Source organism: Oncorhynchus clarkii, chromosome 32, assembly GCF_045791955.1.
Source record: "Oncorhynchus clarkii lewisi isolate Uvic-CL-2024 chromosome 32, UVic_Ocla_1.0, whole genome shotgun sequence".
In the NCBI taxonomy this organism is placed as follows: Eukaryota; Metazoa; Chordata; class Actinopteri; order Salmoniformes; family Salmonidae; genus Oncorhynchus; species Oncorhynchus clarkii.
In genome coordinates this window covers 5,186,299-5,291,298 of record NC_092178.1, presented here as the reverse complement: position 1 = coordinate 5,291,298, position 105,000 = coordinate 5,186,299, and the positions used below count along the sequence as shown (strand labels likewise).

The 105,000-nt window shown below is 42.8% G+C and overlaps 1 protein-coding gene across 1 annotated transcript; it reads left to right on the top strand.

The window, feature by feature from the left end:
* The first annotated feature begins 1,175 nt into the window (after positions 1–1,175).
* Positions 1,176–71,006, top strand: LOC139392254 (regulating synaptic membrane exocytosis protein 3-like). Its single transcript, XM_071140107.1, has 6 exons — positions 1,176–1,455; positions 57,434–57,575; positions 59,673–59,785; positions 65,015–65,116; positions 69,422–69,561; positions 70,791–71,006. The coding sequence occupies exons 1-6, from the start codon at positions 1,176–1,178 to the stop codon at positions 71,004–71,006; spliced, it is 993 nt and encodes a 330-aa protein (XP_070996208.1).
* The last annotated feature ends 33,994 nt before the right edge of the window (positions 71,007–105,000 follow it).

Genomic DNA, 105,000 nt, shown 5'->3' with positions numbered 1-105,000 from the left:
GACCCCTTGACTTTTTCCACATTTTGTTACTTTATAGCCTTATTCTAAAATGGATTGAATAGTTTTTTTAGTATGCATTTTACATACATGTGGTATTCATACACAGTACCAGTCAAAAGTTTGAACACACCTACTCAGTCAAGGGTTTTTCTTTATTTTGACTATTTTCTACATTGTAGAATAACAGTGAAGACATCAACACTATGAAATAACACATATGGAATCATGTAGTAACCAAAAAAAGTGTTCAACAAATATATTTTATATTTGAGATTCTTCAAAGTAGCCACCCGTTGCCTTGATGACAGCGTTACACACTCTTGGCATTCTCTCAACCAGCTTCACCTGGAATGCTTTTCCAACAGTCTTGAAGGAGTTCCCACCTATGCTGAGCACTTGTTGGCTGCTTTTCCTTCACTCTGTGGTCCAACTCATCCCAAACCATCTCAATTTGGTTGAGGTCAGGTGATTGTGGAGGTCATCTGAGGCAACGCATATATTACTCAGCAATGTAGAAAATAGTAAAATAAAATAAATAAAAACTTGAATCGGTACGTGTGTCCAAACTTTTGACTTGTACTCTATATATATTATAATACATGAGTTTTCCATATGGGTCTCCAACCTCATGTGTGTTTACGTGTCTGTGTTTGTATATCGGCAGGGTTGGGTACTGCAGAAGACAAATGTCAATCTCGAATGGATTAATAAAGTTCTTCTTCTTCTCTCCCAACTCAATCTAACCCTTCTTCTTCTTCTCTCCCAACTTAATCTAACCCATTTTCTTCTTCTCTCCCAACTCAATCTAACCCCTCTTCTTCTTCTCTCCCAACTCAATCTAACCCCTCTTCTTCTTCTTCTCTCCCAACTTAATCTAACCCATTTTCTTCCTCTCTCCCAACTCAATCTAACCCTTCTTCTTCTTCTCTCCCAACTCAATCTAACCCCTCTTCTTCTTCTTCTCTCCCAACTCAATCTTACCCTCTTCTTCTTCTTCACTCCCAACTCAATCTAACCCTTCTTCTTCTTCTCTCCCAACTCAATCTTACCCCTCTTCTTGTTCTTCACTCCCAACTCAGTGTAACCCTTCTTCTTCTTCTCTCCCAACTCAATCTAACCCCTCTCCCCTCTCTCTACTCCCTCCAGCCCATCGACTGTCCTCCTGCTCAGTAGCCATGATGCTTAGCAGCTCTGTCGAGGTGCCCAGTCCCGTCCACGGTGGCATGTCCGGTCTCTCCGGGATGAGGGTGGCAGTGGTGGGGAACGTTGTCCGGTCCTCCAGTATCTCGGGAGCCATGTACAGCCTGGAGAAGAGTCCCGGGAGTGGCGGTCGCCCGGGAGAGGTGGGAACGCTGGCCGGAAACAAAAAGAGACGCTCAAGCCTTGGAGCCAAGATGGTGGCCATCGTGGGTCTGTCGCAGTGGAGCAAGAGCACTCTGCAGCTCAATCAGCAAGGTCAGTTTCATGTTGTTGCATTTTAGTTGTTGGCGGCCATTTTGGATCAGTGGAGCTAAGCCCCTGTTGCTCAACCAGTAAGGTCAGTTTCACTTTGGTTTCATTTGAATTGTATGTAATGTTGTTGTTTTTAGTTGTTAGCAGCCATTTTAGGGCATCCTGTTGCTCAACCAGCAAGGTCAGTTTCACTTTGGTAAAAAAAAAAATGGGGTTGTTGTTGACGGCCATGTTTGGGGCCGTGGAGATGATAGGAGCATCCTGTTGCTCAACCTGCAAGGTTCATCACAATACATTATTCTAACGGACGAGGTTGTTGTTTGTACTCCACCTCGGATGATCTAACCCACTGGTGTAAAGTACTTACGTAAAAAATACTTGAAAGTACTACTTAAGTAGTTTTCTTGCGGTATCTGTACTTTATTTTACAATTTATATTTTTGACAACCTTTTTTTTCCCTTCACTACGTTACTGAAGAAAATCATGTATTTTTTACTCCGTGCATTTTCCTTGACACCAAAAACTACTCATCACATTTTGAATGCTTAGCAGGACAGGAAAATAGTCAAATTCACACACTTATCTAGGGAACATCCCTGGTCATCCCTACTGCCTCTGATCTGGAGGACTCACTAAACAGAGAACATCCCTGGTCATCCCTACTGCCTCTGATCTGGAGGACTCACTAAACAGAGAACATCCCTGGTCATCTCTACTGCCTCTGATCTGGAGGACTCAATAAACAGAGAACATCCCTGGTCATCCCTACTGCCTCTGATCTGGAGGACTCACTAAACAGAGAACATCCCTGGTCATCCCTACTGCCTCTGATCTGGTGAACTCACTAAACAGAGAACATCCCTGGTCATCTCTACTGCCTCTGATCTGGAGGACTCACTAAACAGAGAACATCCCTGGTCATCTCTACTGCCTCTGATCTGGAGGACTCACTAAACAGAGAACATCCCTGGTCATCCCTACTGCCTCTGATCTGGAGGACTCACTAAACAGAGAACATTCCTGGTCATCCTTACTGCCTCTGATCTGGTGGACTCACTAAACAGAGAACATCCCTGGTCATCCCTACTGCCTCTGATCTGGAGGACTCACTAAACAGAGAACATCCCTGGTCATCCCTACTGCCTCTGATCTGGAGGACTCACTAAACAGAGAACATCCCAGGTCATCTCTACTGCCTCTGATCTGGAGGACTCACTAAACAGAGAACATCCCTGGTCATCTCTACTGCCTCTGATCTGGCAGACTCACTAAACAGAGAACATCCCTGGTCATCTCTACTGCCTCTGATCTGGCAGACTCACTAAACAGAGAACATCCCTGGTCATCTCTACTGCCTCTGATCTGGCAGACTCACTAAACAGAGAACATCCCTACCTCCTCTGATCTGGAGGACTCAATAAACAGAGAACATCCCTACTTCCTCTGATCTGGAGGACTCAATAAACAGAGAACATCCCTACTTCCTCTGATCTGGAGGACTCAATAAACAGAGAACATCCCTACTTCCTCTGATCTGGAGGACTCACTAAACAGAGAACATCCCTGGTCATCCCTACTGCCTCTGATCTGGAGGACCCACTAAACAGAGAACATCCCTGGTCATCCCTACTGCCTCTGATCTGGAGGACTCACTAAACAGAGAACATTCCTGGTCATCCTTACTGCCTCTGATCTGGTGGACTCACTAAACAGAGAACATCCCTGGTCATCCCTACTGCCTCTGATCTGGAGGACTCACTAAACAGAGGACATCCCTGGTCATCTCTACTGCCTCTGATCTGGAGGACTCACTAAACACATGCTTTGTTTGTAAATGATGTCTGATGTTGGAGTGTGCCCTTGGCTCTCCGTACAATTAAACAAACAAGAACATTATGCCGTCTGTTTTGCTTTATATAAGACGTGAAATTATTTATACTTTAACTTTTGATACTTAAGTATATTTAAAACCATATACTTTTAGACTTTTACTAAGTAGTATTTTACTGGGTGACTTTCACTTTTCCGAGAGTCATTTTCTATTAAGGCGTCTTTATTTTTACTCAAGTATGAAACTTGTTTTCCCAGCGCTGATGATGCTGTTCCTCTCTATCCTCACGTTTTCTTCTTTCACCTGCCCGAAATACTGCTCCATCTCCTCCTTGCTTCCTATGGCCTCGCTTTCCTCTCTCTCCTCGCTCTCCTCGCTCTCCTCTCCTCTCTCATATCTCTCCTAACTCTTCTCTCTCTCCTCTCCCCTCTCCCCTCCCCTCTCTCCTAACTCTCCTCTCCCCTCTCCCCCCCCCCTCTCTCCTAACTCTACTCTCCCCTCCCCTCTCTCCTAACTCTCCTCTCTCTCCTCTCCCTTCTCCCTTCTCCTCTCTCCTCTCCTCTCTCATAACTATTCTCTCTCTCCACTCCCCTCTCCTCTCTCCTCTCCTCTCTCCTCTCTCTCTCCTCTCTCTTCTCCCCTCTCCTCTCCCCTCTCTCCTCTCCCCTCTCTCCTAACTCTCCTCTCCCCTCTCCCCTCTCCTCTCTCCTAACTCTCCTCTCTCTCCTCTCCCTTCTCCTCTCTCCTCTCTCCTAACTCTCCTCTCCCCTCTCCTCTCTCCTCTCTCTCCTAACTCTCCTCTCTCTCCTAACTCCCCTCCCTCTCCTCTCCCCTCTCCTCTCTCCTCTCTCTCCTAACTCTCCTCTCTCTCCTAACTCTCCTCCCTCTGCTCTCCCCTCTCCCCTCTCCTCTCTCTCTCTCCTCTCCCCTCTCCTCTCTCTCCTCTCCCCTCTCTTCTCTCTCCCCTCTCCTCTCTCCTGTCTCTCCTCTCTCTCCTCTCCTCTCTCTTCTCTCTCCTCTCTCCTCTCTCTCCTAACTCTCCTCTCTCTCCTCTCCCCTCTCCTCTCTCTCCTCTCCCCTCTCTCTCCTAACTCTCCTCCCTCTCCTCTCCCCTCTCCTCTCTCCTTTCTCTCCTAACTCTCCTCTCTCTCCTCTCCCCTCTCTTCTCTCTCCCCTCTCCTCTCTCCTGTCTCTCCTCTCCCCTCTCTTCTCCCCTCTCCTCTCTCTCCTCTCCCCTCTCCTCTCTCCTCTCTCTTCTCTCTCTCCTAACTCTCCTCTTTCCAGCTTTTTCTTTAGCTTCTCTTTTTTGGGTGTAAAACTTGATCTGCTTCTGTCTCTTCTTTGTTCCCTGTTTTCTCTGCTAATATCTCACCATTCCTGCCAAGTCAGAGAGTTTGTCAAACTCTCTCCTTCTCTTTCTCTCCATCTCTCTCACATCCCTTCATTCTTTTCTCTCTTTTCTATCATCTGCTCTCCTCCCTCTCTTCTCCTCCCTTTCTCTTCACCTCCCTCTCTTCTCCTCCCTCTCTCTTCACATCCATCTCTCTTCACCTCCCTCTCCTCTCCTCCCTCTCTCTTCACCTCTCTCTCTTCTCCTACCTCTCTCTTTTCACCTCTCTCTCTTCTCCTCCCTCTCTCTTCACCGCCCTCTCTTTTCACCTCCCTCTCTTCTCCTCCCTCTCTTCACCTCTCTCTCTTCTCCTCCCTCTCTCTTCACCTCCCTCTCTTTTCACCTCCCTCTCTCTTCACCTCCCTCTCTCTTCACCTCCCTCTCTTTTAACCTCCCTCTCTTCTCCTCCCTCTCTTTTCATCTCCCTCTCTCTTCACCTCCCTCTCTTCTCCTCCCTCTCTTTTAACCCCCTCTCCTCTCTCCTCTCTCCTCTCCTCTCTCCTCTCTCCTCTCTCTCTCCTCTCTCTTCTCCCCTCTCCTCTCCCCTCTCTCCTCTCCCCTCTCTCCTCTCTCACCTCTCCCTTCTCCTCTCTCCTCTCTCCTAACTCTCCTCTCCCCTCTCCTCTCTCTTCTCTCTCCTAACTCTCCTCTCTCTCCTAACTCTCCTCCCTCTCCTCTCCCCTCTCTCTCCTAACTCTCCTCTCTCTCCTAACTCCCCTCTCTCTCCTCTCCCCTCTCCCCTCTCCTCTCTCTCTCTCCTCTCCCCTCTCCTCTCTCTCCTCTCCCCTCTCTTCTCTCTCCCCTCTCCTCTCTCCTGTCTCCCCTCTCTTCTCTCTCCTCTCGCTTCTCTCTCTCCTCTCCCCTCTCCTCTCTCTCCTCTCCCCTATCCTCTCTCTCCTCTCCCCTCTCCTCTCTCTCCTAACTCTCCTCTCTCTCCTAACTCTCCTCCCTCTCCTCTCCCCTCTACTCTCTCCTCTCTACTTTCTCTCCAAACTCTCCTCTCTCTCCTCTCCCCTCTCTTCGCTCTCCCCTCTCCTCTCTCCTGTCTCTCCTCTCTCCCCTCTCTTCTCCCCTCTCCTCTCTCTCCTCTCCCCTCTCCTCTCTCCTCTCTCTTCTCTCTCTTCTAACTCTCCTCTTTCCAGCTTTTTCTTTAGCTTCTCTTTTTTGGGTGTAAAACTTGATCTGCTTCTGTCTCTTCTTTGTTCCCTGTTTTCTGTCAAACTCTCTCCTTCTCTTTCTCTCCATCTCTCTCACATCCCTTCATTCTTTTCTCTCTTTTCTGTCATCTGCTCTCCTCCCTCTCTTCTCCTCCCTCTCTCTTCACCTCCCTCTCTTCTCCTTCCTCTCTCTTCACCTCCCTCTCTTCTCCTCCCTCTCTCTTCACCTCCCTCTCTTCTCCTCCCTCTCTCTTCACCTCTCTCTCTTCTCCTACCTCTCTCTTTTCACCTCCCTCTCCTCTCCTCCCTCTCCTCTCCTCCCTCTCTCTCTCTCTTCACCTCTCTCTCTTCTCCTCCCTCTCTCTTCACCTCCCTCTCCTCTCCTCCCTCTCTCTTCACCTCTCTCTCTTCTCCTCCCTCTCTTTTCACCTCCCTCTCTCTTCACCTCCCTCTTGTCACCTCCCTCTTTTCACCTCCCTCTCTCTTCACCTCCCTCTCTTCTCCTCCCTCTCTCTTCACCTCCCTCTCTTTTCACCTCCCTCTCTCTTCTCCTCCCTCTCTTCACCTCTCTCTCTTCTCCTCCCTCTCTCTTCACCTCCCTCTCTTTTCACCTCCCTCTCTCTTCACCTTCCTCTCTTCTCCTCCCTCTCTCTTCTCCTCCCTCTCTTTTCACCTCCCTCTCTCTTCACCTCCCTCTCTTCACCTCCCTCTTTTCACCTCCCTCTCTCTTCACCTCCCTCTCTTCACCTCTCTCTTTTCACCTCCCTCTCTCTTCACCTCCCTCTCTCTTCACCTCCCTCTCTTCACCTCCCTCTTTTCACCTCCCTCTCTCTTCACCTCCCTCTCTTCACCTCCCTCTCTCTTCACCTCCCTCTCTTTTCACCTCCCTCTCTTCTCCTCCCTCTCTCTTCTCCTCTCTCTCTTCTCCTCCCTCTCTTCACCTCTCTCTCTTCTCCTCCCTCTCTCTTCACCTCCCTCTCTTTTCACCTCCCTCTCTCTTCTCCTCTCTCTCTTCTCCTCCCTCTCTCTTCTCCTCCCTCTCTTTTCACCTCCCTCCCTCTCTCTTCACCTCCCTCTCTTCACCTCCCTCTTTTCACCTCCCTCTCTCTTCACCTCCCTCTCTTCACCTCCCTCTTTTCACCTCCCTCTCTCTTCACCTCCCTCTCTTTTCACCTCCCTCTCTTCTCCTCCATCTCTTTTCATCTCCCTCTCTCTTCACCTCCCTCTCTTCTCCTCCCTCTCTTTTAACCTCCCTCTCTTTTCACCTCTCTCTTCTCCTCCCTCTTTTCATATCCTTGAAGGCATTCTATTTATTTTCTTCCTGATCTCTCGCTATCATCTTTTCCCCCCCGTGGTCTGAACGCCTGTGTAAATATGAGGGGATATTAATCTATTGGTGTGAAGATGATGGTCTAATATGATATTGATTTTTCAGATGAAGATTGGAAATGTAATAGCTAAGCATTTTAAATCACCCTGACACCTTTGGCTACTGATAGTGGATCTTTTTGTTTTGAATTTAATCTCTCAATGCTTTTGTCTCTGCCTCATAGAATGGTGTTGATTTATTTATTTTTCTTTCATCCAGCGTCAGAGATTACCTCAGCATAGCAGAAAGATGCTGTGGCTGCATAGCTATGAACTACATAGCTTCACAGTGTGGGTTAGCTGTAGGTCTGTTGTACACCTAATAATCAGACTCTTTCATACTGTGGTAAGTGTATCACCCAGCATATTGCTAGCTGCAGTATGGTAATGCTAGCCAGCGTAGCTTAGTGGTCCCTTTATTTAACCAAGCAGGTCAGATAAGAACAAATTCTTATCTACAATGACATAGTAGCGAGATCACACCAGATCGACTTTAGTATTCATGTCACGCCTTGACCTCAGTTATCTTTGTTTTCTTTATTATTTTGGTCAGGGTGAGGGTGGGTATGTGTGTTTTTGTCTTGTCTAGGGTTTTTTGTATATCTATGGGGTTTTGGTTTGTCTAGGTAAATTGTATGTCTATGATGGCCTGAATTGGTTCCCAATAAGAGGCAGCTGTTTATCGTTGTCTCTGATTGGGGATCCTATTTAGGTTGCCATTTTTCCATTTTGGTTTTGTGGGTTATTGTCTATGTGTAGTTGCATGTCAGCACTCGTTATTATTAGCGTCACGGTCGTTTTGTTATTTTGTTAGTTTGTTTAGTGTTTCTTCGTAAATAAAGACGAATGTATTCGAATCATGCTGCTGCCTTGGTCTCATCGTGACAATTCAACGTTTGTTCAGGACGTCAGGAGATGCCTTCAATATCTTCCACTAGGGGGAACGTGAGCACGTGTTATCATCTAGTAGGCTTGCTAGGTTGTTGTGGATGGGGATAGAGGAACGGGTTAACCTGTTGCGACGACCAAACCCGGATCCGGGATTCTATTTATAGACCTAAGCTCATTACCATAACGCAACATTAACTATTCATGAAAATCGCAAATTAAATGAAATAAATATGCTATCTCTCAAGCTTAGCCTTTTGTTAACAACACTGTCATCTCAGATTTTCAAAATATACTTTTCAACCATAGGAAAACAATCATTTGTGTAACAGTAGCTAGCTAGCGTAGCATTTAGCGTTAGCATTAGCGTTAGCATTTAGCAGGCAACTATCACAAAAACAAGTAAAGCCTTCAAATAAAATAACTTACCTTTGAAGAACTTCTGATGTTTTCAATGAGGAGACTCTCAGTTAGATAGCAGATGCTCAGTTTTTCCAAAAAGATTCTTTGTGTATTAGAAATAGCTCCGTTTTGTACATCGTATTTGGCTACCAAAAAAAAAAAAAAAAAAAATTCAGCCCTCAAAACGCGAACTTTTTTCCAAATTAACTCCATAATATCGACTGAAACATGGCAAACGTGGTTTAGAATCAATCCTCAAGGTGTTTTTCCACATATCTCTTCGATGATATATCCTTCGTGGAAGCCTGGTTTCTCCTTGCTCTCAAATGGAAAAATAATTGCACCTGGCTTTGCGCTCCAATTTCGACGCAGGGACACCAGGCGGACACTTGGAAAATGTAGTCTCTTATGGTCAATCTTCCAATGATATGCCTACAAATACGTCACAATGCTGCAAACACCTTGGGGAAACGACAGAAAGTGTAGGCTCATTCCTTGCGCAATCACAGCCATAAAAGGAGACAATGGAAAACAGAGCTTCAGAGATTCTGCTCATTTCCTGGTTGACGTATCATCTTGGTTTCGCCTGTAGAATGAGTTCTGGGGCACTTACAGACAATATCTTTGCAGATTCTGAAACTTCAGAGTGTTTTCTTTCCAAAACGGTCAATAATATGCATAGTCGAGCATCTTTTCGTGACAAAATATTGCGCTTAAAACGGGAACGTTTTTTATCCAAAAATGAAATAGCGCCCCTAGAGATCCAAGAGGTTAAACTACGTTCTCAGTGCCGAGGACCGTGGGTTCAAACCCAGTGCTAGGCACTCATTTTTTGTTTTTCTGTTTGAAGCTTATTTCAACCTTTAACCCTTAACCTTTACTTGTCGGAATTAATGCCTAAACTTAACTGTCAAGTTTCTCCCCACCCCCCACCGCCCGGACATACATTGAATACTGAAGTGAGACCATGAGACCTTGCGGAGTCAACAATCAATCACATTCACCTGAAGAAAACTAAAAGCACGCCCTACGAGCCAATGAATGCAGAGCCCACCCTTGGAAGCCACGCCCTCCTGGCTATAACACCGGGGCTCACATTTATTTCCTCAATTCAGTAACGCTTTTCAGTGACCTCAAACCCCCCAACGACGAGGGGCCAACATTTTTGGTTACCTTGTTCCCTCCTTCATGGAACAGTAGTTGTATTCATAACTGTACATTCCCTCTCAGTTGGTCACTCTGTATAACATACCATAGGGACATTACAATCACGCCCCCAAGCCGGTTCAGAGGGTCCCGAACTAGGAGGGCCACGGCACCCACAGGTTCCACCGGCTCCAAAGAAAGGGGTTACAGTAGCTACCCTTTTCCCCTAATATTTACCCAGGAAGCCTGATCTGTCAGAGCCCGATATAGGGAACCAGAACCTGACGCAACTTGACTATGCACGCTGATATGCTGCCACTGCAACGCAAGTCCATAGACCCCCACGGTTCCATGAACAATACTTACCTTGCGAGCCTGAAATGTCAGAACTCAAGTCCAAAACAACAGAACAACCTGTCATGACTTGGTAACTGCATAGCAATCAACCAGAGTCAATGAATCACGGCAGACCGAAAACATGTGTTTTGGACTTGCACTGCCTCATCGACAAACCAAGGTAGCCCAAGGCTCAAACCCACAGGGAAACCGTGGTAACCTGCATGCCACCTGACACCCACTCATGGAACCAGCCATAAGTCACAATGGGTGCAGTTACATCCAAGCAACAACAACAATGACAACAACAAAACTCTCAACTCACTGCAGCACAGATATCACCAATCATCATGCCCCTGAACAATGCCCAAGACTCAGCCACGCCCCTAGAGGAACTGGGTTGGAGTGAGACTAGAGGGTTGAGACTAGAGGGAGAGAGATTGTTGAGACTAGAGGGAGAGAGATTGTTGAGACCAGAGGGTTGAGACTAGAGGGTTGAGACTAGAGGGTTGAGACTAGAGGGAGAGAGATTGTTGAGACCAGAGGGTTGAGACTAGAGGGTTGAGACTAGAGGGTTGAGACTAGAGGGAGAGAGATTGTTGAGACTAGAGGGAGAGAGATTGTTGAGACAAGAGGGAGAGAGAGGGTTGAATTAAGAGAAGAAGACAGGGATTGGAAAGTCAGAGAGGGAATGATAGAAATAAATAGAAAGACAAAAACAATGGACCCCCAACCTCTACCTGTCTGTCATACCAGTAAACCACAGACTCCCAACCTCTACCTGTCTGTCATACCAGTAAAGTCACATTGTTTAAAAAAACGTAATCACGACAGCTGTGATGGAAACAGGAAGTTTCAGTACACTTTGATAAATGTCTACAGATCATTTGTTAAATCGACATGGTGGGATATTTGTGTGTCGGTAAAATTTATTATGCGAGAACCACCATACGGAAGTAAAGTTGGAGCCGTGCGATGATACTGTATGGTATGTGGTCCTCCCACTACCACTCTGGAAATCAGAGGCTACAGATTAAATAAATGATGATGAACTTCACAGGGTGGTGACCTTGATGCTCCTTTCCAATGAATTTCTCTGGTTTTATTCTGGTGACATGATGATCGATGCTTGACTATCCTAGTCATGTAGACTAGCCTAGTCCTGTAGACCAGCCTAGACATGTAGACTATCCTAGTCCTGTAGACTATCCTAGTCATGTAGACTATCCTAGTCCTGTAGACTATCCTAGTCATGTAGACTAGCCTAGTCCTGTAGACCAGCCTAGACATGTAGACTATCCTAGTCATTTAGACTAGCCTAGTCATGTAGACTAGCCTAGTCAAGTAGACTAGCCTAGTCCTGTAGACTAGCCTAGACATGTAGACTATCCTAGTCCTGTAGACTATCCTAGTCATGTAGACTATCCTAGTCCTGTAGACTATCCTAGTCATGTAGACTAGCCTAGTCCTGTAGACTATCCTAGTCCTGTAGACTAGGCTAGTCCTGTAGACTAGGCTAGTCCTGTAGACTAGCCTAGTCCTGTAAACTATCCTAGTCCTGTAGACTAGCCTAGTCCTGTAGACTAGCCTAGTCCTGTAGAATAACCTAGTCCTGTAGACTAGCCTAGTCCTGTAGACTATCCTAGTCCTGTAGACTATCCTAGTCATGTAGACTATCCTAGTCATGTAGACTAGCCTAGTCCTGTAGACTAGCCTAGTCATGTAGACTAGGCTAGTCCTGTAGACTAGCCTAGTCCTGTAGACTAGCCTAGTCCTGTAAACTATCCTAGTCATGTAGACTATCCTAGTCCTGTAGACTAGCCTAGTCCTGTAGACTAGCCTAGTCATGTAGACTAGCCTAGTCCTGTAGACTAACCTAGTCATGTAGACTAGCCTAGTCCTGTAGACTAGCCTAGTCCTGTAGACTAGCCTAGTCCTGTAGACTAGCCTAGTCATGAAGACTAGCCTAGTCCTGTAGACTAGCCTTGTCCTGTAGACTAGCCTAGTCCTGTAGACTAGCCCAGTCCTGTAGACTAGCCCAGTCCTGTAGACTAGCCTAGTCCTGTAGACTAGCCCAGTCCTGTAGACTAGCCTAGTCCTGTAGACTAGCCTAGTCCTGTAGACTAGCCCAGTCCTGTAGACTAGCCCAGTCCTGTAGACTAGCCTAGTCCTGTAGACTAGCCCAGTCCTGTAGACTAGCCTACCTTCACTGTATCTGTGAGCTGTCGAATAGAGAGCACGTGCCAAGACCAGTGTGGGCACATTTACTATGTATATAATACAACTATCAGTAGAGTTGAAACGATGGAAACACATTGAACTTTAGATTTGTATTCGGTACAAGAAAACTTAAGTGAAAAAAGTACATTTTTGTCTTCTTCACGCCCTGATTTTTATCCATTAACACGTCTATTTGGTGGGAAAATAAGCATATTTTCCTCATGCGCATTTAGAATATTTACATGAAAAATCTGTCGCCAATTCAAATCAAATGTATTTATATAGCCCTTCTTACATCAGCTGATATCTCAAAGTGCTGTACAGAAACCCAGCCTAAAACCCCAAACAGCAAGCAATGCAGGTGTAGAAGCACAGTGGCTAGGAAAAACTCCCTAGAAAGGCCAAAACCTAGGAAGAAACCTAGAGAGGATCCAGGCTATGTGGGGTGGCCAGTCCTCTTCTGGCTGTGCCGGGTGGAGATTATAACAGAACATGGTCAAGATGTTCAAATGTTCATAAATGACCTGCATGGTCCAATAATAATAAGGCAGAACAGTTGAAACTGGAGCAGCAGCACGGCCAGGTGGACTGGGGACAGCAAGGAGTCATCATGTCAGGTAGTCCTGAGGCATGGTCCTAGGGCTCAGGTCCTCCGGATGAGAGAAAGAAAGAGAGAAAGAGAGAATTAGAGAGAATTAGAAAGAGCATACTTAAATTCACACAGGACACCGGATAGGATGAAAAACTCTTTGTAGAAACACTTTTACCACACCAACACATTATAATTATACCCCACAGGAGACAATATAATAACACCTACTGTTGATAGCACCTCCACAGTGTCAGCCTACCAACTATTGTACATGTATCATTTCTACACAGATAGCCACACAGTGACCACACAGATAGCATGACCACACAGCTAGCATGACCACACAGATAGCATGACCACGCAGATAGCATGACGATGCAGCTAGCATGACCACGCAGATAGCATGACCACCAGCTAGTATGACCACGCAGATAGCATGACCACGCAGCTAGCATGACCGCACAGATAGCATGACCACACAGCTAGCATGACCGCACAGCTAGCATGACCGCACAGCTAGCATGACCGCACAGGTAGCATGACCGCACAGCTAGCATGAACGCACAGATAGCATGGACGCACAGATAGCATGACCGCACAGATAGCATGACCGCACAGATAGCATGACCGCACAGCTAGCATGACCGCACAGCTATCATGACCGCACAGATAGCATGACCGCACAGCTAGCATGACCACACAGATAGCATGACCACACAGCTAGCATGACCACACAGCTAGCATCACCACACAGCTAGTATGACCGCACAGATAGCATGACCGCACAGCTACTGCACTGTTCCTAGCATCTTCACATTGCTCACACTCATTTTGTCCCAAAAGTAGATGGAGGGACAGAGGAAGGAGGGAGGAAGGGGAGAGAGAGATTTAGATGGAGATGAGATGCCATAGCAACCAGGTCTCACAGTCTCATGTCAGAATTAGACGTTCATCAATTTTTCTCAAATGTCAAATTTCAATGTGTATTAACTGTGACTTTTTGAAGGTTAGGGGTAAGTTCAGGCATTAAATCCACATTCTTAAAAGTTAGGCATTAACTCTACGGGATTGGTCCCCCCACCCCCCACCCCCACCCCCGTCCCTGCGGGACGGTTGAGCTAACCTGCGCTAATGTGATTATCATGAGGTTGTAAGTAACAAGAACATTTCCCAGTACATAGACATTGGCAGAAAGCTTAAAATTGTGTTAATCTAACTGCACTGTCCAATTTACAGTAGCTATTACAGTGAAAGAATACCATGCTATTGTTTGAGGAGAGTGTCACAATTAAGAAATATAAAATGTATTAATAAAACATGAGACACATCTTGATACAAAATGTTGAGCAGAAATGCAAAGGTTCATTGGATCAGTCTAAAAAGTTGCACATACACTGCTGCCATCTAGTGGCCAAAATCTAAATTGCGCCTTAACGGGAATAATACATTGTGACCTTTCTCTTGCATTTCAAAAATACACGTTTTTATTCTTTGCATTATCTTTTACCAGATCTAACGTGTTACAGTATATTCTCTAACTGTGAATGGTTAAGGTCACCTGTGACTGACAGCTCTGACACTATAGAGAGGATTACCTTACCCTTCTGTGACTATAGAGAGGCTTACCTCACCCCTCTGTGACTGCCAACTCTATACTATAGAGAGGCTTACCTCACCCCTTTGTGACTGCCATCTCTGACACTATAGAGAGGCTTACCTCACCCCTCTGTGACTGTCAGCTCTGACACTATAGAGAGGATTACCTCACTCTTCTGTGACTACAGAGAAGCTTACCTCACCCCTCTGTGACTGCCAACTCTGACACTATAGAGAGGCTTAGCTCACCCCTCTGTGACTGCCATCTCTGACACTATAGAGAGGCTTACCTCACCCCTCTGTGACTGTCAGCTCTGACACTATAGAGAGGCTTACCTCACCCCTCTGTGACTGTCAGCTCTGACACTATAGAGAGGCTTAGCTCACCCTTCTGTGACTGTCAGCTCTGATACTATAGAGAGGCTTACCTCACCCCTCTGTGACTGCCAACTCTGACACAGTGGACATATGTAACAGAAAAACACCTCTACTGTTTTTGGGCAGAAGCTCACTGTTACCCTACCGACTCTCCCTCCTGCCTCCTACCTCCCACTCCACTTCTCAACCTGCTACTCGTTCCTGGCACTAATTCACTTCCTGATGGTTGGTCTGTGACACGTAGGCATTTATTGCCATGAATGTTGTTCTGGTAGTGGTCACTAACTGGCACAGACACAAAGTCATAAAAATCTGATTTTCAAACATAACCTTAATCACAATGCTAACTATAATGCCTAACCCTAACCTTAAATTATGACTAAAAAGTTAACTTTTGTTTTCATGAATTGTTACAATTTAGTCAATTTTGACTTTGGAGCTGCGCCATCTATCGGAAATCATTCAGTTCTGCCCCCAGGGCAATAAACATCAACCTGCCTGTCGCACTCTCTCTCTCTCTCCTTTCTCTCTCTCCTCTCTCTCTTTCTGTCTCTCTCTCTCTCTCTCTCTCCTTTCTCTCTCTCCTCTCTCTCTCTCTCTCTTTCTGTCTCTCTCTCTCTCTCTCCTTCTCTCTCTCTCTCTCTCTGTCTCTCAATAAACATCAACCTGCCTGTCGCACTCTCTCTCTCCTTTCTCTCTCTATCTCCCTCCCTCTTCTTCTCTCCTTGTCTCTCTCTCTCTATCTATCTATCTATCTATCTCTCTCTCTCTCTCTCTCTCTGTCTCTCTTTCTCGCTCTCTCTATCTCTCTCCTCTCTCCCTCCAATCCTCCCCACCTCCCCTGAGTCCCTTCCAGGTTTCACACCTGGTAGTTTGGTGGATGGGACGACCAGCTCTCTGTAACCGAGAGGGAAACCAGTAGCTCCATCTCCTCTATACCATGTTTCTTGTAGGATGACAAGGTCTGTATTTAAGGTTCCTGCTCTTTAAGGTCAAAGGTAGATGACCTCAGTCATTGGATATTCCAGCATGAGATAGTGAAGGCTTTGTGTACCATAGAGTGTTGAATGGTGGTTTGGCTTCTATACACTATCAGTATCTCTTCTCCTCTCTCTCTCTATACAGTATCAATCAGTCTCTCTCTCTCTCAATTCAAGGGCTTTATTGGCATGGGAAACATATGTTAACATTGCCAAAGCAAGTGAGGTAGATAATATATAAAGTGAGGTAGATAATATACAAAAGTGAAATAAAAATTAACAGTAAACATTACCCATACAGAAGCTTCAAAACAATAAAGACATTACAAATGTCATATTATATATTGTAACGGTTTTCTGTATGAGAAGGAGAGTCGGACCAAAATGCAGCGTGTCGATTGCGATCCATTTTTTTATAAACAAACGTAAAACACGAATCGATACAAACACTACAAAATAAAGGACGTAATGAACGTAACGAAAACCTAAACAGTCCTATCTGGTGAAAACACATAGACAGGAACAATCACCCACAAACACACAGTGAAACCCAGGCTACCTAAATATGGTTCCCAATCAGAGACAATGACGAACACCTGCCTCTGATTGAGAACCATATCAGGCCGAACATAGAACTGGACAAACTAGACATGTAACATAGAATTCCCACTCAGATCACACCCTGACCAACCAAAACATAGAAATATACAAAGTAAACTATGGTCAGGGTGTGACATATATATACAGTGTTTCAACAATGTACAAATGGTTAAAGGACACAAGATAAAATAAATAAGCATAAATATGGGTTGTATTTACAATGGTGTGTGTTCTTCACTGGTTGCCCTGTTCTTGTGGCAACAGGTCACAAATCTTGCTGCTGTGATTGCAGACTGGTATTTCACCCAGTAGATAAGGGAGTTTTTCAAAATTGGGTTTGTTTTTGAATTCTTTGTGGATCTGTGTAATCTGTAATAATCTGTAATAAATATGTCTCTCTAATATTGTCTTCCATTGGGCAGGAGGTTAGGAAGTGCAGCTCAGTTTCCACCTCATTTTGTGGACAGTGAGCACATAGCCTGTCTTCTCTTGAGAGCCATGTCTGCCTGCGGCGGCCTTTCTCAATAGCAAGGTTATGCCCACTGAGTCTGTACATAGTCAAAGCTTTCCTTAAGTTTGGGTCAGTCACAGTGGTCAGGTATTCTGCCACTGTGTACTCTCTCGCTCTCTGTCTCTCTGTCTTGCCCAGCTGGCTCAGGGAGCTGTTATCAGGGAGCTGATATCTTCACAAAAGGGAGTTTTCATGTTCCCCTGGTCTCTTTAATGAAGAGATCAAGGAGGAGGGAGGAAGAGTCTAAATTTAGATGTTCTGCCAGAGGAACACTTTGCCCCTGGAACAAGATCATAGTATCATCCTCCTCTTTTCTCCTCTCCTCTCCTCTCCTCTCCTCTCCTCTCCTCTCCTCTCCTCTCCTCTCCTCTCCTCCTCCCCCCCTCCTCCTCTCCTCTCCTCCTCCTCTCCTCCCCTTCTCTTCTCCTCTCCTCCCCTTCTCTTCTCCTCTCCTCTCCTCTCCTCTCCTCTCCTTTCCCCCTCTCCTCTCCTCTCCTCTCCTCTCCTCTCCTCTCCTCTCCTCTCCTCTCCTCCTCCTCTCCTCCCCTCCCCTCCCCTCCTGCTTTCTTTCCCATTTGCTGCCTCTTCTCCCTATCTGCTCTCTTTAGTAGAAGGCCTATGTAGACAGACAGACACAAACAGACAAACACAACCCACAAGGCCCACTTCCACTCTTCTCCATCGTGTTTCATTAGTGAGGCTATTTTGTTAAAGCTCTGGTATTTCTCTCCCTGCCTGGCTGACTTCAGGTGTGTCGTTAATGAGAAACCAATCCGGGTGAGCATTGCTGCACAAATCCCCAGAGACAGATCCATTGATTGGTTGATGGGGTAGGTCAGACCAGGTATCACAGTGGTGCTGTTTCCTGATTCGCTAATAACCAATCAGCCGCCAGTTGAACTGTTACCCAGAGACAGAGGGAAGAGAAGGAAAGTGAGAGAGAGAAGCGGTGAGAGAAAGAGAAGAGAGAGATGCAAGGGGAGAGAGATAGGTCCCAGTGGGGGAGAGAGAGGTCCCAGGGGGGAGAGGGGGGAGAGAGAGGTCTCAGGGGGCAGAGAGAGGTCCCAGAGGTGGAGAAAGGTCCCGGGGGGAGAGAGATGTCCCAGAGGGGGAGAGAGAGGCCCCAGGGGGGGAGAGAGAGGCCCCAGGGGGGAGAGAGAGGTCCCAGGGAAGGAACGAGAGGTCCCAGGGGGGAGAGAGGCCCCAGGAGGGAGAGAGAGGTTCCAGGGGGGAGAGAGAAGTTCCAGGGGGGAGGGGAAGGTCCCAGGGGAGGAGAGAGAAGTCCCAGGGGGGGGGGGGGGGGGGGGGAGGTCCCAGGGGGGAGAGAGAAGTCCCAGGGGGGGGGGGGGAGAGGTCCCAGGGGGGGAGAGAGAGGTCCCATGGGAGGAGAGAGGTCCCAGGGGAGGAGAGAGGTCCCAGGGGAGGAGAGAGGTCCCAGGGAAGGAGAGAGGTCCCAAGGGGGGAGAGTATGTCAACGTCTCAACACTAAATCACAATTACAGGCTAACGTTTTCACCTAATTGAAGCTGTTGTATGAGGACCTCTGTTAGAGTTGCTAGAGGAGAGGAGAGGAGAGGAGAGGAGAGGAGAGGAGAGGAGAGGAGAGGAGAGGAGAGGAGAGGAGAGGGTGATACTATGTGTGTAGTGGTTAAAAAATGAGTTATAATGACTCCAGCCTAAGTGTATGTAAACTTCCAGTGAATTATAAATGAAATAATAACATTTTAATTTGACCACTATTGTCTCAGAAAAATAATCCTGCAGCAAACAGATTTGATTTAATTTAATCCAAAATGTTGCTTGATGGGTGATTAGACTTTGAAAAGGCCAATACCATGCAAATACAGTTGAAGTGGGTAGTTTACATACACTTAGGTTGGAGTCATTAAAACTCGTTTTTCAACCACTCCACACATTTCTTGCTAACAAACTATAGTTTTGGCAAGTCGGTTAGGACATCTACTTTGTGCATTACACAAGTCAAATCATCTCAGTTTAATCCATTTTAAATTCAGGCTGTAACACAACAAATTGTGAAAAAGTCAAGGGGTGTGAATGCTTTCTGAAGGCACTGCATCTACCTGAAATACCTCGTACCTCTGCACATTGATCTGGTGCTTCCTGTATATAGCTCCACATTGATCTGGTACGTCCTGTATATAGCTCCACATTGATCTGGTACTTCCTGTATATAGCTCCACATTGATCTGGTACGTCCTGTGTATAGCTCCACATTGATCTGGTACTTCCTGTATATAGCTCCACATTGATCTGGTACTTCCTGTATATAGCTCCACATTGATCTGGTACGTCCTGTGTATAGCTCCACATTGATCTGGTACTTCCTGTATATAGCTCCACATTGATCTGGTACTTCCTGTATATAGCTCCACATTGATCTGGTACTTCCTGTATATAGCTCCACATTGATCTGGTACTTCCTGTATATAGCTCCACATTGATCTGGTACTTCCTGTATATAGCTCCACATTGATCTGGTACTTCCTGTATATAGCTCCACATTGATCTGGTACTTCCTGTATATAGCTCCACATTGATCTGGTACTTCCTGTATATAGCTCCACATTGATCTGGTACTTCCTGTATATAGCTCCACATTGATCTGGTACTTCCTGTATATAGCTCCACATTGATCTGGTACTTCCTGTATATAGCTCCATTTTTGTGTATTTTATACATCTTGTTTTACTATTTTATTTTAAATTGTATAATAAAAGAAACTGCGTCAATGGGAAGAGTTTGTAAGTAAGGATTTCACAGTAAAGTTTACACCTGTTGTATTTGGTCGCGTTTGACAAATAAAATTTGACTGATTTGAATTTTGATTTGAGCTCTGTGGAGATTTCCACAATAATCATGAAAATCATTGATCAACCCATTCCCGGTCATTTGATTGTGCTATTAGATCAAGCACATCTTGTTGTATAAATAAAAAATATCTGACATTGTTTTTTCCACTAGGAAATTGGATTGTTCTTTTAAATGGTTGAATGCACAGTGATGACACATTGTGAATTTCCAGCTGTCTTTATGGAGTGGGCGAATCGATGTTGAAATCTCATTGATCAACTGAATTTTTACCCACATTTCCACGTTGAAATTACTTGATGTGCCCAGTGGGTAGTGTTTCCACTGTTCACTCAGACCTAGGCGTTATCCGAAATGGCTCCCTTTTCCGAATGTAGGTCACTGCTTTCGACCAGAGCCCTTTGACAAGGGCCCATAAGAGGGAACACAGGTGTAAATAGTCTATAGGAAATAGGTCAAAAGTGAGAACTGGGATACGTCTGTCTGTCTCACTCTCTAAAACGCTAAAATATGAAACACCATCCTCTCCCAAACCCTAGCCTCCATACAGTGTTATGTCCACTATTTTTATTTTATTATTATTTTTATTTAATTAAATTTAATCAGGCAAGTCAGTTACGAACAAATTATTTTACAATGACGGCCTCCACCGTCCAAACCTGGACGACGGTGGGCCAACTGTGCACCGCCCTGTGGGATTCCCAATCACGGACGGTTATGAATACAGCCTGGATTCGAACCAGGGTGTCTGTTGTAATGCCTCTAGCACTGAGATGCAGGGCCTTTAGACTGCTTTGCCACTCGGGAGTCCAGTACTTCCACTAGAGAAAGTATTGAAGCTATATGGAAACGGGTTTGTTGTTGTGTCCAACTAAGCTTATAATCTACTCTTGACTCAGAAACCAACACAGCTTTCATATGACAGTTATTAGGTCTTTGTGTTTTTGTTGTTTTCTATTTGAAACACAGGAAGTGCTCTGAATACCAACTACCTTATTAGGGTAGTAAACACAGAGACACAGAAGGAAGAGGAAATGTATATTTCTCATCAGAGTAGGGCCCCAAACCCCCTGCGAGCCGCATCGAGTAGGATTGGCGATCCAATTCAGCTTTGATCGAGGAGTATTGCCTTTTCAGCCCTATTGGCGCTCCAAACGAAGCAAACTTATCGAGTGGTTGATCAAAACTCACATGAAACTCCGTGACCCAAGGATCTAAAGTTACTTCAGGAAGATGGTTGACAAATGGAAGTAATTGTAAGTAATCATAACTTCACGCCCTGACCCCAACCCCATAGAACGCTTTTGGGATGAATTCGGAACGCCGACTGCGAGCCAGGCCTAATCGCCCCCAACATCAGTGCCCGACCTCACTAATGTTCTTGTGGCTGAATGGAAGCAGGTCCCCGCAGCAATGTTCCAACATCTAGTGGAAAGCCTCCCCAGAAGAGTGGAGGCTGTTATAGTAGCAATGTTCCAACATCTAGTGGAAAGCCTTCCCAGAAGAGTGGAGGCTGTTATAGCAGCAATGTTCCAACATCTAGTGGAAAGCCTCCCCAGAAGAAGAGTGGAGGCTGTTATAGCAGAAAAGGGGCGACATACTCCCTATTAATGCCCATGATTTAGAAAGGAGATGTTCGACCAGCACATATCCACCTACTTTTGGTCATGTATTGTGTGCAGCCCATCTGTGTATAGACCTTGAAATGTTTGGTATACAGTGTCTACAGTGCCTTCAGAAAGTATTCACACCCCTTGACTTTTTCCACATTTTGTGTCTGAATTTAAAATTGATTACATTTATTTGTTTTGTCACTGGCCTAACACAATGCCAAGTGGAAGTCGTTTTTTTTTTTATGTTTACAAATCAATTTTTAAAAAATGTTACCTGAAATGTCTTGAGTAAATCTTTTTTTTTCATAACAACCTCATCTCTGTACCCTACACATACAATTATCTGTAAGCTCCTTTAGTCGAGCTGTGAATGTCAAACACAGATTCAACCACAAAGACCAGGGAGGTTTTCCAAGGCCTGACGAAGAAGGGCACCTATTGGTAGATGGGTAAAAAAACAGACATTGAATATCCCTTTGAGCATGGTGAAGTTATTAATTACACTTTGGATGGTGTATCAATACACCCAGTCAATACTAAGATACCGCTCAGGGATTTGACCATGAGGCCAATGATACATTTAACATGTAAAGTTCAATGTCTGTGATAGGAGAAAATTGAGGATGGATCAACAACATTGTACACAATACTAACCTAATTGGCAGAGTGAAAGGACGGAAACCTTTACAGAATAAAAAATATTCCACAACATGCATCCTGTTTGCAAGAAGGCAATGTGACAAAGCAATTCACTTTTTTTTTGTCCTGAATACAAAGTGTTATGTTTGGGGCAAATACAACACATTACTGAGTACGACTCTCCATTATTTTCATGCATAGTGGTGGCTGCATCATGTTATGGGTATGCTTGTAATCGTTAAGGACTGGGAAGTTTTTCAGAATAAAAAATAAACGGAATGCAGCTAAGCACAGAAAAAATCCTAGAGGAAAACCTGGTTCAGTCTGCTTTCCACCAGACACCAGGAGATTAATTCATTTTTCAGCAAGACAATTCACTAAAATACAAGGCCAAATCTACACCTGACTGGCTTCCCAAGAAGACAGCAAATGTTCCTGAGTGGCCGAGTTACAATTAAGACTTAAATCTTCTTTCAAATCTATAGCAAGACCTGAAAATGTTTGTCTAGCAATGATCAACACCAATTTTACAGAGCTTGAAGTATTTAGAAAATAATAAATGGGCAAATGTTGCACAATACAGGTGTGGAAAACTCTTAGAGAATTACCCAGAAAGACACACAACTACAGTGGGGCAAAAAAAGTATTTAGTCAGCCACCAATTGTGCAAGTTCTCCCACTTAAAAAGATGATCACTGCCAAAGATCATTCTGACATGTACTGACTCGGGGGGGGGGGGGGGGAGGGGGGGTTGAATACTTACGGTATCTAATGAGTATTAGTGTTTTATTTTTCAAGAATACTTTACAAAATGTTCAAAATGTTTCTTCCACTTTGACAGAGTATTTTGTGTAGATCGTTGACACAAAAAAAAAAGACAATTAAAGACATTTTAATCCCAAATTGTGTCACAACAAAATGTGAGAAAAGTTAAGGGGCTCCTTTCTAAATAATAGTACGACCCCGAGAACAACAACAAATCCTGGTCGACAGAGTCGTCAGTTCTTTCAACCAATCGATTGTTAAAAAAAATAAAATAAAAATGGACCTGTGTGTCTTTCCATATGTAACACACCCTATGTCAAATACAATAAACTGAGCTTTTCCAATGCTTTATTAAGTGATCTGTTTGATGAGGTAATTAAGACCCACAGATGACTTGAAGGAGCCAGAGATCAACAGAGTTCCACAGGGCCCTTGTTGACTCCAATAATTCCCACAGTTGTGTCAAGATGTCCTTTGGCTGGTGGGCCATTCTTGAAAAATGTCGAGCGTGAAAAACCCAGCAGCGTTGCAGTTCTTGACACAAACCGGTGCACCTGGCACCAACTACCATATCCTGTTCAGATGCACTTAAATTCACCCTCTGAATGGCACACATACACAATCTTTGTCTCAATTGCATGAAGACTTAAACCTCCTCCTTTAAACCGTCTCCTCACCTTCATCTACACTGATTGAAGTGGATTTAACAAGTGACATCAATAAGGGATCATATCTTTCACCTGGATTCACCTGGTCAGTCTATGTCATGGAAAGAGCAGATGTTCTTAATGTTTCGTACACTCGGTTTTTAACTCTTTATTCATTAATCAGACAAATAAAATCTCATGTTATTAGTCACATGTGCTGAATACAACAGGTGTAGTAGACCTTACAGTGAAATGCTGAATACAACAGGTGTAGTAGACCTTACAGTGAATTGCTGAATACAACAGGTGTAGTAGACCTTACAGTGAAATGCTGAATACAACAGGTGTAGTAGACCTTACAGTGAAATGCTGAATACAACAGGTGTAGTAGACCTCACAGTGAAATGCTGAATACAACAGGTGTAGTAGACCTTACAGTGAAATGCTGAATACAACAGGTGTAGTAGACCTTACAGTGAAATGCTGAATACAACAGGTGTAGTAGACCTTACAGTGAAATGCTGAATACAACAGGTGTAGTAGACCTTACAGTGAAATGCTGAATACAACAGGTGTAGTAGACCTTACAGTGAAATGCTGAATACAACAGGTGTAGTAGACCTTACAGTGAAATGCTGAATACAACAGGTGTAGTAGACCTCACAGTGAAATGCTGAATACAACAGGTGTAGTAGACCTCACAGTGAAATGCTGAATACAACAGGTGTAGTAGACCTTACAGTGAAATGCTGAATACAACAGGTGTAGTAGACCTTACAGTGAAATGCTGAATACAACAGGTGTAGTAGACCTTACAGTGAAATGCTGAATACAACAGGTGTAGGTAGACCTCACAGTGAAATGCTGAATACAACAGGTGTAGTAGACCTCACAGTGAAATGCTGAATACAACAGGTGTAGGTAGACCTTACAGTGAAATGCTGAATACAACAGGTGTAGTAGACCTTACAGTGAAATGCTGAATACAACAGGTGTAGTAGACCTTACAGTGAAATGCTTGAATACAACAGGTGTAGTAGACGTCACAGTGAAATGCTGAATACAACAGGTGTAGTAGACCTCACAGTGAAATGCTGAATACAACAGGTGTAGTAGACCTCACAGTGAAATGCTGAATACAACAGGTGTTGTACACCTTACAGGTGTAGGCTTTATACAGTGAAATGCTTACTTACGGGCTGGCCTCTTAGGTTTGGCTAAATGAAGAAGTACACTGAAATGCTTTTCAATTAGAAAAAGCGGAATTGGAATTTTATTTACTGTCTGTTTGGGGTCTTAATGTAGCGGACTAGAGAAGTGAAACCACTAATTGGAAACATATATATATATATTTTATTTTTTAACCTTTATTTAACTAGGCATGTCAGTTAAGAACCAAATCTTATTTACAATGACGGCCTATCCCGGTCAAACCCAGACGATGCTGGGCCAATTGTACGCCCCCCTAGGGGACTCCCAATCACAGCCAGTTGTGACACAGCCTGGAATCGAACCAGGGTCTGTAGTGACACCTCTAGCACTGAAGATGCAGTGCCTTAGACTGCTGCGTGCACACACACACACACACACACACACACACACACACACACGCAAACACACACACACACACACACACTTTTACTTCAGTTTAGGACAGTTTACTACAGTTTACAGCACAGAGAACAGAGGTATAGTAACCTATAGTAACCTTAACCAGATGTGGACAAAATGTGTGTTTGTGTGTGTGTGTGTGTGTGTGTGCGTACTTGGACCAGCTTCAAGAAATGGTATTAACTCTAGTGTGTAAACAGAAGAATTAACCTGAAGAGGTCTTAACACATGTTCTCACACACACACACACACTTTTGCGTGCATTCGTAGGCCTTTACAAGCACGCACGCACGCTCACACACACACACACGCTCTCACACACACTTATGCGTGCATTTGTAGGCCTATACACACACGAACACACACACACACACACACTCTCACACACACTTATGTGTGCATTCGTAGGCCTATACACACACGAACACACATACACGGTCCTAACTGAAGATGCAAAAATACCCACCCTACTCTCCTAACCGGCCTGACTCTCTCTCATTAGGAGGGTCTTTGAATGACCTCAACCCATCTATAGCCGCCACTGGCTAACCCCTGCTTGGTTACTGTTGCTATGCGTGGTTGAAGGTTGCCGTCACTGATGCAGCCAATGAGGATGCGGGAGAGAGCCAGCCACGGCAGGATTATAAAACAGCATTCTATTACACCACATAATGAGACAGACTTCATTAGTGTTCTCTCCTAATGTCAGACCTGGCTTAATGATGTACCACACACTGATATGCACACGCACACACTCTCACATAGATGCAGGAACGCACACACACACACAAACACACCGAGGATGATATAGCTCGATCTGTGGCTTATGTTTTCATGTTACTTTAACTTTGGTTATTGGATGTGCTTCTGTGTGTGTGCGCGTGTGTGCGTGCGTGCATGTGTCCGTGTGTGTTAATTAGGTTTCTGTAACACCTATTGTCTGTACTTTTATCTCACTATCCCCAAATTCAACCGACCGACTATATCTGATAAATAAATAATCGGAGGCCCACCACCTTATATAGAACATACGCTGCGGAACTATTTTTATACACAGGGCGCTTTTTTTGTTCTCGTCTGATTTTAGATTTGTTTCTGCTTAGAATTCCCGACATTTTGCCCATTTGTTAGTCACCTCGTCTGTAATTAGATACATGCAGCTTCTCTTCTGTCATTATATACAGCCCTATAGTAGACTATATAAACCCTTGCTCACCAACATAATGTCATAAATCGATTGAATGAATGATGTCATAAACGGATAGAATGAACGATGTCATAAATGGATAGAATGAATGATGTCATAAACGGATAGAATGAATGATGTCATAAATGGATAGAATGAATGATGTCATAAACAGATAGAATGAATGATGTCATAAATGGATAGAATGAATGCTTCACCATTTGTTAGTCAACTCGTCTGTAATTAGATACATGCAGCTTCTCTTCTGTCATTATATGCAGCCCTATAGAAGACTAAATAAACCCTTGCTCACCAAAATAATGTCATGAATCGATTGAATGAATGCTTCACTCTACACTGAACAAAAAATACAAATGCTACATGTAAAGTGGTTGGTCCCATGTTTCCCATGAAATTAAAGATTGCAGAAATACTTTTTTTTTTAAGCTTATTTCTCTCAAATGTTGTACACAAATTTGTCTACATCCCTGTTAGTCAGATTTTCTCCTTTGTCAAGATAATCCATCCACGTGACAGGTGTGGCATATCAAGAAGCTGATTAAACAGCATGATCATTACACAGGTGCACCTTGTGCTGGGGACAATAAAAGGCCACTCTAAAAATGTGCAGTTTTGTCACACAACACAATGCCAGAGATGTCTCAAGTTGAGGGAGAGTACAATTGGCAAGCTGACAATTGTCCACCAGAGCTGTTGCCAGAGAATTGAATGTTCATCTCTCAACATCGTTTTTGAGAATTTAGCGATACTTCCATCCGGCCTCACAACTGCAGACCACGTGCAACCATTCCAGCCCAGGACCTCCACATCTGGCTTCTTCATCTGCGCGATTGTCGGAGACCAGCCACCTGGACAGCTGATAAAACTGTGGGTTTGCACAACCAAACAATTTCTACACAAACTGTCAGAAACCGTCTCAGGGAAGCTCATCTGCTCGTCGTCCTCACCAGGGTCTTGACTTCAGTTTTGCGTCATAACCGACTTCAGTTGGCAAATTCTCACCTTCGATGGCCACTGATACGCTGGAGAAGTGTGCTCTTCATGGATGAATCTCGGTTTCAACTGTACCAGACAGATGTCAACGTTGTGAACAGAGTGGCACATGGTGGTGGCTGGGTTATGGTATGGACAGGCGTAAGCTACGGACAACAGACACAATTGCATTTTATCAATGGCAGTTTCAATGCACAGAGAAACTGTGACCAGACCCTGAGGCCCATTGTCGTGCCATTCATCCGCCGCCATCACCTCATGTTTCAGCATGATAATCCACTGCCCAATGTCGCAACGATCTGTACACAATTCCTGGATGCTGAAAATGTCCCAGTTCTTCAAAGGCCTGCATACTCACCAGACATGTCACCCATTCAGCATGTTTGGGATGCTCTGGATCTATGTGTACGACAGCGTGTTCAGCCATTGAAAAGGAGTGAGAACATTCCACAGACCACAATTAACAGCCTGATCAACTCTATGTGAAGGAGATGTGTCGTGAATGAGGCAAACAGTGTTCACGCTAGATACTGACTGGTTTTCTGATGCACGTCCTTAGCTTTTTTTAAAGGTATCTGTGACCAACAGATTGTTACAGGCTTTGGTTTTTTCATTTATGTTTTGAGGTTGGACAATAGCATGTACAGCTTGTTAGCACGTATAGATCGTTAGCATGTATAGCTTGTTAGCACGTAGGGTGCACTGATTGGTGCCACCTCGTTAGTCAGTATGTGTTATACCTGCTGGTTGCCATCTCCATAGTAGGAAGGTGTTTCACCTGTGCTGGCCTTTATCTGATTTCCCTGTGTTTTTTGTTTTGGTCCACCTTTTTGGTTTGCTTCCTGTTTTCCCTGGTTTTTTATTTTGTTTGCCTCTTCGTGGGCAAATTTAGTGGCTGTGTTTTAGGTTCCAGTTGTTACTAGTCAGTGGACATGAGTGTCTTTCTCCTGAAACCCCACCTGTTTGATTTTGGTTGTTGTTATCAAATTCTATGTTTGTTCCTCTTTTTGGTTGAGTGACACGATTTGGTTTTCTTTCTGGGGAACGTAACAAAATGGAGTCTCATCTGGTACATTGTTCCTATGATAGTGACTCTAATCTCCTACTCTGAAGCTCTGCTATTTGAGTGTTGAAAATACACTTTTTGGTGGTAGAGTTTCTGTCAATGACATCCACCCTGAGGGGTTGTAAGAAAAGTGGCATAAAAACACAAGCTAATTAAATAAAGCCATTGACTTTAAGTGGGAAGTGTTTGTGGAAAGCCCTCTACTTGTGGACGTTGCCAGATTCATATACAAAGGGGAATCTGCTCATAATCTCAAAGCATTATGACATCAGGGTAGCATCTGACGAATCCAAAAGCAGTAGTTAAAAAGTTGATTGTTGCTGCTTTGATGGAGGAGGATGAAAAGGGTCCTACGGGTGGTAGAGTACACCCCATAGACATGCGACTGAGAATGCTAGAACTAACATTAGGAGCAACAGAAATTAGAGCTTGGACTCATGGAAATGGAAAGAGAATGTGAGGAGAGAAAAGAAAAAAAAAGTCCAGATAAAATATTTTATAAATGTTTTATAATTAATATATGGCCATAATTACCGCCATACACACCTGGCTAATTTGATGGGTCATGTAATCATCTGGTGAAGTGGATTATTTTGTTTAGACGTGTAGCTAGCTAGCTAAACAATAAACCATAATCCCAACCCATACAGTACAAATGGATTGTCATAGCTAGCCACCATGCATGAAATGCTGTCGTATGAATCTGCAGGTAGTTAACCAACTAGGTTCGATATTAGCCAGCTAGCTAAAATTAAGCTATAACTAGCGATGGAAATGAATTTCTGACATATAAATAATATATTCACACTGATCAGACACGTCATGTTATCTAGCGAGCCAGCTAGCTAACAGTACGCGTTAACTTGCAATGAAAACGACTTTCTGACAAAATTAGAAACGTATATTATCTGATAATGTAGCTAGACTCTTATGGATGAACGCTTCACAGCAGACTGGAACCATTTAAATAAGTATGTCCGGCTGTGTCGTTTCCGTTTTCTTTGTAGTTTCAGCTTGTTTGGTCCGTTGTGTCAAGACACTCAGGTTCACACTGACCATGTGCAGAAAGTAGTACATCACAACTTGTTCCCACTGATCTTTGTCGATAGCGCCTGCTATATTCAGGCTATGTTGTTGAGAGTAATAGCAGCAGTTCTTTATGGCTAACATTATATCTTTCAAAAAAAGCTGCGGTAGCAGGGATTATCTACACATACTGACCAGCTCATGTTATAGACAGAAGCGCGCTACATGGCAGACCAATCCAAACTCATCTCTCGGCATGTCCAGCCCACTCATCATCTCAGCCAATCATGGCTAGTGGGAAGGTTATTTTTCCGTGACTAAACCAACTAATAATTTAACCCTTTTATTTGTATTTACATATTTCAAGTTTGTTATTAAGGCATAAGAAAGTTCACGTTTCCGCCAAAAAACGCTTTTAGAAAATGTATGCATAAATATAATATAAATATATTTACAAAAAAATCTATTCTGTTTTTTTTTTTTCATGAGGGCTCTTTTGCCACTACACCAAAATACACCAAAATACACCAAAATACACCAAAATGCCAGAAAGACAAAAATAATTAAAGAAAACACCTCAGTGTAGCGTATAGATATAAATAGATTATAAATAAATAAATAGCACAAGAATGATACATTTATGGATTGAAGCTATTGTTTTCTCTTTATTCAACCCGGCTAAACCTAAACCCGCTGTCGACGGATATAAACTTTGGGGTTATGAGTTACCAGCATTGGGGGGGGGGGGGGGGGGGGGGGGGGGGGGGGGGTGTGTGTGTGTGTGTGTGTCCGTCCGTCCACTGGGGATTGTAGTATTACTCAGCCAGCCTGAATCCAACAAACTGTGTTAGGTTTAGAACAGAAACTCTGGGTGTATCCTAAATGAAAACCTATTCCCTATATACTGCACTACTTTAGACCAGAGCCCTATTCCCTATATAGTGCACTACTTTAGACCAGAGCCCTATTCCCTATATAGTGCACTACTATAGACCAGAGCCCTATTCCCTATATACTGCACTACTATAGACCAGAGCCCTATTCCCTATATACTGCACTACTTTAGACCAGAGCCCTATTCCCTATATAGTGCACTACTTTAGACCAGAGCCCTATTCCCTATATAGTGCACTACTTTAGACCAGAGCCGTATTCCCTATATAGTGCACTACTTTAGACCAGAGCCCTATTCCCTATATACTGCACTACTATAGACCAGAGCCCTATTCCCTATATAGTGCACTACTATAGACCAGAGCCCTATTCCCTATATAGTGCACTACTTTAGACCAGAGCCCTATTCCCTATATACTGCACTACTTTAGACCAGAGCCCTATTCCCTATATACTGCACTACTTTAGACCAGAGCCCTATTCCCTATATAGTGCACTACTTTAGACCAGAGCCCTATTCCCTATATACTGCACTACTTTAGACCAGAGCCCTATTCCCTATATACTGCACTACTATAGACCAGAGCCCTATTCCCTATATAGTGCACTACTTTAGACCAGAGCCCTATTCCCTATATAGTGCACTACTTTAGACCAGAGCCCTATTCCCTATATACTGCACTACTATAGACCAGAGCCCTATTCCCTATATAGTGCACTACTTTAGACCAAAGCACTATGTCACCCTAAATAGTACACTACTCTAGACCAGAGCCCTATGGCACCCTAAATAGTGCACTACTTTTGACCAGAGTCCTATGACACCCTATTCCCTATATAGTGCACTACTTTAGACCAGAGTCCATAGACACTCATCCTCTCACAGCATTGTAGACTATCGCTGGTTATGTAATGGTTAATTTTAGCTGCTGCACCGACACTCTGAAAGACCAAAATACACTCAGTATGAGACAACCCGTCTCATCCACAGCACAGGATGTATTTGTATCTGAACTGCTCGGCATCGCAGAGGGGCAAGAGTGTTTTCTGATAACCCCAGAGAATCAAATCAAATGTATTTAAATAGCTCTTCTTACATCAGCTGATATCTCAAAGTGCTGTACAGAAACCCAGCCTAAAACCCCAAACAGCAAGCAATGTAGGTGTAGAAGCTCGGTGGCTAGGAAAAACTCCCTAGAAAGGCCAAAACCTAGGAAGAAACCTAGAGAGGAACCAGGCTATGTGGGGTGGCCAGTCCTCTTCTGGCTGTGCCGGGTGGAGATTATAACAGAACATGGCCAAGATGTTCAAATTTTCAGAAATGACCAGCATGGTCAAATAATAATAATCACAGTAGTTGTCGAGGGTGCAACAGGTCAGCACCTCAGGAGTAAATGTCAGTTGGCTTTTCATAGCCGATCATTGAGAGTATCTCTACCATTCCTGCTGTCTCTAGAGAGTTGAAAACAGCAGGTCTGGGACAGGTAGCACATCCGGTGAACAGGTCAGGGTTCCATAGCAGCAGGCAGAACAGTTGAACTGGAGCAGTAGCACGGCCAGGTGGACTGGGGACAGCAAGGAGTCATCATGCCAGGTAGTCCTGAGGCATGGTCCTAGGGCTCAGGTCCTCAGAGAGAGAGAGAGAGAGAGAGAGAGAGAGAGAGAGCATACTTCAATTCACACAGGACAGCGGATAAGAGAGGAGAAATACTCCAGATATAACAGACTGACCCAAGCCCCCCGACACATAAACTACTGCAGCATAAATACTGGAGGCTGAGACTGGAGGGGTCAGGAGACACTGTGGCCCCATCCGATGATGCCCCCGGACAGGGCCAAACAGGCAGGATATAACCCCACCCACTTTGCCAAAGCACAGTCCCCACACCACTAAAGGGATATCTTCAACCACCAACTTACCATCCTGAGACAAGGCAAAGTATAACCCACAAAGATCTCCACCACGGCACAACCCAAGGGGGGCGCGAACCCAGACAGGAAGACCACGTCAGTGACTCAACCGACTGAAGTGACGCACCCCTCCTAGGGACAGCATGGAAGAGCACCAGTAAGCCAGTGACTCAGCCCCTGTAATAGGGTTAGAGGCAGTGAATCCCAGTGGAGAGAGGGGAACCGGCCAGGCAGAGACAGCAAGGGCAGTTCGTTGCTCCAGAGCCTTTCCAGGCCAGAACTTGTCCGTGCACGCCCAATTTTTCAGTTTTTGATTTGTTAAAAAAGTTTGAAATATCCAATAAATGTCGTTCCACTCCATGATTGTGTTCCACTTGTTGTTGATTCTTCACAAAAAAATACAGTTTTATATCTTTATGTTTGAAGCCTGAAATGTGGCAAAAGGTCGCAAAGTTCAAGGGGGCCGAATACTTTCGCAAGGCACTGTATATAACAATATACTATAATATATAATAATATACTATGATACAGAATAATATACTATGATACAGAATAATATACAATAATATATTATAATATAGAATAATATACTATAATATATAAAATATCAGTTATATACTGAGATGGTCTGACTGATGGAGAGAAAAAGAGGTAGAGAGTAAGAGACAGGGGGAAAGGAGGAGAGGAGGATGGATAAGAGGAGGAGAGGTACGAATGTAGTATAAAAGTAATGGTGAGAGGGATGGAGAGGAGAGGAAAGGAGAGAAGGAGAGAGGAGAGGAAAGGAGAGGAGAGAAGGAGAGAGGGATGGAGAGGAGAGGAGTGGAGAGAGGGATGAGAGGAGGAGAAAGGAGAGAAGGAGACAGGGATGGAGAGAAGAGGAAAGGAGAGAGGAGAGGAATGGGGAGAGGGATGGAGAGGAAAGGAAAGGGGAGAGGGATGAAGAGGAGAGGAAAGGAGAGGAGAGGAAAGGAAAGGAGAGAGGGATGGAGAGGAGAGGAAAGGAGAGAGGAGAGGAACGGGGAGAGGGATGGAGAGGAAAGGAAAGGGGAGAGGGATGGAGAGGAGAGGAGAGGAGAGAGGAAAGGAAAGGAAAGGAGAGAGGGATGGAGAGGAGAGGAAAGGAGAGAGGAGAGGAAAGGAGAGGAGAGGAAAGGAGAGAGGGATGGAGAGGAGAGGAGAGGAAAGGAGAGAGGGATGGAGAGGAGAGGAAATGAGAGGAGAGAGGGATGAGAGGAGGAGAAAGGAGAGAAGGAGACAGGGATGGAGAGAAGAGGAAAGGAGAGAGGAGAGGAATGGGGAGAGGGATGGAGAGGAAAGGAAAGGGGAGAGGGATGGAGAGGAGAGGAGAGGAGAGAGGAAAGGAAAGGAAAGGAGAGAGGGATGGAGAGGAGAGGAAAGGAGAGAGGAGAGGAAAGGAGAGGAGAGGAAAGGAGAGAGGGATGGAGAGGAGAGGAGAGGAAAGGAGAGAGGGATGGAGAGGAGAGGAGAGGAAAGGAGAGAGGGATGGAGAGGAGAGGAGAGGAAAGGAGAGAGGGATGGAGAGGAGAGGAAATGAGAGGAGAGAGGGATGGAGAGGAGAGGAAAGGAGAGGAGAGGAGAGGAAAGGAGAGGAGAGGAAAGGAGAGGAGAGGAAAGGAGAGGAGAGGAGAGGAGAGGAAAGGAGAGGAGAGGAAAGGAGAGGAGAGGAAAGGAGAGGAGAGAGTGTTGGAAAGGAGAAAGGAATGGAGAGGAGAGAGGGATGGAGAGGAGAGAGGGATGGAGAGGAGAGGAAAGGAGAGGAGAGGAAATGAGAGAGGGTTGGAGAGGAGAGAGGGATGGAGAGGAGAGGAAAGGAGAGGAGAGAGGGATGGAGAGGAGAGAGGGATGGAGAGGAGAGGAAAGGAGAGGAGAGGAAAGGAAATGAGAGAGGGTTGGAGAGGAGAGGAGAGGAGAGAGTTTTGGAAAGGAGAGAGGAATGGAGAGGAGAGGAAATGAGAGAGGGTTGGAGAGGAGAGAGGGATGGAGAGGAGAGAGGGTTGGAGAAGAGAGGAGAGGAGAGGAGAGGAAAGGAGAGAGGGATGGAGAGGAGAGAGGGATGGAGAGGAAAGGGGAGAGGGATGGAGAGGAGAGGAGAGAGGGATGGAGAGGTGAGGAAAGGAGAGGAGAGGAGAGGAGAGGAGAGAGGGATGGAGAGGTGAGGAAAGGAGAGGAAAGGAGAGAGGGATGGAGAGGAGAGGAGAGAGGGATGGAGAGGAGAGGAAAGGAGAGGAGAGAGGGATGGAGAGGAGAGGAGAGGAAAGGAGAGGAGAGGAAAGGAAAGGAGAGAGGGATGGAGAGGAGAGGAGAGGAGAGAGTGTTGGAAAGGAGAGAGGAATGGAGAGGAGAGGAAATGAGAGAGGAGAGGAGAGGAGAGAGGGATGGAGAGGAGAGGAGAGAGGGTTGGAGAGGAGAGGAGAGGATAGAGGGATGGAGAGGAGAGGAGAGGAGGAGAGAGGGATGGAGAGGATAGGAGAGAAGGTGAGAAGCATGGAGAGGAGGGTAGCTACAGGGCAGGTGATAGAGATGAACAGGAGGGATACTCATCTGGAGTGGAGAGAAATGATAGTATCCAGGCCTTCATAATGAATAGGTTCAGAGTCAGCCCCAACCCTAGGTTTGTACACCACTAACCCAGGACAGAGAGCACCCCTACCAGCCTGGAACAAGACATAAACAGATGCTGAACTGTCTCTTCTTCCCCTACAGAACAGACACTACCTCCCCACAGAACAGACACTACCTCCCCACAGAACAGACACCACCTCCCCACAGAACAGACACCTCCTCCCCACAGAACAGACACTTCCTCCCCACAGAACAGACACTTCCTCCCTACAGAACAGACACCTCCTCCCCACAGAACCGACACCTCCTCCCCACAGAACAGACACCTCCTCCCCACAGAACAGACACCTCCTCCCCACAGAACAGACACTCTCTCCCTACAGAACAGACACTCTCTCCCTACAGAACAGACACTCTCTCCCTACAGAACAGACACCTCCCTCCCTACAGAACAGACACCTCCTCCCCACAGAACAGACACTCTCTCCCTACAGAACAGACACCTCCTCCCTACAGAACAGACACCTCCTCCTCACAGAACAGACACCTCCTCCTCACAGAACAGACACCTCCTCCTCACAGAACAGACACTCTCTCCCCACAGAACAGACACTCTCTCCCCACAGAACAGACACTCTCCCTACAGAACAGACACCTCCTCCCTACAGAACAGACACCTCCTCCCTACAGAACAGACACCTCCTCCGCACAGAACAGACACCTCCTCCCCACAGAACAGACACCTCCTCCCCACAGAACAGACACCTCCTCCCCACAGAACAGACACCTCCTCCCCACAGAACAGACACCTCCTCCCCACAGAACAGACACCTCCTCCCCACAGAACAGACACCTCCTCCCCACAGAACAGACACCTCCTCCCCACAGAACAGACACCTCCTCCCCACAGAACAGACACCTCCTCCCCACAGAACAGACACCTCCTCCCCACAGAACAGACACCTCCTCCCCACAGAACAGACACCTCCTCCCCACAGAACAGACACTTCCTCCCCACAGAACAGACACCTCCTCCCCACAGAACAGACACCTCCTCCCCACAGAACAGACACCTCCTCCCCACAGAACAGACACCTCCTCCCCACAGAACAGACACCTCCTGCCCACAGAACAGACACCTCCTCCCCACAGAACAGACACCTCCTCCCCACAGAACAGACACCTCCTCCCCACAGAACAGACACCTCCTCCCCACAGAACAGACACCTCCTCCCCACAGAACAGACACCTCCTCCCCACAGAACAGACACCTCAACAACAAATTCAATCCCTTTTAGACAACTTCCTGGACAAAACATTCCACTGTAATAGTGAAGGTGTAAACTTGGCAGTAGAAAATCTAAACAGTATATTTGACCTCTCAGCTTCCTTATCAAATCTAAACAGTATATTTGACCTCTCAGCTTCCCTATCAAATCTAAAAATCAAAAATCAAGTCAAGCAGAAAACTTAAGAAAATTGACATCAATGACAAATGGTTTGATGAAGAATGCAAAAACCTAAGAAAGAAATTGAGAAACCTGTCCAACCAAAAACATAGAGACCCGGAAAACCTGAGTCTACGCCTTCACTGTGGTGAATCACTAAAACAATACAGAAATACACTACGGAAAAAGAAGGAACAGCACGTCAGAAATCAGCTCGATGTAATTGAAGAATCCATAGACTCTAACCACTTCTGGGAAAATTGGAAAACACTAAACAAACAACATTTAGAGTTACAGTATCTATCCAAAACAGAGATGTTTGGATCAACCACTTCTCCAGTCTTTTTGGCTCTATAACACAGAACAAACAGCAACAGCATATGCATGATCAAATACAAATCTTAGAATCAACTGTTAAAGAACCCACTGGATTCTCCAATTACATTGAATGAACTACAGGACAAAATACTAACCCCCCCAACCCAAAAGGAACTGTGGTGTTGATGGTTTCCTCAATGAAATGATGAAATATACGGACAACCAATTCCAATTGGCTATACTTAAACTCTCTAACATCATCCTTAGCTCTGTTACATTCCCCAGTATTTGGAACCAAGGACTTATCACCCCAATCCACAAAATTGGCCTACAGCAGCACCTAGATCTTCTGCACAGATTCTGTCAGACCTGGGCCCTGACAGACAATCTCAGTGTTACGCACGCCTCTATGAAGAGGGAACGCAACACCCTGCTACAACTAAACTCTCTGTGAAGTGAAAAAGGTATGGACTGTAGGTGCGAGTAAGGATGACAACAGGCAGAATGTGGTACCGTTTTACAAGGACTTTATTCCTGTACACGGTAATATGGGGAAAAGGGGCTGGACGGAACCAAAGCAAAGAAAGTAAATCTCAAAGCCCCCCCTCTCCTATCTTACCTGCCTACCCACTACTTACCTAATTTAGCACCACCTGGTGCCCTAACCAAAATACAGGGAGTGGTCCGCCCAGGTCTTACCTAGTGTGCCTAGACAATGAATATACTACGGGTATATGTATGCCCGCGGGCCTCTTGCCTAAGCACTCCCAAGGTGCCTTCCCCTTCCCCCCTGGGAACAAATGAAACAGAATATTAAACAATTTTACAAACAAACTAAGAAACAGAGGACGTCAAATAAGCTCTACCTGAGCAACAAACTCACAGAACATACCCACTCTCAGCAATGACCTCAGCAAAATCTCTCTAGCAAAATCTCTCTCAGCAATCCCTACCTCCAAATCTCTCTCAGCAATCCCTACCTCCAAATCTCTCTCAGTAATCCCTACCTCCAAAAATCTCTCTCCCCTGAGCAGAACACTGGCTTTTATATAGCTTCAGAATGAATGTATAATTGGAGACAGCTGTGTCTTGACGAGGGGGCGGGGTCAGCTCTACAATTAGCCCTGGAGTCGACCAATCAGCTGCTTGAGGGATTTCCTGAAATAAACACATGCAAATACACAAACTATAACACATAAACTGGGGAACGTAACACGCCCACCACAAAAATTGCAAACCTAGTTTTGCAATAACAAAAGCCATCGCTTCCCCAGTTAGTAAACCCGTGATAGAGCGTCAGCAACCACATTCGCCGAGCCCTTCACATAAGCTATCTGTACATTATATCCTTGTACAATCAGAGCCCACCGCATAAGGCGGCGGTTCTGGTTGTACATTTGCTTCAAGAACACCAATGGATTATGGTCCGTGAAGACCATAACAGGCAAGGCACTGGAGCCCACATATACCTCAAAGAACTGTAAGGCAAGCAATAAAGCCAGCGTCTCTTGTTCAATTGTAGAGTATCTTGACTGACACGAGTTGAACTTACGGGAGAAGAAACTGACGGGCCGATCCACTCCGTCTTCATCTTCCTGTAAGAGAACCGCACCCACCCCCACTATACTAGCATCTACCTCCAACTTAAAAGGTTTGTCAAAGTTGGGGGCGGCAAGCACTGGGGCACTACAAAGTAGCGCTTTAGCGGACTCAAAAGCGTAGTTACAGTCCTTGGACCACTTGAATGGTACCTTGGGACTAAGCAGAGATGAAAGGGGAGCTACTACCGTTGAGAAATTCTTACAGAAGGTACGATAGTACCCTACCATCCCCAGGAATCTGCGCAACTGGCGGCGAGTAGTGGGAGCAGGAAAAGCAACAATTGCTTCCACTTTGCCAGTTACTGGGCGCACTTGACCTCGTCCCACTTGTTTACCTAAGTAAGTCACTGTAGCCTTTCCAAACTCACACTTGGCCAAATTGAGGGTTAAAGAAGCATTCTCCAACCGCTGAAACACACTTTTCAAAGTGGAGAGATGATCAGACCAGGTAGACGAATGAATCACCACATCGTCAAGGTAAGCAATACAATTTGGCAGATCTGCAAACACAATGTTAACTAGCCGCTGAAAAGTAGCAGGTGCATTACACATGCCAAAGGGCATCACAGTGTATTGTACGAAGTTATCTGGCGTAACAAAAGCCGATATGTCAGAAGCTCGAGAGGTCAGAGGCACCTGCCAATAACCTTTTAGCAAATCTAACTTACTAACGTAAGCAGCAGAGCCTATTCTATCAATACAGTCATCTAAGCGAGGTAGAGGAAAAGAATCAGACTTTGTAACTGCATTTACGCGACGATAGTCCGTACATAAGCGGGATGTACCGTCAGGCTTAGGAACAAGAATACATGGGGAACTCCAGGAGCTGTTACTGGGTTTTGCCATGTCATTCTGTAATAAATAAGCTACCTCACTTTTCATTACCTCCCTTTTCTTAGCATTAACCCGGTACGGATGCTGACGTATAGGAACAGCGTTCCCCACATCCACGTCATGTTCCAAGATGGATGTGCGACTTGGAATGTCCTGAAACACACTGAGAAAACTGTTTATCAACAGGATAAGATCCTTAGTTTGATCATTATCCAAATGTTCCATTTGAGAGGGTAACTTCTTCAGCATCTCTGAATTACATAGGCGTTCACCTTGCTGTAACGTATGGCGTAACTCCAACCCGTCCTCCTTATCCTCATCTAGGTCCCAGCCAGGCTTCAGCACCACCGCAGCCACACTGGAGACGGCGGGCTGGACCGGCTTACTTGAGGAGCTGTCGGGAGAATCGCACACATAATATGTTTTCAGCATGTTAACATGACACACACGGGAAGAACGCCTTCGATCTGGTGTCTTTATCACATAATTGGTGTCATTGAGTTTATTTTCCACCAGATATGGTCCAGAAAAACGTGCTGACAGAGATGAGCCAGGGATTGGCAACAAAACTAAAACTTGATCCCCTGGTGCAAATGAACAGCCAACAGCCTTTTTGTCATAATGCAACTTCATGCGTTTTTGAGACGAGGAGAGAGACTTTTGGGCTAACGCACATGCGGTGTGCAGTCTCTCCCGCATCTTACTGACATATTCCAACACATTTTTAGGGGCGCTACTGGGTGTAGGAGATATGATATGCTCCTTCAAAACTTTCAGCGGACCCCGTGGGGTGTGTCCAAACACAAGGTCAGCAGGGCTGAACCCTAAGGACTCTTGTATCGTTTCCCTTATAGCAAATAGGACAAAGGGTACCCCCTCATCCCAATCAGTACTGGTATCCATACAATACTTGCGTAGCATTGCCTTCAGCGTCTGATGCCAGCGTTCTAGAGCCCCTTGACTCTCTGGATGATACGGACTGGAGACCTGATGGGAAATACACAATGTCTTTAACACATTTGAAAACAGTTTAGACATGAAGTTGGAGACAACAATATATAATAAGACAACAATAATGGTGTTCCAAAAAAGGTCCAGTTGCCAGGACAACGCATACAAATTTCATCTAGACACCGTTGCCCTAGAGCACACAAAAAAACGATACAAACCTCGGCCTAAACATCAGCGCCACAGGAAACTTCCAAAAAGCTGTGAACGATCTGAGAGACAAGGCAAGAAGGGCATTCTATGCCATCAAAAGGAACATCAAATTCGACATACCAATTAGGATCTGGCTAAAAAATACTTCTGGAACCCATTGCCCTTTATGGTTGTACCGGTACACCCTGTATATAGTCTCCACATTGACTCTGTACTGTAACACCCTGTATATAGCCTCCACATTGACTCTGTACCGGTACCCCCTGTATATAGTCTCCACATTGACTCTGTACCGTAACACCCTGTATATAGTCTCCACATTGACTCTGTACTGGTACCCCCTGTATATAGCCTCCACATTGACTCTGTACCGGTACCCCCTGTATATAGCCTCCACATTGACTCTGTACCGTAACACCCTGTATATAGCCTCCACATTGACTCTGTACCGGTACCTCCTGTATATACCCTCCACATTGACTCTGTACCGTAACACCCTGTATATAGCCTCCACATTGACTCTGTACCGTAACACCCTGTATATAGTCTCCACATTGACTCTGTACCGGTACACCCTGTATATAGTCTCCACATTGACTCTGTACTGGTACCCCCTGTATATAGGCTCCACATTGACTCTGTACCGGTACCCCTGTATATAGCCTCCACATTGACTCTGTACCGGTACCCCCTGTATATAGCCTCCACATTGCCTCTGTACTGTAACACCCTGTATATAGCCTCCACATTGACTCTGTACCGGTACCCCCTGTATATAGCCTCCACATTGACTCTGTACCGGTACCCCCTGTATATAGCCTCCACATTGACTCTGTACCGTAACACCCTGTATATAGCCTCCACATTGACTCTGTACCGGTACCTCCTGTATATACCCTCCACATTGACTCTGTACCGTAACACCCTGTATATAGCCTCCACATTGCCTCTGTACTGTAACACCCTGTATATAGCCTCCACATTGACTCTGTACTGGTACCCCCTGTATATAGCCTCCACATTGACTCTGTACCGGTACCCCCTGTATATAGCCTCCATATTGACTCTGTACCGTAACATCCTGTATATAGCCTCCACATTGACTCTGTACCGGTACCTCCTGTATATACCCTCCACATTGACTCTGTACCGTAACACCCTGTATATAGCCTCCACACTGACTCTGTACCGTAACACCCTGTATATAGCCTCCACATTGACTCTGTACCGTAACACCCTGTATATAGCCTCCACATTGACTCTGTACCGTAACACCCTGTATATAGCCTCCACATTGACTCTGTACCGTAACACCCTGTATATAGCCTCCACACTGACTCTGTACCGTAACACCCTGTATATAGCCTCCACATTGACGCTGTACCGTAACACCCTGTATATAGCCTCCACATTGACTCTGTACCGTAACCCCCTGTATATAGCCTCCACACTGACTCTGTACCGTAACACCCTGTATATAGCCTCCACATTGACTCTGTACCGTAAAACCCTGTATATAGCCTCCACATTGACTCTGTACCGTAACACCCTGTATATAGCCTCCACACTGACTCTGTACCGTAACACCCTGTATATAGCCTCCACATTGACTCTGTACCGTAACACCCTGTATATAGCCTCCACATTGACTCTGTACCGTAACACCCTGTATATAGCCTCCACATTGACTCTGTACCGTAACACCCTGTATATAGCCTCCACATTGACTCTGTACCGTAACACCCTGTATATAGCCTCCACATTGACGCTGTACCGTAACACCCTGTATTTAGCCTCCACATTGACTCTGTACCGTAACCCCCTGTATATAGCCTCCACACTGACTCTGTACCGTAACACCCTGTATATAGCCTCCACATTGACTCTGTACCGTAACACCCTGTATATAGCCTCCACATTGACTCTGTACCGTAACCCCCTGTATATAGCCTCCACAATGACTCTGTACCGTAACACCCTGTATATAGCCTCCACATTGACTCTGTACCGGTACCCCCTGTATATAGCCTCCACATTGACTCTGTACCGGTACCCCCTGTATATGGCCTCCACATTGACTCTGTACCGTAACACCCTGTATATAGCCTCCACATTGACTCTGTACCAGTACCCCTTGTATATAGCCTCCACATTGACTCTGTACCGGTACCCCCTGTATATAGCCTCCACATTGACTCTGTACCGTAACACCCTGTATATAGCCTCCACATTGACTCTGTACCGTAACACCCTGTATATAGCCTCCACATTGACTCTGTACCGTAACACCCTGTATATAGCCTCCACATTGACTCTGTACCGTAACACCCTGTATATAGCCTCCACATTGACTCTGTACCGTAACACCCTGTATATAGCCTCCACATTGACTCTGTACCGGTACCCCCTGTATATAGCCTCCACATTGACTCTCTACCGTAACACCCTGTATATAGCCTCCACATTGACTCTGTAGCGTAACACCCTGTATATAGCCTCCACATTGACTCTGTACCATAACACCCTGTATATAGCCTCCACATTGACTCTGTACCGTAACACCCTGTATATAGCCTCCACATTGACTCTGTACCGTAATACCCTGTATATAGCCTCCACATTGACTCTGTACCGTAACACCCTGTGTATAGCCTCCACATTGACTCTGTACCGTAACACCCTGTATATAGCCTCCACATTGACTCTGTACCGGTACCCCCTGTATATAGCCTCCACATTGACTCTGTACCGTAACACCCTGTATATAGCCTCCACATTGACTCTGTACCGGTACCCCCTGTTTATAGCCTCCACACTGACTCTGTACCGTAACACCCTGTATATAGCCTCCACATTGACTCTGTACCGTAATACCCTGTATATAGCCTCCACATTGACTCTGTACCGTAACACCCTGTATATAGCCTCCACATTGACTCTATACCGTAACACCCTGTATATAGCCTCCACATTGACTCTGTACCGTAACACCCTGTATATAGCCTCCACATTGACTCTGTACCGTAACACCCTGTATATAGCCTCCTGTATAGAGAGAGATAGATACTGTACAGAGAGAGATAGAGAGAGATAGATACTGTATAGAGAGAGATAGATATACTGTATAGAGAGAGAGAGAGATACTGTATCGAGAGAGATAGATATACTGATACTGTATAGAGAGAGAGATAGATACTGTATAGAGAGAGATAGATACTGTATAGAGAGAGATCGAGAGTGATAGATACTGTTTAGGGAGAGATAGAGAGAGATAGATACTGTATAGAGAGAGATAGATATACTGATACTGTATATATAGAGAGATAGATACTGTATCGAGAGAGATAGATATACTGATACTGTATTGAGAGAGAGATAGATACTGTATAGAGAGAGATAGATACTGTATAGAGAGAGATAGAGAGAGATATATACTGTATAGAGAGAGATGGAGAGAGATAGATACTGTATAGAGAGAGATAGATATACTGATACTGTATAGAGAGAGAAATAGATACTGTATAGAGAGAGGTACTATACTGTATAGAGAGAGAGATACACCAATACTGTATAGAGAGAGATATATACTGTATAGAGAGAGAGAGATACACTGATACTGTATAGAGAGAGAGATACACTGATACTGTACAGAGAGAGATATATACTGTATAGAGAGAGAGAGAGATACTGTATCGAGAGAGATAGATATACTGATACTGTATAGAGAGAGAGATAGATACTGTATAGAGAGAGATAGATACTGTATAGAGAGAGATAGATACTGTATAGAGAGAGATGGAGAGATATATATATACTGTATAGGGAGAGATAGAGAGAGATAGATACTGTATAGAGAGATATGGATATACTGATACTGTATAGAGAGAGAAATAGATACTGTATAGAGAGAGGTACTGATACTGGATAGAGAGAGAGATACACCAATACTGTATAGAGAGAGATATATACTGTATAGAGAGATATATATATTGATACTGCATAGAGAGAGAAATAGATACTGTATAGAGAGAGATATATACTGTATAGAGAGATATATATATTGATACTGTATAGAGAGAGATATACTGATACTGTATAGAGAGAGAGATACACTGATACTGTATAGAGAGAGATAGATACTGTATAGAGAGATATATACTGTATAGAGAGAGATATATAGTGTATAGAGAGAGAGAGAGAGAGAGAGATACTGTATAGAGAGATATATATACTGTATAGAGAGAGATAGATACTGTATAGAGAGAGAGAGAGATACTGTATAGAGAGAGAGAGAGATACTGTATAGAGAGAGATAGATAATGTATAGAGAGAGAGAGAGATATACTGTATAGAGAGAGAGAGATACTGTATAGAGAGAGAGAGATAGATACTGTATAGAGAGAGAGAGATACACTGATACTGTATAGAGAGAGAGAGATACACTGATACTGTATAGAGAGAGAGATAGATACTGTATAGAGAGAGATATACTGTATAGAGAGAGAGAAATACTGTATTGAGAGAGAGAGAGAGAGAGAGATACTGTATAGAGAGAGATAGCTACTGTATAGAGAGAGATAGAGATACTGTATAGAGAGAGATAGATACTGTATAGAGAGAGAGAGAGAGATACTGTATAGAGAGAGATGGATACTGTATAGAGAGAGAGAGATATACTATATAGAGAGAGATAGTTACTGTATAGAGAGGGAGAGATACACTGATACTGTATAGAGAGAGAAAGGGGACGAAAGAGATTGGGAGAGGAAAGCTGGTGAGCGCCTCGGTAGTGGAACTTGGTGCAATGCAGACGGCATTGCCATGGAAACCGATGGCGAAAAACTCTCAGACGAGGCGGGGGATTTGAGAGGAAGGAAGAGATCACTGCAGATCACCACATGAATCACTGCAGATCACCACAGGAATCACTGCAGATCACCACAGGAATCACTGCAGATCACCACAGGAATCACCCTCTTCAAAACCCTTCCCCTTCTGGCACTCTCTCTGTGTGGATTTCAAGTTGGAACATGGTGGCCCTAAGTACTGGTAGACGTAGTTGTAGTAGAAGTAGTACTAGTAGACGTAGTACTAGTAGAAGTAGTACTACTAGACGTAGAAGTAGTACTAGTAGAATTCGTTGTAGTTGAAGTAGTACTAGTAGAAGTAGTACTAGGAGAAGTAGTTGTAGTAGAAGTAATTGTAGTTGTAGTTGAAGTAGTACTAGTAGATGTAGTACTAGTAGAAGTAGTTGTAGTAGAAGTAGTACTAGTAGAAGTAGTTGTAGTAGAAGTAGTTGTAGTAGAAGTAGTTGTAGTAGAAGTAGTACTAGTAGACGAAGTACTAGTATATATAGTACTAGTAGAAGTAGTTGTAGTAGAGGTAGTACTAGTAGACATAGTACTAGTAGACAAAGTACTAGTAGAAGTAGTTGTAATACTAGTAGACGTGGTACTAGTAGAATCAGTTGTAGTAGAAGTTGCACTAGTAGACGTAGTACTAGTAGAAGTAGTTGTAGAACTAGTAGACGTAGTACTAGTAGAATTAGTTGTAGTAGAAGTAGTACTAGTAGAATTAGTTGTAGTAGTACTACTAGACGTAGTACTAGTAGAAGTAGTTGAGGTAGAAGTAGTACTAGTAAACATAGTACTATTAGAATTAGTTGTAGTAGAGGTAGTACTAGTAGAATTAGTTGTAGTGAAGTAGTTGTAGTAGAAGTAGTACTAGTACACGTAGTACTAGTAGAAGTAGTTGTAGTAGAAGTAGTTGTAGAATAAGTAGTACTATTAGAAGTATTACTAGTAAAAATAGTACTAGTAGAATTAGTTGTAGTGAAGTAGTTGTAGTAGAAGTAGTACTAGTAGAAGTAGTACTACTAGAAGTAGTTGTAGTACTAGTAGAAGTAGTACTAATAAAGGAAGTACTAGTATAAGTAGTTGTAGTACTAGTAGAAGCAGTACTAGTAGAAGTAGTAGAAGTAGTACTAGTAGAAGTTGTTGTAGTAAAAGTAGTACTAGTTGATGTAGTACTAGTAGAAGTAGTTGTAGTAGAAGTAGTACTAGTTGATGTAGTTCTAGTAGAAGATTTTGTAGTAGAAGTAGTTGTAGTAGAAGTAGTACTAGTAGAAGTAGTTGTAGTACTAGTAGAAGTTGTTGTAGTAGAAGTAGTACTCGTAGAAGTAGTTGTAGGAGAAGTAGTACTAGTAGAAGTAGTTGTAGTTGTAGTAGAAGTAGTACTAGTAGATGTACTACTAGTAGAAGTAGTACTAGTAGAAGTAGTACTAGTAGATGTAGTACTAGTAGATGTAGTACTAGTAGAAGTAATACTAGTTGAAGTAGGAGGAGTACTAGTAGAAGTAGTTGTAGTAGAAGTAGTACTACTAGAAGTAGTTGTAGAAGTACTAGTAGAAGTAGTACTTGTAGATGTAGTTGTAGTAGAAGTATTACTTGTAGAAGTATTACTTGTAGAAGTTGTACTTGTAGAAGTTGTACTTGTACAAGTAGTTGTAGTACGTGTACAAGTAGATGTATTAGAAGTAGTACTTGTAGAAGTAGAATTAGTACTAGTAGAAGTAGTTGTAGTTGTAGTAGAAGTAGTACTAGTAGAAGTAGTACTTGTAGAAGTAGTACTAGTAGAAGCAGTACTAGTAGAAGTAGTAATGGCTCCCTGCTGTCTCAGGTGACCAACCAAGGGTTGTCATGGCAGCGGGGGGCTTGGAGTTTGTCTGAGCATGTTGCTGGAGAAAGATATTCCTGGCTACAGGCTTATAATAGATATACAGCTGTCTCCTCTCCTCTCATGCCCTCCCTCCTCTCTCTTTACAGCTGATCATGTCCTGCTGTCTCCTCTCCTCTCCTGCCCTCCCTCCTCTCTCTATACAGCTGATCATGTCCTGCTGTCTCCACTCCTGCCCTCCCTCCTCTCTCTATACAGCTGGTCTCCTGCTGTCTCCTCTCCTCTCCTGCCCTCCCTCCTCTCTCTATACAGCTGATCATGTCCTGCTGTCTCCTCTCCTGCCCTTCCTCCTGTCTCTATACAGCTGGTCTCCTGCTGTCTCCTCTCCTCTCCTCTCCTTTCCTGCCCTCCCTCCTCTCTCTATACAGGTGGTCTCCTGCTGTCTCCTCTCCTCTCCTGCCTTCCCTCCTCTCTCTATACAGCTGGCTCCCTGCTGTCTCCTCTCCTTTCCTGCCCTCCCTCCTCTCTCTATACAGCTGGTCTCCTGCTGTCTCCTCTCCTGCCATACCTCCTCTCTCTATACAGCTGGTCCACTGCTGTCTCCTCTCCTTTCCTACCCTCCCTCCTCTCTCTATACATCTGGTCCCCTGCTATCTCCTCTCCTTTCCTGCCCTCCCTCCTCTCTCTATACAGCTGGTCTCCTGCTGTCTCCTCTCCTGCCCTCCCTCCTCTCTCTATACAGCAGGTCTCCTGTTGTCTCCTCTCCTGCCCTCCCTCCTCTCTCTATACAGCTGGTCTCCTGCTGTCTCCTCTCCTGCCCTCCGTCCTCTCTCTATACAGCTGGTCTCCTGCTGTCTCCTCTCCTGACCTCCCTCCGCTTTCTATACAGCTGGTCTCCTGCTGTCTCCTCTCCACTCCTGCCCTCCCTCCTCTCTCTATACAGCTGGTCTCCTGCTGTCTCCTCTCCTGCCCTCCCTCCTCTCTCTATACAGCTGGTCTCCTGCTGTCTCCTCTCCTGCCCTCCCTCCGCTCTCTATACAACTGGTCTCCTGCTGTCTCCTCTCCTCTCCTGCCCTCCCTCCTCTCTCTATACAGCTGGTCTCCTGCTGTCTCCTCTCCTTTCCTGCCCTCCCTCCTTTCCATCTGTCTTTCTCTCGCTTGATCGTTCACTTTACTCTCTTATTTTTCCTTTCTTCTTTCTGTTTCCTCCAAACCATCTCTCTCTCTCTCTCTCTCTCTCTCTCTCTGTCTCTCTGTCTCTCTCTCTCTGTCTCTCTCTGTGTATCAATTCAATTCAATTCAAGGGCTTTATTGGCATGGGAAACATGGGTTAACATTGCCAAAGCAAGTGAGGTAGATAATATATAAAATGAATATATAAAGTGAAACAAACAATAAAAATTAACAGTAAACATTACACATACAGAAGTTTCAAAACAATAAAGATATTACAAATGTCATATTATATATATACAGTGTTTTAACAATGTACAAATGGTTAAAGGACACAAGATAAAATAAATAAGCATAAATATGGGTTGTATTTACAATGGTGTGTGTTCTTCACTGGTTGCCCTTTTCTCGTGGCAACAGGTCACAAATCTTGCTGTTGTGATGTCACACTGTGGAATTTCACCCAGTAGATATGGGAGTTTATCAAAATTGGATTTGTTTTCGAATTCTTTGTGGATCTGTGTAATTTGAGGGAAATATGTCTCTCTAATATGGTCATACATTGGGCAGGAGGTTAGGAAGTGCAGCTCAGTTTCCACCTCATTTTGTGGGCAGTGAGCGCATAGCCTGTATCTCTCTCTCTCTGTCTCCCTGTCTCTTCTCTGTCTCTCTCTGTCTGTCTCTTTCTCTGTCTCGGTCTATATCTGTCTCTATCTATCTCTCTTTTTCTTTCTCTATGTCTCTCTCTCTGTCTGTCTCTGTCTCTGTCTTGGTCTCTGTCTCTCTCTCTCTCTCTCTCTGTCTTTCTGTCTGTCTCTGTCTCTGTTTTTCTCTGTCTCTCTCTGTCTCTTTCTCTGTCTTGGTCTCGGTCTCTATATCTGTCTGTCTCTCTCTCTCTCTCTCTGTCTTTCTGTCTGTCTCTGTCTCTGTTTTTCTCTGTCTCTCTCTGTCTCTTTCTCTGTCTTGGTCTCGGTCTCTATATCTGTCTGTCTCTCTCTCTCTCTCTCTGTCTTTCTGTCTGTCTCTGTTTTTCTTTGTCTCTATCTTTCTCTGTCTCCTCCCCCCTCTCTCTTGTCATTGGATGTTGTTAAGGGCTGGTATCTGCTCATCACCATGGTGATGATGATGATGGCCTGGGTGTGATACTTAGACCATCTATAGTGATGCAACACTGATATAACAGACCTGGGACCTGTAGAATCACCAGTGGAACAGTTGGAGTCTATAGTGATGCAACATTGATATAACAGACCTGGGACCTGTAGAATCACCAGTGGAACTATTGGAGTCTATAGTGATGCAACATTGATATAACAGACCTGGGACCTGTAGAATCACCAGTGGAACTATTGGAGTCTATAGTGATGCAACACTGATATAACAGACCTGGGACCTGTAGAATCACCAGTGGAACAGTTGAAGTCTATAGTGATGCAACACTGATATAACAGACCTGGGACCTGTATAATCACCAGTGGAACAGTTGGAGTCTATAGTGACGCAACACTGATATAACAGACCTGGGACCTGTAGAATCACCAGTGGAACAGTTGGAGTCTATAGTGATGCAACACTGATATAACAGACCTGGGACCTGTAGAAGTCTGTACCAGAAAACCTACAGCATTTACAGCCTACGTCACTATATTACTACCCTGTCAACGTTACATCTTTATCGTACAAATAGTAGAATCTTTGTAAATGATCAGAAATAGGACAGGTGGAGTTAATGTCACAAATACAGCTAACAAATATATATGGAAATGTCTGCTCTACTCAAAATTACAACCAACTAATTGCAGCATTACTGCAAAAATGGAAGAGGCAAGTGGAAGGGGAAGGGGAAGTGGAAGGGGAAGGGGAAGGGGAAGTGGAAGGGGAAGTGGAAGGGGAGGTGGAAGGGGAAGTGGAAGGGGAGGTGGAAGGGGAAGGGGAAGTGGAAGGGGAGGTGGAAGGGGAAGTGGAAGGGGAGGTGGAAGGGGAAGGGGAAGTGGAAGGGGAGGTGGAAGGGGAGGTGGAAGGGGAGGTGGAAGGGGAAGTGGAAGGGGAAGTGGAAGGGGAAGTGGAAGGGGAGGTGGAATTGGAAGTGGAAGGGGAGGTGGAAGGGGAAGGGGAAGTGGAAGGGGAAGTGGAAGGGGAGGTGGAAGGGGAAGTGGAAGTGGAAGGGGAGGTGGAAGGGGAAGGGGAGGTGGAAGGGGAAGTGGAAGGGGAGGTGGAAGGGGAAGTGGAAGGGGAGGTGGAAGGGGAAGGGGAAGTGGAAGGGGAAGTGGAAGGGGAAGAAAGTAAGGATCTTGTCTGCATTAGAGACCATCATTGGCTAAAGAAAATTGTGATAAATAAAAAAGTATACCAGTTTCATTTCAGGACCAACGAATTGACAGCTGTGCCATATAGATTGCAAAATAGTTGGGAAGAGATTTTTAATGTACTCATTCCATGGCACATGGTTTATGAATTGACTCGCAAAACAACGCTGGACTCAAAACAGTTTATCTTCAATTCTATGAGAATAGAAAGGTTCAGAACTTTAGTGAAACAGCAACGTTGAAAAATATATGGCAAATAGAAACGGGATGGTGTTCAGAGGTAGATGGGAGGGGTTGAGGGGAGCTGAAGGTTGGGACTGGATGGTGGTCAGAGATAGACGGGAGGGGTTGAGGGTAGCTGAAGGATGGGACTGGATGGTGGTCAGAGATAGATGGGAGGGGTTGAGGGGAGCTGAAGGATGGGACTGGATGGTGGTCAGAGATAGATGGGAGGGGTTGAGGGGAGCTGAAGGATGGGACTGGATGGTGGTCAGAGATAGATGGGAGGGGTTGAGGGGAGCTGAAGGATGGGACTGGATGGTGGTCAGAGATAGATGGGAAGGGTTGAGGGTAGCTGAAGGATGGGACTGGATGGTGGTCAGAGATAGATGGGAGGGGTTGAGGGGAGCTGAAGGCCTGGATGGTGTTCAGAGATAGATGGGAGGGGTTGAGGGTAGCTGAAGGATGGGACTGGATGGTGGTCAGAGATAGATGGGAGGGGTTGAGGGGAGCTGAAGGATGGGACTGGATGGTGGTCAGAGATAGATGGGAGGGGTTGAGGGGAGCTGAAGGATGGGACTGGATGGTGTTCAGAGATAGATGGGAGGGGTTGAGGGGAGCTGAAGGCCTGGATGGTGTTCAGAGATAGATGGGAGGGGTTGAGGGTAGCTGAAGGATGGGACTGGATGGTGGTCAGAGATAGATGGGAGGGGTTGAGGGGAGCTGAAGGATGGGACTGGATGGTGGTCAGAGATAGATGGGAGGGGTTGAGGGGAGCTGAAGGATGGGACTGGATGGTGGTCAGAGATAGATGGGAAGGGTTGAGGGTAGCTGAAGGATGGGACTGGATGGTGGTCAGAGATAGATGGGAGGGGTTGAGGGGAGCTGAAGGCCTGGATGGTGTTCAGAGATAGATGGGAGGGGTTGAGGGTAGCTGAAGGATGGGACTGGATGGTGGTCAGAGATAGATGGGAGGGGTTGAGGGGAGCTGAAGGATGGGACTGGATGGTGGTCAGAGATAGATGGGAGGGGTTGAGGGGAGCTGAAGGATGGGACTGGATGGTGTTCAGAGATAGATGGGAGGGGTTGAGGGGAGCTGAAGGCCTGGATGGTGTTCAGAGATAGATGGGAGGGGTTGAGGGTAGCTGAAGGATGGGACTGGATGGTGGTCAGAGATAGATGGGAGGGGTTGAGGGTAGCTGAAGGATGGGACTGGATTGTGGTCAGAGATAGATGGGAGGGGTTGAGGGGAGCTGAAGTACTGGATGGTGTTCAGAGATAGATGGGAGGGGTTGAGGGGAGCTGAAGGACTGGATGGTGTTCAGAGATAGATGGGAGGGGTTGAGGGGAGATGAAGGGTGGGACTAAAAATAAACAATAGATAACTATGGTAAATTATACTGTGTCCGTAACATGTATACACTGTAGTATGTATAAACTGGAAGTAGAAGCCTAAGTGTTGTTGTCCATTAGTTTACTGCAATTAGGGATGGTAGGGTTAGGGAAAAATAATAAAGAAAAATTTATTTAAAAATATATATATATATATTTAGCTCCCCATACTCTAAATCACCAGGGTCCACTGTCTCCCCCCTAGCTCCCCATACTCTATATCACCAGGGTCCACTGTCTCCCCCCTAGCTCCCCATACTCTACATCACCAGGGTCCACTGTCTCCCCCCTAGCTCCCCATACTCTAAATCACCAGGGTCCACTGTCTCCCCCCTAGCTCCCCACACTCTAAATCACCAGGGTCCACTGTCTCCCCCCTAGCTCCCCATACTCTATATCACCAGGGTCCACTGTCTCCCCCCTAGCTCCCCATACTCTAAATCACCAGGGTCCACTGTCTCCCCCCTAGCTCCCCATACTCTATATCACCAGGGTCCACTGTCTCCCCCCTAGCTCCCCATACTCTATATCACCAGGGTCCACTGTCTCCCCCCTAGCTCCCCATACTCTATATCACCAGGGTCCACTGTCTCCCCCCTAGCTCCCCATACTCTATATCACCAGGGTCCACTGTCTCCCCCTAGCTCCCCATACTCTAAATCACCAGGGTCCACTGTCTCCCCCCTAGCCCCTTATACTCTATATCACCAGGGTCCACTGTCTCCCCCCTAGCTCCCCATACTCTAAATCACCAGGGTCCACTGTCTCCCCCCTAGCTCCCCATACTCTAAATCACCAGGGTCCACTGTCTCCCCCCTAGCTCCCCATACTCTAAATCACCGGGGTCAACAGTCTCCCCCCTAGCTCCCAATACTCTAAATCACCAGGGTCCACTGTCTCCCCCTTAGCTCCCCATACTCTAAATCACCAGGGTCCACTGTCTCCCCCCTAGCTCCCCATACTCTATATCACCAGGGTCCACTGTCTCCCCTTAGCTCCCCATACTCTATATCACCAGGGTCCACTGTCTCCCCTTAGCTCCCCATACTCTAAATCACCAGGGTCCACTGTCTCCCCCCTAGCTCCCCATACTCTATATCACCAGGGTCCACTGTCTCCCCTTAGCTCCCCATACTCTAAATCACCAGGGTCCACTGTCTCCCCCCTAGCTCCCCATACTCTACATCACCAGGGTCCACTGTCTCCCCCCTAGCTCCCCATACTCTAAATCACCAGGGTCCACTGTCTCCCCCCTAGCTCCCCATACTCTATATCACCAGGGTCCACTGTCTCCCCCTAGCTCCCCATACTCTAAATCACCAGGGTCCACTGTCTCCCCCCTAGCTCCCCATACTCTAAATCACCAGGGTCCACTGTCTCCCCCTAGCTCCCCATACTCTATATCACCAGGGTCCACTGTCTCCCCCCTAGCTCCCCATACTCTAAATCACCAGGGTCCACTGTCTCCCCCTTAGCTCCCCATACTCTAAATCACCAGGGTCCACTGTCTCCCCCCTAGCTCCCCATACTCTACATCACCAGGGTCCACTGTCTCCCCCCTAGCTCCCCATACTCTAAATCACCAGGGTCCACTGTCTCCCCCCTAGCTCCCCATACTCTAAATCACCAGGGTCCACTGTCTCCCCCCTAGCTCCCCATACTCTATATCACCAGGGTCCACTGTCTCCCCCCTAGCTCCCCATACTCTATATCACCAGGGTCCACTGTCTCCCCCCTAGCTCCCCATACTCTATATCACCAGGGTCCACTGTCTCCCCCCTAGCTCCCCATACTCTATATCACCAGGGTCCACTGTCTCCCCCTAGCTCCCCATACTCTAAATCACCAGGGTCCACTGTCTCCCCCCTAGCCCCTTATACTCTATATCACCAGGGTCCACTGTCTCCCCCCTAGCTCCCCATACTCTAAATCACCAGGGTCCACTGTCTCCCCCCTAGCTCCCCATACTCTAAATCACCAGGGTCCACTGTCTCCCCCCTAGCTCCCCATACTCTAAATCACCGGGGTCAACAGTCTCCCCCCTAGCTCCCAATACTCTAAATCACCAGGGTCCACTGTCTCCCCCTTAGCTCCCCATACTCTAAATCACCAGGGTCCACTGTCTCCCCCCTAGCTCCCCATACTCTATATCACCAGGGTCCACTGTCTCCCCTTAGCTCCCCATACTCTATATCACCAGGGTCCACTGTCTCCCCTTAGCTCCCCATACTCTAAATCACCAGGGTCCACTGTCTCCCCCCTAGCTCCCCATACTCTATATCACCAGGGTCCACTGTCTCCCCTTAGCTCCCCATACTCTAAATCACCAGGGTCCACTGTCTCCCCCCTAGCTCCCCATACTCTACATCACCAGGGTCCACTGTCTCCCCCCTAGCTCCCCATACTCTAAATCACCAGGGTCCACTGTCTCCCCCCTAGCTCCCCATACTCTATATCACCAGGGTCCACTGTCTCCCCCTAGCTCCCCATACTCTAAATCACCAGGGTCCACTGTCTCCCCCCTAGCTCCCCATACTCTAAATCACCAGGGTCCACTGTCTCCCCCTAGCTCCCCATACTCTATATCACCAGGGTCCACTGTCTCCCCCCTAGCTCCCCATACTCTAAATCACCAGGGTCCACTGTCTCCCCCTTAGCTCCCCATACTCTAAATCACCAGGGTCCACTGTCTCCCCCCTAGCTCCCCATACTCTACATCACCAGGGTCCACTGTCTCCCCCCTAGCTCCCCATACTCTAAATCACCAGGGTCCACTGTCTCCCCCCTAGCTCCCCATACTCTATATCACCAGGGTCCACTGTCTCCCCCCTAGCTCCCCATACTCTAAATAACCAGGGTCCACTGTCTCCCCCTTAGCTCCCAATACTCTAAATCACCAGGGTCCACTGTCTCCCCCCTAGCTCCCCATACTCTAAATCACCAGGGTCCACTGTCTCCCCCCTAGCTCCCCATACTCTAAATCACCAGGGTCCACTGTCTCCCCCTTAGCTCCCCATACTCTAAATCTCACAGGGTCCACTGTCTCCCCCTTAGCTCCCCATACTCTAAATAACCAGGGTCCACTGTCTCCCCCTAGCTCCCCATACTCTAAATAACCAGGGTCCACTGTCTCCCCCTTAGCTCCCCATACTCTAAATCACCAGGGTCCACTGTCTCCCCCCTAGCTCCCCACACTCTAAATCACCAGGGTTCACTGTCTCCCCCCTAGCTCCCCATACTCTAAATCACAAGGGTTCACTGTCTCCCCCTAGCTCCCCATACTCTAAATCACCAGGGTCCACTGTCTCCCCCCTAGCTCCCCATACTCTAAATCACCGGGGTCAACAGTCTCCCCCCTAGCTCCCCACACTCTAAATCACCAGGGTTCACTGTCTCCCCCCTAGCTCCCCATACTCTAAATCACCAGGGTTCACTGTCTCCCCCTAGCTTCCCATACTCTAAATCACCAGGGTCCACTGTCTCCCCCCTAGCTCCCCATACTCTAAATCACCAGGGTCCACTGTCTCCCCCCTAGCTCCCAATACTCTAAATCACCGGGGTCAACAGTCTCCCCCCTAGCTCCCCATACTCTAAATCACCAGGGTCCACTGTCTCCCCCCTAGCTCCCAATACTCTATATCACCAGGGTCCACTGTCTCCCCCCTAGCTCCCCATACTCTAAATCACCAGGGTCCACTGTCTCCCCCTTAGCTCCCAATACTCTAAATCACCAGGGTCCACTGTCTCCCCCTAGCTCCCCATACTCTATATCACCAGGGTCCACTGTCTCCCCCCTAGCTCCCCATACTCTAAATCACCAGGGTCCACTGTCTCCCCCCTAGCTCCCCATACTCTATATCACCAGGGTCCACTGTCTCCCCCCTAGCTCCCCATACTCTATATCACCAGGGTCAACTGTCTCCCCCCTAGCTCCCCATACTCTATATCACCAGGGTCCACTGTCTCCCCCTTAGCTCCCAATACTCTACATCACCAGGGTCCACTGTCTCCCCCCTAGCTCCCCATACTCTATATCACCAGGGTCCACTGTCTCCCCCCTAGCTCCCCATACTCTATATCACCAGGGTCCACTGTCTCCCCCTAGCTCCCCATACTCTATATCACCAGGGTCCACTGTCTCCCCCCTAGCTCCCAATACTCTAAATCACCGGGGTCAACAGTCTCCCCCCTAGCTCCCCATACTCTATATCACCAGGGTCCACTGTCTCCCCCCTAGCTCCCCATACTCTATATCACCAGGGTCCACTGTCTCCCCCCTAGCTCCCCATACTCTAAATCACCAGGGTCCACTGTCTCCCCCCTAGCTCCCCATACTCTAAATCACCAGGGTCCACTGTCTCCCCCCTTGCTCCCAATACTCTAAATCACCGGGGTCAACAGTCTCCCCCCTAGCTCCCCATACTCTAAATCACCAGGGTCCACTGTCTCCCCCTAGCTCCCCATACTCTAAATCACCGGGGTCAACAGTCTCCCCCCTAGCTCCCCATACTCTAAATCACCAGGGTCCACTGTCTCCCCCTAGCTCCCCATACTCTACATCACCAGGGTCCACTGTCTCCCCCTAGCTCCCCATACTCTAAATAACCAGGGTCCACTGTCTCCCCCTTAGCTCCCCATACTCTTTATCACCAGGGTCCACTGTCTCCCCCCTAGCTCCCCATACTCTAAATCACCAGGGTTCACTGTCTCCCCCCTAGACCTCCCACATACTAACTCCATTAATATCCCCACATTGATCGCTGTGTTTGTCTGCGTGTGTGTTTGTGTGTGTGTGTGTGTTTGTGTGCATGTGAGGAGATTAGTGTATTCTTTTCAGCAGAGAGCTAGCCGGGGAGATGCAGCAGAGAGCTAGCCGGGGAGATGCAGCAGAGAGCTAGCCGGGGAGATGCAGCAGAGAGCTAGCCGGGGAGATGCAGCAGAGAGCTAGCCGGGGAGATGCAGCAGAGAGCTAGCCGGGGAGATGCAGCAGAGAGCTAGCCGGGGAGATTTTCTCTTAACATAAACAGTTCCTCTTACACTCTTTCTTTGTTCCCTTCTTCATACATCCATCCTTTCCATTGCTGATTTACTATGGTGTGAGATAGAGGGAGAGGGTGGAGAGAGAGATGGAGATACAGAGTAAAGAGAGAGAGATTTGGTGAGAAAGAGAATGAGAGAGTGTGAGAAACTAGTGTGAATGCTTGAGATTAGAGGACAGGCCTCTGGTGGAACTGATGGGAAACTAGTGTGAATGTTTTAGTGTAGAGGACAGGCCTGTTTTATGTGCTATATTTCTATGGTTCCTGTTCTTAATTTTAGTTTTTGCATTTTTTACTTTAAGTTTTGTACACCACCTTCAAACAGCTAAAAATACAATATTTTTGGTAATTGAAAATATATTTCACAGCGTTTTAGATGTTTCAATGATTATCTACATTCTCTATGCTTTATTTTGTCACAAAAACAGAAATATGAGGTTAACTATTCGTATTGTAGCAAACATGAAATGGCGGAGCGATTTCTGCATAGGGCACCTTGAAATCTTGACTCGTTGTTGTCAGATACACTACTTCGATACTAGATACAAGAAGTCTTCAGAAAGGTCTTGAGCGGTCCTTTAAACCCCTCAACTTTAACCTCTAACCCCTGACCTCTGACATCTTATCTCCAGAAGAACGAGCGAAGAAGTTACGCAGTACGATCAGACGGAGCACGGAGACGGGCATCGCTGTGGAGATGAGAAACCGAGTCACGCGACAGGGTAGCAAGGAGTCCACCGACGGCAGCACCAACTCCAACAGCTCGGACGGAACGTACGTTACTAATACTATCATTATATTACCATCCATCTGTCATTACATTACCATTCATCCATCTGTCATTATATTACCATCCATCTATCATTATATTACCATCCATCTGTCATTATATTACCATCCATCTATCATTATATTACCATCCATCCATCCATCTATCATTATATTACCATCCATCTATCATTATATTACCATCCATCCATCTGTCATTATATTACCATCCATCTATCATTATATTACCATCCATCTATCTGTCATTATATTACCATCCATCTATCATTATATTACCATCCATCCATCTGTCATTATATTACCATCCATCTATCATTATATTACCATCCATCCATCTGTCATTATATTACCATCCATCTATCATTATATTACCATCCATCTGTCATTACATTACCATCCATCTATCATTATATTACCATCCATCTATCATTATATTACCATCCATCCATCTATCATTATATTACCATCCATCTATCATTATATTACCATCCATCTGTCATTATATTACCATCCATCCATCTGTCATTATATTACCATCCATCTATCATTATATTACCATCCATCTGTCATTACATTACCATCCATCTATCATTATATTACCATCCATCTATCATTATATTACCATCCATCTATCATTATATTACCATCCATCCATCTATCATTATATTACCATCCATCTATCATTATATTACCATCCATCTATCATTATATTACCATCCATCTGTCATTACATTACCATCCATCTATCATTATATTACCATCCATCTATCATTATATTACCATCCATCCATCTATCATTATATTACCATCCATCTGTCATTATATTACCATCCATCCATCTATCATTATATTACCATCCATCCATCTGTCATTATATTACCATCCATCTGTCATTATATTACCATCATCCATCTGTCATTATATTACCATCCATCCATCATTATATTACCATCCATCTATCATTATATTACCATCCATCCATCATTATATTACCATCCATCTGTCTTTATATTACCATCCATCCATCTATCATTATATTACCATCCATCTATCATTATATTACCATCCATCCATCTGTCATTATATTACCATCCATCCGTCATTATATTACCATCCATCCATCTGTCATTATATTACCATCCATCCATCTGTCATTATATTACCATCCATCTGTCATTATATTACCATCCATCTGTCATTATATTACCATCCATCCATCTGTCATTATATTACCATCCATCTGTCATTATATTACCATCCATCCATCTGTCATTATATTACCATCCATCTATCATTATATTACCATCCATCTATCATTATATTACCATCCATCTATCATTATATTACCATCCATCCATCTGCCATTATATTACCATCCATCTATCATTATATTACCATCCATCCATCTGTCATTATATTACCATCCATCCATCTGTCATTATATTACCATCCATCCATCTATCATTATATTACCATCCATCCATCCATCATTATATTACCATCCATCCATCTATCATTATATCACCATCCATCTATCATTATATTACCATCCATCCATCTGTCATTATATTACCATCCATCCATCTATCATTATATTATCATCCATCTATCATTATATCACCATCCATCCATCCATCTATCATTATATCACCATCCATCCATCTATCATTATATTACCATCCATCTATCATTATATCACCATCCATCCATCCATCTATCATTATATTACCATCCATCCATCTATCATTATATTACCATCCATCCATCTATCATTATGTTTCCATCCATCTGTCCATCCAGCACCAACTCTGACAGCTTTGACAGAATGTATGTTATAAACTAATGCTACCTTAGTTCTAGACAATACTAAATAATACTAAATATGCCAGGTTTCCACCCAACTTATGTTACTCATATATTACTAGTTCTGTAACTGTTGTACGAGAGCGTTGTTCTGCCTGTTCTCAACGGCCCACCTCTCCACTGCTGGACCTATGGCCATGTTGTAGCCCTCACTGTCTCCTGCTACATGTCATTAATTAAACCACCATCTAACCACTCGTTCATTCTCTCCCTCTCTAGGTTTATCTTCCCCCCTACTCGTATGGGTCCAGAGAGCCAGTTTAGTGACTTCCTGGATGGACTAGGCCCCGCCCAGATCGTAGGCCGACAGACACTAGCCACTCCCTCCATGGGTAAATCAGATCATTGGAGTCTCTATATAATTATGCATATATATATATATAATATGCAATTATGCGGTGTTTTCGGAAAGTATTCAGACCCCTTGAGTTTTTCCACATTTTATTTTCATACATTTTATTCTACAAAATAATTCCCTCATCAATCTACTCACAATACCCCAAAATGACAAAGCAAAAACATTTGTTTTATTTATTTTTGCTAATTTATTACCAATAAATAAACTGATATCATATTTACATAAGTATTCAGACACTTTACTCAGTACTTTGTTGAAGCATCTTTGGCATCGATTACTAGCTCGAGACTTCTTTGGTATGACGCTACAAGCTTGGCACACCTGTATTTGGGGAGTTTCTCCCATTCTTCTCTGCAGATCCTCTCAAGCTCTGTCAGGTTGGACGGGGAGCGTCGCTGCACAGCTATTTTCAGGTTTCTCCAGAGATGTTCAATCGGGTTCAAGTCCAGGCTTTGGCTGGGCCACAAGGACATTCAGAGACTTGTCCTGAAACCACTCCTGCGTTGTCTTGGCTGTGTGCTTAGGGTTGTTGTCCTGTTGGAAGGTGAACTTTCACCCCAGTCTGAGGTGCTGAGCACTCTGGAGCAGGTTTTCATCAAGGATCTCTCTGTACTTTGCTCCGTTCATCTTTCCCTCCATCCGGACTAGTCTCCCAGTACCTGCCGCTGAAAAACATCCCCACAGCATGATGCTGCCACCACCAGGCTTCACCGTAGAGATGGTGCCACGTTTCCTCCAGACGTGACTCTTGGCATTCAGGCCATAGAGTACAATGTTTGTTTCATCAGACCAGAGAATCTTGTTTCTCATTTACTGAGTGTCCTTTAGGTGCCTTTTGGCAAACTCCAAGCCGGCTGTCATGTGACTTTTATTAAATAGTTGTTTCCGTCTGGCCACTCTACCACAAAGTCCTGATTGGTGGACAACCATCTGCAGAGATGGTTGTCATTCTGAAAAGTTCTCCCATCACCACAGAGGAACTCTCCCTGACCGACGCCCTTCTTCCCCGTTTGCTCAGTTTGGCCGGACGGCCAGCTCTAGAAAGAGCCTTGGTGGTTCCAAACTTCTTCCATTTAAGAATGATGGAGACCCCTGTGTTCTTGGGGATCTTCAATGCTGCAAAAATGTTTTGGTACCCTTCCCCAGATCCAAATCATGTCCAAACAATTGTTTTTACCACAGGTGGACTCCAGTCAAGTTGTAGAAACATCTCAATTTCGAGTCTCGTTGTGTTAGCAGTTGATGTTACTCTTCAATAACACAGACCCCAAAGCAAATCAGGGGGAGAAAAAGATATATATTCAAAGAGAACAAATCATAGATGTTATACTGAGAGGTAGCTGTTTATTCTCCCCTGTCCTCAGTGATTCTCTCCACAGAACAAAGGGAGAGCATGTAGATTTATAACCCAACACTAGCCTGTGGTTGACCATTTCGAATTCCTTGCAATAAAACTGGGCCAATGGCCAAATAACAAGTATCCTGTTTCAGGCTCAATGCCTAAACACATTCCTTCCATGTCTCTTACCCATTGATCGTTAATTCCCTATTACAGAAAAAACACTTTTTCCATTGATCGTTAATTCCCTCTCGACCTCTCGTCCTCTGATTCGTGTATTATTTTAAAATATTCATACAATAGCGAAGGGTTTTGAATACTTACGAAAATAAGGTATTTCTGTGTAAAAAACATATATATGGGGTATTGTGTTCACTAATTGAATAAATGTTATCCATTTTAGAATAAGGCTGTAACGTAACAAAATGTGGAACAAGTCAAGGGCTCCTCCCTCTTCAGTGTTTGCTGATCTAAATATACCAGATGGTGTGTGAATAGGAGGATGACTCTACATTAGATACCAGATGGTTTATAAATAGGGGGATGGCTCTACATTAGATACCAGATGGTGTATGAATAGGAGGATGGCTCTACATTAGATACCAGATGGTTTATGAATAGTAGGATGGCTCTACATTAGATACCAGATGGTGTATGAATAGGGGGATGGCTCTACATTAGATGCCAGATGGTGTGTGAATAGGAGGATGGCTCTACATTAGATACCAGATGGTGTATGAATAGGAGGATGGCTCTACATTAGATACCAGATGGTGTATGAATAGGGGGATGGCTCTACATTAGATACCAGATGGTTTATGAATAGGGGGATGGCTCTACATTAGATACCAGATGGTTTATGAATAGGGGGATGGCTCTACATTAGATACCAGATGGTGTATGAATAGGAGGATGGCTCTACATTAGATACCAGATGGTGTATGAATAGGAGGATGGCTCTACATTAGATACCAGATGGTGTATGAATAGGAGGATGGCTCTACATTAGATACCAGATGGATTATGAATAGGGGGATGGCTCTACATTAGATACCAGATGGTGTATGAATAGGAGGATGGCTCTACATTAGATACCAGATGGTGTATGAATAGGAGGATGGCTCTACATTAGATACCAGATGGTGTATGAATAGGAGGATGGCTTTACATTAGATACCAGATGGTGTATGAATAGGAGGATGGCTCTACATTAGATACCAGATGGTTTATAAATAGGAGGATTGCTCTACATTAGATACCAGATGGTGTATGAATAGGGGGATGGCTCTACATTAGATACCAGATGGTGTATGAATAGGAGGATGGCTCTACATTAGATACCAGATGGTGTATGAATAGGGGGATGGCTCTACATTAGATACCAGATGGTGTATGAATAGGAGGATGGCTCTACATTAGATACCAGATGGTGTATGAATAGGGGGATGGCTCTACATTAGATACCAGATGGTGTATGAATAGGAGGATGGATCTACATTAGATACCAGATGGTGTATGAATAGGAGGATGGCTCTACATTAGATACCAGATGGTTTATAAATAGGAGGATGGCTCTACATTAGATACCAGATGGTGTATGAATAGGGGGATGGCTCTACATTAGATACCAGATGGTGTATGAATAGGAGGATGGCTCTACATTAGATACCAGATGGTGTATGAATAGGGGGATGGCTCTACATTAGATACCAGATGGTGTATGAATAGGAGGATGGCTCTACATTAGATACCAGATGGTGTATGAATAGGAGGATGGCTCTACATTAGATACCAGATGGTGTATGAATAGGAGGATGGCTCTACATTAGATACCAGATGGTGTATGAATAGGGGGATGGCTCTACATTAGATACCAGATGGTGTATGAATAGGGGGATGGCTCTACATTAGATACCAGATGGTGTATGAATAGGAGGATGGCTCTACATTAGATACCAGATGGTGTATGAATAGGAGGATGGCTCTACATTAGATACCAGATGGTGTATGAATAGGGGGATGGCTCTACATTAGATACCAGATGGTGTATGAATAGGAGGATGGCTCTACATTAGATACCAGATGGTGTATTAATAGGAGGATGGCTCTACATTAGATACCAGATGGTTTATAAATAGGAGGATGGCTCTACATTAGATACCAGATGGTTTATGAATAGGAGGATGGCTCTACATTAGATACCAGATGGTGTATGAATAGGGGGATGGCTCTACATTAGATACCAGATGGTGTATGAATAGGAGGATGGCTCTACATTAGATACCAGATGGTGTATGAATAGGAGGATGGCTCTATATTAGATACCAGATGGTGTATGAATAGGAGGATGGCTCTACATTAGATGCCAGATGGTGTATGAATAGGAGGATGGCTCTACATTAGATACCAGATGGTTTATGAATCGGAGGATGGTTCTACATTAGATACCAGATGGTTTATAAATAGGAGGATGGCTCTACATTAGATACCAGATGGTTTATAAATAGGAGGATGGCTCTACATTAGATACCAGATGGTGTATGAATAGGGGGATGGCTCTACATTAGATACCAGATGGTGTATGAATAGGGGGATGGCTCTACATTAGATACCAGATGGTTTATGAATAGGAGGATGGCTCTACATTAGATACCAGATGGTGTGTGAATAGGAGGATGGCTCTACATTAGATACCAGATGGTGTATGAATAGGGGGATGGCTCTACATTAGATACCAGATGGTGTATGAATAGGAGGATGGCTCTACATTAGATACCAGATGGTGTTTGAATAGGAGGATGGCTCTACATTAGATACCAGATGGTGTATAAATAGGAGGATGGCTCTACATTAGATACCAGATGGTGTTTGAATAGGAGGATGGCTCTACATTAGATACCAGATGGTGTATAAATAGGAGGATGGCTCTACATTAGATACCAGATGGTGTTTGAATAGGAGGATGGCTCTACATTAGATACCAGATGGTGTATGAATAGGAGGATGGCTCTACATTAGATACCAGATGGTGTTTGAATAGGAGGATGGCTCTACATTAGATACCAGATGGTGTATGAATAGGAGGATGGCTCTACATTAGATACCAGATGGTGTTTGAATAGGGGGATGGCTCTACATTAGATACCAGATGGTGTATGAATAGGAGGATGGCTCTACATTAGATACCAGATGGTTTATGAATAGGAGGATGGCTCTACATTAGATACCAGATGGTGTGTGAATAGGAGGATGGCTCTACATTAGATACCAGATGGTGTGAATGGGGGATGGCTCTACATTAGATACCAGATGGTGTATGAATAGGAGGATGGCTCTACATTAGATACCAGATGGTGTATGAATAGGAGGATGGCTCTACATTAGATACCAGATGGTGTTTGAATAGGAGGATGGCTCTACATTAGATACCAGATGGTGTTTGAATAGGAGGATGGCTCTACATTAGATGCCAGATGGATTATGAATAGGGGGATGGCTCCGCATATCCTTCCGATGTGTTTTTTTTCTTTCTTTTATGAGCTAAAAATAAATTATGAGAATTCTATGCCACAATCACTTGGTAAATCATTATGAGGACAGTGGAACAGACGCAATAACAGACTGGAAGCGTTCTGTCTCTCCCTGCTGGTCAACACTGGTACTGCAAGTTGAAACAACAGTGATCAGATATACTGTAATAGAGGCAGAATGTACCCTGATCTGACCTGGAAAAGGGTCTCAGTTCTGGGCTATAACTAGGCCCAGAGCTTCTCCTGGCCAGGTTACATGTCAAATCCTCTGCCCCTAAACGTGAAGAGTGTGTGTAGCAAGTGTGTATAACAAGTGTGTGTTTTCCTCCTGTAGGTGACGTCCATGTGGGTATGGTGGACAGAGGAGGCCAGCTAGAGGTGGAGATCAACCAGGCCAGAGGACTGACCCCTAAACCAGGGTCAAAGAACATCCCAGGTACAATACATAACTACAGAACTTTATTGTTCATCCCAGGTACAATACATAACTACAGAACTTTATTGTTCATCCCAGGTACAATACAAACCTACCAAACTTTATTGTTCATCCCAGGTACAATACAAACCTACCCAACTTTATTGTTTATCCCAGGTACAATACAAACCTACCCAACTTTATTGTTTATCCCAGGTACAATACAAACCTACCCAACTTTATTGTTTGTCCCAGGTACAATACAAACCTACCCAACTTTATTGTTCATCCCAGGTACAATACAAACCTACCCAACTTTATTGTTCATCCCAGGTACAATACAAACCTACCCAACTTTATTGTTCATGCCAGGTACAATACAAACCTACCCAACTTTATTGTTCATCCCAGGTACAATACAAACCTACCCAACTTTATTGTTTGTCCCAGGTACAATACAAACCTACCCAACTGTATTGTTTGTCCCAGGTACAATACAAACCTACCCAACTTTATTGTTCATCCCAGGTACAATACAAACCTAACCAACTTTATTGTTCATCCCAGGTACAATACAAACCTACCCAACTTTATTGTTTGTCCCAGGTACAATACAAACCTACCCAACTTTATTGTTCATCCCAGGTACAATACAAACGTACCCAACTTTATTGTTCATCCCAGGTACAATACAAACCTAACCAGCTTTATTGTTCATCCCAGGTACAATACAAACCTACCCAACTTTATTGTTTGTCCCAGGTACAATACAAACCTACCCAACTTTATTGTTTGTCCCAGGTACAATACAAACCTACCCAACTTTATTGTTTGTCCCAGGTACAATACAAACCTAACCAACTTTATTGTTCATCCCAGGTACAATACAAACCTACCCAACTTTATTGTTTATCCCAGGTACAATACAAACCTACCCAACTTTATTATTTGTCCCAGGTACAATACAAACCTACCCAACTTTATTGTTCATCCCAGGTACAATACAAACCTAACCAACTTTATTGTTCATCCCAGGTACAATACAAACCTACCCAACTTTATTGTTTGTCCCAGGTACAATACAAACCTACCCAACTTTATTGTTCATCCCAGGTACAATACAAACGTACCCAACTTTATTGTTCATCCCAGGTACAATACAAACCTAACCAGCTTTATTGTTCATCCCAGGTACAATACAAACCTACCCAACTTTATTGTTTGTCCCAGGTACAATACAAACCTACCCAACTTTATTGTTCATCACAGGTACAATACAAACCTACCCAACTTTATTGTTCATCCCAGGTACAATACAAACCTACCCAACTTTATTGTTCATCCCAGGTACAATACAAACCTATGTACCTTTGTTGTTCATTTATTCATCCCAGGTCAAATCAAATGAAATGCTGTTAGTCACATACGCATATTTAGTACGTGTTATTGCGAGTGTATTGAAATGCTTGTGTTCCTAGCTCCAACAGTGCAGTAATATCTAACTAAATGCTTGTGTTCCTAGCTCCAACAGTGCAGTAGTATCTAACTAAATGCTTGTGTTCCTAGCTCCAACAGTGCAGTAGTATCTAACTAAATGCTTGTGTTCCTAGCTCCAACAGTGCATTAGTATCTAACAATACACAACAATACACACAAATCTAAAAGTCAAAGAATGCAATTAAGAAATATATAAATATTAGATTGAGCAATGTCGGAGTGGCATTGACTAAACTACAGTATAATAGAATACAGTATTTACATATGAGATGAGTAAAGCAGTATGTAAACATTATTAAGGTGACTAGTGTTCCATTATTAAAGTGACCAGTGATTCCATGTCTTTGTATATGGGGCAGCAGCCTCTAAGGTGCAGGGTTGCGTAATCGGGTGGTAGCCGGCTAGTGATGGATATATAACAGTCTGATGGCCCTGAGATAGAAGTTGTTTTTCAGTCTCTGTCCAAGCCTTGATGCACCAGTACTGACCTCTCCTTCTGGATGATAGCGGGGTGAACAGACCGTTACTCGGGTGGTTGATGTCCTTGATTATTTTTTGGGCCTTACTGTGACATTGGGTGCTGTAGGTGTTCATGCCCTCAGACGAACCATCAAACAGGCAAAGCGTCAATACAGAACTAAGATTGAATCTTATTATACAGGCTCTGACGCTCGTCGGCTGTGGCGGCGCCTGCAAACTATTACGGACTACAAAGAAAAACCTAGCCGTGAGCTGCCCAGTGACGCAAGCCTACCAGATGGGCTAAATGCATTTTATGCTCGCTTCTAGGCAAAAAACACTGAAGCATGCATGAGAGAACCAGCTGTTCTGGACGGCTGTGTGATTGCGCTTTCCGTAGCCGATGTGAGCAAGACCTATAAACAGGTCAATATTCACAAGGCCGTGGGGGCAGACGGATTACCAGGACGTGTACTCAGAGCATGCACGGACCAACTGGCAAGTGTCTTCACTGACATTTTCAACTTCTCCCTGTCCAAGTCTGTAATACCTAACACCATCATCCTTAGACCCACTCCAATTCACATACCACCCCAACTGATTCACAGATGATGCAATCTCAATCGCACACCTATGTGAGAATGCTATTCATTTATCATCGGCAGTAGGCTTGATCACCGACAACAACGAGACCGCCCTAGTAGGGTTTCCCCCTCAGTTTCCCCCTCAGGAGACTAAAAAGATTTGGCATGGGTCCCGATCCTCAAAGTTCTACAGCCGCACCATCGAGAGTATCCTGCTTCACCGCCTGGTACGGCAACTGTTCGGCATCCGACCGTAAGGAGCTACAGAAGGTAGTGCATACAGCCCAGTACATCACTGGGGCCAAGCTTCCTGCCTTCCAGGACATATATACTAGGCGGTGTCAGAGGAAGGCCCAAAAAATTGTCAAAGACTCCAGTGACCCAAGTCGATACAAGGCGGTACCAGAGCACCGAGTCTAGGTCCAAAAGGCTCCTTCACTTCTTTGGGACTGGGGGGTAGTATTGAGTAGCTTGGATAAAAAGGTGCCCAGAGTAAATTGCCTGCTACTTAGTCCTAAAAGCTATAATATGCATATAATAAGTACATTTGGATAGACAACACTCTGAAGTTTCTAAAACTGTTTGAATGATGTCTGTGAGTATAACAGAAGTCGTATGGCAGGCAAAAACCTGAGAAAGAATCCAACCAGGAAGTGGGAAATCTGAGGTTAGAAGTTTTTCAAGTCATTGCCTATCGAATATACAGTGTCTAGAGGGTCATATTGCACTGCCCAAGGCTTCCACTAGATGTCACCAGTCTTTAGAACCTTGTTTGATGCTTCTACTGTGAAGGAGGGGGGAATGGGAGCTGAATTAGTCAGAGGTCTGCCAGAGTGGCATGAGCTGATCACACACGCTCTCACGTGAGAGCGACATGCGTTCCATCGCATTCCTACAGACAAAGGAATTCTCTGGTTGAAACATTATTGAAGATTTATGTTAAAAACATCCTAAAGATTGATTCTATACTTAGTTTGACATGTTTCGTCTGAACTTTCGCCTGGACTTGCCCGCGCGTCGTGAGTTTGGATTGTGTACTAAACGCGCGAACAAAAAGGAGGTATTTGGACATAAATGATGGACTTTATCGAACAAATCAAACATTTTTTGTGGAACTGGGATTCCTGGGAGTGCATTCTGATGAAGACCATCAAAGGTAAGTTAATATTTATAATGCTATTTCTGACTTCTGTTGACTCCACAACATGGCGGATATCTGTATGGCTTGTTTTGTTGTCTGAGCGCTGTACTCAGATTATTGCATGGTGTGCTTTTTCAGTAAAGCTTTTTTGAAATCTGACACAGAGGTTGCATTAAGAAGAAGTGGACCTAAAATTCCATGCAAAACAGTTGTATCTTTTATCAATGTTTATCATGAGTACTTATGTATATTGATGTGGCTCTCTGCAAAATCACCGGATGTTTTGGAACTACTGAACGTAACGCGCCAAAGTAAACTGAGATTTTTTTATATAAATATGAACTTTACCGAACAAAACATACATGTATTGTGTAACATTAAGTCCTACGAGTGTCATCTGATGAAGATCATCATATGTTAGTGATTAATTGTGTCTCTATTTCTGTTTTTTGTGACTCCTCTCTTTGGCTGGAAAAATGGCTGTGTTTTTCTGTGACTAGGTACTGACCTAACATAATCGTTTGGTGTGCTTTCATCATAACGCCTTTTTGAAATTGGACACTGTGGCTGGATTTACAACAAGTTTATCTTTTAAAATGCCCTTTCACTCAGAATTTAAATAACTGTATTATTCATTTCCTGCAGCAACCTATGTAAAGGTGTATGTGTTGGAGAATGGGGCATGTCTGGCTAAGAAGAAGACCAGAGTGGTGAAGAAGACTCTAGACCCCTCCTACCAACAGGCCCTGCTGTTTGAAGAGAGTCCTCAGGCCAAAGTCCTACAGGTAAATACCTAGCTATATCTAGAAATCTTGAAGTGGTAGAAATAGGATTTGTGGTCCAAGAAACCCATATGTTTGTCTTTGTGGTTCCAGATCCCCATATGTTTGCCTTTGTGGTTCCAGAACCCCAAATGTTTGTCTTTGTGGTTCCAGAACACCATATGTTTGTCTCTGTGGTTCCAGAACCCCATATGTTCATCTTTGTGGTTCCAGAATCCCATATGTTCGTCTTTGTGATTCCAGAACCCCAAATGTCCGTCTTTGTGCTTCAAGAACCCCATATGTTCGTCTTTGTGGTTCCTGAACCCCATATGTTCGTCTTTGTGGTTCCAGAACCCTATATGTTCGTCTTTGTGGTTCCAGAACCCCATATGTTCGTCTTGCATGGCTGGATAGTGAAAATACATTTTTTTTCTTCACCAAATGTCGTATTTATTGACTTAATTTTATTGCATCTCTAGCAGCGATATCATTTTTGGGATGGTTAGATAATCAAAGCATTGACTTAATTTCCCGTCCCCCTTCTCTCTCTCCTCCCCTCTCTCTCTCCTCCCCTCTCTCTCTCTCCCCACCTCTCTCATCCTCCCTCCCCTTCTCTCTCTCTCTCTCCTCTCTCTCTCTCCCCACCTCTCTCATCCTCCTTCCCCTTCTCTCTCTCTCTCTCTCTCCCCACCTCCCTCCCCTCTCTCTCCCTCTCTCTCTCTCTCTCCTCTCTCTCTCTCCCCACCTCTATCTCCCTCCCCCTCTCTCTCTCTCTCCCCACCTCTATCTCCCTCCCTCCCTCTCTCTCTCTCTCTCTCTCTCTCTCTCTCTCCTCTCTCTCTCTCTCCCCACCTCTATCTCCCTCCCTCCCCTCTCTCTCTCTCTCTCTCTGTCTCTCTCTCCCCACCTCTCTCATCCTCCCTCCCCTTCTCTCTCTCTCTCTCCTCTCTCTCTCCCCACCTCTATCTATCTCCCCCTCTCTCTCTCTCTCTCTCTCTCTCCCCACCTCTATCTCCCTCCCTCCCTCCCTCCCTCTCTCTCTCTCTCTCTCTCTCTCTCTCTCTCTCTCTCTCTCTCTCTCTCTCTCTCTCTCTCTCTCTCTCTCCCCACCTCTCTCATCCTCCCTCCCCTTCTCTCTCTCTCTCGCTCCTCTCTCTCTCCCCACCTCTATCTATCTCCCTCTCTCTCTCTCTGTCTCTCTCTCTCCCCCCCTCTCTCTCTCGCTCTCTCTCCCCCCCTCTCTCTCCCAGGTGATTGTGTGGGGTGACTATGGGAGGATGGACCACAAGTGTTTCATGGGCATGGCTCAGATCATGCTGGATGAGTTGGACCTTGGTGCCACGGTGAGCGGATGGTACAAGCTGTTCCCCACCTCGTCTCTGGCTGACCCCAGCATCGGACCCCTCACACGGCAACTGTCCCAGTCCTCACTGGAGAGCTGTGCCACCAGCCCCTCCTGTACCTAGACAGAGAGAACTATATACTCACACTCACACTCACACTCACACACACTGCCACCAGCCCCTCCTGTACCTAGACAGAGAGAACTATATACTCACACTCACACTCACACTCACACTCACACACACTGCCACCAGCCCCTCCTGTACCTAGACAGAGAGAACTATATACTCACACTCACACACACACACACACACACACACACACACACACACACACACACACACACACACACACACACACACACACACACACACATCATGCAGATATGTTTTACACGCAGAAACGCAGTCAGACGTGTTTACATACAGGCTTCTGCATACACACGTGCCCATCCATAAACCCCTGCCACACACACACACACACACACTCCAACACGCTGATCCTCAGATCCATCCCCATAACTATGTCAGATAACATGATTTACCAGAGCATAGCATTATAGTAGCGTTACTTACTGCCCAATATCCCTGTCCCCAGTCCCCTTCCCCCTTCCCCCTTCCCCCTGTCCCCTGCCCCTGCCCCCTTCCCCCTACCCCCTGTCCCCTGTCCCCTGCCCCTGTCCCCTGCCCCATCTCAGAATCCCTGCCTCCTGGCCCATCTCAGAATCCCTGTCCCCTGCCCCCATCTCAGAATCCCTGCCTCCTGGCCCATCTCAGAATCCCTGTCCCATCTCAGAATCCCTGTCCCATCTCAGAATCCCTGTCCCATCTCAGAATCCCTGTCCCATCTCAGAATCCCTGTCCCATCTCAGAATCCCTGCCTCCTGTCCCATCTCAGAATCCCTGCCCCCATCTCAGAATCCCTGTCCCCTGCCCCATCTCAGAATCCCTGTCCCATCTCAGAATCCCTGTCCCATCTCAGAATCCCTGTCCCATCTCAGAATCCCTGCCCCCATCTCAGAATCCCTGCCCCCATCTCAGAATCCCTGTCCCATCTCAGAATCCCTGTCCCATCTCAGAATCCCTGTCCCATCTCAGAATCCCTGTCCCATCTCAGAATCCCTGTCCCATCTCAGAATCCCTGTCCCATCTCAGAATCCCTGTCCCATCTCAGAATCCCTGTCCCATCTCAGAATCCCTGCCCCCATCTCAGAATCCCTGCCCCCATCTCAGAATCCCTGCCTCCTGTCCCATCTCAGAATCCCTGTCCCATCTCAGAATCCCTGTCCCATCTCAGAATCCCTGTCCCATCTCAGAATCCCTGTCCCATCTCAGAATCCCTGCCCCCATCTCAGAATCCCTGCCTCCTGTCCCATCTCAGAATCCCTGTCCCATCTCAGAATCCCTGTCCCATCTCAGAATCCCTGTCCCATCTCAGAATCCCTGCCCCCATCTCAGAATCCCTGTCCCCTGTCCCATCTCAGAATCCCTGTCCCATCTCAGAATCCCTGTCCCATCTCAGAATCCCTGTCCCATCTCAGAATCCCAGGGTGGTTGAGTGATTGCCCCGTTCCACATTCCCCGATCCCAGAATTCCAAGCTTGCATCCCAAATGGAACTCTATTCACTATATAGTGCACTACTTTGACCAGATCCTGGCAAAAGTGGTTCACTATTAAGGCAATAGGGAGCCATTTTGGGACCCAGGTCAAGGCACTACTTCTCATCCCAGGGTCAGGTCATTCCTGAAAACAGTTTTTAAACTCTATGCCAAACTAAGAAGAAAAACAACTTTATTTTTCAAAACCAAAGCAATTTTTATTGTTACTATCAGTCGTGCTAGTTATACAGTATATACGTCTGGATATGTAGCAGAGTCTATGACTTAGATATAATGCAAAAAATATTCTATATTTTAAACACACACACACACACACACACACACACATACACACACACACAAGCTGGGGAGGAGAGAGACGGGTCACATTATGAAGAATAAAAAAACAGGCTTTTTGGATGTTTACATAATCACTATTATGTGAGGTAGCAGCGCAAATCTTCTAATTTCCACAATCCAGAGTTAATAAGTATATAGATATTAGATAATATAGATTACAATATATAGATATGTGTGTTCACGTGTGTATCGGTTGCATCCTACACGTTTGCTTGCAACTCTTATTGAGACATTTTAAAGTGCTATTTTTAGCTTGCCCTTTAAGATTCTAATCAGATATATAGATGGTAATTTATTTATTTTTATTTATTTAGCTAATCAGACACTGTCTAAAGAACATGAGGAACGTAACACTCTACACTGAGTTTAGGGAGATGGAGGGGCATCGTTTCCACGGAGAACAAAGTCCCAACCTACCAGCATCCCTCGTCAACAAGCTGCATTGTGGGACACAAGAGGACCAACTGACAAACTGAACACTCACAGGAATGGACCTCAAACTTTCCTCAAGACAGTTCAACGCAAAGGCTTCTGGGTAGTCTGGGCTGTAGTCGTCGTTCATTGTAGACCCTGTTAGTGCAATCCCACAAAGGACTTCGTATCCCAGAGGTGATACTGTAAGGTGATACTGTATGCTTCTGCCCCACTGTACAGACTAGAACCTTTTGGATCAACTTCCTCTTAATTTCCTGTCTGAAGTTTTTGTCTACACTTCCTGATTTTGACCCGAAAGTAGGAGGTGGGAAACATTGGTGAGAAAGAAGTCTTTCTGATGTTTGTGGTGAGATCTCCCACCCTAGACAGACACACACACACACGTACACACACACAAACACACACAGAACACACACACACAGAACACACACACACACACAGAACACACACACGCACACGGATGCCCCCCAGACACATAGGACTAAGTCTTATGATTGGGTACTATTGGCCACCTGTGTGAACTTTACCCTTTAACTCCTGAGGTTGTGTGGTGAGGTCACTGCTCTCTCCCAGCAATGTAAACTCCAGCAGCACAGCATATTGTATCTTCAATTACCTTTAACAACCAGTAGATGGCGTCTGATTCGTTCCTTTACAACCAGTAGGTGACATCTGATTCGTTCCTTTACAACCAGTAGGTGACGTCTGATTCGTTCCTTTACAACCAGTAGATGACGTCTGATTCGTTCCTGTACAACCAGTAGGTGACGTCTGATTCGTTCCCGTACAACCAGTAGATGGCGTCTGATTCGTTCCTTTACAACCAGTAGGTGACGTCTGATTCGTTCCTTTACAACCAGTAGATGGCGTCTGATTCGTTCCTGTACAACCAGTAGGTGACGTCTGATTCGTTCCTGTACAACCAGTAGGTGATGTCTGATTCGTTCCTGTACAACCAGTAGATGGCGTCTGATTCGTTCCTGTACAACCAGTAGATGGCGTCTGATTCGTTCCTTTACAACCAGTAGGTGACGTCTGATTCGCTCCTGTACGTGCTCAAACTCAAAAACATATTGTCATCTTGTTTACTGATATTGTATCTTGGACATTTCTCCTGATCACCAGTTTTGCATATCATCGTGGATCTAATCTGGACACATTGGTCAGGTCTCTTAGATTACTTCTTAAATCTCTCTAATCTGTTAGGGACTGATTCCGATGAATGAATTTATATTTTTCCTAGGCATGCACTTCTTAGTATTTGGCATTTATACTTACCTTATTTAGTCACGAACCTTATTCAGTCACGAGACTCGTACTGCCGGTGTGGCTACCTTGTGCGGCTCTGAATACATTTCATTAAACAGCTGAAAACTCTCCAGTTTGCTGGCCAACAGATTTTCTCGTGGAGTTTTCATTCAACTGGGTTTTCAGTACATTTATCTTAAAGCCATCCCTTTAAAATACTCTGTACCTTTCAGTTAAAATGTTGTCGATAGACTCAGTAGGATATATTGAGAGATCGGGTATCTGGATATTAGGGATCAATGACGGAGTAATCTAAATATATGCATAATTAAATAAATATATTATAAATAAATATATGCATATTCTTCGCCGTTTCAGCACCAAATGGTAGATTTAAAAATCCTCTGATCTTGTAGATTGTCTATTTATTTAGTAAAGTAGTTCTGAATCATAAAGGACTTTAAGCACCAAATAATGGTTTGATTAATTCTGAAAAATGCCACATTCAGTTCTTTAACCCATGGTAATGTTGACAGATTAGTGTACACATAATTATGTCAGGGAGAATAGTGTACAATAGTAGGCTATACCCTCGTCTATTACCTGCACTGACCATGGGACTGTGTGATGACAAGTATTGCGCCATGCGTCAGGTTCAAACTGTTACGGCTCGGTCTGCGCCCCGCTCCATAATTAATTATCCTACATGTCTGTTTTGTATTATCAACTGTTACTAATGATCCTCAGCAACAACCACACGGCCGTGACGGCGTTTACAGAGGAAAGCAAATTAAGGTAAACTAAACAATGTAATTAAATGGAATGATAATGTAGGCTATACCAACTGAAGGGAACTAACAGTACATTGGCAGTTGAATATGTGTGGTTATTAGGCTCACTGACAGTCCATACTGACGAATAATGTTTAACATGATTAGAAATAGGAAACAGAGAAAGTCGGGGTAGCCTATAATTAAGACAGGGTGCCCATCGCTGCAAGTTAAAAGGCGTACTATTTTAACTGCATAACGGCACAGCATTTCATCAACGTTACCGTGGGAAAGTTTATATGTTTTGTTGTTATGTTTCAGTTTGCTGCCAAATAACGCCTTCTTCATATTTAATTCTTGCAATTATATGGTAAACTAGATCTAAAACAAGTGTTGTTTATATTTACAATCCCCTTATCCATTTACCCAGCTCTTATCAAAAACTCTTATCAAATTGTAAAAATTGTATAAAGGTGGTGGAATTATGAGGGGTATTTAAGTCAAGGTCAGAATACAGGGTATCGGTAGCTTCATTTATCGGTACCTTCATTTATTCCATCTCAACCCCAAAACGAATATTAGGTGAATTAACATGCGATTAACATGCAATTGACATGCGACTCACATGCGATTAACATGCGACTCACATTCGATTAACATACGATTCACATGCGATTAACATGCGATTCACATGCGATTCTAATTTTTTTTACGTTCGAGATCAGAATGTGCGTCGAGAGAAAAGTTAATAAAACGGTAATTCCATTCCATTCTATTTACGTTTTATTTACGTTAAACTCGGGTTGGAATCGGGCCCCCTTTGTTGAGTATGGTTACATGCACACAATGTATTGTGAAAACTCAGATTTAATATAATAGTTTGATTTTAAATGTTTACATGATTTGCAAAAAAGAATGTTTGCCCTAATCATGTTTACATGGACTCAAATGAAATCAACTTTTGATAAATGCAACAACAACAACAACAACAACAACAACAACAACAAAAATAAATAAATAAATTGGCATTCATAATAAACATCCGACCGCAGAGACCTTGTTATTTTAGCATATTTGATTCTGAGTTTGGAAATATAGAGTCTGAACGTGAAAACCATTTCTAATATGAATACTTTTTTTTGTGAGTTTTTCCAAACAAACCTTCACCTTTATTTAACTAGGCAAGTCAGTTAATTAAGAACAAAATCTTATTTTCAATGACGGCCTACCGGGGAACAGTGGGTTAACTGTCTTTGTTCCAGGGCAGAATGACAGATTTTTTTCCTTGTCAGCTGAATCTTGCAACCTTATCAGTCCAACTCTCTAACCTCTAGGCTACCTGCCGCCCCACGTGCGCATTAAGAGGGTGGCTTGCGCAGATAAAATACGATTAAGAAATGTAAATGTCCTAATAATTTGAAAGATTGGCCTGAAAACCAGGTGTTTTAATCGCCGTATTCTTACTTTGATTTTGATCTTACACCCGATTTAAGGTGTTTACATGACTAAAAGCATATTCGGCCTACTGCCATAATCAGTTTAACTACTAGTGTGCATGTAAACACGTACTCAGTGTTTCTAATGTGTTACTGTTAGTTAGTTGCACTGACCAAACTTTCCTTACAACAAATATTTCTACAAAAATGTTGTTAATAATCTTTGCATTGAATGATACATGTGTGTTTCTGTAGATACTGACTCATTAGAACCTGCTGTGGAGAGACACAGACATAAAGGACATTCCGGAATACTTTACACTCTGTTCTAGAATAGAATTTGACATTTTTAGCCAATCTCTTATCCCACAGTTTTGTCAATACTTTACACTCTGTTCTAGAATAGAATTTGAATTGTTTAGCCAATCTCTTATCCCACAGTTTTGTCAATACTTTACACTCTGTTCTAGAATAGAATTTGAATTTTTTAGCCAATCTCTTATCCCGCAGTTCTGTCAATACTTTACTGTAAAAAATGCCAATTGGATTTTTTTTTAGTGTTCGTTGGTATATTTAGTCAGGGATATGAAATAATTTCCTTTAATGTTTGCAGCACAGAGAGAACTGCTATATGCTCATGTTTATGAAGTAGTTTTAAATGTACTTTTTTTAAAATCTTTTTTTTGTGGGCAGTTGGCATGAAGTATAAAAAAAACTGCTTTTGTTTTTTCTGTAGTTGCACATGTTTCCTTCAACAAAATGTGCGACTGAATGCTGATAGAAACAACAATATATTTGTTGGAAAGAAGACATTTTTTTTAATTTTTTTATTTAAGCTGAACTTTAATTATTTCAATTTAACTGTATAACTGAGAACCAGAAGTACCCTGTTGACAGCTGGATCATTAGTCCTATTAAGCTATTGAAAAGACAACTAGGTATTGACATTTTGTGATTGACATGTTTGTGAATATGTATAAGGTTGCATGTGTCCCAAAACTACCGTATACATTGAGTAGCTAGTGGCTACACAATGTTAACCAACATTACTTTGAGAATTTGAAGTTTGAAAAGAGGATGAGAGTGAATGCCTGAATGTGTATGTGTACCCGAAACGTAAAGGGACTTTTTCCCACAAGTATACAATATGTTTTCCAAATATATACCAAAAGGGAGCAGGACAATGTTGACATATTGACTTTCTCCAAAAGTATAGTAGTGGGGTGATTTTTGTCTTTTATAACTTGAACTATGTGATGTTTATTAATAAGGCAAAGGGCCGACAGAAGGGTCAAAGGTCATAGGTCAGCTACTGAAGAATGTGTAGTTATTTGTTATTAGGGCCACTTGTAAATTGTACTTCACTTGAGCTGTGGCACAATTTCCTGATATTATGAAATCTTGCAGACATGTATTGTATTATAATGCTGGTTCACTTTACAGTACACTATTTACCTTGTATGTTCTTGAGTTTACATGGTCAAATTTAGGGTTTCTTTGGTTCCTGTAACACCAATGTTTTACATTATTTGAAGTAAGTATCAAGCAGAAAAAGGGGGCTTAAACAGGACTGTAAAGTAAAACACCATGACTGTAAATTAAAGCACCAGGACTGTAAATTAAAACACCAGGCCTGTAAATTACAGCACCAGGCCTGTAAAGTAAAACATCAGGACTGTAAATTAAAGCACCAGGCCTGTAAAGTAAAACATCAGGACTTTAAATTAAAGCACCAGTACGGTAAATTAAAGCACCAGGACTGTAAAGTAAAACACCAGGACTGTAAATTAAAGCACCAGGCCTGTAAATTAAAGCACCAGGCCTGTAAAGTAAAACATCAGGACTGTAAATTAAAGCACCAGGACGGTAAATTAAAGCACCAGGACTGTAAAGTAAAACACCAGGACTGTAAAGTAAAACACCAGGACTGTAAAGTAAAACACCAGGGCTGTAAAGTAAAACACCAGGACTGTAAAAGTAAAACACCAGGACTGTAAAGTAAAACACCAGGAATGTAAATTAAAACACCAGGACTGTAAAGTAAAGCACCAGGACTGTAAAGTAAAGCACCAGGACTGTAAAGTAAAACACCAGGACTGTAAATTAAAACACCAGGACTGTAAAGTAAAACACCAGGACTGTAAAGTAAAACACCAGGACTGTAAAGTAAAACACCAGGGCTGTAAAGTAAAACACCAGGACTGTAAAAGTAAAACACCAGGACTCTAAAGTAAAACACCAGGAATGTAAATTAAAACACCAGGACTGTAAAGTAAAGCACCAGGACTTTAAAGTAAAGCACCAGGACTGTAAAGTAAAACACCAGGACTGTAAAGCAAAACACCAGGACTGTAAAGTAAAACACCAGGACTGTAAAGCAAAACACCAGGACTGTAAAGTAAAACACCAGGACTGTAAAGTAAAACACCAGGACTGTTATGTAAAACACCAGGGCTGTAAAGTAAAACACCAGGACTGTAAAGTAAAACACCAGGACTGTAAAGTAAAGCACCAGGACTGTAAAGTAAAGCACCAGGACTGTAAAGTAAAACACCAGGACTGTAAAGCAAAACACCAGGACTGTTATGTAAAACACCAGGGCTGTAAAGTAAAACACCAGGACTGTAAAGTAAAACACCAGGACTGTAAAGTAAAACACCAGGACTGTAAAGTAAAACACCAGGACTGTAAAGTTAAACACCAGGACTGTAAAGGAAAGAAACAGCACAGTAAAGTAAAACACCAGGACTGTAAAGTAAAACCACAGGACTGTAAAGTAAAACAGTACTGTAAAGTAAAGAAACATTACTCTAAAGGAAAACCACAGGACTGTAAAGTAAAGAAACAGGACTGTAAAGGAAAGAAACAGGACAGTAAAGTAAAACACCAGGACTGTAAAGTAAAGAAACAGGACAGTAAAGTAAAACACCAGGACTGTAAAGGAAAGAAACAGGACAGTAAAGTAAAACACCAGGACTGTAAAGTAAAACCACAGGACTGTAAAGTAAAACAGTACTGTAAAGTAAAGAAACATTACTCTAAAGGAAAACCACAGGACTGTAAAGTAAAGAAACAGGACAGTAAAGTAAAACACCAGGACTGTAAAGGAAAGAAACAGGACAGTAAAGTAAAACACCAGGACTGTAAAGTAAAACCACAGGACCGTAAAGTAAAACAGTACTGTAAAGTAAAGAAACATTACTCTAAAGTAAAACCACAGGACTGTAAAGTAAAACACCAGGACTGTAAAGTAAAACCACAGGACTGTAAAGTAAAACACCAGGACTGTAAAGTAAAACCACAGGACTGTAAAGTAAAACAGTAATGTAAAGTAAAGAAACATTACTCTAAAGGAAAACCACAGGACTGTAAAGTAAAGAAACAGGACAGTAAAGTAAAACACCAGGACTGTAAAGGAAAGAAACAGGACAGTAAAGTAAAACACCAGGACTGTAAAGTAAAACCACAGGACCGTAAAGTAAAACAGTACTGTAAAGTAAAGAAACATTACTCTAAAGTAAAACCACAGGACTGTAAAGTAAAACAGTACTGTAAAGTAAAGAAACATTACTCTAAAGGAAAACACCAGAACTGTAAAGTAAAGCAACATTACTCTAAAGGAAAACCACAGGACTGTAAAGTAAAACACCAGGGCTGTAAAGTAAAACACCAGGACTGTAAAAGTAAAACACCAGGACTCTAAAGTAAAACACCAGGAATGTAAATTAAAACACCAGGACTGTAAAGTAAAGCACCAGGACTTTAAAGTAAAGCACAAGGACTGTAAAGTAAAACACCAGGACTGTAAAGCAAAACACCAGGACTGTAAAGTAAAACACCAGGACTGTAAAGCAAAACACCAGGACTGTAAAGGAAAGAAACAGGACAGTAAAGTAAAACACCAGGACTGTAAAGTAAAACCACAGGACCGTAAAGTAAAACAGTACTCTAAAGTAAAGAAACATTACTCTAAAGTAAAACCACAGGACTGTAAAGTAAAACACCAGGACTGTAAAGTAAAACCACAGGACTGTAAAGTAAAACACCAGGACTGTAAAGTAAAACCACAGGACTGTAAAGTAAAACAGTACTGTAAAGTAAAGAAACATTACTCTAAAGGAAAACCACAGGACTGTAAAGTAAAGAAACAGGACAGTAAAGTAAAACACCAGGACTGTAAAGGAAAGAAACAGGACAGTAAAGTAAAACACCAGGACTGTAAAGTAAAACCACAGGACCGTAAAGTAAAACAGTACTGTAAAGTAAAGAAACATTACTCTAAAGTAAAACCACAGGACTGTAAAGTAAAACACCAGGACTGTAAAGTAAAACCACAGGACTGTAAAGTAAAACACCAGGACTGTAAAGTAAAACCACAGGACTGTAAAGTAAAACACCAGGACTGTAAAGTAAAGAAACAGGACTGTAAAGTAAAACAGTACTGTAAAGTAAAGAAACAGGACCGTAAAGTAAAACAGTACTGTAAAGTAAAACATTACTCTAAAGGAAAACCACAGGACTGTAAAGTAAAGCACCAGGACTGTAAAGTAAAACACCAGGACTGTAAAGTAAAACACCAGGACTGTAAAGTAAAACCACAGGACTGTAAAGTAAAACACCAGGACTGTAAAGTAAAGAAACAGGACTGTAAAGTAAAACAGTACTGTAAAGTAAAGAAACAGGACCGTAAAGTAAAACACCAGGACTGTAAAGTAAAACCACAGGACTGTAAAGTAAAACAGTACTGTAAAGTAAAGAAACATTACTCTAAAGGAAAACCACAGGACTGTAAAGTAAAGAAACAGGACAGTAAAGTAAAACACCAGGACTGTAAAGGAAAGAAACAGGACAGTAAAGTAAAACACCAGGACTGTAAAGTAAAACCACAGGACCGTAAAGTAAAACAGTACTGTAAAGTAAAGAAACATTACTCTAAAGTAAAACCACAGGACTGTAAAGTAAAACACCAGGACTGTAAAGTAAAACCACAGGACTGTAAAGTAAAACACCAGGACTGTAAAGTAAAACCACAGGACTGTAAAGTAAAACAGTACTGTAAAGTAAAAAAACATTACTCTAAAGGAAAACCACAGGACTGTAAAGTAAAGAAACAGGACAGTAAAGTAAAACACCAGGACTGTAAAGGAAAGAAACAGGACAGTAAAGTAAAACACCAGGACTGTAAAGTAAAACCACAGGACCGTAAAGTAAAACAGTACTGTAAAGTAAAGAAACATTACTCTAAAGTAAAACCACAGGACTGTAAAGTAAAGAAACAGGACAGTAAAGTAAAACACCAGGACTATATGCTCATGTTTATGAAGTAGTTTTAAATGTACTTTTTTTTTAATCTTTTTTTTGTGGGCAGTTGGCATGAAGTATAAAAAAAACTGCTTTTGTTTTTTCTGTAGTTGCACATGTTTCCTTCAACAAAATGTGCGACTGAATGCTGATAGAAACAACAATATATTTGTTGGAAAGAAGAAATTTTTTTTAATTTTTTTATTTAAGCTGAACTTTAATTATTTCAATTTAACTGTATAACTGAGAACCAGAAGTACCCTGTTGACAGCTGGATCATTAGTCCTATTAAGCTATTGAAAAGACAACTAGGTATTGACATTTTGTGATTGACATGTTTGTGAATATGTATAAGGTTGCATGTGTCCCAAAACTACCGTATACATTGAGTAGCTAGTGGCTACACAATGTTAACCAACATTACTTTGAGAATTTGAAGTTTGAAAAGAGGATGAGAGTGAATGCCTGAATGTGTATGTGTACCCGAAACGTAAAGGGACTTTTTCCCACAAGTATACAATATGTTTTCCAAATATATACCAAAAGGGAGCAGGACAATGTTGACATATTGACTTTCTCCAAAAGTATAGTAGTGGGGTGATTTTTGTCTTTTATAACTTGAACTATGTGATGTTTATTAATAAGGCAAAGGGCCGACAGAAGGGTCAAAGGTCATAGGTCAGCTACTGAAGAATGTGTAGTTATTTGTTATTAGGGCCACTTGTAAATTGTACTTCACTTGAGCTGTGGCACAATTTCCTGATATTATGAAATCTTGCAGACATGTATTGTATTATAATGCTGGTTCACTTTACAGTACACTATTTACCTTGTATGTTCTTGAGTTTACATGGTCAAATTTAGGGTTTCTTTGGTTCCTGTAACACCAATGTTTTACATTATTTGAAGTAAGTATCAAGCAGAAAAAGGGGGCTTAAACAGGACTGTAAAGTAAAACACCATGACTGTAAATTAAAGCACCAGGACTGTAAATTAAAACACCAGGCCTGTAAATTACAGCACCAGGCCTGTAAAGTAAAACATCAGGACTGTAAATTAAAGCACCAGGCCTGTAAAGTAAAACATCAGGACTTTAAATTAAAGCACCAGTACGGTAAATTAAAGCACCAGGACTGTAAAGTAAAACACCAGGACTGTAAATTAAAGCACCAGGCCTGTAAATTAAAGCACCAGGCCTGTAAAGTAAAACATCAGGACTGTAAATTAAAGCACCAGGACGGTAAATTAAAGCACCAGGACTGTAAAGTAAAACACCAGGACTGTAAAGTAAAACACCAGGACTGTAAAGTAAAACACCAGGGCTGTAAAGTAAAACACCAGGACTGTAAAAGTAAAACACCAGGACTGTAAAGTAAAACACCAGGAATGTAAATTAAAACACCAGGACTGTAAAGTAAAGCACCAGGACTGTAAAGTAAAGCACCAGGACTGTAAAGTAAAACACCAGGACTGTAAAGTAAAACACCAGGACTGTAAAGTAAAACCACAGGACTGTAAAGTAAAACACCAGGACTGTAAAGTAAAACACCAGGACTGTAAAGTAAAGCACCAGGACTGTAAAGTAAAACACCAGGACTGTAAAGTAAAACACCAGGACTGTAAAGTAAAACCACAGGACTGTAAAGTAAAGCACCAGGACTGTAAAGTAAAACACCAGGACTGTAAAGCAAAACACCAGGACTGTTATGTAAAACACCAGGGCTGTAAAGTAAAACACCAGGACTGTAAAGTAAAACACCAGGACTGTAAAGTAAAACACCAGGACTGTAAAGTAAAACACCAGGACTGTAAAGTTAAACACCAGGACTGTAAAGGAAAGAAACAGCACAGTAAAGTAAAACACCAGGACTGTAAAGTAAAACCACAGGACCGTAAAGTAAAACAGTACTGTAAAGTAAAGAAACATTACCCTAAAGGAAAACCACAGGACTGTAAAGTAAAACACCAGGACTGTAAAGGAAAGAAACAGGACAGTAAAGTAAAACACCAGGACTGTAAAGTAAAGAAACAGGACAGTAAAGTAAAACACCAGGACTGTAAAGGAAAGAAACAGGACAGTAAAGTAAAACACCAGGACTGTAAAGTAAAACCACAGGACTGTAAAGTAAAACAGTACTGTAAAGTAAAGAAACATTACTCTAAAGGAAAACCACAGGACTGTAAAGTAAAGAAACAGGACAGTAAAGTAAAACACCAGGACTGTAAAGGAAAGAAACAGGACAGTAAAGTAAAACACCAGGACTGTAAAGTAAAACCACAGGACCGTAAAGTAAAACAGTACTGTAAAGTAAAGAAACATTACTCTAAAGTAAAACCACAGGACTGTAAAGTAAAACACCAGGACTGTAAAGTAAAACCACAGGACTGTAAAGTAAAACACCAGGACTGTAAAGTAAAACCACAGGACTGTAAAGTAAAACAGTAATGTAAAGTAAAGAAACATTACTCTAAAGGAAAACCACAGGACTGTAAAGTAAAGAAACAGGACAGTAAAGTAAAACACCAGGACTGTAAAGGAAAGAAACAGGACAGTAAAGTAAAACACCAGGACTGTAAAGTAAAACCACAGGACCGTAAAGTAAAACAGTACTGTAAAGTAAAGAAACATTACTCTAAAGTAAAACCACAGGACTGTAAAGTAAAACAGTACTGTAAAGTAAAGAAACATTACTCTAAAGGAAAACACCAGAACTGTAAAGTAAAGCAACATTACTCTAAAGGAAAACCACAGGACTGTAAAGTAAAACACCAGGGCTGTAAAGTAAAACACCAGGACTGTAAAAGTAAAACACCAGGACTCTAAAGTAAAACACCAGGAATGTAAATTAAAACACCAGGACTGTAAAGTAAAGCACCAGGACTTTAAAGTAAAGCACAAGGACTGTAAAGTAAAACACCAGGACTGTAAAGCAAAACACCAGGACTGTAAAGTAAAACACCAGGACTGTAAAGCAAAACACCAGGACTGTAAAGGAAAGAAACAGGACAGTAAAGTAAAACACCAGGACTGTAAAGTAAAACCACAGGACCGTAAAGTAAAACAGTACTCTAAAGTAAAGAAACATTACTCTAAAGTAAAACCACAGGACTGTAAAGTAAAACACCAGGACTGTAAAGTAAAACCACAGGACTGTAAAGTAAAACACCAGGACTGTAAAGTAAAACCACAGGACTGTAAAGTAAAACAGTACTGTAAAGTAAAGAAACATTACTCTAAAGGAAAACCACAGGACTGTAAAGTAAAGAAACAGGACAGTAAAGTAAAACACCAGGACTGTAAAGGAAAGAAACAGGACAGTAAAGTAAAACACCAGGACTGTAAAGTAAAACCACAGGACCGTAAAGTAAAACAGTACTGTAAAGTAAAGAAACATTACTCTAAAGTAAAACCACAGGACTGTAAAGTAAAACACCAGGACTGTAAAGTAAAACCACAGGACTGTAAAGTAAAACACCAGGACTGTAAAGTAAAACCACAGGACTGTAAAGTAAAACACCAGGACTGTAAAGTAAAGAAACAGGACTGTAAAGTAAAACAGTACTGTAAAGTAAAGAAACAGGACCGTAAAGTAAAACAGTACTGTAAAGTAAAACATTACTCTAAAGGAAAACCACAGGACTGTAAAGTAAAACACCAGGACTGTAAAGTAAAACACCAGGACTGTAAAGTAAAACACCAGGACTGTAAAGTAAAACCACAGGACTGTAAAGTAAAACACCAGGACTGTAAAGTAAAGAAACAGGACTGTAAAGTAAAACAGTACTGTAAAGTAAAGAAACAGGACCGTAAAGTAAAACACCAGGACTGTAAAGTAAAACCACAGGACTGTAAAGTAAAACAGTACTGTAAAGTAAAGAAACATTACTCTAAAGGAAAACCACAGGACTGTAAAGTAAAGAAACAGGACAGTAAAGTAAAACACCAGGACTGTAAAGGAAAGAAACAGGACAGTAAAGTAAAACACCAGGACTGTAAAGTAAAACCACAGGACCGTAAAGTAAAACAGTACTGTAAAGTAAAGAAACATTACTCTAAAGTAAAACCACAGGACTGTAAAGTAAAACACCAGGACTGTAAAGTAAAACCACAGGACTGTAAAGTAAAACACCAGGACTGTAAAGTAAAACCACAGGACTGTAAAGTAAAACAGTACTGTAAAGTAAAAAAACATTACTCTAAAGGAAAACCACAGGACTGTAAAGTAAAGAAACAGGACAGTAAAGTAAAACACCAGGACTGTAAAGGAAAGAAACAGGACAGTAAAGTAAAACACCAGGACTGTAAAGTAAAACCACAGGACCGTAAAGTAAAACAGTACTGTAAAGTAAAGAAACATTACTCTAAAGTAAAACCACAGGACTGTAAAGTAAAGAAACAGGACAGTAAAGTAAAACACCAGGACTGTAAAGGAAAGAAACAGGACAGTAAAGTAAAACACCAGGACTGTAAAGTAAAACCACAGGACTGTAAAGTAAAACAGTACTGTAAAGTAAAGAAACATTACTCTAAAGGAAAACACCAGGACTGTAAAGTAAAACACCAGGACTGTGAAGGAAAGAAACAGGACAGTAAAGTAAAACCACAGGACTGTAAAGTAAAACAGTACTGTAAAGTAAAGAAACATTACTCTAAAGGAAAACCACAGGACTGTAAAGTAAAGAAACAGGACAGTAAAGTAAAACACCAGGACTGTAAAGGAAAGAAACAGGACAGTAAAGTAAAACACCAGGACTGTAAAGTAAAACCACAGGACCGTAAAGTAAAACAGTACTCTAAAGTAAAGAAACATTACTCTAAAGTAAAACCACAGGACTGTAAAGTAAAACACCAGGACTGTAAAGTAAAACCACAGGACTGTAAAGTAAAACACCAGGACTGTAAAGTAAAACCACAGGACTGTAAAGTAAAACAGTACTGTAAAGTAAAGAAACATTACTCTAAAGGAAAACCACAGGACTGTAAAGTAAAGAAACAGGACAGTAAAGTAAAACACCAGGACTGTAAAGGAAAGAAACAGGACAGTAAAGTAAAACACCAGGACTGTAAAGTAAAACCACAGGACCGTAAAGTAAAACAGTACTGTAAAGTAAAGAAACATTACTCTAAAGGAAAACCACAGGACTGTAAAGTAAAACACCAGGACTGTAAAGTAAAACCACAGGACTGTAAAGTAAAACACCAGGACTGTAAAGTAAAACCACAGGACTGTAAAGTAAAACACCAGGACTGTAAAGTAAAGAAACAGGACTGTAAAGTAAAACAGTACTGTAAAGTAAAGAAACAGGACCGTAAAGTAAAACAGTACTGTAAAGTAAAACATTACTCTAAAGGAAAACCACAGGACTGTAAAGTAAAACACCAGGACTGTAAAGTAAAACCACAGGACTGTAAAGTAAAACACCAGGACTGTAAAGTAAAACCACAGGACTGTAAAGTAAAACACCAGGACTGTAAAGTAAAGAAACAGGACTGTAAAGTAAAACAGTACTGTAAAGTAAAGAAACAGGACCGTAAAGTAAAACAGTACTGTAAAGTAAAACATTACTCTAAAGGAAAACCACAGGACTGTAAAGTAAAACACCAGGACTGTAAAGTAAAACCACAGGACTGTAAAGTAAAACCACAGGACTGTAAAGTAAAACACCAGGACTGTAAAGTAAAGAAACAGGACTGTAAAGTAAAACAGTACTGTAAAGTAAAGAAACAGGACCGTAAAGTAAAACAGTACTGTAAAGTAAAACATTACTCTAAAGGAAAACCACAGGACTGTAAAGTAAAACACCAGGACTGTAAAGTAAAACCACAGGACTGTAAAGTAAAACAGCGTCACGACAGTGGAGCTGGGTGACGTCACGACAGTGGAGCTGGGTGACGTCACGACAGTGGAGCTGGGTGCCGTCACGACAGTGGAGCTGGGTGACGTCACGACAGTGGAGCTGGGTGACGTCACGACAGTGGAGCTGGGTGACGTCACGACAGTGGAGCTGGGTGAGTCCTTGTCAGCAGGATGACCCTAGCACATCCCCAGATGGATTGATGAAGTAGGGTGAAGTTGTTCTTAGAGACAGATCTTAGGTCATGTTTGCATTTTCCCCACTAATGGTTAAGGTTAGGATTGAGAGCGGAGAAGCTGATCCTAGATCTGTAGCTAGGGGAAACTTCGCCCTGGAGCTGGATGGAAGGTTAAGAGTGTTGGTGCCTTATTAATGCAAGCAGAAATTGATTGTCAGCACAGGGTTTGATGAGAGTGATTTAGTGAGAAGAAGAATGTGTTTGAGTGTGTGAGAGACAGAAGAGAGGCTGATGATCAGAAAGGGATCAAGTGGATGGAATAACATGTAGTTTGCTTGTACTATCTTGTACTATCTTGTGTGGCTGGCATGTACAGTGCCTTGCGAAAGTATTCGGCCCCCTTGAACTTTGCGACCTTTTGCCACATTTCAGGCTTCAAATATAAAGATATAAAACTGTATTTTTTTATGAAGAATCAACAACAAGTGGGACACAATCATGAAGTGGAACGACATTTATTGGATATTTCAAACTTTTTTAACAAATCAAAAACTGAAAAATTGGGCGTGCAAAATTATTCAGCCTCCCTAAGTTAATACCTTGTAGCGCCACCTTTTGCTGCGATTACAGCTGTAAGTCACTTGGGGTATGTCTCTATCAGTTTTGCACATCGAGAGACTGAAATTTTTTCCCATTCCTCCTTGCAAAACAGCTCGAGCTCAGTGAGGTTGGATGGAGAGCATTTGTGAACAGCAGTTTTCAGTTCTTTCCACAGATTCTCGATTGGATTCAGGTCTGGACTTTGACTTGGCCATTCTAACACCTGGATATGTTTATTTTTGAACCATTCCATTGTAGATTTTGCTTTATGTTTTGGATCATTGTCTTGTTGGAAGACAAATCTCCGTCCCAGTCTCAGGTCTTTTGCAGACTCCATCAGGTTTTCTTCCAGAATGGTCCTGTATTTGGCTCCATCCATCTTCCCATCAATTTTAACCATCTTCCCTGTCCCTGCTGAAGAAAAGCAGGCCCAAACCATGATGCTGCCACCACCATGTTTGACAGTGGGGATGGTGTGTTGCTTTTACGCCAAACATAATGTTTTGCATTGTTGCCAAAAAGTTCAATTTTGGTTTCATCTGACCAGAGCACCTTCTTCCACATGTTTGGTGTGTCTCCCAGGTGGCTTGTGGCAAACTTTAAGCAACACTTTTTATGGATATCTTTAAGAAATGGCTTTCTTGCCACTCTTCCATAAAGGCCATATTTGTGCAATATACGATTGTTGTCCTATGGACAGAGTCTCCCACCTCAGCTGTAGATCTCTGCAGTTCATCCAGAGTGATCATGGGCCTTTTGGCTGCATCTCTGATCAGTCTTCTCCTTGTATGAGCTGAAAGTTTAGAGGGACGGCCAGGTCTTGGTAGATTTGCAATGGTCTGATACTCCTTCCATTTCAATATTATCGCTTGCACAGTGCTCCTTGGGATGTTTAAAGCTTGGGAAATCTTTTTGTATCCAAATCCGGCTTTAAACTTCTTCACAACAGTATCTCGGACCTGCCTGGTGTGTTCCTTGTTCTTCATGATGCTCTCTGCGCTTTTAACAGACCTCTGAGACTATCACAGTGCAGGTGCATTTATACAGAGACTTGATTACACACAGGTGGATTGTATTTATCATCATTAGTCATTTAGGTCAACATTGGATCATTCAGAGATCCTTACTGAACTTCTGGAGAGAGTTTGCTGCACTGAAAGTAAAGGGGCTGAATAATTTTGCACACCCAATTTTTCAGTTTTTGATTTGTTAAAAAAGTTTGAAATATACAATAAATGTCGTTCCACTTCATGATTGTGTCCCACTTGTTGTTGATTCTTCACAAAAAAATACAGTTTTATATCTTTATGTTTGAAGCCTGAAATGTGGAAAAAGGTCGCAAAGTTCAAGGGGGCCGAATACTTTCGCAAGGCACTGTATGTTGATGCTCCTAAACAGGGAGTTGGAATGAATGGGGCATATTGACTATTTGCATGTATGGCTTAGTCAGCTTTGAATAGTCTGTTTATGTTCTCCTGCGTCTCATTGGCCACAGCTTTAAGATACTACACAGTGAAGTGGTGAATGTATCCTCACACACTGACGATGTCTCCTGTCATCGTTGAATTACGAACTGTTTTTATAGAAATCATTTCATTGTTTCGTTTCGTTTTTGTTGCTTGAAATGTAACCCTGTCCACAAGCTATCTCTCCTGTAGAATCTCCTGTAGAATCTCCTGTAGAATCTCCTGTAGAATCTCCTGTGGAATCTCCTGTAAAATCTCCTGTAGAATCTCCTGTGGAATCTCCTGTAGAATCTCCTGTGGAATCTCCTGTAGAATCTCCTGTAGAATATCCTGTGGAATCTCCTGTAGAATCTCCTGTGGATTCTCCAGTAGAATCTCCTGTAGAATATCCTGTGGAATCTCCTGTATAATCTCCTGTAGAATCGTCTAGAACTTTTCTCAGTGTTTTGAGAGACTTTATTCATGCAACTGGGTTATTATGTCTGAAACCAACTGCAAATTAATTATCTTTTAATGAGTATTATACTGAAATTGTATTTTATTTTTGTAACGAGGGGAGAATAGTCATTTGAGAGGAGTGAGTTGTGGAGTCACGACTGCAAAGTGATAATAGGGAAATGTGTCTTTATATTCTCGTTCTAAATGAGGGCTTGTCCAGTTTACAGTGGCCTTATTTTCTTAAGGGGACATTGCTCTACTGTTGTAGCACTGGTACATGGTTGAAAGTTTGAACAAAACAAGTTTTTAAAAAGTAATGAAATAAGTATCTCTCTGTATATGTAGTTTTCTGAATGTATTTCTACATCGTTACACTGTATTGGGGTGTAGCTTGTTGTTGCTACTGTTTTGTTGATGTCTTTTCTCCAGGTGGACTGACCTGTATTGGTTCAGTCCCTGTTATACTGTGTCTTTACCTTTTGGTTATTTATTTAAAACAATAGGCTTATGGTTGACCTTTTAAATGAGGCATGAAAAAGACACATGATGTCATGAGATTGATTAATATGTTCAATGTTGAATTGAGATAATATCGGATCCCCTGAATTGACAAATGTATCAATGATGCTGAATTAAACAATTTATTAATGAGGCTGAGTTAACAGATTTGATTAATTAAGCTGAATTAACTGATTTATTAATGAAGCTGAATTTGAATTAACCAATTTATTAATGAAGCTGAATTAACCGATCTATTAATGAAGCTGAATCAACCAATTTATTAATGAGGCTGAGTTAACGGATTTGATTAATTAAGCTGAATTTGAATTAACCAATTTATTAATGAGGCTGAGTTAACGGATTTGATTAATTAAGCTGAATTAACTGATTTATTAATGAAGCTGAATTAACTTATTTATTAACGAAACTGAATTAACCAATTTATTTATGGAGCTGAGTTAACAGATTTGATTAATTAAGCTGAATTTGAATTAACCAATTTATTAATGAAGCTGAATTAACGGATTTATTAATGAAGCTGAATTAACTGATTTATTAATGAAGCTGAATTAACTTATTTATTAATGAAGCTGAATTAACTTATTTATTAATGAAGCTGAATTAACTGATTTATTAATGAAGCTGAATTAACCAATTTATTTATGGAGCTGAGTTAACAGATTTATTAATGAAGCTGAATGAATTGATTTATTAATGAATTTGAATTAACCAATTTATTAATGAGGCTGAGTTAACTGATTTATTAATGAAGCTGAATGAATTGATTTATTAATGAATTTGAATTAACCAATATATTAATGAGGCTGAATTAACTGATTTATTAATGAATCTGAATGAATTGATTTATTAATGAATCTGAATTAACCAATTTATTTATGGAGCTGAGTTAACAGATTTATTAATGAAGCTGAATGAATTGATTTATTAATGAATTTGAATTAACCAATATATTAATGAGGCTGAATTAACTGATTTATTAATGAATCTGAATGAATTGATTTATTAATGAATCTGAATTAACCAATTTATTTATGGAGCTGAGTTAACTGATTTATTAATGAAGCTGAATGAATTGATTTATTAATGAATCTGAATTAACCAATTTATTTATGGAGCTGAGTTAACTGATTTATTAATGAAGCTGAATGAATTGATTTATTAATGAATCTGAATTAACCAATTTATTTATGGAGCTGAGTTAACAGATTTATTAATGAAGCTGAATGAATTGATTTATTAATGAATCTGAATTAACCAATTTATTTATGGAGCTGAGTTAACTGATTTATTAATGAAGCTGAATGAATTGATTTATTAATGAATCTGAATTAACCAATTTATTTATGGAGCTGAGTTAACAGATTTATTAATGAAGCTGAATTAACTGATTTATTAATGAATCTGAATTAACCAATTTATTTATGGAGCTGAGTTAACTGATTTATTAATGAAGCTGAATTAATTGATTTATTAATGAATCTGAATTAACCAATTTATTTATGGAGCTGAGTTAACTGATTTATTAATGAAGCTGAATGAATTGATTTATTAATGAATCTGAATTAACCAATTTATTTATGGAGCTGAGTTAACTGATTTATTAATGAAGCTGAATTAACTGATTTATTAATGAATCTGAATTAACCAATTTATTTATGGAGCTGAGTTAACTGATTTATTAATGAAGCTGAATGAATTGATTTATTAATGAATCTGAATTAACCAATTTATTAATGAAGCTGAATTAACTGATTTATTAATGAAACTGAATTAACTGATTTATTAATGAATCTGAATTAACCAATTTATTAATGAATCTGAATTAACCAATTTATTAATGAAACTGAATTAACTGATTTATTAATGAATCTGAATTTACCAATTTATTAATGAATCTGAATTAACCAATTTATTAATGAATCTGAATTAACTGATTTATTAATGAATCTGAATTAACTGATTTATTTATAACTGTAATTTAATACACGTTTGTACTTTAGAAAAACCTTAACATATTTTACCGCATGTTTACTTTGAAGGATTTCTTGTATTTACAATATGTTGATGGTAATGACGATATAATCAATTTAGAAATATACTCAGCAACGTGTCATGGGAAATCTGTAAATTGCAAGAAATGTGAACAATTGTATCTAATGTAGCATGAATTTAGCCTTCCATCCTGCTGATACAGAGTTATTCTTCTGGCAATAATAATGTATGTTCTTGTGTCAGAGGACTTATGTTATGTCAGTTAGGCCGTGACTAGTAGGGCCAGCCTTAAGTCCCCTAGATACAGTACCTATGACTGGTTTCCACTACACCATATGGACATGGTACAGTTTGAACGGCAAGGGCAGTTCCCAGGAATGCTGTGCTCTCCTTTCACAAATCAGAAAAACCCCATAAATGTTGAAAATGTTAACGTTGTCACCACCATAATGTTGAAGAAATAAACACTGGGCTAGTCCACTATTTGGAGGGTACCGCTAGTCAGTGTGTAATTCAAACGTTGGACTAGTCCACTATTTGGAGGGTACCGCTAGTCAGTGTGTAATTCAAACGCTGGACTAGTCCACTATTTGGAGGGTACCGCTAGTCAGTGTGTAATTCAAACGTTGGACTAGTCCACTATTTGGAGGGTACCGCTAGTCAGTGTGTAATTCAAACGTTGGGCTAGTCCCACTATTTGGAGGGTACCGCTAGTCAGTGTGTAATTCAAACGTTGGGCTAGTCCACTATTTGGAGGGTACCGCTAGTCAGTGTGTAATTCAAACGCTGGACTAGTCCACTATTTGGAGGGTACCGCTAGTCAGTGTGTAATTCAAACGTTGGACTAGTCCACTATTTGGAGGGTACCGCTAGTCAGTGTGTAATTCAAACGTTGGGCTAGTCCACTATTTGGAGGGTACCGCTAGTCAGTGTGTAATTCAAACGTTGGGCTAGTCCACTATTTGGAGGGTACCGCTAGTCAGTGTGTAATTCACACGTTGGGCTAGTCCACTATTTGGAGGGTACCGCTAGTCAGTGTGTAATTCAAACGCTGGACTAGTCCACTATTTGGAGGGTACCGCTAGTCAGTGTGTAATTCAAACGCTGGACTAGTCCACTATTTGGAGGGTACCGCTAGTCAGTGTGTAATTCAAACGTTGGGCTAGTCCACTATTTGGAGGGTACCGCTAGTCAGTGTGTAATTCAAACGTTGGACTAGTCCACTATTTGGAGGGTACCGCTAGTCAGTGTGTAATTCAAACGCTGGACTAGTCCACTATTTGGATGGTACCGCTAGTCAGTGTGTAATTCAAACGCTGGACTAGTCCACTATTTGGAGGGTACCGCTAGTCAGTGTGTAATTCAAACGTTGGGCTAGTCCACTATTTGGAGGGTACCGCTAGTCAGTGTGTAATTCAAACGCTGGACTAGTCCACTATTTGGAGGGTACCGCTAGTCAGTGTGTAATTCAAACGTTGGACTAGTCCACTATTTGGAGGGTACCGCTAGTCAGTGTGTAATTCAAACGTTGGGCTAGTCCACTATTTGGAGGGTACCGCTAGTCAGTGTGTAATTCACACGTTGATATCATCTAGTTCAGCAGGATCATATCAAAATGACAAACAGTTTTCAGAGCACCATTGACTCACAAGGCACTCAATGCACTGAGAACAACAAGTTTTCCATGACCAACAAACAAACAAACAAAATATTCAAGAAAGTGTGCGGTCTTTACATCTGCTTGTCAACCTTTTAGCAACCTTTAGCAAGGATAAGAATATTGTTTAATATCGTTTTTTTACTCCACAGAACACATTTTACTGCTGCTGCTGTAAAATGCTGTTCGTCAACATTAAGTCACGTTTCTAATCGCCATTAGTCACAACACAAGTTCCTGAGCAACCATTTTGTCTGTCAACTTCTGACAGTCTGTCACAAAACACAAATGAGAATCTCCCAAAGCCATGTTGTAGACCACAGTAGCTTCCCCCTTTAAAGATGACCTTCATATGGTCATCCCTAGCCAGGGAACAACCCCTCCTCTCAAACATGCAGCAATGTAACACAGTAACATTGCAGAAATGTTGGAAAAATGTCACAGCAACTTTAATGTTTTTGATAATCTATTGGATATTTAGATTTAACACGTATTCACACACACAATGATTCATCGATGATGCTTTGGCCAATAGCGTGGACGTAAAGGCTCATCGATGGATCACCTGATTGGACAAGGGGATTTTGGGGTCTAAGGCTGGTGTTGGTAATAAACAGTTTTTACTCACTGGTCTGGCCCATCATTCAAATAGTGAGTTTGAAAGAGGAAAGTGTTGTAGATTTTGAAGGAGCTGTAATTTTATACCTGATGCTATGTAAATGTTTTCTATGTGCAGTATTTGATCATGTAAAACTGGTATTTTTGTGGTTTGTACGTTGCAGAATTGAGTACTTATTAAGGTGCACGTAGTTTTGTAAGAAAAGAGTACCAAACTGATGGAAAACAAGAAAAAATATATACCACATTTTTGGGGGTTTTTGGGGGTTTTGAAGCCTGTATTTGCATGCCCTTTGACATCTAATAAAGTTGGATTCGAATCGCTACTTTGTCATCCCATTATGTCATTGTGTAAGTGGTTTAAACATTTTTTGTCACATTTGGGGACAACTTTCAGGATGTATCAATCAATGGTGGAGAGAAATATGAACATGAAAAAAATGTTTTTTTTATTACTTGATTTTTCTTCCCACAAGCCCGTTTTATATTATCTGAAAATAATACAAACAGATAAAACATAACATATTATTCACATGGACTATTAGACTAAATATATTTGGAAAAAAATCCAAAGTTTGAACACACCTACTCATTAAATGTATTATTTATTTTTACTATTTCCTACATTGTAGCTGGTTGAGAGAATGCCAAGAGTGTGCAAAGCTGCCATCAAGGCAAAGGGTGGCTAGTTTGAAGAATCTCAAATATAAAATATATTTTGATTTGTTTAACACTTTTTTGGTTACTACATGATTCCATATGTTTGTTTTCATAGTTTGATGTCTTCACTATTTTTCTACAATGTCGTACATAGTAAAAAAGAAAGAAAAACCCTGTAATGAGTAGATGTGTTCAAACGCATGACTGGTACTGTGTGTTTGATAAGCAAGAAAATACACAGTAACATCCTTATTGACATTTACATTCATTGTGTTTGCTGATATTTTACAACAAAAGGAAAATACAAGCAATGAAGGAAAAAATATTTAACCTTTATTTAACTAGGCAAGTCAGTTAAAGAACAAATTCTTATTTTCAATGACAGCCTAGGAACAGTGGGTTAACTGCCTGTTCAGGGGCAGAACGACAGATTTGTACCTTGTCAGCTTGGGGGTTTGAACTTGCAACCTTCCGGTTAATAGTCCAACGCTCTAACCACTAGGTAATTTGAGTTTCTCTCAAAAAGAGGTGTAATATTCCCACTGACCAACACACTTTTAGAAGGTGATGTACTCGGCTGAGATGTCATTACTATTGACCAACAATTATTGTTGTCTATCAACAATGACAAGCCACCTGGGTCTGACAACTTGGATGGTAAATTACTGAGGATAATAGCAGATGATATTCTATTTACCATATTTTCAATTTAAGCCTACTAGAAAGTGTGTTCCTTCCAGGCTTGGAGGGAAGCAAAAGTAATTCCGCTACCCAAGAATAGTAAACCCCCTTTTACTGGCTCAAATAGCCGACCAATCATCCTATTACCAACCGCTAGTAAACTTTTGGAAAGAATTGTGTTTGACCAGGTACAATGCTTTTTTACAGACTTTCAGCTCGCTTATAGAGAAGGATATTCAACATGATTGGCACTTACACAAATGAATGATGATTGGCTGAGAGAAATTGATGATAAAAATAATGTGGGTGCTGTTTTGTTAGACTTCAGTGTGGCTTTTGACATTATCAATCAAAGTCTGCTGCTGGAAAAACGTATGTGTTATGGCTTTACATCCCCCTCTATATTATGGACAAAGAGTTACCTGTCTAACAGGGTGTTCTTTGATGGAAGCCTCTCCAACATAACCCAGGTAGAATCAGGAATTCCCCAGGGCAGCTGTCTAGGCCCCTTACTTTTCAGTTTTTTTTCAATCTTTACTAATTACTAATTGAGTAAAGCCAGTGTGTCTACGTATGCGGATGACTCAACACTATACATGGCAGATACTACAGCGAGGAAATTACTGCAGCATTTAAAGCGCTGGTGGCAAGAAATAGGTTAGTTTTAAATATTTCAAAAACTAAAAGCATTGTATTTGGGACAAATCATTCACTAAACCCTACACCTCAACTAAATATTGTAATGAATAATGTGGAAATTGACTAAACTGCTTGGAGTAACCCTGGATTGTAAACTGTAATGGTCAAAACATGTTGATACAACAGTAGCTAAGATGGGGAGAAGTCTGTCCATAATAAAGCACTGCTCTACCTTAACAGCACTGTCAACAAGGCAGGTCCTACAGGCCCTAGTGTCTACCTTCTAAACAACACTATCAACAAGGCAGGTCCTACAGGCCCTAGTTTCTACCTTCTTAACAGCACTATAAACAAGGCAGGTCCTACAGGCCCTAGTGTCTACCTTCTTAACAACACTATCAACAAGGCAGGTCCTACAGGCCCTAGTTTCTACCTTCTTGACAGCATTATCAACAAGGCAGGTCCTACAGGCCCTAGTTTCTACCTTCTTAACAGCATTATGAACAAGGCAGGTCCTACAGGCTCTAGTTTCTACCTACTTAAGAACACTATCAACAAGGCAGGTTCTACAGGCCCTAGTTTCTACCTTCTTAACAGCACTATCAACAAGGCAGGTCCTACAGGCCCTAGTTTTGTCATACCTGGACTACTGTTCAGTCATGTGGTCAGGTGCCACAAAGAGGGACTTAGGAAAATTACAATTGGCTCAGAACAGGGCAGCACGGCTGGCCTTTAAATGTACACTGAGAGCTAATATTAATGATATGCATGTCAATCTTTCCTGGCTCAAAGTAGAAGAGAGATTGACTTAATCACTACTTGTATTTGTAAGAAGTATTGACATGTTGATGCACCGAGCTGTCTGTCTAAACTACCGGCACACAGCTCTGAGACCAATGCATACCCCACAAGACATGCCACCACGGTCTCCAAGTAGAGAGCAGACAATGGGAGGAGCACAGTACTACATAGAGCCATGACTACATGGAACTCTATTCCACCTCAGGTAATTGATGAAAACAGTAGAATAAGATTGAAAAAAAAAACAGATAAAAATACACCTTATAGAACAGCGGTGAAGAGGCACACACACACACACAGGTACAGACACACGCTTACACATAAAAACAACAACACACACACTCTACACACACGTACACATGGATGTTGCCCATTGCAGCTATGTGATAATAGAGTAGTGGCCTTAATGAGTTGTGAAAAGTGTTATGAAATGTACGATTTTTTTAAATTGTACATAACTGCCTTAATGCTGCTGGACCCCACTGAGAGTAGCTGCTGACTTGGCAGGGGATCCTTAAAAAATCAATACAAACACACCTAGAAAAGGTGATACAGTTGAAGTCGGTAGTTTACATACACTTATGTTGGAGTAATTAAAACTAGTTTTTCAACCACTCCACACATTTCATGTTAACAAACTATAGTTATGGCAAGTCGGTTAGGACATCTACTTTGTGCATTACACAAGTAAGTTTTCCAACAATTGTTTACAGACAGATTATTTCACTTATAATTCACTGTATCACAATTCCAGTGGGTCAGAAGTTTACATACACTAAGTTGACTGTGCCTTTAAACAGCTTGGAAAATTCCAGAAAATGACGTTATGGCTTCAGAAGCTTCTGATAGGCTAATTGATATAATTTGAGTCATTTGGAGGTGTACCTGTGGATGTATTTCAAGGCCTACCTTCAAACCCAGTGCCTCTTTGCTTGACATCATGGGAAAATCAAAAAAAAATCAGCCAAGACCTCAGAAAAAGAATGGCAGACCTTCACAAGTCTGGTTCATCCTTGGGAGCAATTTCCAAATGCCTGAAGGTACCACGTTCATCTGTACAAACAATAGTACGCAAGTATAAACACCATGGGACCACGCAGCATCATACCGCTCAGGAAGGAGACGCGTTCTGTCTCCTAGAGATGAACGTACTTTGGTGTGAAAAGTGTAAATGAATCCCAGAACAACAGCAAAGGACCTTGTGAAGATGCTGGAGGAAACCGGTACAAAAGTATCTATATCCACAGTCAAATGAGTCCTATATCGACATAACCTGAAAGGCCACTCAGCAAGGAAGAAGCCACTGCTCCAAAACCGCCATAAAAAAGCCAGACTATGGTTTGCAACTGCGCAAGGGGACAAAGATCGTACCTTTTGGAGAAATGTCCTCTGGTCTGATGAAACAAAAATAGAACTGTTTGGCCATAATGACCATCGTTATGTTTGGAGGAAAAGGGAGGAGGCTTGCAAGCCTAAGAACACCACCCCAAACTTGAAGCACGGGGGTGGTGCACTTCACAAAATAGATGGCTTCATGAGGAATTAAAGTTATGTGAATATATTGTAGCAACATCACAAGACATCAGTCAGGAAGTTAAAGCTTGGTCGCAAATGGGTCTTCCAAATGGACAATGACCCCAAGCACCAAAATGGCTTAAGGACAACAAAGTCAAGGTGTTGGGAGTGGCCATCACAAAGCCCTGACCCCAATCCTATAGACATTTAGTGGGTAGAACTGAAAAGGTGTATGCAAGCAAGGAGGCCTACAAACCTGACTCAGTTACACCTGCTCTGTCAGGAGGAATGGGCCAAAATTCACCCAACTTATTGTGGGAAGCTTGTGGAAGACTACCCGAAATGTTTGACCCAAGTTAAACAATTTAAAGGCAATGCTACAAAATAGTAATTGAGTGTATGTAAACTTCTGACCCACTAGGAATGTGATGAAAGAAATAAAAGCTAAAATAAATCATTATCTCTACTATTATTCTGACGTTTTTTATTTCACATTTTGTAAATAAAGTGGTGATCCTAACTGACCTAAAAACAGGACATTTTTATAAGGATTAAATATCAGGAATTGTGAAAAACTGAGTTTAAATGAATTTGGCTCAGGTTTATGTAAACTTCCTGCTTCAACGTATATTCATCTACAGCTGAGATCAACATCTCTGGAGGGCCTTAACTTATTCCGCATGTTGTTGTGTTACAGCCTGATATTAAAATGGATTAAATATATTTTTTTGTCATCCATCTACACACAATACCCCATAATGACAAAGTGAAAACATGTTTTTACAAATATCTACACATTTATTGAAAATGAAATACAGAAATCTCTAATTTACATAAGAATTCACACCCCTGAGTCAATACATGTTAGAATCACCTTTGGCAATGATTACACCTGTGAGTCTTTCTGGGTGAGTCTCTAAGAGTGATTACACCTGTGAGTCTTTCTGGGTACGTTTCAAAAGAGCTTTGCACCTTTATTGTAATATTTGCACATTATTCTTAAGAAAATTCTTCAAGCTCTGTCAAGTTGGTTGTTGATCATTGCTTGACAGCCATTTTCAAGTCGTGCCATAGATTTTCAAGCTGATTTTAATTATGCCACTCAGGAACATTCAATGTCGTCTTGGTAACCAACTGCTGTGTACATTTGGCCTTGTGTTTTAGGTTATTGTCCTGTTGAAAGGTAAATGAATCTCTCAGTGTCTGCAGACTGAACCAGATTTCCCTCTAAGATTTTGCCTGTTCTTAGCACTATTCCATTTATTTTTATCCTAAAAAAATCCCTAGTCCTTGCTGATGACAAGCATACCCATAACATGATGCAGCCACCACCATGCTTGAAAATATGAACAGTGGTACTCAGTTATGTGTTTTTTGGATTTTACTTAAATGCCTTATTGCAAACAGGATGCATTTTTTGGAATATTGTTATTCTGTGCAGGATTCTTTCTTTTCACTCTGTCATTTAGGTTAGTATTGTGGAGTAACTACAATGTTGTGGATCCATCCTCAGTTTTCTCTTGTCACAGTCATTAAACTCAGTAACTGTTTTAAAGTCTCCATTGGCCTCATGGTGAAATCCTTCAGTGGTTTCCTTCCTCTCTGGCAACTGAGTTAGGAAGGACGCCTGTATCTTTGTAGTGACTGGGTGTATTGATACACCACCCAAAGTGTAATTAAAAACTGCACCATGCTCAAAGGTAATATTCAATGTCTGCTTTTTTATTTTTTACTCATCTACCAATAGGTGCCCTTCTTTGTGAGGCATTGGAAAACCTCCCTGGTCTTTGTGGTTGAATCTGTATTTGAAATGCATTGTTCAACTGAAGGACTTTACAGATCATTGTGGGGTGAGTGAGTATATGCTCAAGACATTTCAGCTTTTCATTTTTAAGTAATTTGTCATTTAAAAAAAAAATGTTTTCATTTTTTTCCATTCAAGCTGTAACACAATAAAATGTGTAAAAAGTTCAGGGGTGTGAATGTTTTATGAAGGCTCTGTAAGTCAGCTGTTGCCTGGTGTTGATCCAAGACAACCAGAGCTCGTCTCCTGCAGGGTCCATCTGCTCACCAACACCATACCTTACATAAGGGTTGGAGCAACAACCTACAGGAGGGTAGCTCTCCATGAAAAGGGTTTCAGCAGCCCTGATCTAAGCAGACACTACTATAACTCTCTAAACGCAAAATAAACCCGCCCGCTCTTACTCCTCAGTGTTACTCTGATTGACATGAGCTGAGGGGTGTGTTTGTTTCACGTAGAAACTGTGAGTTGGATCTAAGAAATGTAGTCACCATTTAGAATGCCTTACTGAAGGACAAAGTACTATGGGCCTGGTCTGGTCTACAGGTGCTGTGCTGAGTACTGTAAAACTTACAACCTAGTTAGTTAGATGTTATTCTTTCTCTCTCTCTTTGCCTCTCTCTCTCTGCCTCTCTCTCTCTGCCTTTCTCTCTCTGTCTCTCTCTCTGCCTCTCTCTCTCTGCCTTTCTCTCCCTGCCTCTCTCTCTGCCCCTCTCTCTCTGCCTCTCTCTCTCTGCCTCTCTCTCTCTGCCTTTCTCTCTCTGTCTCTCTCTCTGCCTCTCTCTCTCTGCCTTTCTCTCTCTGCCTCTCTCTCTCTGCCTCTCTCGCTCTGCCTCTCTCTCTGCCTTTCTCTCTCTGTCTCTCTCTCTGCCTCTCTCTCTCTGCCTCTCTCTCTCTGCCTTTCTCCCCCTGCCTCTCTCTGCCCCTCTCTCTCTGCCTCTCTCTCTCTCTCTGCCTTTCTCTCTCTGTCTCTCTCTCTGCCTCTCTCTCTCTGCCTTTCTCTCCCTGCCTCTCTCTCTGCCCCTCTCTCTCTGCCTCTCTCTCTCTCTCTGCCTCTCTCACTGCCTCTATCTCTCTACCTCTTGCTCTCTGCCTCTCTCTCTCTCTCTGCCCCTCTCTCTTTCACAGTTGCAACATAATATTAATAACTAGCCCACATGCTGTGTTCTCTATTCAAACACTTTCTTCTAGCCTCGTACGAATGTCGAACGTGGTCCTTCAGAATGTGGAAAGACGTCTTTGTGAATGAACTATTTACATTATTACCTCATCATGCATTTTAAAATAATCATAATAATAGCTTAGTAATAACAATAATAAACAGATAAAAGGATGTGTGTGTGTGTGTGTGTGTGTGTGTGTGTGTGTGTGTGTGTGTGTGTGTGTGTGTGTGTGTGTGTGTGTGTGTGTGTGTGTGTGTGTGTGTGTGTGTGTGTGTGTGTGTAAGTAAACAGCAATGGGGGTGGGGCTGGGGCTGGGGCTGTACCCAATGGCCAATTGCTGATCGTCTCATATGTTTCACAGAATTATTTTTTTTTAAACAAGTAAAACAACAAATGTTTGCTTGCTGTCCGAACTGAAACCCTCAACCTGAACGTCTCCAACAGTTTTACAGGCTGATCAACAGGTTGATCTGAGTCCCAAATTGCACCCTATCCCCTAGTGCATTACTTTTGATGGCTCTGGTCAAAAGTAGTGCACTATGTAGGGAAGAGACCGCCATTTGGGCAACTCTGATATTCAGAGGTCTGATATTGGTGGGACTCAGAACATGAGTAGTCCTACAGAAACTGAAATACATTCAGACACTGTCAGAGAACATTCAAATAGTTACATTCATTGACAATAACACTGATAGTATAGTCATAGACACAGACAGCCTGAATACATTCATAGGAACAACATAGTCAATGGCATCGAGAAGCTTTTTGTTGTTGTTGATTTAACTAACTACAGGTGTTGGGTCCGAGATTGAGGGAGGACACATTTAGAGAGGTTCAGCGCAGAATTGGGCTCAGTTCAATTATCGATTCAGTCAATTCAAAAGTTGAAATTTGGTAAGTTTCAATTAAATCCCTGAATTGTTAAATGCTTTACATTTTTTTTTTTTTCATGAATCGACTGAATTGACCCCCCCCCCAAAAAAAAAACTAACTCGGAGATACACATATATTCATAGTGTGGTCATTGACACATTGCTCGGAATCTTAGAGGAATCTTCCAACCAGGATTTCTGGAAAACCATGGTATTTTTTTGAAAGTATACCTTACGTATTTTTGCAACCCTAGACTTAGCACAGTGAGTTGATATGCTCAATTGCTCAATCGAAAATGAGCCGTTACAGATCAATGTAACCAGAGGGGCTATTAGCTAGACTAGCATACCTGCTAATTATATCCTGTAGGGGCTATTAGCTAGACTAGCATACCTGCTAATTCTATCCTGTAGGGGCTATTAGCTAGACTAGCATACCTGCTAATTCTATCCTGTAGGGGTTATTAGCTAGACTAGCATACCTGCTAATTCTATCCTGTAGGGGTTATTAGCTAGACTAGCATACCTGCTAATTCTATCCTGTAGGGGTTATTAGCTAGACTAGCATACCTGCTAATTCTATCCTGTAGGGGCTATTAGCTAGACTAGCATACCTTCTAATTCTATCCTGTAGGGGCTATTAGCTAGAATAGCATACCTGCTAATTCTATCCTGTAGGGGTTATTAGCTAGACTAGCATACCTGCTAATTCTATCCTGTAGGGGCTATTAGCTAGACTAGCATATCTGCTAATTCTATCCTGTAGGGGTTATTAGCTAGACTAGCATACCTGCTAATTCTATCCTGTAGGGGCTATTAGCTAGACTAGCATACCTGCTTATTCTATCCTGTAACACAAACCTTTATAGCCATCCAATATGTATTACACTAATTTAAATGTCCTCTACAAGTTTGAATGTAGCCTATGATATGGGAAGAAACTAATATTGTATAATCACTAGTACGCTAACTGTTTAGTTCAACAGCGATACAGATTCCATTCAACACATCTCACCTAGCCATTACTAGCCATAAAGCTCTCCTGTCATATTTGGTTTCTGATTAGCCGGTCGACAATTGACTGAGAATACTCTAGGGTGTGTCACAAACGAGATACTATTACCCTGGTCAAAGTAGTGCACTTCAAAGAGAATAGGATGCCATTTGGTAATGTAGACCTCTGTGTTTTTTTTATTCTTCCAAAAAGCCCTCCAGGAGTTGTGTTGAAGACCCTTGTGATGAGAGAGGTAAGGTTCCGCAGGTAGGCAATGGAGCCTTTAGTAACAGCAAGTACTTACACCAGGTCTGCATCCTCATAGGGCCCTAGTCATAAGTAGTGCACTATAAAGGGATTAGGGTGCCACTTGGAATGCACCCCAGATCGATACAGACTAGGGTGGACACCAACTAACTGAAGTCTGTTTCAAACCAGTAATATTTCATTTGGGATGAGTTCATTAGGAATAGTTCAGTTGGGATGAGTTCATCAGGAATATTTCAGTTTG

Coding starts and splice junctions, on each gene's coding strand:
- LOC139392254 (XM_071140107.1), top strand. CDS start 1,176: ATGATGCTTAGCAGCTCTGTCGAGGTGCCCAGTCCCGTCCACGGTGGC. Junction 1,456..57,433: donor TCTGCAGCTCAATCAGCAAG/GTCAGTTTCATG, acceptor TCTTATCTCCAG/AAGAACGAGCGAAGAAGTTA. Junction 65,117..69,421: donor AGGGTCAAAGAACATCCCAG/GTACAATACATA, acceptor CATTTCCTGCAG/CAACCTATGTAAAGGTGTAT.